Consider the following 126,495-nt stretch of genomic DNA (forward strand, 5'->3'; position numbering starts at 1 on the left):
GTAGTATAAGACTTTATCTAGAACCTTACTATCTGTTTTGCGAGGTCCTAATGACATAATTAGTATGGACAATAACAGCTTAAATTCTGTAATTGTTTTATGTTAAGTAGTGTGATTAAAGACAGAAACAATATAAATTGTTGTCAAATAAAATAATCTAGAACCTCTTTTGCTGTGTTATCTTGCTAGATTAAATTGTATATTAAATATTAAATATTATTTAAAATATAAACAGGTGTTCTTATTGTAGCACAAGGCACAGCAAATTATTTTTCTTCTTCTATTCAATTGTACAGCTATAAAAAGTTTTTCATCTACCATTTTAGTTTTTCTTTTGTATCAACTTTAATATAATGTAGTAAAATGTGCATTATGAAAACATATGGAGATTCTTGTAATACAAATAAAGGTTGCGAAAGTAAATTTATATGTTTTGGTAGAATCTGAATAATCCTTATATTGTCACCTTTGTCTAAGTACTAAGAAAGTTCCATCACCTTAGTCATAAACTTTATCTTCTCTTCACATCCCTTCTAATAAGTGCTTATCCCCTTAAACTAAGCACTTGTCTAACAATTAATCAAGTTCTATCTAACAATCTAGTTATTTTTATAGTTCTATTGTATAGGTTTGAAATAGTTTTTTAAATATTCTGTGATCTAGTTTTGTGTATTGTTTCACTATATAATATGATCATTAGTTTACAGTATAGTGTCCTTTATGATTTTTAATATAGTAATATTCTGGTGGTAAGAAATTTTATAATTTTCATTATGGTAGTTTTAGATAAACAAATATGTATATTTGTGTTTATTTTGAATTTTTTTTATCATGAATTTTATTTTATTTTCTTCTTCGATCACACTAGCCTTCCTTTGCCATATTAATTCCACTAGAGTTTTCCCCCTACTATTTTGGAGGGACTTACCAAACCCCTAGGAGATGATTACTTTAGACTTTCACCCTCGAATTGGTATTGGGATTTGGATTTAGATTCAGTCTTGAACTTGATTTGAGAATTGGTGTTAAACTTGATCTCAAACTCAATCTCTAATTTAGTCTCCAACTTTGTCTTGACATTTTCATGTGTTACTATGTGTTTATTTTTTTTTTTCCCTTTCAAAAGACTCCCTTATTGATTGTTTTGTATTCATTCCTTAAGCATATTTTTGAGAGTTCCACTCCCACTCTTGATTTTCTGAGTCAAAGGGAAGGGATGGAGTTAAACTACTAAGCATACAACCAAGAAGTAAAGGAATTGAAACATAGAAGAACTCCCAAGTGTAGAGCCTATGGAGTAAAGGGATAGGGGATGGTCTAAAGTTGAGTTGAGCTCACGAATTGAATTTAATTCAACACAAGTCAACATAGTCAACTAAAAATCTTAAAAAAGAAATCTAAATTGAACAAATGAAAGTTCTAGCAAACTGTAAAATATTTAAATATGTAAATATCTGAGTTAAAAGTTTCTATAAGATTGAATTGTTTTAAAAATACAAAGTTCATGAGAACGTATCTTTTATAAAGCTATATTATTTTATTATGACTACTATTACAGCTGTCATATTTTGATTTGACTACTTAATATTTTGAATACTTTTACAACTATAGATACTATTCCTTCATTCAAAAGATTTTGAGGGTTTTTGATAAGATGGGAAGCAAGGAAAATATAAGATCTGTGAGTAAGAGTTGTAATACAAAAGAATGTGAGAATGCTAGTTTTGTTTCACTACCACAATTTTTATATTACACTCTTGGTCCTTATTACCCATCTGAGAATGTGGAGACCACTATCACGATTGATAAAAATACTCCTGTTACTTCTGAAACAATAGTTTAGAGCAAAAGAAATGAAGAAATGAACAGCATGGCAGAAAGCATCAAGAAATCTACTCCATAAAACTTTCCATGACATTTGTAATTTACATATTAATTCATATTAAAAATTATGTTGCCTACCTATATCGCAATCCTCTCATATAATAAGACCAAGGTATATTTTTGTAGTGAATCCTCATTAAAAGTTTTCAGGAGTTGTTTGTGAATAATAATAAAAGAAATCGAAATCTTTCGAAAGACTCAAAAGTAATATCACATTAAAGAATCAACTTTATCTACATTTCCAAGACTGAAAAACAATCTCACACAAGAGAATGGTAGCATACCAACATGCTTTGCCATTATGATGTGGTTTATATTTCCTTACAGTCTATTTCCCTAGACATTTGGCATGTTTAGAAAATAATATATATGTAGCAAAGTAGGATTTCATCATAATGATAGAGCATGTGTATACATGATAATCTAAAATTCTAGAAGCTCTTATGTTTACAAGAAAGCTATGATTATTTTCATAAGCCATTTCCAAAACTGACATTTAAAGAATCTGAGTATTGTCAATGTCATAATAAATAAACCTTATTCCCAAGACTAAAACTTAGTATATAAACTATCTAGAAAAGTTACAGTCATTGTAGGTTTTTTATTCTCCTTGAGCTCCTTAGAAGTTTGTATTGAAATGGCTCAAAGGAGAGTCATTGCTACTTGTATTTGGCCCCCTAGCATTTCATATCAATCTCCACCTCCATCCCCAAGTTCTACCAACATTCCACCTTCAACTCCACATAACAATCCTTTTTCTACTGAGAGCTCTAGTGAAGCTGAATTAGAGCTCCCTATATATGAAATTCCGAATCTTGCTACTAGAGAGGGATTGCCTTCAGTGCTTCAAAAGCAATGCCACATGTTTTTGCAAGATCTTGCTCCTGACATGGCAGGACTATTTGAAAGCATAGAACACTATTATATTCGGTGTTTAATATGCTACTTTTTCTTGGACAAGACAAATAGCTCTATGGGTTTACAAACTTTTCTTGAGCACTATAACAATTGCTCAACGCTAGGTTTGGAAAATGTGCACATGTGGATGTATAATAGATTCAAGAATGAGTTACGAACACATACCCACTATCACTTCATGGTGAGGAACAACATCCCCTTGGGAAACACTGTATCAGCTAGAGCAAAATATGGGGTTTTTAGGCCACCCTACAGTGGAATGTAAGATCTAGAATTACTTTACTATACTATAGTATTGTCATTATTAAAATAAAAATATAATAAAATGATATTAGTTGTAGGTAACATATTTTGTTCTAGAAGGTGCTATTATATCACATACAATTGTTTACAAAATGTTGAAGGAGGAGATGTTAACATATAAGCACTACAAAGTGATGGTGACAGGTGAGAATGATAATTTGCAATTATGATATCTGATACTGACATTAACATCTGACAATTTTACTATCTGACACTTTCACAGACATTTGACATATAACAAGCTTTTTATTTTATATAAGGATGCAATTAACTTTCTTCTGCCTCATCATCAATATATTGATTTCTTTTATGCTTCCTCCGATATTGGTATTATGGGGAAAATTCACGTTGCATATGTTGAGCCATGGCTTCTGCATAGTTAGAGAGACTTCCAAAGCCTCCAATTCTAGAAACTCCAGGTGACTATGATCTATAAAATAGAATTAAACATTTATTGAAATTTTAACAAACATAATTCACCTCTTTGAGGTTAGAGGCAACTCACGAAATCCTTTGAATCGGCATTTGAAGAAATGATGTTCTTCAATAGCAAACACTGACCTACCAGAGTCATGTGTTGCCTCCACCATAGAACCACTACTTGCTGTGCAATCAATCACAACACCATCTGGTGGGCAATAGAGCTCAAGCAAGACTTGCACCGCCAATAGAGTTCGAAATTAGTATCCTGGAAACATGTTGTAGATCTGCTCATTGACAAAGTTGGGTACGATGTTAGTGGAACATTCATACCCAGGCAAAACACGTGCTGCACATTTGCTATCACGAAACCCATCATGTGTGTTTTTGCAAAAGGCATGATAGGTCCACATCATAACTTGGAAAATAAAAATGTTTAGAAATTAGATAAAAATATAAAATACATACTCACCTTTTCAGTCTTCCCTTGGACGCCCCTCGTATCGATGCCAATAGGATCCATGATGCACCCGGAAGAGAATGACTTGAAATGAACTTCTGCTGTGCACGTCATAAGCTCATATATCCAGTTGGGGTCATTCGGTAGGATGAAGATGATATGGCCAACTTCAAGCATAAGTGCTTTGGACAAGAGGAATGCATCGCATATGTGGTTAGGTGTGAGAAAGTTCCAATCCTCAATTTTCCCATCAATATTTGAGAGACCATCTGGAAAGTCAAAGAGAATGAAGTCCGCAACTGAGAGTAAGGGCCTTTGTATCTTTCGGCACTAACAGTTGAACTGGCGCTGTATATCCATGTTGATGTCATCTTCTGTGAAAAATGTCAACAATCTATTGTAAGAGCCAATGAAGATACCCACAATACCTTGTTGTGTTATTAGGGACACAACACGGACTTATAAAAGAGCTAAGTGAACGAAAAAAGCAATAAATAATATGCTACTGTCATATGGCGTATTGTCGATGAGAGTTCCTCCAACTCCTTTTCATGAGCATCTCGTCGAGCTAGAATGAAATCACTACCAATAGTCATTGCTACAAAAAACATGTATTACCACCTTTAGTTTGTAAAATTCACTTCTGCTTACCTCGAGATTGACATGATATTGATATTCTATGAACCACTTGATCATCATTATTTATTGAGAGAACCTGATCCAGATCTTAGTTGTTTGATGGTTGAATTGGAGCTTGATCCTGGTTTTCTGGTGGTGGAACATGAACTTGATCTGGAGCTTCCTCATTCTCGTATCCATCGTGTAAGCGACTAAATTTTCCATTCTACTTTAGTCACTTAACCACACCTCCGACCACTTGGAGGAGTCTCATTCACAACCTCCATCAGTCCAATTCAGGACTTGGGACTTGCTAGCCCCAAGAATGGCATCCATGCCACTCCACACTTGCACCTGGTCCAAGTGCTCCACGTGTCCGGTCCTGAGACCGACACCCAAAGGTACCACTGACATTTCGGCCCGTTACGCTAAGGCCATGCCCATTCACCTTTGCTGCACTAGCGGTTCAACACCACTTGCATCACCACCTCGTCTCTCCAAGACTGGGCCATGTGTCCACGAGTGGTCATCCTAGATCCACTCCTTAGCATCCTTAGGATGCCCACAGACCTGGGGAATCGCCTTCCCCAAAGTCCCTTTGTCAGTTCCTACCAAGTCCCTTTCTGCCCCTGGCCGTGTTTGCCAACACTGCCACTGGATCGAGGCCCACAGGCCCGACCACTAAGTCCCACGGTCCTCTGGGACTTCCTCACCACATGACTGTGTCCTTGGTCATTACCCCAGAGGACTGCTCCTCTTCCTTTCCACAGTCTGGGCCTTTGGGACAACATTTTGGAACACCGTGGCCATACGCGAGCCACCTGGGTACTCTCCCCACCTATCGCCTTTAGGTGCTCTAGCCATGGGCTTAGAGCGAGGTTCCGTTGAGCCACGCCTGGTATCCAAGTAGGTAGTGCCACCCACACTTGGACTGGGAGCATCGGCCAGTCGATCTCCCGGGGGAACTAGAGCCGGCTCTTGAACACTTCACCAAGCTACCCCGCTTGTCGGTCCGTGTTCACTCTAGTCTTGGACTTCCCAGTGGGCAGCTCATCACCCAACACTGGGTCCGGCCTTCCTGGGCCAAACTGGCCTTTCCTGGCCAAACTGGCTCCACTGCAGTCCTCCCCCTACTATACTTTTGGAGCTCACCAAACCCCCCAGGGTCTGGGAGACGAACGCTTTGGGCTTTCACCCTCTCAGGCTCCGGACTCGGACTCGGACTCGGACTCGGACTCGGACTCGGACTCGGATTCGGACTCGGACTCGGGCTCGGGCTCGGTCTTGGCCTCGGCCTCGGTCTCGGTCTCGGTCCCGATCTCGGTCTCGGTCTCGGTCTCGGTCCCGGTCTCGGTTCCGGTCTCGGTCTCGACTTCGGACTCCATCTCGGACTCCACCTCGGACTCCATCTCGGACTCCATCTCAGGTCCATCTCGGACTCCATCTCGGACTCCATCTCGGACTCCATCTCGGGTCCATCTCGGACTCCATCTCGGACTCCATTTCGGGTCCATCTCGGGTCCACCTCGGACTCCATCTCGGACTCCATCTCGGACTCCATCTCGGGTCCATCTCGGACTCCACTTTAGACTCCAACTCGGGTCCATCTCGGGTCCACCTCGGACTCCATCTCGGACTCCCCCACGTGTCATGTGTTGGTCCTTTTGGGTCCCTTTTTGGAGCCTTGCCTTTTGCTCGCTTCGTGCTCGTTCCTCGAGCACTTCGTTGGGAGTTCCACTCCCGCTCTTGACTTTTCAAGTCGGAGCTTTTGGTCCAAACGTGTTACGCTCGTTTGGCTCTCGCTTCGGCCACTACCATGTGGCGCCCTTCCGGCTCCACTTTGGGGCCTAGGGATTTTGTGTCTCACACATCGTCACTTGCATTGCCATCGATGCTAGCATTGACAACTTCCTTGTGGTCTAGTGTAGACGTTTTCTTCCCTAGGAGCTCCAACTCCCAAAGGCATTCTATCTTCCGTACCTTCGGAACTCTCGCAAACATTGTTGAGTACATTCCTCCATCCCTTACACCCTTTGCAACAAGTCGAGTGCAAATTGGTGCCTCAAATGGCATGCCTCTATATCGAAAATACTTGTAAATAATATATATTTAAAAAAAGTCTTAGAAATCATATTATACTTGTAAGCTGCACGTCGCATGAAATAAGGTTGACCATGTTGGCAATCATAAATTGTTGTGCTTGTAGACTTCTCTAGCAGCCACCCCTTTTCGATCCCTTCCAATGATGTGTTAATGTAGGTGTCAAAAGACATGAATGTGCTATCTAGATCGTCACCAATGTGTGGTGCTAAGAACTTCTCGCCTTCACATATAGTTTGCGTGATGTAGACAGTTCTTCTCATTATGTTCTCAAATAGTTCTGGCAGTCCTTTCTCTCTGTTCATCAAGCAGACATTGAGGAACTCCAGAGTCTCTATCTGTTGCTTATATGGAAGTTTTGATTTTGTGATATTGTAAATCATGTCATCTAGAGTTTTTTTCATTGTAAAAGTAACAGATGCGTAATTGAGAAAAATGAAGTGTGATAAAAAACTTACTTTCATGAGAAGAAATTTTAGCTATAGTCTCTAGCCACTCCTTCGGCTTACGATTGTCTGTAATGCATATTAGTTTCTTCAACTTTGAAGACTTTGCATGTTGAATTTTGTGCTCAATTTGTACTAACTCAGCCGAGAGCTCTTCCCGACTCTTCTTCAGATGTGCAAGTTCGTTAGCATCTTGCCTGACCTTCACCAAAGGCTAAAAACCAAAAAAATTAAAAAAGGCCCTTATAAAATGAAAGGGAAAGACATACCTTGCACCACATAACGAGCATAAAACTAATTGGGTTGTTGAACTAAGTTTTACTGTCATTTCGAGTGTGTGAGTGCCGAACAAGTGTTGCGAGATCATCACCATAATATTGGTAGATGTCATTCTTACTCAAGTCTACCAAAAATCAAAGTTGCTCGATGTCATGGACAAGGTTTTGCTTTTGAACAGCAAACTACCCAAGCCTGCATTTAAACACAACAAAATAAATTAAAATGGAGTTAGAGGTAAAATTATAAAACTTACACATTGATCTTTTGGCAGACCAAAATAAGTCTATTGACATCCAAAGGTCCTCTCGCATAGACATGGCCAATTGGAATGTTGATATGGTAAACAGGATCATCGTGAAAATGATTGTCGATACACTTCATCCAAGCCCCATATTGGTGGTTACTATCAATAATTTGGAACATTATCCCCGCAAGCTGTCGAGTCTCAAAATGTCTGATAAGCATGTTATCAAATTCCAAGGACTTCTATTTACTTATGCAAAGTTAAATTAAGGTATCAATTTGTGAAGTTGAGCAATGGTATATGTTGGGACCTGAAGGCGCGCCAAAGGTAAGCCAATTAGCATGGGTTAGCTAGGTCGACCAAGTGTAGGAAACTACGTGTGACTCTCCGTGAGGATGTCAAATCCGTAGACATATCCTACAGAGGTTGGGTTCGAGTCCCAACTCCAGTAAAGTAAGGCTAGGTTTAAGTCCCAACCCTATACTAGGGCATAGTGAGAGGAGGGGTATAGGGACACCTATATTCCGTTGTCATGGGCTCTTGGTTGGGGAGGCTAACTTATGCACACCACTAAGTGGGGGGATGCCCCTGGAGACATAGTCAACAAATTGTAGGATTAAAAAGAGGCATTTGATGTGGGTATCGAACTTCTTTTATGGGTGATGGAGTTGTAAAGAACCAACTCTCCGAGGTGTCAAAGGCTAAAGGATCCCCGAAAGCACAACCAAAATGATAAAGAGTTCATTAGATGAGACCAAGTTCAAGACCAACTTTAAGACTGAGTTCGAGGACGAGTCCGAGATCGAGTTCGAGACCAACTCTGAGACCGAGTTTGCGACTGAGTTCGAGATCCGATATCAGGTCTGAGACCGACTCCAAGACCGAGTTCGAGACTGAATCTGAGACTAAGTCTGAGATCCAATATCAGGTCCGAGACCAAGTCTGAGATCGAGTCTGAGACAAAGTCCGAGGTCGGGTCCGAAGTCGAGTCCGAGATCGAGTCCGAGACCGAGTCCGAATACTAATACAGATCATGGGGTGAAAGCCCAAAGCGTGTGTCTCCCAGGGGGGTGGGGGCTACAAAGGGTTCCAAAAGTATAGTAGAGATAGTGAGGTCCAAGAACCAGTCTTGAAGGAACTCTCCAATGGTGCTTCTAAACTGACTTTAGGTTGAGATTGGGGCCAAAGGGCCTTAGGTGGGAGTGAGCATGGACTCAGGTGGTGCTGGAGGGGCCACCCAAGGAAGTGCTCAAGAGCAGCTCCCACTCCCAGAAGGGAAACCAATTGTAATGCTCCCGGCTCATATGGACTGGTGCCCCACTTGAGTACCTTACGGCTCATTAGTCCTCACTCTTCCTAGGGGCTTGGGCCTTCCCTTTGGGATGGAAATGGGGGGGTAGAGGTACCCATACCGGGCTGTTAGGCCATAGTATTTCCCCCCAGCATCCCGAAGTAAGTGATGCACCTAAGGCTTGGGATTTAGAGAGTCCCATAATCAAGTCTTGTGTACTAAGGGATATTAGGAATCTAGAGGCTTGGTGTGTTTGGCGGCTTGTGCCTGTGGGGAGTGTAGCTGAACATTAAATCTAGTTTAACCTGGGGAGGGGGATTGGGAGAGATTTGGAAATCTGTGGATACATGGCTAACGCTCCGTTCTTCGTGTAGTGAGCAGTTGAAACCAAGTAGGATTAAGTAGGAGCTAGTACAATAGCGGGAACCTTAGCAAGCTAAGGCCAAAGTAGTGTTGGTCAAATAGACAAGGTAAACTGGCAAATTGGAAAAGAAAAATTTATGGCTTACAGCAATCAAGAGTCCTTACTTTGATACATATTGGTTATAATGGTCTTACAAATGGTGAGTCGTGGGATGGATAGCGGTGAAGCGCTAAACCATTTTGTTTAAGCTTGCCATTGGAAGGCTTGGCTTACAATGCTCAATTCTTTTTCAGGGAACCTTGTTATTGCTCCTTGAGTAACTTGGTGTTGGATTAGTTTTGAGTTTGGTTGGAAAAAGTGTGGCATGAGCTTGTCTGTGTTGTGAACAAAAGTTAGTGGTGTTAAATGTTATAAATCTTTTTTAGTGGGGTATGGGATTTATGTTGCATTTTGTTGAATCGAGTTGACACTTAATACTCATATAAACCTTTGAAATAATAACATGGGCATTATTTGTGGTGTTGCTCAATTGATGATCAAGTTATTGTGATTTTTATATCATATCCAAGTGATAGTGAGCAATATGTTTACAAAGTTGCTTAGTTAAACAATAATTAACCCCAAAGTAGTTGATAGTCTACTTGCACTTAGTAGCATTGTAGTAACTTTAACTGGATTCTCAATAGTGATCTACGATATGCTAAGCTTAAGTTGGTACTATGTTTTCGTGAGAATTTGCCTATGAGGTGTTGGAAAGGGTTATAGCATTCACTTGCTATGACTTGTTAATTGATCCATTAACACTTGGAGTAGATTGTTAGATGGAGAAGGTGTGTAGTTGAGGCATTGGCATTACTAACACTTGTGTTAGTGGAAGTGGCATTGTTATTTCAAGTGATGAGGAAATTTCCTTTTTTCTATGTCATTTTTTTATGTGTCATTTTTCCAGTGTTTTGGCTTCATATTGGATCTTGAAAGTGATTAAAGAAGAGTGTTAGTGCAATGTGGATATCAAGAAGTATGATCTTTGTGATCAAGCCTTGGATGTTTATTTTGCATTTTGCAAATATCAATGTTGAATGTCAGAAAAATGGGCAAAGATGTTCAATGCTTAAATATGTTATTGGGTCATGAGACTTTTTGTTGAGGTGAACCTGTGATGTTGTTGATAAGAGGAAGTTGGTTGAGTTTTGAAAATTTGCATTCCTAGACTGAGAGTCATTCTTTCTCTAGGATAGAAAATTTTCCACAAATTTTCTTAGACTTTTGCAATGGCTAATCTGTCAGTCACTTTGCTGGGAAACCATTCCGTTTTTGTAAGTTAATACAAACTAGTGAAGGGGTTGAAGTTGACTTTTGTTAACTTAGATCTTAATAAGTAGTTTGTATAATACAACCTGAAAAGGATGCTAACTTCTAAGGCTAAAGCAATTGAGTTGAATAGTGTTTGAAATTGGTATAGAAAAGTGGTTGTTGTGCTTTTCTAGAAAGGTGATCTTTGTGCCTTTCTTTTGTAGCATTATGCTTAGTAGCAAGTTGCATCTTGCATTTCATTAAACTCTATAAGAGTAGTGAGATCTCACTGATTTTGACTTGGTCTTGGTAGCCTTGCGCCTTGGCTAAGGATAATGATGTCCAACTTAGTTGTTTGAAATTGAAATGTTAGTACTCATACTATAGCTTTGTCTATAAGGAAGTTGTGTATGGATATGAGTCCATCTCATGGTCTTCACTTTAATTTTGACTGTGTTGATCATGCATAGCTAGCCTCTTCAATGTATGCTCAGAGTTGTTAGCTAAACGCATTAGTGAACTTATTGCGCTCTAGTTGGATTCAAGTGGTCATTTAGTTTGTGCTTGTTTATGAACCTTTATCTTATATATGAGGTATTACGCTCATGTTAGACAAATATGTGAGTCGATGACATGAGTTTAGTGTTTGGGATTTGTGAAGGCAAAGTTGAAGAGTGATTGTTAGTTGCTTTGCGACTAGTGATTACTTGTAGACTTTGTCAAGGATTGTTTACACTTATTTCGCTCAATGATAATTTAGTAGTGATAGACTTGCTTTATCAGATGGTGTTGTGGAGGATTGTATCATTAGACTTACATGGTTTTTCTATGTTGGTATGTTGACTCTACCTCTGTCGATATAATTTGGTTGTGTTTAAGCTGTGGTATTGGATTTCGTTAAGTTTTGGATGTGGTGATTCACTCCTTAATGGTGTGTTATCTGTAGCTGAGTATTGTTGTTGAACTGGTCTCAAATACTAAGTATAGTATTTTCGACTTTGGTTAACTTAGTTGCTAGAGAAATTTGGGTGGTGATTCACTTTTGTTTTCTTTTAGCTTTGTTATGGTGTTGATGGCATTGAAGTGATGCCCTGTCATTGACATTGTTGATGTTAAGATGCAAGTGAAATGAGATATTTCTTTATAGTATTGATATTGAGTTTCATTAATCTCAATGTAGATAGTGTCAATGATTTGGCTGTAGCTTTCTATTATTACCATTCATGTATTTGCTAGTTAGCAACTGTATTGATGTTCAAATGAACCGAGTCGCAAATTTGAGTTAGTTGTGTTTTAGACGAGTTTATTTAGTAGAGGTTGAGATTTGGCTTTTCCTTGAAAAGTGATTCAATCATGAACTACACTAGCTTTACGAGTGAAAGAGTTAGTGATTGATATTGAAATGATTGAATCCTTGTTGAATTTAAGTTAGGATATATCAATCATTAATGATTTTTTTTATGCTTGTTATGAAATGAGTTACGTTTTGCTATAGATGAATTCATAGAGGATGATTTAGTGATCACTTGTTGAGCATAGCTCCATTGTGCTTAGTTTTTGGATTGATGCAAATATGCTTTTCATTAGCTTTGATATTATGAAGTTTGACTTATGGATTTGTTGAGAAAGATATTGTGGGTTGTCCCATAATTTCTTCTTTACCATTGAAGTTAGTTCATACAAGACTTATGATCATTGTTAAGCAAAACTTAGCTATAATCTTCTTTGAACTTTTGGTTCTTGAGTTTTATACTCATTAGTCCATTTGTTTAAAGTTGTTAGGGAAGGCATTTTGTCTTATTAGCTTCGATATTGAAGTTAGTATTTGCATCTGGCCATTATTGGTGATGATTGACTATCATCTAAGACAATTGATTATTCTTGTCAAAACGTTTTGCTTGATTATTGTTGATATAGAATGATTTGCCATTCTTCAAGATGGTGGATTCTTTCTTCAACAATAATTATGCATATCTTCATTGATAGAATGATTGATAATTTTTTGTGATAGTTAGTTGTTCTCCTTGATGGCTTATGGCTTTTCGCATTACACATATTCCTTATGGTTTGCTTTGGATTAATCTTTTGGGTTTGAAATATCAATAGGATGTTGCTAACACTTGCTTACACAACTTGAGCTCCTTTGTATTGTTGACCGGGATCTATTTAGATTGGGTAATGCGATAGTTAGCATGAGCACATGTTTGTTGGTCTTTCAACATTCATTCTTATTGACTATTATTACAATTGCTTTTGATAGGTTGATTTCTGATATGTTGCTTTTGATAGATTGTTATTTCCTTTGGGCAATTGTCGCGAATGTGACTTTGGGTATCGAAAGTTACCTGACGACTAGTCCTTTCGGATATTCTTCCCTTACTGCCACGACGGCAGGAGGTCGGTATTGCTGGACCCTTTATCAGTCCCTCTTGTGCTAGTGGAGTTAACTGGGCATTTCGAGTGTACTTAGACCGGACGAGCATAAGGACGGAATTCCTACGTGTTATTAGCTAAGCATACTTAGCCCGGTAAGGAGTTCCCGTCTCGTTATGTCTTGCACTGGCTAGTGACAAGAACCCTCGCGTATTGAGATTGGTCCCTCAATATCGCTACATGATAGCTTACCGTGTCTGCCAAACACCCTCGCTATCATGCCCTTTGTGTTAGTCTCATTTTGGTCCTAAATGCTATTTATGGAAAGTGTCCAGATTTGCTCATTTGGCATATCTATGGAATGTAGAGATCGTCCTGAACACAATGGTGTTCGTCCCGTGTCCAAATTCGCAATCTAAGGACATTCCATATTTAGTAAGTTTCGAGCTTGTCCCAGAGACTAACTCCTGATACTAAGGGAGGCTTGGGGTGAAAGCCCAAAGCGTGTGTTCCTCAAGGGGGGGGGGGGCTATGGGGGGTTCCAAATGTATAGTAGGGATAGTGGGTAAGTCGGGCATGGCCGACCAACCTGAGGCATAGTCTAGCTCCCGCTTGCGTGCCTGTCCTTGTTTTGCATCCGGCTTGGGTCTAAGCCCAAGTTCCATTCCATGCTAGTTGGTGGAGTACCCATATCCTCGCGTTAGGCCACCGGTATGCCGAAATAGCGCCAGACTCTGTTTGGCTCCGTTTTGCGTGCTGGTCCTGGCATTGGGATGCTGGTTGCTCTAGGACTGTTTCAAGTCGCTCCGGGCCCCTGTCCCTTCGCTCCTTGGGCTATATGCTCGGGAGTTGCTCCGTGGTCCGGTTTCATCACTCCTTGGCGTCACGCTTGGGAGTTTGGCACCGTTCCTTCGTTCAGTGGCCCAAGGCCCTGAACCTCGGGTTCCTATGGACACGTGGCACGGACACGTGGTATGTGACACATGGCATCTGTCACGTGGCACAAAGAGGGTTTAGGTTCCGCTTCGTGGTGTTATCCTATGGTAAATCACCATAGGATAAAGGGTCAAAACCACGTGCGCTACATTTGGTATCAGAGAATGAGTTTCAGCGAGTACTATTCAATGAGATTGGGGAACTAGTCTCGTTGCATACGCAGAGATAAAAACGATGATCCGAGTGGGTACACGTTTGGGTGCAAAGACTTCGCAATCGTTCCTTGGGTATGGATTCGGTTACCTTCTTGTACCGTAATTATGTGAGCTTACTCTTGGGCTCATAAGATGGATTTGAGTTGTTCCAGTAGCACGAGTTTGCGCTTGGGCTTGTGAGTGAGGCACATTAGCAACTCGAGGTTACGCTTTGAGTTGGCAGGATTAATGTTAGCCTATTGGTGGTTCCATGAGTTGTTCCATGTACCGTGGGTGAAAGTAAACTTTCCCTGAGTTTGCTATGAGTGGCAAATAGGCTGGTCCGTAGCTGTTTAGCATGGCACTAGTGGATCCTTCCTAGGTATGATTATAAGTGGATCAATCAAGACTATAGGGAATAGTCTATTGGTTCAAGTAATCATTGCCGTGCTCTCTCATAAACTTTTCTTGGATTGAACTGAAGGCAGTGCGAAAGCAAGCTTGAGGTTTGGTCAAAAGATGAGACCGAAAAGAGAGTCATCGGGGACGGAGGATCAAATACGTAAATCATTTTCTCTTCTTGGAGAGATGATTTGCAACGAGGTGTTAACTCATTGCTTGTGTTCACATCATGCAATCAAGAGTCCCTATCTTGACGCATGTTGGAGATGGTGGTCTTACAATGGTGAGTTGTGGGATGGATAGTGGTGAAATGCTAACCATTTTGTCTAAGCTTGCTATTGGAAGACTTGGGTTGCAATGCTCAATTCTTTTCCGGGGAACCTTGCTATTGCTCCTTGAGTAGCTTGGTGTTGGATTAGTGTTGAGTTTGGTCGGAAAGAGAGTGGCATGAGCTTGTCCGTGTTGTGAACAAAAGTTAGTGGTGTTGGGTGTCGTAAACCTCTATTGGTGGAGTGTGGCATTTATGTTGCATTTTGTCGAATCGAGTTGGCATTTGATACTCACATAAACGTTTGAAGTAATGACATAGGCATTGCTCATTGTGTTACTCAATTGATGATCAAGTCATTGTGATGCTTATATCATATCCATGTGATAAAGAGCAATGTGTTTACGAAGTTGCTTGGGTAAATGATGATCAACCCCAAAGTGGTTGATGGAGAAGCTAGTCTACTTGCACAAAGTAGCATTGTAGTAGCTTTGACTGGATTCTCAATGGTGGTCCATTATGCTAAGCTTATGTTGGTACCTTGTTTCCTTGAGGGTTTGCCCATAAGGTGTTGGGAATGGGTTGTAGCATTCATTTGCTATAGCTTGTCTGTTGATCCGTTAGCACTTGGAGTAGATTATTGGATGGAGAAGGTGTGAGGTGGATGCATTGACATCGCTAGCACTTGTGTTAGTGGAAGTGACATTGTTGATTCAAGTGATGAGGAATTTTCCTTAGAGCTTGATTTTCCATGTCATTTTTCTTGTTAGTGTTTTGGCTTCACATTGGATCTTGAAGGTGATTGAAGAAGAGTGTTAGTGCAATATGGATATCCGAAGATGTGGTCTTCGTGATCAAGCCTTGGATGTTCATTTTGCACTTTGCGGATGTCGGTGTTGGATATCGGAAAATGGGCAAAGATGTTCGATGCTTAAGCATGCTATTGGGTCATAAGAATCTGTGTTAAGGTGAACCTATGTGAAGTTGTTTGTAGGATGAAGTTGGTTGAGTCGTGAAAGTTTGCATTCCTGGACTGAGAGTCATTCTTTCTCTAGGATGGAAAGTTTTCCACAAATTTTCTTAGGCTTTTTCAATGGCTGATCTATCGGTCACTTTGCTCGAAAACCATTCCGTTTTCGTAAGCCAGTACAAACTAGTGAAGGGGTTGAGTTGACTTCAGTTAACTTAGACCTTGATAGGTAGTTTGTATAATGCGGCCCGAAAGGGATGCTGACTTTTGAGGCTAAAACAATTGAGTTGGATAGAGTCTAGAGTTGATATCAAAAAGTGGCCGTTGCACTTTTCTCAGAAAGGTGACCCTTGTACCTTTCTTTTGTAGCGTTATGCTTGGTGGCAGGTTGCACCTTGCATTATGTTAGACTCTATGAGAGTAGTGAGCTCTCACTGATCTTGACTTGGTCTTGGTGGCCATGCGCCTTGGCTGAGGATGGTGATGTCCAATTTAGTTGTTTGAGGTTGCGATGTTGGTACCCGTACTATAGCTTTGTCTATGAGGAGGTTGTGTACCAATATGAGTCCATGTCATGGTCTTCACTTTAGTTTTGACTGAGTGTTGATCATGCATAGCTAGCCTCTTTAAGGCATGTTCAGAGCTATTGACTAAATGCATTAGTGAGCTTATTGCGGTTGAGTTGGATTCGAGTGGTCATTTAGTTTGTGCTTGTCTATGAACTTTTATCTCGTACCTGGGGTATTATGTTCATGTTGGACAAGTATGTGACTTGATGATATGAGTTGGTGTTTGGGTCTTGTGAACGCAAGTTGAAGAGTGATTGTTAGTTGCTTTGCGACTAGTGATTACTTGTAGACTTCATCAAGGACAGTTGACACTTGCTTTGCTCGATGATGATTTAGCAGTGATGGGCTTGCTTTACCGGATGGTGTTGCGGAGGATCGTGTCGTTAGACTTGCATAGGTTTTCTATGTTAGTATATCGATTCTATCTCTGTCGATATCATTTGGTTACGTTTAGTCCGTGGTGTTGGATTTCATTGAGTCTTGGATGTGGTGATTCACTCTTTGATGAAATGTTATCTGTAACTGAGTATTGCTGAAGGATTGGTCTCAGATACTAAGTATAGTATCTTCGACTTTGGTTAGCTTGGTTGCTGGAAAGCTCCGAGTGGTGATTCACTCTTGCTTTCTTCTAGCTTTGTCCTGATGTTGATGGCATTGAAGTAATGCCTTGTCATTGATATTGTTGATATTGAGATCTGAGTGAAATGAGATGTCTCTCTGTAGGATTGATATTGAGTTTCATTAGTTCTGATAAAAATAGTGTTGATGATTTGGCTTTAGCTTTGTGTTGTTGGCATTCATGCATTTGCTAGTTAGCAACTGTGTTGACGTTCAAACGAACTGAGTGGCAAGTTGAGTTAGTTGTGTTCTAGACGAGATTATTTAGTAGAAGGTTGAGCTTTAGCTTTTCCTTGAAAAGTGATTTAGTCGTGGACTATGCTAACTCTACGAGAAGAAGAGTTAGTGATCGATATTAGAATGTTGAGTCCTTGCTGGATTTGAGTTCGGAATATAGCAATCATTAATGATTCTTTTTGAGCTTGTTATGAAGTGAGTTACGTCTTGCTATAGATGGATTCATGGAGGATCGTTTGATGATCACTTGTTAAGCATAGCTTCGTTATGCTTAGCTTTTGGATTGATGCAGAAATGCTCTTCATTAGCTTTGGCATTATGAAGTTTTTGGCTTATGGATGTGTTGAGGAAGATATTGTGGGTTGCACCATGATTTCTTCTTTAGCATTGAAGTTAGCTTCTATAAGACTCGTGATCATTATTAGGCAAGACTTAGTTATAGGCTTCTTCGAGCTTTTGGTTCTTGAGTTTTGTGCTCATTGTTCCATTTGTTTGAAGTTGTTGGGGGAAGGCATTTTGGCTCATTAGCTTTGATTGAAGTTAGTTTTTGCATCTGGCAATCATTGGTGATGATTGACTATCATCTAGGGTAGTTGATTGTCCTTATCACAAGTTTTGCTTGATTATTGTTGGTTTGGAATTATTTGCTATTCTTCGGGATGGTAGATTCTTTCTTCAACGATGATTATACATCACTACATTGATGGGCTAATTGACGATCTTTCATGATAGTTGGTTGTTCTCTTTGATGGCTTTTGGCTTTTTGCAATACCACATGTTCTTTGTGGTTTGCTCTGGATTGGTCTCTTGGGTTTAAGACATCAGTAGGATGTTGCTAACACTTGCTTAGGCAACTTGAGTTCCTTGGTATTGTTGGCTGGGATCTATTCAGATTGGCTTTTGTGATAGTTAGCAGGCATGAGTGTTTGTTGGTCTTCCCACATTCATTCTCTTCTGTTGATTATTGCTCGAGTTAGTTTTGATAAATTTGGATGTTATTTCCTTTGGGTGATACATTCGCGAGCATTGTGCTTGTTAGTCAATGATACTTTGTGTTCTTTGAGTTCTCTCTCGTAAGTTGTTGGGTTACTATCTGCTATCTTCGGTAGTTAAGTTTTATCATTGCGTTTACTTGATGATATACTTGCTATTGAATTTTGTTGGATGGTGCATCCTATGTTTTCCAATGATAGTGATCTTGGTGGTTCCTATACTGTAATACTAGTTTATCGGATGATAACTTACTTGGAATACTTTTGTGTTCTAATCTAAGCTTTATTCCCTGATAATTAAATCTCTAAAATATCATTGTCTATGACTTTGATATAGTCCATATATTAATCTTTGAGTTTGGGCCAGTATAGGCAGACTGGCTTCGGCACTTCGTGTGCATGCTGAAATCTCTAGTCATGGGGTAGCTACTGTCGACTGGTCACATAACCCGCCTCTCTGTCGATGTTCCTTATTCCGTTGAAAGGGCGTGACCGTGTAAACAACTCTAAACTGCCTGTTGACAGTAGTCTATCTAAACCTTACCGACGGGTTTGGTTTCTTTGCTCAGGAGGGTTGGGGCCTCTGGCTTCTCTCTCTATGTCTCTGCGGGCAGGGCATATCACACTTTTGTAGCTGGGTGACACCCAGAGCAGCAAGGGTGGCTGACTCCGTTGGTCATTTCCTTGTCGGTGACGGCCGGAAGGTGTCTGAGCTGGTAGCGCATCCGCGTTAGACAAAGAGGTTGCTCCCTAACTCATTTAAGTTGGTGCATTTCTCACATAGTGTGAGTACCGTGAACTTTTTCGAGAGTTGTTTCCTTGGCGGTATTCTAGACTGGAGTGTGCATCGACGAGGACGTTGATCTTCCCCAAGGGGGGGAGAGTGTCGCGAATGTGACTTTGGGTATCGAAAGTTACCTGACGACTAGTCCTTTCGGATATTCTTCCCTTACTGCCACGACGGCAGGAGGTCGGTATTGCTGGACCCTTTATCAGTCCCTCTTGTGCTAGTGGAGTTAACTGGGCATTTCGAGTGTACTTAGACCGGACGAGCATAAGGACGGAATTCCTACGTGTTATTAGCTAAGCATACTTAGCCCGGTAAGGAGTTCCCGTCTCGTTATGTCTTGCACTGGCTAGTGACAAGAACCCTCGCGTATTGAGATTGGTCCCTCAATATCGCTACATGATAGCTTACCGTGTCTGCCAAACACCCTCGCTATCATGCCCTTTGTGTTAGTCTCATTTTGGTCCTAAATGCTATTTATGGAAAGTGTCCAGATTTGCTCATTTGGCATATCTATGGAATGTAGAGATCGTCCTGAACACAATGGTGTTCGTCCCGTGTCCAAATTCGCAATCTAAAGACATTCCATATTTAGTAAGTTTCGAGCTTGTCCCAGAGACTAACTCCTGATACTAAGGGAGGCTTGGGGTGAAAGCCCAAAGCGTGTGTTCCTCAAGGGGGGGGGGGCTATGGGGGGTTCCAAATGTATAGTAGGGATAGTGGGTAGGTCGGGCATGGCCGACCAACCTGAGGCATAGTCTAGCTCCCGCTTGCGTGCCTGTCCTTGTTTTGCGTCCGGCTTGGGTCTAAGCCCAAGTTCCATTCCATGCTAGTTGGTGGAGTACCCATATCCTCGCGTTAGGCCACCGGTATGCCGAAATAGCGCCAGACTCTGTTTGGCTCCGTTTTGCGTGCTGGTCCTGGCATTGGGATGCTGGTTGCTCTAGGACTGTTTCAAGTCGCTCCGGGCCCCTGTCCCTTCGCTCCTTGGGCTATATGCTCGGGAGTTGCTCCGTGGTCCGGTTTCATCACTCCTTGGCGTCACGCTTGGGAGTTTGGCACCGTTCCTTCGTTCAGTGGCCCAAGGCCCTGAACCTCGGGTTCCTATGGACACGTGGTATGTGACACATGGCATCTGTCACGTGGCACAAAGAGGGTTTAGGTTCCGCTTCGTGGTGTTATCCTATGGTAAATCACCATAGGATAAAGGGTCAAAACCACGTGCGCTACAGCAATACATTCGTGAGTATTTTTCTTGTCACATTGATCATATTTTACGTTCTTTGAGCTATCTTTTGTAAGTTGTTTTGCATGTTATCTACAATCTTTGATAATTACGTTTTATCATTGAGTTTCCTTGATGATACATTGGCTATTGGTTAGATAGTAAATCCTATGTTTTCCAACTATGCTGATTTTGGTGGTTCCTATACATTAATACTCATTTATCAGATGATAACTTACTTGGAATACTTTTGTGTTCTAACCTAAGATTTATTCATTGATAATTAAGTTTTTAAGATATCATTGTCTATGACTTTGATATTCTCCATCTATTGATCTTTGAATTTGGGCCAATATAGGCAGATTGGCTTTAGCACTTCGTGTGTATAGTGAAATCTTTAGTGATGGGGTAGCTTTTGTAAACTGGTCACATCACCTACCTCTTTGTTGATGTTCTTTATTCCATTAAAAAGGGCATGATCGTGTAAACAATTTTAACTACCTATTTACAATAATCTTTCTAAACCTTACAGATGGGTTTGGTTTCTTTGCTTAGGAGGGTTGGGGCCTCTAGCTTCTCTCTCTATATTTTTGTGGGCAGGGGCATATCACACTTTTATAAGCAGGGTAACACCTAGAGTAGCAAGGGTGGCTAACTCCGTTGGCCATTTCCTTGTTAGTGATGGCCGGAACGTGTCTGAGTTGGAAGTGCATCTGCATTAGACAAAGAGGTTACCCTAACTTATTTAAGTTGGTGCATTTCTCACATAGTGTGATCATCGTGAACTTTTTTTGGAGTGGTTTCCTTGGCGGTGGTCTAGACTGGAGTATGTATTGACAAGGATATTGATCTTCCCTAAAAAGGGGAGAGTGTTGCAAATGTGACTTCGGGTATCGAAAGTTATCTATCGGCTATTCTTTCCTTACTACTACGATGGCAGGAGGTTGTTATTGCTAGACCCGTTATCAGTCTCTGCCTAAGCTAGTTGAGAAACTAATCTTCACATATGCACTTGACTAGATGAGTATAAGAATGGAATTCCTAAGTGCTATTAGTCAAGCATACTTGACTTGGTTAAAGAAACTCATTCATTGACTTACACTTGCTAGTGTTGGGAACCCCTGTGATATTGAGCTTGGTCCCTCAATATTCGCTAAATGATAGCTTACCGTGTTTGCCAAACACCCTCGCTATTATGCCTTTTATGTTAGTCTCATTCTAGTTGCAAATACTATTTATGGAAAGTGTCTAAATTTGCTCATTTGGCATATTTACGGAATGCAAAGATTGTCTTGAACACAATGGTGTTCATGTCGTGTCCAAATTTGAAATCAAAGAACATTCTATATATAGTAAGTTTTGAACTTATCCCAAAGACTAACTCCTGATACTAAGGGAGGCTTGGGGTGAAAGCCCAAAGGGTATATTCGTCAAACGGGGGGGGGGGTAGTAGGGATAATGGGTAGGTTAGCCATGGCCGACCAACCTTAAGCATAGTCTAGCTCCCACTTGCATATTTATCTTTATTCTGCGACTGGCTTGGGTTTAAGCCCAAGTTTTATACCATGCTAGTTAGTGGAGTACCATATCCTCGTATTAGACCACCAGTATGCTGAAATAGCACTAGACTCCGTTTGGCTTCATTTTGTGTGCTAGTTCTAGCATTGGGATGCTGGATACTCTAGGACTATTCCAAGTCACTCTGTGCTTCTATCCCTTGGCTCCTTGAGCTATATGCTCAGGAGTTGTTCTGTGATCTAGTGCCATTGCTCCTTGGCTTCATGCTTGGGAGTTTGGCACTGTTCTTTCGTTCAGTGGCCCAAGGCCCTAAAACTCGGGTTTTGCACCATAGTCCTTTGAACATGTGGCATGTGACATGTGGCATATGGAGGGTTTAGGTTCCACTCTTATGGTAAATCACCATAGGATAAAGGATAAAAACCACATCCGCTACAAGAGCGAAGGAACCAGAGCATGAAAAGACTCTCAAACATAAAGCCTATGGAGCGAAAGAATAGGATTATGGAGTGACATAGAAACAATCCTAAAGCATTCAACATCTTAATGGCAGAACCAACATAAAAAACAAGATAAATGAAATTTAACACTACTTTAGCATATTTGTGGTCTAACGCAAGGATATGAGTACCTCATCAGTTAGTATGGTATTGAGCTTGGGTTAAACCCAAGCCAATCACAAAACAAGGACAGGTATGCAAGCAAGAGTTATATTATGTTTTATGTTGGTTGGCCATGCTTGATCTACCCACTATCTCTATTATACATTTAGAACCACAACTTTTGTATGGCCATTGGTAGCCATGCCAAAATCTGCTTCTCTAGTCACTCTCTCTAGGTTTGGGCTCACTTAGTTTCACTAATATTATCTTTCATGTTCTTAAAACCACTTAATTATTGATAAAAATCCATAATTGTGCCATGGGAGGGGCATCTTCCTCCCCACCTCCTGTTCTTACAAAGTTGCTATTTCATAGTTAAGTTATGGCTCTTTATCCTCTTCTTGCATACTTGAGCCCCAATTAAGGTAACAGATCCAACAAATAGGTGTGACAAGCAACTTCTCCAACTTTAATATTATATAACAAGAGTTAAAATTAATAAAAGAAATTTTAGGCTCCCATAATAATAAAACTTCATACACATTCTTTTATATAAAATCTTGAAAAGATGTCATATCTCACATTTAGAATTTATTTAACAAAAACAAGAGTTAGTATTAAACACTATGATTTTCTAAGGTATATGGAAAATATATCTTTTTTACTTTGTATATAAATATGAGAAAATAATAAGAAATTATTGAAAATATTGTAAAATTCTAATATCAAAACTATCTCCCAAAACTGTCAAATAAAGGAAGGTACAATTTAAGCATATACATGGCCTGACCAACTGTATTAATTAGGATGTAATGAAACAACACAAGTTATAAAGCCAAAATATAGAGAAGAACAACACAATAAAGTGTGGAATCAAATTGGGTTATTTGTATGCCAAATAAAAAAAAATTGGAAATTTATTTATTTCTTTTATTTATAAATGATTAATTGATTTATTTAGAACCAGGAGGAGATAAAAACTCATTAGGAGGAGGTAAATCTTTCTTAGGAGGAGATAAAGGATCTGATGAAGGTGGTGAAATTTTCCCAATATTTGGATAAAGATTAGTGTCCATATAGGGATCATTCTGGCAAACTCCATAAAAACATACAAGTTTACTTTTACATTCATCATTTGAATTACATAATTCTCTAAAATCTTTTAATGTTGCACCCTTTACTGTATATATTAAAACTGATACAAAAATAAGAAGTAAAATGATAGAGTAAAGACTTTTCTTTGCCATGAATACTGATAAGAATTTATAGAAGAAGTAATACAATAGGTAGAGAAAACTACTTGATTTAAATACTCTAAAATATTAATATAATATGAGATATTACACAATGTTTAGCTTTTGTCCTTACAAATATGATAGTTACAAAGTAATTAAAACAAAAGACAACAAATAATACAACTAATATACTTTATAACTTTACTAGTTATAGTGTGCCACCTATATATCTTCCTTTATACTATCTTTCTCTAGATTTAACCTTATTTATTTTACCATATTGTCTTCCATGCTATTCATGAGAGGGTTTAGGTTTAGGGTTTAGGTTGTGGAGTCAAACTAGGTTATTGGTGTGCCAAACAATATAAAAAATGGAAATTTATTTACTTCTTTTATTTATAAATGATTTATTGATTTATTTAGAACCAACAGGAGATAAAAGCTCATTAGGAGGAGGTAAATCTTCCTCAGGAGGAGGTAAAAGATCTAGAAAAGGTGATTGAATTTTCCCAATATTGAACAAAGATTAGTATTCATATTGAAATCATCCTTGTAAATTCCATCAAAGCATGCAAGTTTACCCTTACATTCAGCATGTGAACTATATGATTCTCCACATTTTTTTAATGGTGCACTTTTTACTATATATTAAAACTAATACAAAAATAAGAAGTAAATGGTAGAGTAAAGATTTTTTCTTGCCATAAATACAAATAAGGATACAAATGAAGAAAAGTAATACAATAGGAAAATAAAATTACTTGACTTAGATACCACCAAAATATCAATAAAATATAATTTATTGAACAATGTTTAGCTTTTGTCCTTACCAATATAATACATACAAAGTAATTAAAAACAAAAGAACAACTAATATAATTAATATACTCCACAATTATGGTATGCCATTTATCTCCCTTTCCACTCACTCTCTTTTTATTTGGGGTTATTCGATCTTATTGACATTCTTTTCAACACTCATTTAACAATATTTAATTGGCCTAGTAGAAAATAATTTAATTTGCACCTTAAATCCTAAACCCTAAACACACTATTCCTACTATATATTTGGAACTCGTTATGCTTGTCCTTATGTATATTAGGCCTCACTCTACTATTGCATCTATTTAATTTCACTATGTTGGGGTTGAATATTTTATTTGGATTCACTACCCTTGTCTTCACTTCACAATCCATATCACTGCATTGTGGGATCTAGGACTTTACATCTTTAGGGGCTTTTTATATCTCTAAGAAACTATAGGCACCATACAAATGGAGATCAAGTGAGGGCAATGTACTTGCATTGATCTCACAATTGACTCAAATTCCTCATATCATTAGGCACAGTCATATGGGAGAGACAAAGGTAGGGACTATGGATAAGGTACAAAGTTCACAACCACTAAGGATTGGGAACATGCATTTGTGGGGTGAGTGACACGAATTTGAGTTGCACAAAATTGGACTCTTGTTCCTTTGATCTAGACCATACAAAACTAGATTTTAGTTCCATTGATCCCTCATCTACTCCATCATTAGAGCTAAACTTTTATTTGTCCCTTTTACCTCCTCCAAAAAATAAGGAAAAGTTTAAAGTGTAAGTGAAAAGAGCATTAAAAATGTAATTTTTAGCAACTATCAAGGCAAAAAAAAGGGAAATAAAGAGAAAGAAATATGCCTAAAGCTTGAAGAACAAGGGGAATTTTATTATAAAATACTTCAACCACCACAAAATAAGTAAAAAATTCACACTGTTCAACATCCTTAATACACAACTCAATATTTGAGACGAGACAATCAATAGAAAAATCCACTTTTAAAGGAACATATAAACTCCTTAATAGCAATGATAAAATAAAGAATTTTGATGATACTCATAATTAGGGATATGCACTCTACCTCAAACTCTGGCAAAAGCAAATCAACCCTTGGAACAAAAGAACACTTAACACTAAACTTAATTAAAGACTCCAACAATGAAATGAAAGTAAGATTCTTATCTTCATGCATATACTCAACTTCTAGATTAATATGAGGACATAAAACACTCAACACATACACTAGACTAAGATTAAAAATCATAAGAGGCACAAATTGTCAATATAAAATGGCAAAGCACCGAGAACAAGAGAAGCTATGTAATTATATCCTACAGAAGCTCATATCACCAAAATTTTAATCTAGTGAGGATATAGCCACAAAACATTGTTGGGTGATAACAACTATACTATAAGTTATAAGTTTTCTTTTTTACAATTTGTTAGCTTACCTCATCTATCTAACCACCTTTGCCTTAGTCTTAATTAAGTTCCTTTGCCAAGGTTTTTATCTATTATACCAGCTCTTAGATTCAACTACTTATTGCACGAGCGACAAAGTGTTAACCATTCATCCACAAATTCCTAAATTCTCTCCCAATCCCGCTCCCTAAGTTAAAACTTAAGGTTTGACTAAACTCCCCACAGGCAGAAGCAGCCAAACATATCAAGCCTTTTGGTTCCTAACTTCCTTAACAAGACTTGATTATATGACTCTTTAAATCCCAAGCCTTGGGTGCATCTTTTACTTCAGGACTCTAAGGGGAAATACCATAGTATAACAACCTAGTATGGTTATGCTTACTCCCTCACTTCTGTCCCAAAAAGATTGCCCAAGCCCTCAAAAGGAGCAAGGATGAATGAGTCACATGGTACTCAAATGGGCACCCGTCCACATAAGCCAGAAGCACCACAGTCAATTTCTCTTCTGAGAGTGGGAGCTACTTTTAAGCACTTCTTTGGATGGCCTCTTTAGCACAACTTGAGTCTATGTTTACTCACGCACGAAGCCACTAACCCTTAGTCCCAACCTCAACTCAATTTGAAAGCACCACTAGAGAGTTCCTTCAAGACTCAGTCCTAAATTAAACCCTTCCTAGCATACTTTTGGAACCCCTTAACCCCCGCCCCCCTCTGCCCCCCCCGAGGGGATGATTACTTTGGGCTTTCACCCTGTGACCTATATTAGTATTTGAATTTGGTCTCAAACTCAATCTCATACTTGATCTTGGACTCAACCTTAAACTCAGTCTCAGACCCGATCTTGAATCTTGAACTCGGTCTCAAACTTGGTCTTAGAGTTAGTCTCAGACTCAATCTCAAACTCGGTTTTATTTAATAAACTCTTTATCATTCGGGTCATGATTTCCAAGATCCTTGAGCCTACAGCCATTAGTTCCTTGACTTTATAACTCATAGAAGAAGTTTAATGCCTATATTAAATGTCTTTATTTAATTGTATGAGTTGTTGGCCATATTTCTGGAGGCATCCCCCTATTTAGTAGTGTGCCTAAGTCAACCTCTCCAATTAAGAGCCCATGATAATGAGATATAAATGTCTTTATACTACCTTGCAAAAATTCCTTCACTAGATCTCAAGCATTCCCTAGGTTCTACTAGGCTCGTGAGTGAGGCACATTAGCAACTCAAGGTTACACTTTGAGTTGGCAAGATTAATGTTAGCCTATCGATGGTTTTATGAGTTGTTTTATATATTGTAGGTAAAAATAAATTTTCCCTAGATTTGCTATAAGTGGCAAATAAATTGGTTTGTAGTTGTTTAGTATAGCACTAGTGGATCCTTCCTAGGCATGATTATAAATGGATCAATTAAAACTGTAGGGATTAGTCTATTGGTTCAAATAGTCATTGTTGTGCTCTTTCATAAATTTTTCTTGGATTACACTTAAGGCAATGCAAACACAAACTTGAAGTTTAGTCAAGTTGAGTCCAAAAAAAATTATCAAGGATGAAGGATTAAATATATAAATCATTTTCTCTTTTTGGAGAGGTGATTTGGTAATAAGGTGTGATTTCATTGCTTGTATTCACATCATGCAATCAAGAGTCCCTACCTTGATGCATATTGATTATGATGGTTTTATAAATAGTGAGTCATGGGATGGATAATGGTGAAATGCTAAACCATTTTTCTTAAACTTGCTATTGAAAATTTGGGTTATAATGCTCAATTCTTTTCTAGAGAACTTTGCTATTGCTCTTTAAGTAACTTGGTGTTGGATTAGTTATAAGTTTGGTCAAATAAAAGAGTGGTATAAGATTGTCCATGTTGTGAACAAAAGTTAGTGATATTGAGTGTTGTAAATCTCTATTGATGGGGTATGGCATTTATATTGCATTTTGGAAGTACTTGATACTCATATAAACCTTTGAAGTAATGACATAAGTATTATTTGTGGTGTTGCTTAATTGATGATCAAGTCATTATAATACTTATATCATATCCATATGATTGCGAATGATGTGTTTACTAAATTGCTTGGTTAAACAATGATCAACCCCAAAGTGGTTGATAATGAAGCTAGTTTACTTACAAGTAATAACATTGTAGTAGCTTTGACTAGATTCTTGATAGTGATTCATTATACTAAACTTAAGTTAATGCCTTGGTTTCTTTGATAAGGTCCTAAGCTTTACTATCCCTACTATACTTGTGGAACCCCTTGTAGCCCTTTGGTAATTCATTATACTAAGTTTAAGTTGATACCTTAGTTTTTTTAATAAGGTTCTAAACCTCACAATCCCTACTATACTTGTGGAACCCTTTGTAGCACCCCCCCCCCCTTCCACACGACTTATTGTGTTCCTTTCTTACAGCTTATCATTGAAATACATATTAATAGCTATATCTATTGCTTCTTTGTAGTTAGTTGGGTTCCAATGCACTAAGTACAATTTTGCACATAAAACCTTTGTTGAGCTCGGTAACCACAACACTTAAAAGTAATCTTCTATATCATAAAACTAATTCTTTACCACTTTATAGTCATTCAGTCACTTGAAAACTGATGAGGGCTTTAGTTTGTACTTAGGAACTACTTAAGGGATTGATTCTACTTTAGTTTGTTCAACTTTATTAGATTTTGCCTTAATCTCTACCAAAGGGTCTACATCTTTTGCATTGCTAGCCTCTACAATCTTTTGCCTTTTTTTTTTTTTTTCTCATTGCACTTTATCTTTAACAGAGTATTGGTTTGTGCCAATTGTCCTTCCAAAGTGTCCAATTAAGCCTTAAACAACCGAACTTCACCACAAGACTCTTGTTTAAAAGTTTCTTCCTTAGAATCTTCCTCATGTAAGGATTCCTCATTCAAACTTTTTATTCAACTAAAGGTTCCATCTCTGGAGAAGGTTTTATCTTTGCTTTGGTTCACTTATGCCCTACTTTAGCCATCTCCTAACAATTCGCTTCTATCCTTCACTATAATTGATACCAAATTATAAACCATCTCTCAGCAATTTACCTTTATCTTTCGCTAAAATTAAGGAAAAAGCTCCCATACCAAATTGTAAGCCATCTCTCAACAATCTATTTCTATCCTTCCCTAGAATTAAAGAAAAACTTCTAATACCAAATTGTAAGTTATAAATTTTTCTTTTCCAATTTGTCAACTTACCTCATCTATCCAACCACCTTTAATTTAGCCTTAGTTAAATTCCCTTATCAAGGTTCCCACCTATTATACCATCTCTTACTTGGATTCAACCACTCATTATATGAGTAACCTATCTATCTACAAATTCCTAAATTCTCTCCCAATTCCTTTCCCCATGTTAAATTGGACTTAAAGTTTAACTACACTCTCTATAAGTACAAGTACAAGTAACTAAACATACCAAGCCTTTAGGTTCTTAACTTCTTTAGGTACAACAAAACTTGATCATAAAACCCTTTAAATCCTAAGCTTTGGATGCATCTCTTACTTTGGGACCTAGGGGAAACATTATAGCCTAATAGCCCAATATAAGTACTTTTACTTCCCCCACTTTCATCCCAAAAGGAAGGCCTAATCCCCTCGAAAAGAACAAAGACTAATGAGCTACATAATACTCAAATGGGACACCACACCACATAAGTTGAAAGCACTACAATCGATTTCCCTTCCGAGAGTGGGAGTTGCTTTTAAGCACTTCCTTGAATAGCATTTCAGGCACCACTCAAGTCCGTACTCACTCTCACTCAAGGCTATTATCCCTAGTTCCAACCTCAACTCAATTTGGAAATACAATTGGAGAGTTCCTTCAAAACTGGGATTGAGTTCTATACCTCACTATCCCTACTATACTTGTGGAACCTTTTGCAATCCCCCCTTCCCCAAGGGATGATCACTTTAAGTTTTCACCCTATAACCTGTATTAGTATTCAGGGACTTGGTCTTAGACTCAATCTTGGACTCAGTCTCAAACTCAGTCTTGGACTCAGTCTTAGACTTAATATTGGACTTTGGACTCAGTCTCAAACTCGAGTTTGAACTTGATATCAAACTCAATTTTGGAGTTAGTCTCAAACTCAATCTTAGACTTGGTCTCATCTGATAAACTCTTTATCATTTCGGTCATGATTTCTGGGATCCTTTAGCCTATGCCTACTCGGGGAGTTGATTCCTTATGTGCACCTCATTTGTAGCCTTGGATGACACACTCCTTGATCAATGATGGTGTGGTATGGTGGAAGAAGAGAATGTAGTAGAGATTGAAAAAGAAAAATAAGATCTAGATAAAAGCTAACATAGATCTAGATCTAAAGAACAAGGGAATAATAACAAAAACATGATCTTAAACATTAAGTAAAGAACTATCAAAACACTTTACCCTTTAGGGATAAATTGTAATGCCCCTAGTGTTTGAGATATGAGAACAAGTGGGGTTTAAACCCCTTCTTATAAATGGATCAAATTTAATCTCAAATGGATGGTCAAATTCTGTAATACTATAATTAACATATTACTTAACATGTATATACAAATATGTATTTAGAAACTTTATATATATTATTTTACATATTAATAACTTAGTTTTCCTCTCTTTAGTTTGGCTTCCCAATTTATTATATTACTTCTTGCTTTGCATTTAGTATAGGCTTATGTATAAACTCCATATCATCTTAGTTGGTGGAGTACTAACATTATATTAGGCCATAGGTATGCTTATATTGTGTCTTATTGTTTTGACTGTTTTGAGACTTAATCTTAAAATTAGAATTTTAGGAGGTGTAAGTATATATTGGCAAAAATATCTAGTTCCTATATAGCAAACTAAGAGCTTCTCACCTCCCAACCACCCTTGAGCCACTCTACTTTATTATCACAAGCAAAGTATGGAGTTCAAGGATTGTTATCCACTAGTTCCTCATTAAATTAGTGATAAGACTCAATACTAAGTATGGGTTGCTAATCTAACCAAGGTTAAGCATAGTAGCAATCTCACAACTACAGAATTGATACACTAGTTGTTATGACCTAACCCTAAATAACAAACAAAGAAGTGTAGCCTTGCCTAGATTATATTATACCAGGTTCCTCACCATCCAACCACCCCCAGATACCTCAAATGTTTCACCCCCTTAATGTAGGTTAAGTTCTTTACCCTAAAATCCATCTTAATATACCCTTGAATAATGCCTAACAATTCTTGGATTTTCCTGGATGATGTTTAATAGAACACTTCTCAAACTCTATAAATTAGACCATTTAATAAGTTTGCCTAGTGTTCAACTCTTTCTGTGTGAATAGATGCATAAGAGGTTTGTGATCTATTAACACCACAAACACTGCACTATAAAGATAGTGCCTTCATGTTTGCAAAACATGAATAATTGAAAGTAACTTTTACTTATATATGGAATATCATTACTCCATAGAATTTAAAGTCTAACTCTTATATGCAATGGATTGTCCCTCTTGTATAAAAAATCCCTCTAGTGCATACATGTCACTTTATAAAGTATTGATGGATCAACAATATGAAATACTAAAGCTTCACTCAACAACTATTTCAATGCCACAAAATTGTTCTTTTATAATTTTGTCCACTCAAATGACGCATTCTTACACAATAATTGTGTGAAGGAATAGCCACCTTCACAAACTAGTGCTAGAAACGTTCGTAGTAATTAACCATACTAAGTAAATTATGTAGCTCAGCCATTAAAGTTAATGTAGACTAATTTTCCACCCTAGCCACCTTTTTTAGATCTATCTTAACATCCTTAGATGTCACAATGTAGCCTAGATACTTCACTTTTGACCTTGCAAATTTATATTTGCTCTTTTTCATGTAAAGTTAATTGTTATATAGTAACAAAAGAACTTTATGTAAATGCACTTTATACTCCTCTATATTCTTACTAAAAATAAGAATATCATCTAAAAACTCTCTACAAACTCATGTAAATAATTTTTAAACACCTCCACTATCAACCAAGTAAATGTGGCTAGTGCATTCATCAAACTAAATAACACAATTGTGAATATAAAATATCTAAAGCTTGTATTAAATACTGTTTTGGAGATAAATATGTTATCCATTGCAATCTAATGATATTCAATCCTCATATCAATCCCTATAAATACTTGGGTTTCGCCAAGTTTATCTAAGATATCATCTACATGTAGCATTGATATTTCATCTTTTACTATATTTTTATTCAAAGTTAATGCACATCTACATTGAGCCATCCTTTTTCAAAAGCAAAATTGGTGCACCAAACAAATATTTACTTAGCTTAATAAATTTAAACTCAATTAACTTCTTGATTTATCATTAAACTTCTTGCTCTTCTGCATAGTACAGCCAAAATAGATGTTCTTAAATTGGCTTTGTCTTTGACTCTAGTGTAATCTCATGTTCCACACCTCATAATAGAGGCAACCTATAAAAAGGTTTAGATGAAAAATATAAAACAAAATTCAAGTATATCCCACATTATTACTTCTCCTTTACATGTGTTTTAGTCCCCCAAGTCACAAATAAATAATAAATAACTCCAAAGTGATTTTTTATTACAACAAGTCCACTTTAAAAATGTAATAAAGAGTATAATTGGAGGTTAAACTCTCTTTTCAAACCATACATCCTCAACACCACTATACTTCAGTGAGACATATTTAATACTTCACTTTATCTTTGAATCTACCTTTACCAACCATAACATCCCAAAAATGAAATCTATATAATAAATTTCTACAAATAAAAAATCTTTAGAAGTATGATTTTTCTAATCAGCCCTTCTATATAAGCATTGAAATGCTAGATAGAGGTAGCTACACTTTCCATTATAAATAAAAGACTCCTCCTGTCACTAAGCATTTAGAAATTTTTCTCTTTAACAAACTTTACCAAAACAAAATTATCAAATCACTCTTACTACACACAATTGAGTTAATGAGTAATGATTAAACACATCTTCCATGAATTAGAATAGTTTTTCTGTCATCCTCACATTATAAATTTTGTAACTTTTTAATATTTCATCCATTACATTGTTGTTTTATGCTGCCATGTGGGTGCTGCAAGACCCTCAAGATGCTATTGATTAATACGTGCAGTGGGGTGTGTGACAAGAAGACTGCAAAGCTTGAAAAAAAAGGTAAAATTGTTAAACTTGTAAGTGAATACACGTTAATTTTGAAAAGATTTTTTAGACAAACATGGAAACCAATATCTTCCTCTTATATCAGGCTGTGCCTTCCAATAGAGAACATTGAATGGACAAAATTAGTAGTAAACAAAATTTCAATGATGTTTAAAATCCAAAAAGATTGCCATTTTACTACTTGTTCTTTAGTTATAGATAATCAACCTTATAATGTCTAAATTTACTGCAATGATAATAACCTTCCTCACAAAGAACTTTTCCTTTGCATCTAAAATAACCACCACATATTTTAGTTTGTGATGTTTGTTCTTGTCCTTCTGTTTACATCAATCATCATAATAATTCTCGACCATAAGACTCCTTGAATGCTTGAGTTAGTACATAGCTCCACCAGAGGAACACAAAGCATACCAGTTGCTCGAAATGTTGAAAATGGCTGTAGTGCCCATCACAAATTGTCAAGACAAAACAGCATTGATGTTTCATTTAGCCAACTCTTTCTAGAACTGGGAGCCTGTAGTGCAAGGTGACTGCTGTGTCGGGATGGTGAGTCGCAGGAGCATAAAACTGGAACTTCATCACCAGGTAGGAAAGACTTGGAGCCACTCCTGTAGATGGAAAGAATAAAAAAGAAAGAAAGACAAAACCCATACCAACATAGCATGTGTCTGGCCTTGTCAAACTGCATTGCAAGCTCTTCGCAAAGTGTTTGATCTTCACTTGCTGCCATACAATCAAGAGTGTTTAGTAGGAATCCAAGAGTTTTCTTTCAGTGCGTACCACAGAAGACGCTTCTCCCCTGGCTAGAGCTTGTTCCAGCCGCGTCGCTGGACTGGCGGTCGCGTCTAGAGTGGAGCCAGCAGCCGCTACAAAAGCAACACCTTGTCTGTTTTACTCTAGAAGACTATAGGAAAAAAAACAAAAAAGCGTTTTTCTACGCACCTCTTTCCCCTAGCACTTGCAGCCTCCGAAACTCGGAACCTATAGACACCAAAGTGGTGGACACTTGGAGGTGCACATCGCCATGAAACGTTACTGCCACGTCCAGAGCTTCTCCGACGTTCTTGAGGCGATCCACCAAGATTTGGAGCTGACCCAAGTCGGGCATCTGTACAAGAGTCTGTCCAAACAAGACTAAGTAAAATAAAGTGTAGAATTCCTGGAGGACAAGAAAAAAACTTAGTGATACCCGAGGCAAATTGTGAACAGCGTCAATGGTGTCTTGAAGCTCCTGGACGTCGCCTCGACTCAGGGGCTGTGAGATTGGGATGTCCTGAACAACAGCCGATCTGAATCCCTGGAGAGTTTCTTAGATGCCATACGAAAAATCGAGCTAGCCTAGACGAAAGACGAAGAAGAAGAAGAAAAACATACCTTACTTTCCAGAGTGAGATATGGCATTGGACGCTCGTTCAAAGAAGGCCGCTTCTTCACCAGCTTGATTTGCAGCTTATCTCCATCCATGCTCACGCTGCTCTTGAGCGCTCGCAGCAGCAGGTTTAGATCCAGCGCGAAAGCAATGCGGTCTTCGTTCTGGCTGGAAATCCGATAGTCATCGAACAGCAGTGCCTAAAGCACACATGTATCAGACAGAGGAAGAAAAAAACGAAAGAGAGTGAGAAAAAGAATGCCCACCTCCTTGAACTGCGCAATCGCCTGGACGCCATCGGCATTGACGGCATTGTGCATAAGCGTGACGTGCGTCCTGGTGAGATAGACGTAGCACGTCTTCCCAATCTTCTCAAACGCCGGCACGAATTCTAGCAAAGAACCGGCGAGGAGGATCCATCAAGAAGATCGAGCTATCTACCGATCGAATCGATGGAATCGGCTTACTCTTCTCCAGCGTCGTGACGCCCTTGTCCGTGAAGAATGCCTTGAATTTCATCGTTAGGGTTTTAGGGCAAAGCCCAACCAGAGGTTTAGTTAATGTTAATAATACAGAGTAACATTAAACATGGAGATAAATTTATCCCTAGAATATGCTCAAACAGTGTTTATTTATTCTGACGTAATTTGATTAATTTTAAATCACGAATGACTTATAGCGACCTTTTAACTCGAGCGTCCAATAGAATCACATGATGCTAACGTGTGAGTGGAAGTTTTGTCTCGTCATTGAGGACCACACTCGTGGTAGCGTACAGCGTTAGTAGTCCACGGCTCCAAGTCGGGAGTATATATCTTTTGTTCATGCTCCAAGCTCCCCAGAGTCGATCATCAATAGTGAAGCGTGTAACCATGGCTACTATAGCTTCTACTTGCCAGCTCCTGTTTTCGCACAAAACCACAGTCAGTCGAAGCTTTGAGAGGAGAATCGCAAGTAGGACTCACCAGAGATGCCTCGTCACAGCGAAGGTTGCCAAGCAAAAGAGCTCCAGCGTTGCCACCGCGCCTGCTTCTCTAGAGATCGCCCCGGATGTTGCGACGCAGCGCGGTGTTTCATCGCCGGTCCTTCTTGAATGCGTCCTGGTCGTGTACAAGAAGAACGTGCTAGATCTCGTTGACGTCCTCGCGGATTTCCGGGACGACGCCGCCGATCTTCTGCTCGGCAAGAAGGTGACGGTTCAGCTCGTGAGCGAAGAACTGCTTCCTGGTAAGCACGAAAGCGGTTTAGATGCTGAACTTAGCTTCTTACCTGCCTTTGGTTCTCTACAGGCACCCAGGAACCGAAGATGAGCGACGTGGTGCCGATAAGTCACTGGTATTGTGCTCGAGACAGAATCGAAGCGAGCGGATGTATCACACACAAAGTCCAGATAGTTGTAGATAAGAGCTTCGGGACTGTTGGGGCTGTTCGTATTGGCAATGCTCACCCGAATGAATTCTTTCTCAGCACCTTCCACATTGTGCAGCCAGATGGAACTTCAGCTTACTTCACCAGTGATTCATGGCTGCACCCGACCGCGGAGAACTGCCCCCGAATTTTCTTCAGAAACAAGGTAAGGCATCTGCACATATATTATTTTTTTTCGTTAAAGCTGAGGAAAGAAAAATCTGATGTGATAAGGTGTGCCTACCTGGCAACACTCCCTTGGGCCTGAGAAACTTTCGTGCACGAGAACTCCAAGATATTCAAGGCGACGGAACAGGCGAGCGAAAGGATAGCGACCGGGTTTACGACTACGATGTGTACAACGACCTCGGGAACCCTGACAACGACATTGAGCTGCGGAGACCCGTTCTTGGAGGAGGCGAGTTTGCTTATCCTCGCAGAGTTAGAACCGGTCGCCCGCCTACACAAACAGGTGAGTCATGAGTTCATACAAAGAGCAATTTTACTTACCGATATCTAAGCTAAACAGATCCACGGTCGGAGAGTTTGCCTCCTGGAATCGATAACATGTATGTCCCGTCGGACGAAACGTTCATGAGAGAGAAAAACTCCAACTTCGTAGGGGACACGATCAAGGCCGCTGCACATTTTCTGGTTCCAGCTATCAAATCGGTATACAGGAGGGACAAGAGCCCTTACTTTCAGAGCTTCGAACAGATTATAGCGCTGTATGACGACGGTATTGAGCTGGGACAAGACGTCAGTAGTACAAATGCAAATGAAAAGAAGAAACTTCGGAATCCCTTCACCTTGATCAACCAGCTGACAGATACCGATAAAACCAACAACAACCTTCTCAAGTACCCGTTGCCGCAAATTATCCAAGGTAGGATATGGAGCTGTTCCGGGGTTTTGCCTCTCATCGTCGCTTCTTTTTGCAGATGATTGTGAATCCTGGATGCTGGATTATGAGTTCGGAAGGCAGACTATTGCGGGCCTGAATCCCATGATAATAAAAAAGCTCGAGTGCTATCCTCCTGTAAGCAGCCTGGATCCTAAGATTTTCGGGCCAAAAGCCACTGCACTGAAAGACGAACACATACTGGATCAGCTCAACGGCCTCACTGTTCAAGAAGTAAGAAAGTATTTTTCTAAGAACCAAGCTTCACCGCTGGTGTTTGTCAGGCTCTGGAGGCGAATAAGCTCTTCATCTTGGATTACCACGATGCATTCCTGCCATACTTGAACAGGATTAATGCGCAGGAGGGAAAGAAAACATACGCAACACGGACTATATTGTTTCTTACAGACAGAGGTGTCTTGAAGCCTATAGCCATCGAGTTGAGCCTCCCAGCAGCAACAGCGACCGGCCAGAGAAAGAACAGGGTATTTGTCTGCTCCGACACACCAAAGAGGGACTGGGCTTGGGAAGTTGCCAAAGGACACGTTGCCGTGAATGACTGTGGATATCATCAACTCATTAGTCACTGGTAAGAGAATGATACAAAAAAATATATGGCAATGCTTACCTGATCGCGCTCATCCAGGCTGAGAACGCATGCCGTCATGGAACCGTTTATAATTGCTATGCACAGGCAGCTGAGTATTCTTCATCCAATCTACCTCCTGCTGATTCCGCACTTCAAAGACACAATGACCATCAATTCCAAAGCTCGCCAATCGCTGATCAATGCATCAGGAATCATCGAAGACAACTTCACACCGGGAAAATACTCCATAGAATTAAGTGCTGTCGTCTATGGATCGCTGTGGAGATTCGACCAGCAGGGACTTCCAGCTGACTTGATCGCCAGGTAAGGGGATTTCTAGCTTGAAACTATCCAAACGAAAAGCAAGCACGATTTTTTTTCCAGGGGAATGGCTACTCCAAATCCGAAAGCCAGACACGGCCTAGACCTCCTCATTGAAGACTATCCTTACGCAGTGGATGGACTGAACCTCTGGAGTGCATTGAAGCAATGGGTGACGGACTACACAGACATTTTCTACAAGGACGATGCTTCAGTCAGGGATGACACTGAGCTCCAGGCATGGTGGCAAGAAATCGTGAATGTTGGTCATGCAGACAAGAAAGTTGGATGGACAGACCTGAACACAAAAGCAAACTTGATCGAGGCACTCACCACCATGATTTGGATCCCATCGTGCCACCACGCTGCTGTTAACTTTGGCCAGTATGCATACGCTGGATTCCCAGTGAACAGGCCGACCATCTCTCACAAGCTCATTCCCGACGAAGACACCGAAGAATATAAACAGCTGCGAAGAAACGGGGAGAAATTCTACCTCTCATCCTTCTCCACCAAAACCGAAGCGACGCAAGTGATGACAACCATCGAGATCCTCTCCACGCATTCATCCGACGAAGAGTACCTGGGCACGCGGCCGGAGCACTGGACGAGCGACAAACGGGTGCTGGACGCATTCGAGCGATTCAAGGCCGCCATAGCCGAGACAGAGGCCGAAGTGATGGCAAAGAACGCAGATCCAGAGCTGGAGAACCGCCGCGGCCTTGTCAATCTACCCTACACGCTCCTCGCCGTGAGCTCGTCCCCGGGCATCACTGGCCGAGGAGTCCCCAACAGCATCTCCATCTAGATGGCGCTACCATTGTAGGGTTAGGGTTCTTCATACTTTAGTTATAATTCTCTCTCTCTCTCTCTCTCTCTCTCCATTCTTCTAGAACGCCAAGAACTCGGCCGATCCGCTGCAATACAGCCTTGAATCCCTGCTCTTCCTGGAGTTATCTCTGATTTGTTCCTTTGCATTCTCGATGACTCCACCACGAGCTTGTCCTGGTATCCTTCTACACTTAAAATTAAGATCAAGAGAGAGAAAAGAAGCCGTCTTGTCTTCTATGATGGGAAGCTCATACCTGCAGAAGAAAATGTTTATCTCTTACTCTTCTCACGTCCTAGAAAAAATCTCTACAAGCATCAGTCACATCTAAAACAGAGAATGGATCAATCACTTAGGAAATGCACAAGTGATGAGGAATCCAGCGCGGGGATGATCCACCACACCAGTGTATGAGCACTGGACAAGGAGATATTTCCAAGCATCGCTACAAGAAAAAGAGTTCCTTCTAAACATCGCGACAAGGGATCTACTGGACCATCGCTTGTGGCGTGGATTCTGCATCGATGCTCGCTTTTGCTGCAACAGGGATGACAGTAGAGGATGAAGAGCACGAGAAATCGAGACCAGGCTTGTTTTTAGCTTCCTCGGCTTCTTCAATTTGAGAGAAAATGGCGCTTCAGGAGCCGAATCTGCGAGGAAGTAGAGGAGAGAGACAGATCATCTTCATGAACCCTAAAATCCCTCCCTCTAGAACCATAAATTTTGTTCGACCGCGTCCGACCAGGATCCCGACCGCCGCCGAACGCGGTCGGACAACTCCGTTCGGTGATTCCAATATTCCAATGGCAATCGCACTCGCAGGGGCTAGATTTCCGATGCTGTTGCCCTGGATCACCACTGCATCTCCACCGCTTTGCTAGTTCTCCTGCTGCTCCGCTATGGAGCGATCCATCCACGAATGCTCAGCAAGCCTACATCGAATCTGACGAAAAGGACTATAGGAGCTGCGTCAGTAACTCCACTTCCTGCCAGGCCTATGCAGCGTACTGAGCTCTCCAGGGCGACATCTGCAGTCGGTTGGCCTCTGCTTGTATAATTTGTGCCCTAAAATGGAAATTCAAATGAGAGGAAGATGTTTACTTTTACTAGTATGGTTTTATTAAAAATGTTTTTTTTAATCAAAAAAAATTATAAATTGTCATTCACCATTGATAATTAGCAAGTTAGTTAATTACTATTCAAAATAATCAAAATTAACCTTATTAATGTCACAATTAAATGCAAGGACCAAAGCCAATTGTCACTTCTCTGGCATAACCTTTGTGCTTTTCTCCCAAGCTCTTGTGCAGATCTAAAGAGCATTGCGACCCAGGTGGAGAAGGGCTTGATGTGGAATGTGATGGATATGCCAAGGTCTTCTCTTGCCGCGTTTGTCAAGTATGTCATGTCACCGATGCGGACTCAGTGCTCCAGTTTGTGAACTGGCAGTTGTTTTTCTCTTCTGGTGTTCGTTTCTTCGACTTCTCTTGTTCCATTTGCAGCAGGTGGAGGATGGAAGTTGATATGCCACCGCAAGTTTCCAATAAGCCGAGCGTTCTCCCGGAGCTGGAAATGTTTTGCTACCTCGTTGTTCTCATCTACTTATCGATCAGAGACAGTATAAGCAGGTGAGCACTTTCATTTTTCTTCTAGCCAGCTGGATTTCTAATCTTGTTCCATAGGCGAAATCTTGCGCAGATGAATGAGATTGCAACAGCTAAACCGGCGGACTCCCCTCGACACTACTACTCACTTTGTAGCTACGAATGCATCGATTCACTGGCTGAGACTCGAGGGTATTTGATGTATTCAAATAATCAAATGGTTTCCAGGGCACTTCTTTCTCACACTTCGTCACGACGAGCTGCGACAGGTTCTGTTTTTTTTCGATTCAGTATATGTGGAGGCCCCTTCGAAAGAACAATGCGGTGTTTGATTTGGTGCTGTTACCACGCGCGCTGGGACAGGATAACGTTGCTTGTACTTACCACAGGCCCGTTCTCGAGGCTACGATCAAGGCGCAGCAGGCTTGGAGAGAGCTGTTTTATAACAGTGGCCACCCCGACAACGATGAAACGCTGCTGGTTTTCTTTTTACCCCCGGATTCCTATCACGGCTTCAAGTTCCAGAAGTACCGATCATCTAGAAAGGTTTCTCAGAAAGCTGTCAGAGGTGAGTGATTTCATATGAGCAAGAAGTATGTGAAGTTACAGTTTCCTTCTTTAGGTGGCCGTGCCGGTATCTGGAAGTCCTTATGTAGAAGAGATGAGCCACGAGATGGATGTGGTTTCTCTAGATGCGAACTTGCCGGGGACTTGGGAAGAGGTTCTCGGCTGCATAGAGTCCAAGGAAACTTTTGAAGATCCACCGGAGAAATCACTTGTCCAAGAAAAGCTCCAATATTTGAAGAGGAAGTTGGCGATAGAGACGAGCTGGACGACTTGGAAAAGATCCGTGACATTGCAGATGGTAGGCTGAAGCGCAAACGTCTTCAATCACTGTGCAAGATGCACAATATCAGAGCCAATACCACCAACGACGAGATTCTGTTTGATCTGGCTGATCTCTGGCAAAGCTCTTGTTCTATATTTGTTTCCTCTCTAAGAACTATGGCTGCTTATGCTTAACATTGATAAATTAGTCTAGCAATCTCGTGGAAAACCAAGAAAGAATGGTTGAGTACAAAGTCAAAAACAATGGCTAAGACTGGCTGAAGTCAGATTTGTTGATGACATACCTCTAGAATTTAGAACCCATATAGTTTACTGAAGAACTACGGAATCAGCAGGAGGTAGATTGGATGAAGAATGCTCAGCTAGCAATAATAAATGGTTCCATGACGGCATGCGTCCTCAGCCTGGATGAGAGCGATCAGGTACGCATTGCTATATAATTTTTGTATCATCGTCTTGGATTCCTCGGCTTTTTTTTGCCAAACACTCTTGATTTAGTGGCAGCACGTGAAGAACAAACACTTTGCGAAGAGCTTGCAATGCCAGACGCATGCTATGTCGGCACGAGCTTTGTCTTTCTTTCCTTCTGTATTTCTTTCGCTTCGGTTTTTCTTCATCTACAGGAGTGGCTCCAACCTGGTGGCAAAGTTCCAGTTTTATGCTCCTGCAACACCACAGAGGTCACCTTGCACTACAGGCTTCCAGTTCTAGAAAGAGGCGGCTAAAGTGTTTTGTCTGGACAGTGTACAATGGAAAAATCCAAATCACGATCATCTTCTGCTACGCCTCGTTGATAAAAACACAATGACCATCAATTTCAAAGCTCGCCACCAATGCATCAGGAATCATCGAAGACAACTTCACGTCGGGAAATCACTCCATAGAACCAACTGCTGTCGTCTATGGATCGCTGTGGAGATTCGACCAGCAGGGACTTCCAGCTGACTTGATCGCCAGGTAAGATTTCTAGCTTGAAACTATCCAAACAAAAAGCAAACAATGATTTTTCCCAGCCAAAACCGAAAGCCAAGCACGGCCTAGACCTCCTCACTGAAGGCTGTCCCTACGCAGTGGATAGACTGAACCTCTGGAGTGCATTGAAGCAATGGGTGACAGATTACACAGACATTTTCTACAAGGACGATGCTTCAGTCAGGGATGACACTGAACTCTAGGCATGGTGGCAAGAAATAAGACAGTTGGATGGACAGACATGAACACAAAAGCAAACTTGACCGAGGCACTCACCACCGTGATTTGGATCCCCATCGTGCCACCACAACTTTGGCCAGTACGCATACACTGGATTCCCAGTGAACAGGCAGACCATCGCTCACAAGCTCATTCCTGACGAAGACAGGACACCGAAGAATATAAGCAGCTGCGAAGAAACGGGGAGAAATTCTACCTCTCACCCTCCAAAGCCGAGGCGACGTTGGTGATGACAACCATCGAGATCCTCTCCACGCATTCCTCCGACGAGGAGTACCTGGGCACGCGGCCGGAACACTGGACGAGCGACAAACGGGTGCTGGACGCATTCGAGCGATTCAAAGCCGAGACGGAGGCGGAAGTGATGGCAAGGAACGCGAAGAACCGCCGCGGCCTTTTCAATCTCCCCTACACGCTCCTTGCCGTGAGCTCGCCCCCGGGCACTGGCCGAAACAGCATCTCCATCTAGATGAACCCTAAAACCCCAAATAGATCTAGTCGTATATTTAAATTTTCCCGCTCTAAGGATTAGGGTTCGTCATACTTTATTTATAATAGACACAATCTCCAAACTCTCATCTAGTACGCCAAGAACTCGCAGATGAAGGGCTGATCCGCGTGCTCGTCGTTGCAATACAGCCCTGGATGCTGCTTGAATCCCTGCTTGGCCAGCAATTCGCGTACCGCGAGCACCAGATCCTTGTTCCCGATGCCTCGTCCATCGCTCTCGCGCAGCACGCTCTGGACGGCATTGCTGAGAGCACCGTAAGCACCCTCCTTGTTCCCCCCGGGCTTCGCATCCGCTGAGGTCTCATCCGATTGACAGCCGCTCACAAGCACCGCCATGTCCGATCTGCGACCCTGGTTCCCACTTCCAGCGTAGGCATCGTGTGGATTCGCGTGCGTTTTCACCGCCGGTGATGCGTACTCCTCCCCCGATTCCTCGAGCTTTGTCTTGAGGAAATCCTGCGCGAGACCACCGATTGCTCCCCAGATCCCCCCCTGGCCTCCATCGTTCCCTCCGCTGCTCTGGAGCCTCTGGAAGAGAAGATTGACGAACTTCTTCACCTTGGGGCTGGCGTCCTCGCCGAAAACGTCGAAGAGCGTGGGTCGGATGTTGCCCACGCTCACGTCTTGCCTGCCGGTCTTCTCCTTGAGGAGATCGATGAACACCGACAGCGGCAGTGACTTGTTCTTGACGACGTCACCATTCTCGGTTTCTTCCTCGAGAACTTGCTCTTCTTCTTGGTCCTCTTGGCGACGGTGGCGGCTGCCCAGCTTGAATGGGAGCTTGATGCCGGATCGGCTCTCAAACGCGCTCTGGACGCCCTGGAAAACGAGATTTCGGAATCCACCACCACGGCCACCTTGTTCTTCCTCTTCTGCGGAGTATGATCTTGATCCAGTGGAGCTATCGCCGACTTGCTCCTTGGCATTCTCGATCAATCCACCGCTGTGGCACGAATCCGAGACGAGCGTGATCCGGCATCCCTCCGGGAGCTTGTCAACCAAGTCGCGGAAATCATCATCTAGAACAAGAAAAATCAAGTTTTTATCAAGATGCTAACGAAGGAAGAACTATCTTACCAGTGATCAAGTTCATGTCGCAAGGAACAATGCATTCGTCGTAGCCCGTATCATCCGGCTCGCCCGACTCGGCAGGAACTCGGACACCATGGCCACTATAGTGGAAAAAGAGGATATCGCCATCCTCGGTCCCCTCGATGAGATTGGCAAGAGCTTTCCGGATGTTGGCGCCGGTGGGCTGGGTGCCCTCGGAATCGGTGTCGATGAGCACCACGATTTCATCCTCGGCGAAGCCAAACTTCTCCACCAGGCTGCGATACATCCGCTTCACATCGTTGACACAGCCGTGGAGCTCGGCCTTGGTGCCGGGGTAATTGCAACCCACCAACAGCGCCCTCTTGCCCATGGATCGATCGATCCGCGAAGATCACTGCAAAGAGGAGGAACCCAGATGCGCAAAAGAGGATTTTTGTCTTAGGAAAAAGAGGAATTTTTCGCTGAGATCTAAGAATGCAGTATCGATTGTGTGGGGAGATCGAGATAGCACTTACCAGCGATGGGATCAATCGATCGAAGAAGGCCACTCCTTTTCTTTCCAGGACTGAGAAAGAAGATAAATACTCTCACATAGTGGCTATGGGCTATGGATTAACTAAATCCAAGTCTCGCTACTTTCTTTTCTAGCTAAAATCCGGAAGAGCGTGTTGTCGGTGACAGTTCCGTAGAGAGAATCTTTTCTCCGTACGAGAGCATTTTGGGGGAATATTCGTGCTTCTTCTACCTGGAGTGAAGCAAAAAATTTCTCTAATGGAAGCTCTCCCTTTTTTCTAGTTAGGGTTTTAGCGGAAGGAAAAAAGGCTCCTTCCTTTGAGTGTCGCCAACGTTGACGTGACTTAATGTAGCCTCCAGATAGATATTTTAGGGCTCCTCTCCTTTGTGGCGCAATGGCGCATCGTCTAGCAGCGCGATCTTCCTCCAGAGCCGCGATTCGGCGGCTGTGCGTGCGATTCTTCCACTCCAGCACCACAAGCAGCGGCGATCGATCGGCGCCGCGCCAGGTACTGAAATATCTCGAGGAATCGCAGCGGCGGCAGCCTTTTGGGGTCCGATCGCTGCCATTCCATGGCAGCCCGCGGTGGATGCAGACGGCCGCGGCGTCGGCGCCCCGGTCCGTGCCCCTCTCGCGCCTCACGGATAATTTCCTCGATGGCACAAGCAGCGTCTACCTCGAAGAGCTCCAGAGGGCGTGGGAGGCAGATCCCAAGAGCGTGGATGAATCGTGGGACAACTTTTTTCAGAACTTCACAGGGAAAGCGGCCTCCAGCCCGGGGGTGTCCGGCCAGACGATCCAGGAGAGTATGCGCTTGCTGCTGCTGGTGAGAGCGTACCAGGTCAATGGTCACATGAAAGCCAAGCTCGATCCACTGGGACTGGACGAGCGGGTTCCTCCTGAAGATCTCAACCCCGCGCTCTATGGATTCACAGAGGCCGATCTGGATCGGGAGTTTTTCATCGGGGTGTGGAGGATGTCCGGGTTTCTGTCGGAGAATCGCCCAGTCCAGACTCTCCGCGCGATCTTAAAGCGACTCGAGCAAGCCTACTGTGGGACGATTGGGTATGAGTATATGCACATCTCGGATCGAGAGAAGTGTAACTGGTTGCGGGAGAAGATCGAGCAGCACGTTCCTAGCAAGTATTCCAAGGAAAGGCAGATCACCATCCTTGATCGTCTCATCTGGGGGACAAAGTTTGAGAACTTCCTGGCACAGAAGTGGACGGCCAAGAGGTTTGGACTGGAAGGCTGCGAGACGCTTATCCCTGGCATGAAGGAACAAATCGATCGAGCAGCGGACCTGGGAGTTGAGAGCGTTGTCATCGGTATGCCTCACCGTGGCAGGCTCAACGTACTGGGAAACGTTGTGAGGAAGCCTCTGCGGCAAATCTTTAGCGAGTTTGCTGGGGGGACCAAGCCTGCCGAGAGTGGTTACAGTGGAAGTGGTGATGTTAAGTACCATCTAGGAACGTCCTACGATAGACCGACCAGGACAGGGAAGCACATCCATCTCTCGCTTGTTGCAAATCCTAGTCACCTGGAAGCTGTGGATCCGGTTGTGGTTGGCAAGACGAGAGCCAAGCAGTACTACTCGGACGACTACGAGAGGAAGAAGAACATGGCGATTCTTCTTCATGGAGATGGGAGCTTCTCTGGCCAAGGTGTGGTGTATGAGACGCTTCACTTGAGCGACCTTCCAAACTACACCACCGGGGGAACGATTCATATCGTCGTGAACAATCAGGTGGCTTTTACGACGGATCCTAGGAGCAGTCGCTCCTCGCCTTACTGCACGGACGTTGCCAAGGCCTTGAACGCTCCTATCTTTCACGTGAATGGAGATGACGTTGAGGCTGTCGTCCATGCCTGCGAGCTGGCCGCAGAGTGGAGGTGCCAGTTCAAGGCGGATGTTGTGGTGGACATAGTTTGCTACCGTCGTTTTGGTCACAATGAGATTGACGAGCCATCGTTCACTCAACCGAAAATGTATCAGGTAAGCACAATCTTTGTCTCGATTTTCTAGTGCTTGATGGTGTTTTTTTTTTTTTTTTTTTTTTTGCAGGTTATCAAAAATCACCCAACTTCATTGGAACTCTATGAGAAGAAACTCATCGAAAGTGGTCAGATCAGTGAGGAGACCGTGAAAAAAATCCATGACAAAGTGTATGGGATTTTAAGCGAAGAGTTCGAAAGCAGCAAAGACTACGTTCCTAAGACACAGGACTGGCTTGCGGCATATTGGTCAGGTTTCAAGAGTCCGGAGCAGTTGTCACGGTTAAGAAACACCGGGTAAGGCTAAATCATTTTGTCTTTCGTCTTCGTTTCTTACATGTGTTGGTGTTCTGACTGCAGTGTTAAACCAGAGGTATTGAAAAATGTTGGCAAGAAAATCACCACTCTTCCTCCCTCGTTTACTGCGCATAGAGCGATCAAGAGGGTGTATGAGCAACGTGCGCAGATGATTGAGACGGGAGACGGAGTGGATTGGGCTACAGCTGAGGCATTGGCGTTCGCAACGCTTCTTGCAGAGGGGAACCACGTACGGTTGAGTGGCCAGGACGTCGAAAGAGGCACTTTCAGCCATAGACATGCCGTGGTACACGATCAAGAAACTGGTGAAAGATACTGCCCCCTTGACCACGTTGTGACCAATCAAAAGGAGGAGATGTTTACCGTGAGCAACAGGTATTTTCTCCAGCTATCTCTTGTTCTGGAGCTAACTAGTTTTTAATGCAGCTCGCTCTCGGAATTCGGAGTGCTTGGGTTTGAGCTCGGATATTCAATGGAAAACCCGAATTCGTTGGTGTGCTGGGAAGCTCAGTTTGGAGACTTCTCCAATGGTGCGCAGGTGATATTTGATCAGTTTTTGAGCAGTGGAGAAGCCAAGTGGTTGCGTCAAACGGGACTGGTGTGCATGCTGCCACACGGTTATGATGGACAAGGGCCAGAGCACTCGAGTGCGAGGCTGGAAAGGTTTTTGCAGGTTTGTGCTCTTGGTTTTTGCGTGACATTCTTTGACGCGATGGTCTTTTACCTTACAGATGAGCGACGACCATCCCTTCGTTATTCCCGAGATGGAAGTGTCTCTTCGGAAGCAGATCCAGGAGTGTAATTGGCAGGTTGTGAACGTGACGACGCCTGCAAACTACTTCCATGTTCTTCGCCGACAGGTAAGCCGAGACGTGGCATTTGGTCCTCCTCTGTTCTAATAAACTTTTGTTTGATCGTGTCGGCAGCTCCATCGCGACTTCAGGAAGCCACTCATAATTATGTCCCCGAAGAATCTCCTTCGCCACTCGTCATGCCGCTCGAATCTGTCCGAGTTTGATGACGTTCAGGGGCATCCTGGTTTTGACAAGCAGGGCACACGATTCAAGCGCCTGATCAAGGACAAGAACGATCACGGCACGGTGGAGCCAGAAATCCGTCGCCTGGTCCTCTGCTCTGGAAAGGTACATCTTTTCACTTTGGTTTGTGGCGGAAAACAAGATTTTTACTTCCATGTTGTCTGTGTTCTTCAGGTATACTACGAGCTCGACGAGGAAAGGGAGCGCGTTGGAGCAAAGGACGTGGCCATCTGCCGCGTAGAGCAGCTGTGCCCGGTTCCTTACGATCTCCTCCAACGAGAACTCAAGCGCTATCCAAGTAAGAAAGCTTGCGGGGTGATGATCGATTGATCGATTGATTGACGCATGGTTTTTTTCTTGTAGACGCGGACGTTGTGTGGTGCCAGGAAGAACCCATGAACATGGGAGCCTTCTCCTACATTGCTCCTCGACTGGGAACGGCAATGCTGTCCGTCAATCGTGGAAGCTTTGGGGACATCAAGTACGTGGGAAGGCCTCCATCCGCGGCCACTGCGACCGGATTCGCTGCAGTGCACAAGATGGAGCAAACCGAGCTCGTCCAGAAGGCTCTCCAAGCGCAAAAAATGTAAAGCTAGCGATTGTTCTTCCAGCTCACAGAATAAAACCCGCGAGAGAGATGATAACTTATAATCAATCACACCAATAAAACTATACACCATTTCCAAAAGACCATGAAAGGAGAGATTCTTTGAGCCCTAGGAAGGAGGAGCTTGGAAGTTTGCGATGAGGACGATCACCCACGTCTTGTTCGACATGGACGGCCTTTTGCTCGGTAGCGTATGCTTTCTTCTCTGGATCAAAGAGAGTTTTTCTTTGTTTGATATCTTGCGTAGCACAGACACGGAGAAGTTCTACTCGGTTGTGCAAGAGAAAATCCTGTCCGGCTATGGCAAGAGCTTCACCTGGTCGCTCAAAGCCAAGATGATGGGAAAGAGAGCTGCCGAGGCCGCGGAGATCTTCGTCCACGACTCTGGCCTCGAGGGCATTCTCTCGCCTCGCGACTTTCTCACGCAGCGCGAAGCAATGCTCGAGGTTATGTTCCCCGAGAGCCAGCTTCTACCTGGTAAACCTCGAGCTCTCGTTCTTTCTCCAAGGATTTGTGTATGATCTTAAAAGCTTGCTAGGAGTGGAGAGACTTGTTGGCTACTTCCAATCTCAGGGGATTCCAATGGCCATAGCTACCAGGTTCTCTCTCAACTTGAGGGAGATCTAGCACGCCGTAACTTTGTGTCCAATGCAGCTCCCACAAGAGGAACTTTGATCTCAAGACGATCAACCACAAGGAGCTCATCTCTCACATGCACCATGTCGTCGTCGGCGACGATCCGGACGTCAAGCTCGGCAAGCCGGCACCCGACATTTTCCTCGTGGCAGCTTCGCGGTTTCCGGTACGAAAGAAAGCTCTGGTTCTTCGATGACCAGTGGGTGATTTTGACACAGGATCCCAAACCCAGGCCTGAGAACGTTTTGGTTTTCGAGGACGCTCCTACTGGTGTTGAGGCTGCTCAAAGCGCTGGAATGTAAGCTCTAGATAGCTCTTCCCTCACATTTTCTTACATGAAGTTCTATGATAGCTCTTTGTTCTTCACGCAGGAGTGTTGTCATGGTGCCAGATCCAAACCTGGACAAGAGCCTCTGTGATCGAGCAGACATTATACTGGAAACTCTGGAGGACTTTGATCCCTCTACGTTTGGGATGCCTCCTTTCATCTAAAACTAGTCCTATATCAACACAAAGATAAGAAAAAAAGAGAGGTCATAGCAAAAAAGACCATAAAGTTCCAAGTTACATATCAAAAACTAGTAAGAAAAATGGAGAGAGATCATATATTGACTGTAGCAAAACAAAAACGGTGATGCCTCGATCGTAGCAAAAAGACCATAAGGTTCGAGTAGGAAATCACACACCAAGATGAGAAAGAAAAAAAGAGAGATCACATAGCCAAAAAACCATAAGGTTATAAGCTATATACACAGCAACAACGCTTGGAACTTGCAAGATCTTTCGTTTTAGTACCACCAAACTCGGAGAGCTTTCGATCCTCGCAAACGCTGGAACTCACTCACTCTCTCACACGTAGTAAGTCATGCCCACCTCGATCAAGCAAATGTGGGGGATGCTCAGCGCCACCGTCGAGTTCCGGCAGTTCTTCCGCAAGAAGTTATACACCACGTCGATGGCGAACTTCTTCACGAACGACGACGCCTTCTTCGCCTTGACGTACGAGTGCCCCAGCACGTACGCCACCCCGGCCTCCTTGGCCTCGATCAGCTCCAGCAGCTCCGCCTTGATGGACGGATCCATCTCCACCGCCGCCTTTGGCAGCTCGAACCTCACCCTCTTCTTGTTGTCCAGGCGAGGGAGCTCCGCCTCCTCCAGCTCTTGCTCCTCCAGCAGCTCCTTGCCGCTCGGCCTGTCCATCCGGAAGCTCACGGACTGCTGCGGCGGCGGCTCCACCTCCTCCAGCCCCGACGTGACGAGCCTCATCGCTGCCCGCGACGGAGTTCCCACCACCGTCATCCTCCCATCCACGGACACCTCGGTGCTCGAGGGGATCCAGGGGTGCGCGTCCTCCATCTGGATGAACTCGCCGATGTTGACGATGAGCATGTTCTCGAAGTCCTGGTCGTCCTGGTGGAGATCCTTGTAGCCGTATCTGAGAATGCACCTGTACATCCGGTACTCCTTGGGCCCGATCCTGCCGATGAGATACCGCTCCTGCGGTGGGACGTGAGGCACTGGCACGGACTTGATGCAGACGAAGACGAGGACTTGGTGAAACGCCGGGAGGTTTGTGACGAAGTGTGAGAAGATGGCGGGGACGCCGGTCACCAGCTCTGTGTATATCAGGCCTATTCCAGGAACTCGGACGATGCCAAGGCTCGGGCCCAGCGTGAGCAGCCACTTCATGGAGACTTTGTTTTGCAAGTCGAACTCGTACTTCTTGGAGGTGCCGTAGTGCCATATGTACATGACCGCCATGAATATCACCGCGAGGACCAACGGGACCCAGCCTCCTTCCCTGACTTTGATCAGTGCCGCTGATATGTAAAATGCCTCGATGGAGCCAAAGAAAAGGAGAAACGCAGCTGCCAGGAAGATGCTCTTCCTCCATACCATGACGATCACCAGTGACATGAGAAAAGTGGTGACGAACATAACCGTGACAACGGCCAAACCTGAAAGGACAAAGATCAATCACGCATTGCAAGTGAACTGGAAACACACCATACCATATGCGTGGCCGATGAGGATTGTATTCCTGAATCCGAGTGTCACGGCAAGGCAGAGAAGCAGGAGCATCCAGTTGACTTCGGGAATGTAAATCTGCCCGTAAATATCTTTGGATGTGTGGACAACTTTCACTCGTGGAAAGCAACCCAGAGATAGGCACTGCTTGATAATCGAGAAGGTTGCAGAAATGACTGCCTGGCTCCCAACAATGGACGCGAGCGTGGCAATGACGAAAACTGGCCAGTACACAGTTTCTGAAGAGATTGTCAAGGCATTAGACCACAAAGCACGTTTCAAAATTTTCTTACTCGGTATGGATTTGTAGAAACTCTTCAAAATGTCATCGTGATTCTTGGAGAGATACGCCGCTTGTCCCATGTAGGCAAGAACAAGACAAGGATAGACTACACACGTGAACGCAATCTACGAAAATCGTGTGCCGTCAGGAAAAAGCACAGCATTCATACATCTCCAAACAAAAGTACCTTGACAGAGAGCTTGGAAAAGTGTCCCAAATCAGCAAACATCGCTTCCGTTCCTGAAAAGAACAGGAATTAAAAACACTCACTGGTGAGGCGGAGTGATGGTAAAGTGATGCGAAGCTTACCTGTGATACACAAGAGAATGCCCCCCAGAGAAGTCCAGCCTTCCACGCCCGTCTTTCGTAAAAAGTTGTACATGTAGTAAGGTGACAGAGCTCGAAAGATTCCGGGATTCCAGGCTGCGATGTTATAAACACCGATTGCCGCAATACAGAACAGCCACGCTATCACGATGGGTGCGAAAATGAAGGCAACTCTATGCGTCCCAAAGTGCTGCAGCGCAAACAGCCCGATCAATATCAAGCACGCAATAATGTGGACCACGTCTGCAAAAGGACCCAAGACAATCGTGAGTGGCAAGTTGTGCGAGAGGGAATTCTACAAAGGAGAATTTTCGACGTACGTTCATGGTGCTCGGTTTCTGTAGAATTGATTCCGGAAACAGCGGAAAGAACTGGAAAACAAAAGGAAAAAACAGTCAGCGTACGGCTTTGACAACGTTTTACGAAGGCCGGACCTGATATAGGTGGTGTAAGAACTCCATCGCCAATGACCATACACGTCCCGAGGAGGACTATCGCAAGAAGACTAATTCGAAGATGTCTGTGCCTCTCGAGGAAAGCTTTGAATGGAACGCCTCCAGACTTTCTGTTGGTGCGCCCTCCTTCCAGCTTGTAGGTGGATAAATCCTCGTCCGCGGGCTGCTGGTTTGGTAAAAGGCTTAGCTTGGCATGGCGGCACAAGAGCGAATACAAGGCGAAAGTGCCACCTGATAACACAGACAAAGAACTTTAAAGTTAGACTAGCCACGAAGAAGGAACGCTAAGAAAAAGAAGAAAAAAAACATGGAAAAAGCGAGCGAGAGAGCAAAGCTAACCTTCCCCATTGTCATCGGCATTCATGACTATGAGAACATACTTGATGAACGGTAACAGCGTGAGCGTGTAGATGATGAAGGAGAGAACGCCCAAAATCTCCTCATCATTCTCGTTGAGCCGCAATTTCCCGGAGAAGGTACTCCGATAAACGTACAGCGGGGACACGCTAAGATCGCCATACACCACTCCAAAGCTCTGGTATGTCAGGCACAAGAGCGCTCTCAGCGAATTCCCCTTCACGGCTTGCTGCAAACCAGAGATAGACAATGGAGAGATTTACTCCCACAAATCGATCGAGCGGCCACACGAACCTTGTAATTCGTTTGCAGCGTCGTCCCTCCCGCCGACGCCCCGGGAGCCGACGTCGCAGACTCCGGATCCAGACCCGCCGTCGACATCTCCCCCCTCGAATCGCTAGCGCCGCCCCCGCACCGTACGCTGCCGCATTGCGCCGCGCCGCCGCATCTATGCCTCCCAAGATCGAGCTCCCGCCGCGAGGGATCGCGAATGACGAAACCCTTGACCTATAATCTTGGATGAGAAGAAGAAAGGCGCCACTGGAGAAGCACGCACAACACTCCCTCCACTCTCTAGCTAAAACTCACATAAACATCGTGAGGTACTTTAGGGTTTTGTGTTAATAAACAGTAAAGCGATTAAAGAACACGTGTAAAACAGGGTAGGTTAACAGCTGTAAGAAAACCTGTTTAACCCGGGGTAGAATATGCTCCCTGGGATGATCGTGGCCGTCCACGTTGGACCGCCCATAAGTTATTTTACCTGGGACCTACTTTGACCACCCAAATCTAATTGCTGTGACCCACTCGATCCAATCGAGATGCCCTCTTTTCCTTTTAGCTTTGTGGAGAATCATCGTGATCTGGAACAATTGTGCTAGTTCGTGCGTATAAGCGTGATAAATTTTGGGGTTTCTTACGTTACCTCAAAAGTTTTGGGGGTCGTGTATCCCTATTGACAATCCAATCGTATCCGCGGAAGCGGATGAATGGATCCATTGATGCAGACTTATAGTTAGCCACCTTTCACACTGGCGGTGATCGCGCGTCTGGAGAATCGCCCAAGCGTAAACATCCATCCTCGTCAGCACAGCACAACATATGTCACATTTCAGTTTGACCACGTGTTCACTACATCGAGAAAAAAATTTCAATCTTTACAAACCTTGGAGTGTCCTGTCGAGAAAAAATTTACAATCTTTACAACCTTGGAGTGTCCTGTCGAGAAAAAATTTTCAGTCTTGACAAGCTTGGAGTGTCCTGTCAATCCCATAGACGGACTTTGCCTCTCTTTACTTTTTCTCGTTACTTGCATGCTTTTGTAGTGCCTTTTAGACCATATTAGCGAAGTCAAGAATCGGTAGTTGCGTGATCCTTTTCCAAGACCATAGACTTGTATTTTAATAAGGTTCTATCAAATTAAAATGCAGCACGACTCATAAAAATTAAAATGCTACAGTAGACATTAACCTATTAAACGTGAACCATAACAAGAGGTTGAGTGTTTCAATATCAAAACAAAGTCTGGATGAAACATTGTTAGACAAAAAACTCATCTCCTTTGCATCACTGTAATTATCTTGTAGTTAAAGTGTTTCTTACTAATGAAAGTTAATTACCGTGGGAGTATAATCGCTAGAATCAAAGAGATGAGGCTCCTGTTGAAGATTTTGAACTTCAGGAAAACCAACTTGAGGCTCGTGACTCATAGGATTCAAGTGATCTCCCATAAATAAAGCTTGATGTTGTTCGTCCCTGATTTAACAAAAATTAGGCCACCAAATGAGAATAAACAAATTTATTACCTAAAAAGACTTAAATTCATGTCAGGGTGCAATTTATTGTAGTCAAGGATCTGAAGTAAAAAAGAGAAAAAAGAGATAAACATAATTGCAAATTATTTTAAATTATAATACCTTGAGCAAGCTAGCCTTCTCCATAACAGTTTGTATGTGGAGCTCCATTTGATGTAGCTCTTCATAATTTAAAGAATCCAAGCTAGCACAATCACCTTGAAACAACCTTAAAACAAACATGATATAATCTTATTAATAAGAATTTCAAAGTTCAAACAAACCTTAAATGATTTTGAAGTATTTGGTTTTCTTGTTGCAATCTTGCTAGCTCCTTCTGTAAAACCTAAAATATATATGAATAGATACATGAGACTAAATTTCTTACCTCAATGTCTTCAAATCCCATCCCTCTACTTAATCAACAACAGATTAAAACATTTTGAACGTGAATTGAGAAATTAAAATCATACCTCGCAATTTCATTGTCTCCCTTCAGCTTCCGTATCCCTCTGTTCAATTGCTGTTTTAAAAAATGTTTAGACATCTAAAATACGAGCAAAATAAAAATTCCACCTCCAGATTTTCCTTCTTCCTGAAAAATAAAAATGCATGTTATCATAGATGTATTAAAAAGCAAAGCAGCCGTACCTTTTGATCCTTTCAGCAAGAGGTACATTCGCATAACGCATGATAATCTCCTGAATCCTGCAAATTTCGATCAAAACAAAGCACAAGAAAAGAAAGAAAGATACCATACTTCAAATCACTTGGATAGTGGATGAGATGATCCACAGGAGAGAACATTATCAAAGCAATGTCTATATCACACAAAGTGGCCAATTCCTGTGCTTTTTTCACCAATCCAATCTTTCTCTTTGCAAAAGTAGCATGCCTGCTGACACTATTCTCTATTCTCTTTATCTCTAATTTCACTCTCCCCATTATCCCCAAAACCCCAAAAGAAAGCTTTCGAATCAAAGAGCATTAAAAGGCGCATTAACTTAACAAAATGCTTAAATTTAGATAATGGTGTTTACTACCTAAATTAAGCAATCTAGAACAAATGGCGCCTATGTTCTTGGTGTTACTCCTGGGAATCTCTGCGACATTGGTAAGCATTCTTCCTCCTGATTGTCACTCTCTCACTCGCGATCGATCTCCTACCAGGCGCTAGAACAGCGCCAAAATCTCACATTTCCTCTTGCGATCTCGACCTGGTCGTTCGTCGAGGCTGTGCGATCCGCCCGGCGAGCGCTGGAGTCCGGCCGCTCGGCTGTGGATGCCGTGGTGGAAGGCTGCTCCACCTGCGAGAGATTGCAGTGTGATGGATCTGGTAGGTCGAATTTTTCTTGTTCTTGGCGTGGATTTTCAATGCTGTGGAAATATTTTAGTTGGCTATGGCGGTAGCCCGGATGAGAGCGGTGAGACGACGCTGGACGCGATGGTCATGGACGGGGTATGGTACGTCCCATCTCGATCCATTCCTGGGATTCTTTGGTTTTCACGAGAGATCTTGCAGACTACCATGAATGCTGGCGCTGTGGGATCGCTTCGTTTCGTCAAGGACGCCGCCATGGCTGCCAAGCTCGTCCTCCTCCACACCGAGCACACGCTCCTCGTTGGCGACCAGGCATCGAAGTTTGCGATCTCGATGGGACTCCAGGGACCAGTGAATCTCAGCACCGATGAATCGCTTGGCAAGACGCGATCGTGGGTGGGGAATTCATGCCAGCCCAACTTCTGGAAGGATGTGGTTCCGGATAGCAAGCTTTCGTGCGGACCTTATCACACTTCTCCGCCATCGCCACCTTTGGAGGCCAAGCTTGGGTGTGGTGGCGATTCCACGAGTTTGTCACGAGGAATAAGCTCTCACAACCATGACACGATCTCCATGGCAGCGATCGACAAGGCAAGTCACAAAAGTTCTTTCCTTTCTTTCTCTTGAGATTGATCGTTTTTATCAGGAAGGAAACATAGCAGTCGGGACTTCCACGAATGGAGCTACTCATAAAATCCCTGGAAGGTTGTGTTCTTCCGCTTTTCTCTCCTCCTCCAAACCTTTGAAAGTCTCGCTCTTGTCCATCCAGAGTTGGAGATGGACCGATCGCTGGAGCTGGAGCTTACGCTGATTCGGAAGTTGGAGCTTGCGGAGCCACTGGAGATGGAGACGTGATGATGCGCTTCCTCCCATGGTAACTCAACTCTCCTTCGATGGTTTGTCTAGATCGCTAGTGATTCTTCTCCGTTGAATCAGTTACCAGGTTGTAGAGAGCATGCGCCGGGGCATGACTCCTCAGCAAGCGGCAGACGACGCCATCGCTAGAATCCGGCGAAAGTACCCCGACTTTGTTGGAGCGCTCTTCGCGATTAACAGGCAGCTCGAGCACGCTGGTGCCTGCCATGGATGGACGTTCCGCTACTCCGTGTGGAGCAAAGGAATGGACGTTGTGGAGGTGATAACAGTGCTACCGAGCGATTGATCAAGTTCATTCCTGTGTTTGGGTGCTGTAAATCACAAACTTTAATCCATTGAAACCACAAGCTTGCAAAAACCGAGTCACCAGATAACACTGAGGCTTTCTTGCAGCCCATCTTCTATACGTAGGCCGTAGGCACGCAAGCGTTACTCTGGAGGTGGTGAACTACTGAGAGATTATGAATGCTCCCAAAGGAGAGAGAGCAAAACCAGTGTGTGCTGTTAGGCAAAAAAATCTCTTACACATTGATAGTACCTCGTTATTTGCGACGAGCAAAGAATGAGAATGTCCAATGCCTGTGAGAAGAAGAAAACCAAAACAGAGAGCTTGCTTAAAACCTGAGCTCAGATCACACACTGCAGACCTTGGTGACAAGCGCATCACCAGCCAAAATCGATGCCTCCAAAGCTTTTCTAGCGCCTGTGTTCCTCACTCTCTCGGAATGAACCCTGCGAAAATAAAAATCAACACTAAAAGGAAAGCTCGAGAAAAAACACGAGAAAAAACTTACTCTACCACTCCAATGCGTTTGAGCACACAGATCGCCGTCAGCGACACAAAGGTGTACATTAAAAGGCTGTTCATCACCGCCATGGTCTAGAGGCCACGACCGCGACCGCGACCGCGACAGCAAGCGCAACCGCGGCAGGCTTTCCATTCACCGCGGCATCCTCTCTGCGACCTTTCAGCCATCGTCTCCCACAAAAGGGCCTAACCGCCACGTGTCTGCCACGTTATAGGCATTAGAACACCAAAAAGATAGAACTTTCCCAAGAACTCCATTCCCTGAAAACTTGCGTTTAATCTGCGTCAAGAATGGCGAAAATTTCATGCCTGCCATACCCGCAAAACGAAAGAACGAAAAAAGAAAAGAAAAGAAGGATACCGGTTTGAAAAAAAACACCTTGTTATCATTTTGCTTGCTCAATAGATGGAAAGATCTGGGGGTGCTCCGTAAACTGTTGACCACGACAAAGGTATCCTCCAGTTCTTGCATTCCTTGCCTGCGTAAATGTGTAAGTAGTTAGCATGGTTGATCCAAGAACGATAGGACATACCATTGCAAGAATGGAAGAATCTATCGCAAGCGCTCGCGAGGAAGGTAGCGTCTGGGATGTTATCTCCTTCGGCACAGTAGCACAGCACTGACAGAACTTTCAAGCCTCTTTTCTGTAGCGGAAAACCAAGGCAAGGAAGATTTTAGACAGGTTTTCACCACTTTGAATGATAGAAGTACCTTGAAGGACGTGAACAGAGCAGTAACCGGCAGCCGCGAGAGGTAGTCTTGGTCATGCTCTCCGAATCTACCATCCATCGCATCTCTCAGCACAGAAAACTCGAAGGGCTCGGTGTGCTGACCGGATTGTTTCACGTCCAGCCAGCCTAGTCTCTCGCACAGCTCGTCTTTGCCATCTTCGCTGGCGCTGGTTTGATAGTAAACTTGAGGCCTGGAAAAGGAAGGAGAAACGCATTAGCAAGTAAAGCAAGAGGATCGGATCGTACCCAGCGTTGTGGAGAAGGTGTCTCTTTCCCGAGTCCAAGCCGGATAGCACGACGACGTTTTCAAATCCCTCACTCTTCGCCCAGTCGGCCAGATTCTCGGCAAACTTAAGCGTGGAGCCCTGAAGCATCTCATATAATCTCAAGTGATTCGTGAAAAAGTTCTAAGTCCTACCTTGACAAGAGGCGATCGCTGTTGCAAGACTGTGATATCACTGGCAGAATCCACGTACACTGCAAAAGCACAAGATAGCATGAGACGAGAAGAAGAAAAGAAGAGCAAGGAGGAAAAGAGGAGAACGAGAGATTCCTCTACTTCTCTCTTGAAACTTACATTCCATTGCGACTGCTAATTCGCCCCGAGGCTCGGGACCAAATGGATCATTTTCCACGCACGGCAACACATGAGGATCATCCAAGAATCCGACCCTGGGCATTCCATACGTCGAAATCAAGAGATCCACGGCGAGCTGGCCCGCATTTCCAATCGAGAGCGCCGGCTGATCGCAAGAAATCAGACAATAAGCGAGGCAAAGGCCTGGATTGAAACTCACCAGTACGAGCGCCTTGCGTCGCAGCCGAGCCCTGTCGCCACAAAACTCCATATGGACGAAGAACCCTAAAGTTGCAGGTTAACAAAAAATGGTTCAGGAGTTTTTAATCTCATCTTAGGTCAGATGGAGCGCGAGTGGCGACTCACGACTTAGTTACTCATCATCACCACTGAGCATCGAACCATGGACCTCTCAGTCCACAAGCCAACACCTTAACACTGAGCCACATGACTCAGCCTTGTGAAGATGCAACACATCAATACTTTTAAAGAGAACACTCGGGTTTAAAATTAGGGCTTTTCAAAACCAAAATTTCTCGTGCGTTTTTATGTTTAAAAGGTTAAAGAAGAAAGAGGGGGGGATTTTAGGAAATCGTCATCCTCCTTGGTGGTGTGTTTGGTGAGCTCCTGCTCCTGCTACTGCCGCTTGCACGACTGTATGAAGCTATGTGTGTGATCAATCACCACGTTGATGTGTTGAATCTACCCGCAAAACGAAAGAACGGAAAAAAAAATAAAAAAGGATATAAATTCCATCCAGTTTGAGAAAAAACACCTTGTTATCATTTTGCTTACTCAATAAATGGAAAAATCTGGCTATAGTGCAATTTATCTCTCTCCTCTTAATAGTTATTTTATCTTAATTAATCCCACAAGGTTCTAAGGATATATTTAAAACTGTGAGATGTCAATGTCTTCATCGAACAATTGAGGACAATTAAAAGTATATTATACTTTTTGGTAGCTAATAATTAATGGGAATCTAACTTATGCCATTTTCTCTAATATTAGAGTAATTTCTCTTTCTTTAAGCCACTTGGAAAAAGGGGCAATTGCTTTATAAAAGAGCTTTTAGTGGCTATTTTATCCCAACTTATCCCATAAAATTCTAAGGATTCACGATAATAGTATATCTAAATTTCATTTTCTAATCACATTCACTACATTATAAAATTGAAAAGTTTAAACTTTATAGTAAAAACAATGTGGCTATTGCTGCTATGCCAAATTTCCTATGAAGTTGAAGATGTTGCAAGCATAGAAGTCTAGAATGGGGAAAAATGTGTTTTTTATTATAAAAGTTTTGAATAATAGTGGATTTCATTGTGGAAAGTCTTGTCAATATGAATTTCATGATAAAAGCCATAATATTTAACTTATATTACTACAATATATGTCAACACATTTATGATTAGAAGTTTAGAACTAACCAAACCTGCCACTACCCCTGAGGCTTCAAGTTGCAACCCAAGTCGGAGCTAAATGGGAGTGAATTTGGAGTGAATAAATGTTCATTCCACTCTAATTCACACTGCAAGAACAATCTCTATTACACTTTACTTTAATATTTACTTTAACAACCACTGTAAACACCATTGCAACACACATGCATTCTGCACTTCAGCTTCATAAGCATGGGATGGCATCAATTATGCACTCTACTGCAAAATACTCCATGCCATGTTATTACTAGTATTTCTATGCCACATCACTAGTGCCACATCAGCCATTAACATGACTTTTGTTTTTGATAGATTGAGATGGTGTTAGTGCCATGTTGTTTTTGATGGAGATTGCCAAGTTATGTGGGTGAGCAAGAAAAGAGGCAAGGCAAGGAAAAAGAGGCCTTTCTTCTCGCATTTTCCAGTTAAGACGAAGATAGTTCCAATCCACCTGACAAAATTCCCAGAAAAAACCAAAGAATTTCATGAGTCAAAACTCATGACACTACCAAACCAATTCTCTGTTGTTATAAGCCACCATCATCTTAGTTGATCCAAACTTCTTTGGAAATATATCTTGTTTGAAGCTAGCTCTCCTCAATGCAAAGATTCCAGCAAGCAAGTACCATCATTTTCCTTTGATCGATCACCACCACTGTGTTCCTTGATTGACCACCACCACCACCATCTTCCTTCATAGACCATCACCATCATCTTTTTATTTCCTCGATCACCACCATCACCTTCCCTGATCGTCATCTTTTTCTTGATCGACCACCACCATCGTTCTCCTGTTTGCAGCCAGCTCTCCTTGATGCAAAGTTTCCGGCAACAGAGTCATCGTCTTTCTTTGATCCAGTCGTACACCTCCATCGCTGCTCGTACTTGACACTCGGATCCATCTCCTCAAACTCATGGGAGACTATGCAACGCCCGACTTCACCCCTGCTACCAACGACGAGCACATCTTTACCAGCAATCTTCCTCCTGCAACAGTCCTGGAGCTTACGATCCCTCAGTACGTTTTTCAAGGACTAGAGAGTTACCTGGACAGAGTAGCGATCGTGGACACAGACAGGATCCCACCCAAACAAAGCTGCCATGGCCGTGGCAATCCAGCCTTGGCAAGCAATTGCCACGGATTGCCCAGGCCATAGCAGCCATGGCAAAGGCCATGGATTGCCACAGCCATGCCACAGCTAAGGCCGTGGATTGCCACGGGCACAGCATTTTCAGCACTGCTGCCTGGAACGATCCATCCAGAATCTAAATTGTGCAAAGAGAGATCGCGAGGGAGATGTGTGATGCCAGAAATGGAGCTGGAATCCATGCAATAGAGAGCGATCATGGTAGTGTTCCTGAGGCACCACACATGACGGGGTTTGGCAAAAAGGGGTACTTGTGACGCACGCGAGAGATGCAGCTTGGTGAGGGTGAGCAGCATCACCAAGGCCCGGCTGCTCAAGCTCAATCTGTTTGGAGTACTGCACGAGCTCTAGAAGGCAAGCGGTTTGCCTTTCGGCGCATGGAGGAAAGACGCCTAGGGAACGTTGTTTGCTACAAACAGCATGGATAAAGGGACTAGAGAGAAGATAACTTTCATTGCATTCCATGTAGGTAGGTTCCCATGCTTCTTAGTTGGGCTATATATATATATATATATATATATGGTGGTAATGTTTCTGGTTGATAAACTGGATCTTGATCTCCTTGTTGATGTTTCCCAAGGCCCATGCGGTCAAATCACATGCGACAAACTCCAGAATTTAATGGGTAAAAGGGTAATTATTATTGTCATTAATAATGCTGAAGCCATTCACCAATGTACAACTGGATAATGCACGTTAAGGACAGCAAATGCAAAATTGGCTTACTTGACGAGGTCTCACAATCTTGTTGTCACGCAAGTCAAGGCATTCTTTCCAGTGTGCTAGGTAGCCAACAACACGAGCCAATGCAAACAGGAGTGGAAAGTTTCCTTGAAATCCAAGAGCTCTGGAATATGAAATTAATGCAGTTGAAAACATTTTCAAAACTTACTTGAAAACAATCCAAGAGTAAAAGTCGATATTGGGATAAAGTTTCCGCTTGATGAAGTACTCATCTGAGAGAGCGGCTTCTGCTAATGCGTCTGACACCTTTAAAGTTGAAATATAAGTGTCAGGCTTTTTCTGGTACTTTTTCTTTTCTAATATACTTACCTTGATGAGCGGGTCATGCCCTACAATCTCAAATGCATCCTCTGCCAGCTGCCGAATTACCTGAATAAAAGAAAGATAAGAAACTTTCAAATGTAAAAGTGAGCAAAAATTCAACCTTGACACGTATTTCATATGCCTTATGGATTCGATGGCCAAATCCAAACAACTTCTTCTTCTTGTTTTTTACAGCCTCTAGATAGGCTGGGATATTGTCGACGGTTCCAATCTCCTGAATCATGTTTGCACATGCCTACAACATAGTAAAAGTACCACATTCTTGCAATCAGGAAATTCCTTGCAAATTTTACCTCATTTGCAGCTCCGTGAAACGGGCCTCCTAGTGTTGCAACTCCTGCTGCTAAACAAGTGTATAGATCCACGCCACTGTTATTGAAAGAGGTAAAGTAACAGTTAAAGCTGTAGTCTTAAAACACTTGCCATGACACAAGGTGTCGTATAGCAGCAGATGAACAGCTAAGCTCATGTTCCATATGCACAATGAGCAGCCTCTCAAGAATGCGAGCCAATAGCGGAGAAGACCTGGGAAAAAGAGAGACCAATTTTCTTACAGCTTGAGTATATAAAAACTAGTGGAAGGTGACCTTGTTGGGCTGGTATTATGGAACATATGCATGTAGCGAAAGTTGGCAACGTATGGAAGCTCAGAAGATGGATTTGGCAGAACCATACCCTCTGCATGCTGGAATATATGTGCGATATAAATAGGTATCTGATAAACAGAAAGATATAATTCGGTAGCATTGAATAGCTAGAATTTCACCTGACCAAGTACGCGTGCAATGAGCTGGTCTTGGACATGTTTGTCCTGGTATGCACCCTAATTTCTAAACCATGTTAGAAAGCTGATGAGAAAGATGAAATTACAATATTACCACATCAGGCTGTGGGTAAAACGAAGACATGGAGCTAATAGCAGTTGCCAGCAACCCCATTGCGTGTGCATTCTTTGGCTGACTCTTTATCAGGCCCTGATAAAACGAAATATAAAAAAACGTATGATGGATCTCTTAAAATGTATGCTCACCAGAACTCCTTTGTGACAGCAAGTTTCCTTCCTGACGCTATCCTCAAATCTCGAAAGCTTGGCCTTGGATGCCAAATCTCCATAGACTGAAGCACGGAGTGACTTCTATACGTTATTTAGGCTGAAAAACTACTTACTTAGAAGGTAAGCAACTTGTAAGAATGTGCAATGTTGTGCAAGTTCCTCTACTGGGTAGCCCCTAAATTTGAGCGTCCCGTCATTCCCATTGGCGAGCGAGATTGCAAACTTGGTGACTGCAGTGTTGAAATATCCGGGGTCAAATAGCAGCAGATCACCATCTTGTGCTGTGGCCTGCATTCAAAACAAAATGACATGTCTAAAGACAAACATGCATTGCTACCTTGTTGACCATTTCTTTGGCCAAAACAATTCCACCCTGTTTGATCTCAAGCTCAAATTCAAGCCCTGTCCTGGTATCTGCAATTGTGAGTGAACCAGGGCCGCCACCCAGAGCTTGATGCTCATCCATGATGGTTTTGATATTCAGCTCTCTGAAGTTCTCTGCTCTATATATGCATACTCTAAACCAGGCGTGACATCGGGACATTGGGACATCAGGACATCGAGACATTGGTGCATCCTAACATGGATCACATGCTCATTGGCGTTTTCTATAAAAGCTGGCATCTGATAAAGCCAGCAAAAAGAACAATTCCGCCCTGCTTAATGTCAAGCTCAAACTCCCTGGTATCCTCAACTGTGAGTATAGCAAGACATTGGCGTTTTTTTATAAAAGCTGGCATCTGATAAAGCCTGCAAAAAGAACAATTCCGCCCTGCTTAATGTCAAGCTCAAACTCCCTGGTATCCTCAACTGTGAGTATATCAAGACATTGGCATTCTTTTATAAAAGCTGGCATCTGATAAAGCCTGCAAAAAGAACAATTCTGCCTTGCTTAATGTCAAGCTCAAACTCCATATCAAGACTATACTGGGCACCACAAGACTATAAACAGCATATAGATAGATAGAGAGCTATCAAGACATTGGCGATAACTTTGGAGACCTGCGTTGGAAACACACTCATGTGGCCCCACATGAATAATGTTAAAAAAGAGATGCCATAAATCCATTGCATTCATGTAGACAGGGTCCGTGCTTCCTCGTTGGGCACAAGGGGACCAGATAAACTTTTTGGAGGGTCACTTACACCCATCTTGATCTTGCGGACGGCTCAGATGCAAACTAAATGTCCCAAGTAGAATATTCTTTTCATGATTCATGTGATTCATGCCCATCCCGCATGCGCATGCTAGAGAGTGCAAGCGGCGTCATAGCGGCAGCAGCGTAGGCACTCTCGCGCCGCTTGCAGCTCAGCTGCCAAGCAGGCGGTGGTGGGCTGCGATCGTGGGCGCAGCGGCGGCAAGCTCAAGCGTGGGCAGTGGCGGCCAGTGGGCTCATGGCTCGGCAGCCATGGCAGCAAGCTGTGAGTGGACAGCACCAAGCAGTGAGCATGGGTAGCAGTGGGCGGTGGTGAGCAGCATGGCTAGTGGCTTGCTCATGGCTCGTGAGTAGGAGGCTGCGAGTTGTGAGCTGTGAGTGGGGTGCAAGCCTGAGCAGGGTGAGGCAAGTGCATGGGTGGGTTTGTGATCTACGTGGTGTGAAGAGGTGGCAAGGCAGTGGCAAGTTGCTGCAACGATGAGCTGCTAGTGAAGGTGTGGGCGTGGGGCTGAATTGTTGGTGATTAAGTTCATGTATATGTCTTATGCACAGCATATGAGGTGCATGGCATCGGCATTATATGGGCATGTGTACGCTTTATGTTTTCTTGAACTAACTAAATATCCAACTACAAGCACATCGCTTAAGCAAACTTGTAGATAATAATAGATATACTAAGAATATGCTTGGATATTTTAGGTATTATTCATTTAGATTAATCTTGTATTTACAATTTGTAAACATGTTTATAATTTATAAACTTTTCTAAACACCTTATAGAATATTCCCATCTAATGGTAATCTTGTTGTTATAAATATTTTTATAATTAAAAAATTTCTTAAATAGGGTTTATTTTGAGTAAACATTCTTTTATTAAAACAGTTATGTAATATTTAAAATAAACAAACAAACCAAATGTAATGCATAGAAATGTTTTTAGTAGATCTAAACATAACTTTATAAGCTCAAAATAAAAACTCAAAGCGTAAAGGGGATTGTAGAAAATTTATAAACTTTAACAATCTAAGTCTTATTGTAGACATTTAGTTGCACATTAAGTTTGTGTTTGTTTTTCATTGGAGATATGCTATTGTTAAGAATGCTTAAAATGGTAGGAAGAAGTAAAAACAAGACTAGAGATATTTTTATATATAAAGTTGATACTAGTGTGTCAATTCGATCAAATAAATTATCTGTATCATGCCAATAAAACAATTCCAACCCATGAAAACACTAGTATTAACTTTATACATTCTTGTTTTTTCTTCTTAGCATTTTAAACAACGAAAGTATTCTTAGCAATAGTATATCTACCACTGAAAAAACAAACACAAACTTAATATGCAACTTAAAGTTCATAAATTTTCACAAGTTTTTATTTTGAGCTTATGAAGTTATGTCTAGATCTGCTAAAAGAATGTGTAACAGTTTGTTTCAGTTCTGTAAACTTAATGTCAAACTAAATATCCTAAACTTAATGTTCCACTCGCAAATACATTTAGTTTACATCTGAACTGTCTCGAAGATCGGGTTGGGACATGGCGGGGGGGGGGGGGGGGGAGGCAGGAATGTTGTGCTTGCCTACCTGCCTCCTCTGGCTGGAAAGCCTGCAAAAAGCCTGCAAAAACAGCTGTTTGATGTCTTTTGTAAAAGCTTGCATCTGATAAAGCCTGCAAAAAGAAAAAGATTGAATGAAAAGAACTAACAGATCGCTATATAGCACATGTACATTATTACATAAATATGCAATTTTTTATTCTCTAAGAGTTTTTATTATTCACGTTGGTTGTTGTGTCTAGCTTGAAGAAACCATGGCAGCTCCCCGTCAATCCCGGAAAATTCGCATCATCCATCACAGGAATGGGCTCCCATACCAAAAGGATGTATTTGAACCAAGCTGTCTCAAGAGTTCCGACTTCTCCAAGGCATGCTTCATTTTTTCGTTGGTGCAATTAAAAGACAACTTCATGTTCTTGTTCCTCTTCTCGCAGATCAAGGCTGGCGGAGATGGCAAGGGATTGAAGCTGTATGATCCGGGATTTGTGCATACAGCTCCCGTGAAGTCCACCATTGCATTCATTGATGGGAGGAATGGGATTTTGAGATATAGAGGATACTCCGTGGAAGAGCTTGCGGAGAGAAGCACATACTTGGAGGTGGCATATTTACTGTGTAAGTATACATCTTTTCAAGAAAACGGATAAATCTTTTGTGGAACAGGTAAGGAGAATCTCCCCACGAAGTCCCAGCTTTCTGAATGGGAAGCTGCAATCCAAAGGCAGTCCTCAATGCCAGAAGAGCTTCTGGCAAGCCACTACAGCTATGAGAGAGTGTTGTTGTGACACAATTTTGTTTTGCAGGCCCTTATTGACGCTCTTCCTCGAGATTCTCATCCAAAGCAAAACTTTGTCACAGCCTTGTATGCCCTCATTTCATTCAATCCAGATGCAAATCCTCTAGTGGCGGTGAAGCTTTAATTTTTTCCTAGTATACAATCTTTGTCTTTGTACAAATGCAGGGACATGATCTGTACAAAACAGAAGCTGCACAAAACCTGCACATTATTCGTATAATGGGAAAGGTGATGTCTCATCCATCAATAATACATGTTTTTGGGGTCCATTGGCGCCCAGCTGGAGGCATTTTTGTTAAAATGTGCCTTTTCAGGCTGCTAGCTTGGCAGGCGCAATCTACGTTCATATGGAGGGTCAAAAGCCCATTAAAAATCCGAACAATAGTCTCAATTTTTCTGAAATGATTCTTTATATGTTCCATTCAATGTGAGCATTAAGCAAAATTTCTTGCTTTGATTTCAACTGCTTTCTGCCTTCAGGGGAGATCAAGACTTCAAGCCAAATCCCGCACTTGCAAAAGCTTTGGATGTGATTTTTATAATATTGGCTGAGCATGAACTTGGTACAGCAACAGCAGCAACTTTACACCTTGCATCAAGGTGCGTTTCTTTTGGTGTAATTTTACTGTCTGCTTTCTACTAATTTTTCAGCAGTGGAGTGGATGTTTATACAGCAATTGCTGGAGGCACTAGTGCATTATCAGGGCCCAATGATATAGGGGCGGTTGAGGTAAACGACTATCAAACACTAGGATTTTCTGAATAAAAGTTATGATTTTGTTAAGGCTGTTTTGGACATGCTCAATGAAATTGGAAGCATTGAGAATGTTGCATTCTACATAGAAGAAGCCAAGAAAAGGTATGAAGAAAATTAATAAAGTATATTATACTAAATTATTTTTACTAACAGTAACACCAAACTACCTGGAATTGGCCACCGTGTATACAAGACATATGATCCTCGAGCGAAGGCAAGTGTAACAATGGCCTTTCAAAGTTACTTGACAATGTTTTAATAATGCAGCTCATTCAAAAGCTAGCAGAAGAGGTTTACGACATGGTTGGCAAAGATCCCCTGGTAGAGGTGTAATTTACATTAATAGACTTCTATTCCAGAGCCTTATGTTTTGAGTGATCAGGTTGCAGCTGCATTGGAGAATGCCATTATTGCCGATGAGTATTTTATAAACAGAAAACTGTATCCTAATGCCACCTTTCACTTGGGCCTCTTGCTTAGGCAAGTAGTTTTGCATATTCACTGACATGGTTTCAAGACATGCTTTGATGTACAGGGCTCTTGGCTTTCCTAAACAATTTTTTGTGGTTCTTGTCTCTATTGCCCGGATTGCTGGTCAGTTGGCACACTGGAAAGAGTCTATGAATGACCCGTCAACTAGGCTGATGAGGCCACAACAGGTGAGTAAAAATCTCTACTCTTTTATAACATTCATTCATTCATATTCTGTTTTTACATGGTCACTGCTTTTTCTCTTGCAGTGGTACACTGGGCAAAGGCTTCGCCATTATTCAAAGTAATTATTTGTTTAAAAAATTTGGAACATGTGCTTGACATGTCTTGGAATTTACCCCGGTGGTGAGGATTTGCAAGAAGTAGAAGAGTTTAAAGTCTCAGCAGCGCCCAGTGGGGCATGGGACCCCGTTGCATGGCAACGGCGACAAAGGAAGAGGAGAGCGTGGCTTTCGGACTCCTACTTCGCTGGAAGTGACGGGTCTCTTATCCTTGTTGTGTTGGCGTGTCGGTCGGGAAAGCTGGAGCAAAGAAATTTCCCGGTGAGTGTGGCATTTTCATAAACAGAAGGATTACAATAAATAAACAGACAAGATAGATCTTCTTAATAGAATTCCATGGAGGAGCTTTCCATGGAGGAGCTTGCTTCTTACAAAGGGCATATAGTAGCCTTCCCTTTGCCACTCCAAGGCCATATCAATCCCATGCTCATTCTCTGCAAGGCCCTAGTGTCACTGGGCTTCTCCGTGACATTCGTCAATGCAGAGAGCAACCACAAGCGCCTCCTTGCTCACATTTCTGCCGCTCCAAGCACAGGAATCGACTTTGTTCCCATTCCCGACCACCTTGACACGCCCATCGCCACTGTCGACGTCCACAACAGCAACAATCTGCTACTCGTCCGCAACGCAGTCCGCAAGATGCGTGCTGACTTTGAAAGCGCGCTTAAGAACATTGTCAGCAATGTCAAGGTGGAGTTTATTCTCTCGGAAATGACTGTAGATTGGACACAGGGAACTGCGGATAAGTTCGGCATCCCCAAGGTGACACTTTTCACTGAGAGTGCAGCTTCACTTTCGATCCAATATCACATTCCAGAGCTCCTTGCCAAGAAACACGCTCCTGTCCGACAAGGCTGTCCAGGTATGATTTCAGCATCGTTGTTGCATCGGTGTTCGACCCTGAAACTTCTGTTTTATAAATTTTAGATCTGCAGAGTATCGACTACTTCTCGCTTAGTGCTCACGCCGAGAAGTTGGATCCGGGATTTGCACAAAGGGTCGAAAGGAAAAAAGTTTTGTTCAAGGCAAAGTGCGTTGTGGTCAACTTTTTTTACGCTCTCGAGCACGGAGTCTTCGCCGGTCTCCGAGCAAAATTCCATCAGACCGTGGTTCCAGTTGGTCCACTGCTGCCTCCCGCTTTCCTGGGAACCGAAAACGGGTCAAATAAGCCTACCACCTTGCCAGGTATGTGGCCTGCGGATGACACTTGCAAGCAGTGGCTGGACCATCAGCAAGATGGCACAGTTTTATACGTTTCTTTTGGGAGCAATGCAACTCTCACAATGGATGACTTTGTTCGACTTGCAAGAGGGCTGGGGCTGTGCAAGCAGCTGTTTCTATCAACTTTAGTCCCGGGTTCATCCTTGGACGAGCTTTTGAAAGTGGTGAGGAGAAATTCCGTATACGAAGGACAGTCGTGCACTGTTTCTTGGGCACCACAGCTACAAGTCCTATTGCATCCAGCTGTTGGCTGGTTTGTCACGCACTGTGGATGGAATTCGACGCTGGAGAGCATCTGTGCGGGTGTCCCCATGTTGTGTTGGCCTCTGACGGCAGAGCAGAATCTGAATTGCAAGTTCATTGCTGACGAGTGGAAGATTGGTGTCAGATTGCTGGACGACAGTCGCTGCATTGAAGAGGTGATAACGGGGGTTGTGGACAGCCAAGGACGCAGCCTGATGAAAACGAAAGTTAAAAAGTTGAAAGAAGCGGCCATCAAGGAATCCAAACTGATCTCTAAGACCATTGATGATGCTCTCAGCTCTAAATCACGTTCTTAATAAGAACTTGGGCAGTTGATATCAAAGTGTTACGTAAACAGAAATTCAAAATCCATATTTGTGCGCTCACTGAAGAAGCCAAAGATGCCAGCTCTTGAAAGGGGAGCTTATTATCAAAAAAAATGTCAGGAGCAAAAAATTGAATTGCAAGATAGATTAAGTGAATCTAATGAAGTTCAATTGATGTTTAATCAAACTGGTGGAACATGTACCAGCAGTAAGTCATTTGAAGGCTCTCTGTCATAAGCCTTCTCACAAAAATGTTGCCTTTGCTGGCTTGTGAGTGTGGGCAGCACACTGGAGGAGCTGAGGACCACAATGTGCTTATGGATATATATTTTTTTCTATATATAGTTTATACATTTGTGTTCCAAGATGATTTTTTAAAATATAGTTATAAACCTGTAGTGGTTCTGTGAAGAATGTTTGCAATTAAAAATCAATCTGGTTATAGGGGGTCTTTTATAGGGGTTTTGGAAACTAATATGAACCTCAGATTAATCTAAGTTAAACATAAGTTAAACATTGTGGCTTTCAGTGTAAATGCCACTCAAAGTGATTTGGTCATGTGAAGACTTTAATCCAATGTAAAAATTACTTTCATAATGGCTAAGAATTAAAAGCATTTTCTATAGTAAATTATAATAATGGAAAGTCTAAGGTAACTAAATTAAGCTTATTATAACATAATTTATCTCTTTCCCCTAAGCCTGTTGAAAAAAGCTTAAAAACCCTTTGATGAAATAGCCTTTAATGACTATTTTTTCTCTATTTATCCATAAGGTTTTAAAAATTTAAATCTCAATTTATTATTACATACACTACACTTACCCTCTGTTCAAGATGTTAATGTCCATGGAACACTTCCATTTTCATCTATTCATCCGTATTGTAATTCTATGGTGGATTAATGTTGTCATTGATGAAAGAGAATTAACACCTCCATTTCTACATTAAATCTACTAGTTCTTCTACTATATAAATTAGTCCCATAATTCTCCCTTTAAACCAATTGAAAAATGCCCTTTAAGCCAACTAAAAAAGCTTAAAGGCCCTTTGATGAAAAAGCCCCTAAAATTCTAAAAATTCACAGTGATAATATATTTAAATTTCAATCGATAATCATATAAATCACTCACCCCCTTTTCAAGATGTTAATGGAACACCTCTATTTCCATCAATCTATCTGTATTGCAGTCCCACAGTGAATCAATGGAACCCTTATTAAATTAAGGGGAAACAATACCTCCATTTCTACATTAAATCTGCTAGTTCTTTTACTATATAAATTAGTTTTATAGTAGATCTTTTGATAAACAAAACCGTATTGTAGTTTCATAGTGGATTAATGGAACCTTTATTGAGCTAAAGGGTTTTATTTCTACATTAAATGGAACCCTTATTAAGCTAATTGCAATTTTACAGTGGATCAATAAAACCCTTATTAAACCAAGGGGAATAAACATTTCTATTTCCATATTAAATCTACTAATCCTTCCATTATATAAGCTAATGCATTAGTAAGGTTCCATTGATCCATAATGGGATTGCAATACAAATTTATTTATTAAACATCCATTATCGAAAGTTTTACTATAAAACTAATTTACATAGTGGAAGGATTAGTAGATTTAATGTGAAAATGGATGTGTTAGTTTTCCTTTGCTTAATAAAGGTGCACCATAAGACTGTGGTATGACTTTGTTTGTTGGACATCTACTATTATAAGGTCCACTATAAGACTAATTTACATATTGCAATCCTACTGTGGATTAATGGAATCTTTATTAAGCCAAAAGGAACTAACACCTCCTTTTCCATATTAAATCTACTAATCCTTCCACTATATAAACTAATTCCATAGTTAAATCTCCATTGGAAAGCTTGCGGGAATCCACCCATTTCCACAGAAACGGATCTGGATTTTATTACTCCACCATCCCGCATAATAATGAATGTTTAACAGATAAAGCCATACTATAGTTTTATGGTGGATCAATAGAACTTTTATTGAGACAAGAGGAACTAACACTTCCATTTTTTGCATTAAATCTACAAGTCTTTACACTATGTAAACTATTCTTATGGTAAATCATACTATAGTCCTCCAGTGGATTAATGACCCTCTACATTAAATCTATTAATCCTTCCACTATGTAAACTAATCTTTAATGACCCTCTACAGTAAATCTATTAATCTTTCTACTATGTAAATTAGTCTTTATTGAGCCAAGGGGAATTAACACTTCCATTTTTGCATTAAATTTACTAATCTTTCCACTAAATAAATTAATTCTATAGTGGATCTTTCGATAGTGGATATCTAACAAACAAAAAATGTACAATATATTATTTTTATAATTATTATTATACTTTTTGGTAGCCACTAATCAATGAGAATCGAACCATGAAAAAAGGGCAATTACTTAATAAAAAAGTTTTTAATACTTATTTTATCACAATGTTTCAAAAATCCGTGATGATAGTATATCCAAATATCAACTGATGATCATATACACTACACTTATTGAGTAGCTTATAATAGCTAAACTGGTAGCATCTGGGATGTTATCTCCTTTGGCACAGTAGCTCAGCACTGACAGAACTTTCAAGCCTCTTTTCTGTAAGGCAGGGAAGATTTTAGACTGGTTTTCACCACTTTGAATGAATAGAAGTACCTTGAAGGACGTGAACAGAGCAGTAACCAGCAGCCGTGAGAGGTAGTCTTGGTCATGCTCTCCGACTCTACCATCCATCGCATCTCTCAGCACAGAAAACTCGAAGGGCTCGGTGTGCTGACCGGATTGTTTCACGTCCAGCCAGCCTAGTCTCTCGCACAGCTCGTCTTTGCCATCTTCGCTGGCGCTGGTTTGATAGTAAACTTGAGGCCTGGAAAAGGAAGGAGAAACGCATTAGCAAGTAAAGCAAGAGGATCGGATCGTACCCAGCGTTGTGGAGAAGGTGTCTCTTTTCCGAGTCCAAGCCGGATAGCACGACGACGTTTTCAAATCCCTCACTCTTCGCCCAGTCGGCCAGATTCTCGGCAAACTTAAGCGTGGAGCCCTGAAGCATCTCATATAATCTCAAGTGATTCGTGAAAAAATTCTAAATCCTACCTTGACAAGAGGCGATTGCTGTTGCAAGTCACTAGCAGAATCCACGTACACTGCAAAAGCACAAGATAGCATGAGACGAGAAGAAGAAAAGAAGAGCAAGAAGGAAAAGAGGAGAAAGAGAGATTTCCGACCCTGGGCATTCCATACGTCGAAATCAAGAGATCCACGGCGAGCTGGCCCGCATTTCCAATCGAGAGCGCCGGCTGATCGCAAGAAATCAGACAATGAGCGAGGAAAAGACCTGGATTGAAACTCACCAGTACAAGCGCGCGTCGCACTGTCGCCACAAAACTCCATATCGACGAAGAACCCTAAAGTTGAGGCAAGGCAAAAGATTGACCAGGCTAAGAAAAATGGTTCAGGAGTTTTGGATTTCATATTAGATCAGATGATGGCGACTCAAGACTTAGATACTCATCATCACCATTAAAGCATCGAACCATGGACCTCTCAGTCCACAAGTTCAACACCTTAACACTGAGCCGCATGGCTCAGTCTTGTCAAAATGTAACACGTCAATAACTTTACTCGGGTTTTTAGGGTTTAAGGTGTTAAAATTAGGGCTTTTCAAAACCAAAATTTCTCGCGCGTTTTTTATGTTTAAAAAGTTTAAAGAAGAAAGATGGGGGTATTTTAGAAATCGTCGTCCTCCTCCTCGGCGATGTGCTTGGCGAGCTCCTGCTCCTGCTGCTGCCGCTCGCGCCGCTTCTCGGCGCTCTCCAGCTCCTTCTTGTGCGCGTTGGGCGGGAAGCGCAGCGCCTTGACGGCATCGTTGTAGGTGTTGAGGCAGAAGGCGATGCGCGAGTGGAAGGCGAGCTGCGGCTCCTGCGTCGAGTAGATGTCGCCCGTCTCGCGCGACTGCATGAAGCCGCGCGCGTGGTCGATCACCGCGTCGATGCCGCCGTCGCGGATGGCCTTGGCCACCATGCTCTCGGCGTCGCTCACGGCGCTGTCGGACGAGAGGTGGAGCTTGGCGGCCACGTCCGCCAGCGAGATGCGCGAGTAGGAGATGCTGATGTTGCGCAGCCCCGTCCGGATCACGTTGTGGCGCAGCCGGACGATGAGGTTGTGCGTCTTGTCTCGCGAGAAGATTGGCGAGAAGTTGTCCGCCACGGATTTAAACAGCTCCAGGTCTCCAATGCGAACAGCCTGCCAAACACAAGCACTCTAATCAGTCGAAGAACAATGCAAAGAAGAAACTTTGCACAACCAATCTGCCAAACAAGCGCGAAGAACACAATCCAAGTTTTTACGTACGTTTGTTAGCTCGAAGTAAGGGCGGAGCGCGGCCTTCATACCCCGTTGCATGAACGTTGTCCTCTCCGGAATCTCGCCCAGGAGAAGCCTCACGATCACCGCCCACTTGTTGCACTGTATCCGGAAGTCGTGAGCGATTGTCGGTGCCTTTCTCGCGGCCTGCATCAGCGAGTCTTTGGCATCTGTGTACTCGAGCTGAATAGTTCTGATCTTCCCCAGGTAAAAGAGGTAGCGGCAAAGCTGAGGAAACGGTTTGGATGTTAGGCAAGGGCAGAAAATTTATTCTAGTCGATGAACCAGACCTGCTGATTCGCGTGCGACTCCGCTCTTTGCGACTTTGAGCGGAGCTTCTCTGCTTGATCGTACAGATTGTAGTGAAGGTAGTTCCGTAACAGCAGGTTTAGTAGAGTTTCCTGTCAGGAGAGCTGTTGAGCAGTCACGAACAAGTCACAAACAACACTTACCTGTCCCAGCTCGTCGTGGCGAAGTGTAGCAGTCTGATGCAGAGAAAGAAGTGTCCTGGAAACCATCTGATTAGAAGCCAGTATATGCTGAACGCATGGAATACCCCCGAATATCAGCCAGTGAATCGATGCATTCGTAGCTGAGTGAGTAGTAGAAATACAGTCTCGAGGCCAACACATCCAGAGTCCTCCGGTTTAGCTGCTGCAATCTCTTGATGCCGGCATCTGCACAAGCTTTCGCCTATGGAACAAGATTAGAAATCCTGCTGGCTGGAAGGAAAAAGAGATTCGTTCACCTGTTTATACTGTTTCTGATCGTGCAAGTAGATGAGAACAAGGAGGTAGCATAGGATTTCCAGCTCCGGGAGTACGTTCGGCTTATTGGAAACTTGCGACGGCATATCAACTTCCATCGACACCTTGTCCTCCTCCTGCTGCAAATAGAACAAAGGTCTCAGAGAACGCAAGGAAAGTTCTTGGAGCTAAGAAGAAAAAAGAAGAAGAAACACCAGACCAGAAGAGAAACACATGCCAGCATACCTTCTTCACAAACTGGAGCACTGAGTCCGCATCGGTGGACATGACATACTTGACAAACGCGGCAAGAGACCCTGGCTTGAGCTTCCGCTTTATGACCATCACATTCCGAACAGCACGAACCATGAGCCTCATCTCTTTCGTGCTCACGCCCTTCTCCACCAGGGCCGCAATGCTCTTCAGATCTACACGAGAGCTCGAGAGATTGGTCTCTAGGGCTAGGAAGAAAGAGGAAATGCACGAATCTTACGCGAGAGAAGCGACGGCCCGGCCTGGTCCTTGCGATCCGGCGACGACACCGCCGGCGCCGCCTCCTTCATCTCCACATCCTTGCTCTTGGGCGCCGCGGGCTCGGCCTGCTGCTCTGGAAGCGCTCCCATTCGATTACCCTAGATAAAAGTTTTTAGGGTTCTTCTGGCATTTTAGGGTTCTTGAGCTATGAACAAGTTCAATGCCGCGCAGCGCAATCTCCAGCGCGATAGGCGCCACAAGAAGGCTCAGGAGAAGCGATTGAGGCTGGGCCTGCAGTCGCTCAAGCTGTCCAGGCAATCGGCGTCGCGCACCCCATCGGGCAAGCGGCAGCGCAAGTTAGACAAGAAGCTGCGCCGGGTATTCTTGTGAGGGCTTTCAGGGATTTCGCTGAGCTACTACTGAATTGCAGGCGCAGAAGGAAGTTTTGGAGAGCGGGCTCGTGTCGGTGCAAGACATTGAGATGATCTGTGCAGGTTTCTCTCCAGCTTCAGTGATATTTCTTTCTTCTCTGATCCTCTTCTTCCTAGATTCGGCTCCTGACGCGCCAGCGGCCTCCTCCAAGGGATTTTCTCTCAAGCTGAAGAAGCAAAGGAAGCTCAAATTGAAGAAGAACAAGCCTGGTAAGCAAGCTCTCTCGATTTCTCGTGTTCTTCATCCTCTACATTCATCCCTGTGGCAGCCAAAGCGAGCATCGATGCTGAATCCACGCCACAAGCGATGATCCAGTAGATCCCTTGTAGCGATGTTTGTGATGAATAGAGAAGGAAATCTTTTTCTTGTAGCGTCTCTTTGTCCAGGGTTTAGGGTTCTTAGTTTGTGGAATAAATGGAGCCGTGGGAGCGCCATGCCGCTGGCGCTGGAATCAAACGCTTCTCATACGCTGCTATGGCGGATAATCCCCGCGCTGGATTCCTCGTCACTTGCGCATTTCGTAAGTGATTGATCGATTCTTTGCTTCAGATGTAGAGATTTTTTTCAGGACGCGAGAAGAGTGCTACCAAGGAGATAATGGACATTCTTCCTCAGGTATGAGCTTTCCATTGTAGAAGAGAAAACTAACAAAGCTTTGCTTTGTGCTGTTCTTCTTTTAGTACATTGGAACTTCCAGCAGCATTCCTGGAGACGAGACCCCGGTGAGAGCTGTTCTTTCTCTTGATCTGGAGTTTTTACATGAATTGTAAGTGTAGAAGGATAACGAGGACAAGAGCACTGCTTCTCCGAGCGGCGTTTTCTCGCTTATCAAGCTCTCCGGTAGCGGCATTGTCTTCCTTTCGACTCCAGATGATACAGATGTTGTGAGCGTTCTATCACGAGTTCTAGACGACATAAGAGCTCCACACACGAAGCCTTTCTCGTAAGTTTTCGCTTTCTCTCTGACCTCTAGGATTTATTTCCTCTTTTGAAGGTGGTGTAACAGGCTCACTCCAGTGCAGGCGACGTGCGCATCAGAGGAGGAAGCCATCTTCGTCACAGTTCTGGGGCTCTTGAGAGACGACGCCGGAGGAATCGTCTCAAAGACCGGAAGAAGCAATCTCAAGGTAATGACCATTAGAGAGTTTGCTCTCTCGTCACTTAGCTTTGTGCAGTACGCGGTGGGATTCAACAGTAGAGCTGCCGAAGATGGCAACACTGGCGTGGAGCGAGACGGGTGCATCGCAGCAGTGGCAAGAGCCATGCAAGAATTCGAGCAGCAGGCCTCTGTCAACTTGTCGAATCCAGAGGTAAGATCTCTCAATCTTTGGAGGAATCTTAATAGTTTCTTCATCGTAGATCGTGGTGGCCGTGGAGCTGATTCCTCTGGTTGGAAAGACTACTCCTCTGGCTGGAATTTCTTTGCTGCCCAAGGAAGTTGTAAATGCGAAGCCTCGGATTTCCATCAAGCCCTTGACATCTTTCAAGAAACAAAAGCTTTGTTAGAGTAATACAAACATACGATTTTAAAGCACGAACCCTAATATAAGCTAGGGTGATGGCGGCTTCTTCAAAGCCAACGCTGGTTCAGCTTGCGATTTGGAAAGGAAGATGAATGCTTATCAAGGAGTCTTTGGCATACCAGAGTGGAGGATTGGAATTTCCCATGGCTGTATGTTACTAAGAGACCAGGGCTGGATGAGTTCTTGGCTGCTATGGTAGAAATTTACACCATAGTAATCTACACGAGGTCAATGACTTTCCATGCACGATGGATCGTGGATGAAGTGATTGATCCACATGGTAAGTTTATATCAAGATTGTATAGCAGACGCTTTTGTCAGGACGTAAAGGACTTGACCCGCTTGAAAAGAAACGCAAGGAGGATGGTATGGATAGATGATCAACCTGTGTACCCTCGACAGCCGGAACTTGGCATTCAGGTGCCCATGTATATGCCGCAAAAGTCAGTGGATAAGATTGGAAGGAGTGCGAAAACGATCGCACGCTTGTGGAATTGATCCCGTTCCTGACTGCGCTCGCCAAGCTAGATGATTTCTCCATGGGAATTGCAGCCTACAAGCAAGGGAAGTTTGATGGCGAGAAATTTAACTTGGACGAGGTGATTTTGGGGGATGATGCCGTGGAGGATGTTTTTGAAGATGATGATAAAGCAGTAGAAGAGAAAGAAGAGAGGGTGAAAGCCGAGGAAGAGAGGCTGAAAGCCCAGCAGGAGCGCGAGAAGCTCGAGGCGGAGGACAAGCTCTTGACACCCGACTCATCAGGACCACTTTGGCGGTACATAGTCAACTTTATCCCTGAGGACAAGCTGAGTCGATCAAAGAAGCTGGCAGCCCACGAGTACATTAGCAAGAAATTCAAGAGCGACGACTATAAGTGTCTGATTGCACTGTTAGCCAGGAAAAAGCATCTCATAGATGACTTGAATTGCCTCGGGAATCTTTCTGTCAACTCCAAGGCCGGGTACTATGATGCCCTAGTGCAAGTGTTTCACGGCCTCGAAGGTCCATGGGACCTTGAATTCATCCTGCCAGTTCTGAGAAAGGTGACGTGCAATTACTTCTACTACGGCAAGGGCATGCAGGTTACATGCTTCAACAGCGAGAAGCTTTGGGACTTATGCAAGACCACCATACCTATGCTTGACACACTGCAAGAAATCCGCTTTGACGAAATAATTCCCATGGTTGCGACTCTGAATTTCCTGAGGGATGAGAACCTCTTGGGCATTACAGTACCTGACTGGTTTCAGCCATGTAGCAGCTGGATGTGGTGGCCTCACTTCGTGACCATTGACTTTGAGAGGTAAAATTCTTTTTGCTACTTTTGTGTTGTTAACTTTTGTGCTTGACAGGAGCTTGCTAAAAGGAGAACTTGGCCAGAAACTCGCTACGAGCGACACAAAAGGCCTCTTGGGGAAGCTATCGTCCGCCTCTTGCCGGATAGTTCCGGGTAAGGAGAGGGATTTGTGCTACAAGAAAGACGAGGGGTTACAAGCAGGGATGGATTTCTTCGCAACACCATTTGAGGAATCAAAGAACAAGTTTCTGGTGTGTGACAAAAATCTGGTTCTGTTTAGGCTACAGTTTGTGGATGGGCAAGTTGTAAACTGCGGGCTCTGGCTGATGACGGACTTCAATTCGGAGCAAAATGCTCGAGAGATGGCAGCTAAATTGTGTGCTGATCTGGGCTTGAAGGTTAACCTGGGGTTAGATTATAAACACAACGTGGAAAAGATGAAAACGAGCATGGAAGAGATCACATTGTTGGTTCTTCAGCAAAGAACATGATGCCATTGTAAATCTTCAAGCTCCTGTTACTGTGACGTTTTGCCAGTGAAACAGAAAAAGAAGAAACGTTTTCTTTCGAAGATTGTATAGTTTTTGAAAGCTAGGAAGAGTCAATCTAAAACCTCCCAATGAATGATATCAAAGCTTGAGAAGTTTCTCCTCTGGAGCTCTAGCCAAAGTTAAGGTACTTCCTTGGGACGAACAAGTTCGCTGCTGCAAAACAAAACTAAACCCAGGCCGAGATTCCCTGGGAGAACACCACTTCCCGCTGAAAGTTCCAACGCAAGACAGCAGTTCCCTTGGCCATTGTTTTTTTCCCACGACAGCTTCAAGCCCGCTGCGAAGACCAGATTGGCCTGCACCCTGTTCAGGTTCCAGGACCAGCTGAAGAAAAGGATTTGACCATCTCGGAATCCTTGTTTCATCACAGATCTAGCGCTCGTAGAGGTAAAACCATCTCCAACTTATGCTCGTGATAAAGTGTTCGAGAAACCAGGAACAAACTCACAGAGTGAAGCGAGCTGTGCACAAAGCCGCCACACCTCGGCATCTTCAGCATCTCTTGAGCGCGTGCTAGCCTTTGTTTCAAACTTGATGGTGACTGGGACAGCCCAAGCTCGCTAATCATCAAGAAGTCTAAAACAAAATCTACCATTTCAGGTGAACGTTTAATATGACTTGCATAGTCCATTCCCTAGCTCCAGCATGGCAATTCTGGTAATTAATTTAATTACATTAAAATAAAATTTAGAAAATTGAATAAAAAATATAGGATAAAATACAATAATTGCTACTTGTAGCAACACTTGGTTTGGTCCTTTTTTTTAAAACATCATTTACTATAATATATGCATGGATATTTCTTGGAGGGATATTTTCTAGTGGACAAGACTGATCACCACATACCAAGATCAGGGAATCCGATTGTTGTGAAAGCTTTCTCCTATATATATACTTCTAACTCTTCCCTCATTAAGTAGTTTATGTAGTTATTTTTGTTAAATCTAATATGTATATGCAAGTATGACTTTCAAGTTCTAACAAGAAAGTATATATACACTAATATGGAATAGAAAATATTCAGTAGAATCTCCTATGTTTATTCTGTTTGGGAAGTATGGCAGTATGCCATTTTGCACATGTAAATGGCACATAATATATATATAAATTTCCAATTGTTAGATTGGAAAAGCATATTCTTAGGTTGAGATAAATCTGTTGGAGTTTCTGATGAGAACATTCCTTATTATAAAATACCACATTGGGTACCTATTCTTATTAAGACTTATTAATGCAAAAGAAAATTTCTTAATTTCCTAATTTCCAAATGTATAATAGGAATAGTGGGTAAGTCGGGCATGGCAAATCAACTTGAAGCATGCTCCCACTTGTGTGTCTACCTTTGTTTTGCAATCAATTTATATCCAAGACCAAATTCCATACTATGTTAGCTGATGAAGTATTTATATCTTTTTATTAGACCACCAGTATTCTAAAATAACACTAAAATTTATTAATTCCATTCTGCATATTAGTCTTAATGTGGGGTTGTTAGTTACTCTAGAATTGTTCCTATATCACTTCATGCTCTTATCTTTTCACTCTTTGGGCTAAATCTTGGGAGCTATTTTATATGTCAATTGTTTTATTCCTTGGTTGTATGGTTGGGAGTTTTGTTCTGTCCTTTTGTTTAGTGGCTAAAATTTGAGTTTCACTTTATTATTCTTGAACATGTGGCCCAAGAGTTTGGATTCCACCTTGTGATTATTCTATGGTAACTTACCATATGATAAAGGGTGAAAATCACGTGCACTCCCCCTCTTGTTAAGAAAATTTCTTGACAAGTCAAAATATTTCCTAATGGCTTAATTTTTTTCTATCAATAGTATGGAAAATTCTCTTGTCAGCAAAATAAACCCTAATATAATTGCCTGACATACACTAGTTTTCCCATTGGAAGCACTTATAAGGACTTATTAATAGGTCTAATTGTCACGGTGGATGTTCAATATGTATAATTTCAATTTTAGGGGTGGAAATATACCTTACTCAAGGGTATATTATATTTTATATAGCCATTAATCTATGTACAATTTCAATTTTAAGAGTATGAATATACTTTGCTAAAGAGTATATTACATAAAGATGCTATTAATAATTTTGGAACTTGAGTAGAGTATTATTTAAGGATTATCACAAATCTATCTTCTAAGTAATATGGGTTATAAGTATTAATCTACAAATAATGATCTCTTGAGCAATATGGGTTACAAGTATTATGAAATAAGGAAGGGATGTGTTCAAGATTTACTCACACTTACTAGTTAGTGTGTCTTTTTCATGATCTATATTAACTTCTCTAGCATTTGTTGTTGCAGGTCAATAAATATCTAAACCCAAAGACAAATATAAGCTAGATTTACTCTTGAAAAAGATATTTATTTAGCATTTATTGTTATAGGTTAATGTAGGTTCTTGAATTTGAATTTTTTGGGAGGTCATCTAACCCAATATAACTTAAATATAAAGATAATTACTTAAGTATTCTAGAGCCTTTAACTATTCAAAAAAATAGGTGCAGTTTTTTCATAACCCTTTCCCTCTATATTTAAACCCATATGTATTGTCTCTTAAGTCAATTACTTAAAATAAAAGCATTCAATTCAATGCAAGGACTAAGAAATTTATATAAGTCAATACCAATCAAGTTTGATAAATTATTATGAACCTGATATCATTTAAAATCATGATCTCTACCCCAATTATATCAACCACTACTTACATTTTTATTTAACTTTTAGAGAATATAAATCAATTAGAAATTTATATAAAATACTTACCTAACTTCTAGTTAAGATGGATTAAAATTTTATTTATTTTGTTTAAGATAATCTAATAAGTTAAATAAAGATAATACTCACAAATTCATTCTGTGAGGGCCAAGTGTACGGCTACGATGCCGTATACTAATATTAGCATAGTGGATTTTGGTAGCCGTCGGATTGGTTTCAATCCAGACCACTCGCTCCTGTATATAAGCTAGGGTTTTTGGGTTAATGGATATGCACATTTCTGTATTCCCTTTCCATATTCCATGCACTCACATTGGTGGAGTTGAGGGGCACCTTTGATTGTCCCTGGGGAGTGCTTGGATTTGGGATTTCGGTTTAGATCTAGCTTTTGCATTGTCTAGATCTAGCTTTTTCCATTTCCTTTCTTTTGTTCTTTCCTTTCAGGATTTTGGTTTAGATCTAGCTTTTTGCATTGTCTAGATCTACCATTTCTTTCCAGCTTTTGTCATTTCTCTTCTTTTGCTCTTTCTTTCTCATTCATTTTCATGGCCGATCCGCAATCTCCTCCTTTGACTCTGGAGCAGCAGTTGGTTCAATTGCTTGATGCTATGCGCTTGCAATTGAACAACCAAACTCAGTTGATGGCGGCGTTCACGGCACATGGTAAAACTCCTCTTGCTTTTGGTGCCAATCCTCGCATTCGGCCGGAGTTCTTTCGTGGGAATCCTGGGGATGATGTGTACCATTGGTTCGATCACTTCACGGTGATTGCCACATATCATTCTTGGGATGATGCTCGACGTTTGCGTGAGTTCCCCACATGTCTTCAAGGGACGGCATTGCAGTGGTACAATGGATTGAGCGCAGCTACTCGTGGCGATTGGAGTGTTCTTCCGGACGTCTTCAAACGCGCCTTCGGACACACCGACGATTGTGATGATGCCTTCCAACAATTGCATCGTCTTCGCCAAGGGCCATCTGAGTCGGTGATGTAATTTGGCGTTCGTTTTCGAAGTCTTTTGCTTCGTGCGGAGCCAAATATGTCGGAGCGGATCAAGCTAGGAATGCTGTGGCCAGCACTTCGTCAAGATCTTGTCGGACTTGTGCATGCACTTGCTCCTGCCACGCTTGACGATGCTCTTCGCTTGGCACAACGTTATGAGACGTCGCCTCTTCCACTTCTTGCTACACGTCCTTCAGCTCCACTTCCTATAAGTGATGGTCCTGTTCCCATGGAGGTTGATGCTGCTGCTACTCGAGTCCAAGGACAAGGGCGAGGATGTGGTCGTGGCCGTGACATTCGTTGCTGGGCGTGTGATGAAGTTGGTCATACTTATCGGCGTTGTCGGCGCTTTCCGGATTGGCGACCTCCATTTCCTGGGTGGAGACCTTGACGTCAACAACGTCCCGTTGGTGCTGCTGCGGTGGAAGGTTTGGATACCGAGGTGCATTTGGGAAACGAGGAGTCGCGCAGGTAATGGAGGGACCTTGCGCGAATAAGTTAGTGACCCCTCCATCTTTCTTTCGGGAGTATCATCAAGGGGTTCACTCAGCACCGGTTCATCCAGTGTTTACTTTCCAAGCTCGTTTTTATAACAAGAGGTCTCCTATTCTTCTCTCCGTGTTGGTTGATACAGGTTCGAGTTTATCTTCTATTGCTCAACCTGTTGCCACACGTTGTCGTCTACACTTGCGTCGTGCGGCGGATCCAGTTTTCATTCTTTATGGCAACGGCCGTACACATGCATGTGCACGAGATGAGGTGGACCTGGTTGTGCGTGTGGGCGATCTCGAGCTTGAGTTGCAGTCGTTGCGGGTGGTGCCGAGTCAAGCTTTTGACCTCATTCTTGGTATGGATTGGTTGCAGCACAATCATGCCAAGTGTGACTTTGAGGCTTTTCCCCCTTGTCTCATACTTCCTTATGTTTCATCCATTCCTCTCACTTCCATACCTCTTCGTCCCTCTACTTCTACCTCTGCTTCCATTACTTTTGTTCCCCCATTATTTCCTCTTGTGTTTCCATCTTATTCTGCTCTTCCCTTTTCCGATCCCTCCGATGATCTTTGTGTTGCAGCTGTTGACCAGCTCATGAAGGAGTATTCTGATCTCTTTGAATTTGACCTATCGTCTGGGGCCAAGATTGCCACACGTCATCCCATTCCAACCGGGGATGCTCGTCCAATCAAGGTTCCTGCTCGTCGTCGGTCACCCAAGGAGATCAAGATTTTACGTGCAAACATCAAGGAGATGTTGGAGAAGGGTGTTATTCGGAAGTCACGGAGTCCTTGGGCATGTGAACCTCATCTTGTGACGAAGCCTGATGGGAGTATTCATTTCTGCATCGACTATCGTCCGTTAAATGAAGTGACGATCCCGGACATGTACCCTCTTCCTCACACTGCTGATCTCTTGGATCATCTGGGGCGAAGTCGTTGGTTCACCAAGCTAGATCTTGCTTCTGGGTATTGGCAAGTACCGATGGCTGAAGACGATATTCCTAAGACTGCTTTTCGTACACCATTTGGTTTGTACGAGTTTTTGGTGATGCCATTTGGTTTGAACAATGCTCCAGCAACTTTTCAGCAGATGATGGACGAGGTTCTTTGCGATATGCTGGAGGTGACGGCTGACTTCATTGATGATGTCTTGATCCACTCGGAGGGGACGTGGGAGGAGCATGTTCGTGATGTTTGTAAAGTGTTGGATCGGTTACGCGACGTTGGTTTAAAGCTGAAGCGGTCGAAGTGCGTGTTTGGGTCCAAGGACACAACTTATCTTGGGTACCGTATTTCTCGTGAGGGTTTGCAAGTTGATCCTGACAAACTTGTGGCTGTTCTGAAGTTCCCTACTCCGAAGTGTGTGAATGATGTGCAGCGTTTTTTGGGTAAGGTGCAGTATCTCGGTTGTTTTGTGGATCATCTTTCTGATCGCACTTTACCATTGCGAGCGTTGCTGAAGTCATCAACGTCATCTTTCATCTGGTCTCCCGATTGTGAGCGAGCGTTCATGAATCTCAAAGAGCTATTGACGACTCCTTTGGTTTTGGCATATCCTGACTACACTCGACCTTTTATTTTGCGCGTGGATGCTTCTGACATTGGTCTTGGAGGTGTGTTGATGCAAGAGAGCTCGAGTGTGCTTGGTCAGCACCATCCCATTGCATACATAAGCCGTACATTACAACCAGCGGAGATGAACTACTTCACGACGGAGAAGGAGTGTTTAGCAGCAGTCTGGGGTTTCGAGAAACTTCATGCCTATCTACATGGTTCTCGGACGTTACTTGAAGGTGACCATGCTGTTGTTACTTCATTATTGAAGCGGAAGAACCTGGTTGGTCGTACGGCTCGATGGGCTTTGAAGCTTCAGATATATAATTTCGATGTTGTTCATCGCCCAGGGAGTTCTATGGCTGATGCTGACGCCCTTTCTCGAGCTCCTCTTCCTTCTCCACTCACTTCTCATGTTTCTGACGAACCTGTTGTTCCAGCATCTGTGGATTTTCTAGATGAGGATTCTGTGCCGTCGGCGGTTGCTGTCCTTGACGTTCAGTGTCCACAGGGCGTAGAGCAAGATCTACCTTCTCTGGATGAGGTTCGCGAGGCTCAAAAGATTGAGCCGTGGATTCGAAGGCTTCGAGATGGGTTTGAGAATCCTGCATCACTTGCTGATGACTTGCCTTTTTAGCATTTACATTCTCAATATCGCCTTGAAGATGGCCTTCTTTATTTTGTGGGGACGGATCCTGATGCTCATTTACGGCTGGTGGTGCCTTCGGTGTTTATTCCGCGGTTTCTCCATGCCTACCATGATTCTCCTATTCTAGGTGGGCATATGGGACACCGTCGTGTCACCGAGAAGCTGCGCAGATCTTTCTATTGGCCATAGATGCGACGTGATATTATCCGGTATGTGCGTAGCTGCGTTTGGTGCCAAGCTCGTAATACTCCCCCTTGTGCTGCGGAAGGACGGTTGGAGTCAATTGCAGTTTCTCGTCCGTTTGAGTTGGTGGTATTTGATCTTATGGGACCTTTTCCGCGATCGACTGCTGGCAATGAGTATGTTATTATTGCTTCTAACTACTTGACTCGTTGGGTGGAAGTTGGTGCTCTTGCTAGTGCCTCTACAACTGCTGTTGGATACTTCCTCCTCAATCGAGTGGTGTTCCAGCATTCTTGTCCAGAACGGATTCTTTCGGATAATGGTCCTGCATTTATGGCTGAGGTATTTCATGTTTTGACATCTCGGTTGGGGATACGCCACACTTTTACGAGTGCTTATCATCCATAATCAGACGGTCTGGTGGAACGGCTCGTTCGGACATTCAAAGGGATGATTGTGAAGTATGTGAACTTTCAACATTCGGATTGGGATGGTTATTTGCCGTCTCTTCGGTATGCTTATGTCACAGGGGTGCAGAGTTCTGTTGGTGCTTCACCATATAAACTTCTATATGGTCATGATCCAATATTACCAACAGAGCTGGGTTTACCTTCGCGATTGCCACGAGCTCCTGATGTTAGGTCATGGGATCAATATTTGACAAGCATTCTTCCACTTGTCCAAGCAGAGTCTGCTGAACACTTAGGCCGCGTACAAGTGGGACAACAACGGCGCTACAATTCCTATCATCGTCCACCAGCGGAGTACAAAGTGGATGATTTGGTGTTAGTCTGTTTTCCCCATCTTACGGTACGTGGTTTATCTAAGGGGCTCCTTGCGCAGTGGAAAGGACCGTATCGGGTGTTGCGGCAAGTTGGACCACAAGTTTATGAAGTTCGGCATGACGTTCAGCAGATCGATCCTCCGGAGATTGTGCATGTGCAGCGGTTAAAACGCTTCATACAAAGGGATCAGGAGCAATTAATACCGTCTACAGATCCACCGATGCCTCCTCCTGACGTTCCTCCAGATCCCGGCCCATCTACAAGAGAACCCTGACGGCCTTCCATTATTCCGAGAGGAGGGGATGATGTGAGGGCCAAGTGTACGGCTACGATGCCGTATACTAATATTAGCGTAGTGGATTTTGGTAGTCGTCGGATTGGTTTCAATCCGGACCACTCGCTCCTGTATATAAGCTAGGGTTTTTGGGTTAATGGATATGCACATTTCTGTATTCCCTTTCCATATTCCATACACTCACAATTCTAGAAGCTAGTTCTATATACTAATATGAAATTTGTGATTATTTATTTGATTTCAGGTAATAATTGATACTAATTCTATAAATAATCTTTGTAAATTGCAACACTATTTTATAGTATAATTTTAAAATTAAATATTTATTTTATTTAGTGATATTAATTATAAATTTTTATTAATTTATAAAAATAAGAATATTCTAAATATTAATAAATAGTAATAAATATATTTATTTATAAGCAAGTAAAACAAAATCTTTTTATAAAGATTGCAAATATACAAGTATAGCTAATGGCACTCTAACAATTTAGAAATTAGATCCAACTCATAAACTTGAAATTCCAAAAACTTTTAAAATCAAGAGTAAGAATGAATTTAATGAGTATTTATATTTAAAACTTAGAAATATTTTCAAATTATTGTGGATTTTTATATATCAGATTTTAATTAATAATTTGTTATATATAAGATTATTTAGGATTTTTTATATATAATATTTAAAATATAGACATATCATCATTGTTTATAAAGAAAGTTATTTTGACAGTACATGATTCACTTTAATTAATTGAATTAAAGTAATTATATATATATATATATATATATATATATATATATATATATATATATATATATAGATATTAGAAATACAGTCTTATGCTATGAATTTTTATTTTTATTTAATTTTCTTTCTATAATATACATATATAATATAATATTTCTTTTTCTTCTATATTTACATACTTATTTTAAAATTTAGGTCTATCATATTTTGAAATTTTTAAAATACTTAAAATATAATTCTGTACTTTAAAATGTTAAGAAACTAAGACATGCATAAAATAGTTAAAATGATTGTAGAGTCTTTCCTTTAAATGATAATGATTAATTTAAAACTATTAACTATATAATACATTGAGGTTTTATATTAAAAAATTCGACCAAAGTATGTTTATCATGTTTGTAACAACCTTTAAATGACCACAAATTCCATCCATACCATTGTTCGTTTTCATATTTTGCTGAACATTCAAATACTATTACTTTATAGTATATATGATTAATAGTAAAATTTATATTTTCTAATGCAGGATTTGGATTTTGTAATTATTTAAATTTTTGTGATAACTGATGGATAAAAAAAATCACATCTTCACCATGTTTAGCACTATAGTAGCTTAAATTACATGTCATATGTACACTTGGTTCATTAGAGTTACAGTCAAATTTAAAATTATAACAACTAGAGAAATAATCTATTATATAGAAAATTAGAATATAAATTTTCTTATTGTATACCTAAAAAGGACCTAAATACTTATTTTATTCCTAAAAAAGGAGAAGTGCTTTGCAATGCTCATATCATTAACAAAAATTTTCATTGTAAATGAAAGAAAAACAATTTCCATCCATCCATCAATGATCACTTTTGGATTTGTACCTTTACCTTCCTGCCAAAGTTGCCAGATCAATGCAGTCAGGAAACAAAAAAGAAAAGTGTTTTTACTATTACAACTACCTGGCCACAAAATAACTTTTGTTTCTATGCTCGTTTGAAATATTTAGTACCAGTGGTTGTGGCTCTGAACCACTGTCGTAGCTATTTGAAGATCAAATGTTCTTTGATCACTGTTCTTCAGGACCAAGAGCAAAGAAGTTGATCAAGCCTCTAAACACTTGTCCACCAAGTTTATTAGCAGCCAAGATTTCCCCATCAACGTTCCATACACTCTCGTCTCCATGGGCCACAAATGTAAAAAGTGGCGTCTGCGCAAGAGAGGAAGATACTTAGGCAGCAAACAAAAGAAACAAAGTGATAAACCTTGTGAAGCTCTATAAAATCCAAACCCAGGGGATTTCCTCCTCTCCTCGTCAGCTGTATCAAGTGCCTACGAAGAAACCAGAAAGTTCAAACGCATTGGAAGAAGAAAAAGCTTACTTACATAAGATAGGCTGGTCGAGAACACTGTTTTACGAGAACCAGATGCAAAAGCCCGTCTGCAAGGTGAGCATGAGCCACCACTCCATCCGGGGCTTTGTCATTTCGACAAGACATTATCGCGGCTCCCACGCTATGGAAGAAAGCTCTTTTTGTGATCCACAGAAGCTGGCCTACATCCTCTGGCAAACTGTGTTCCTTGGCACAAACTCGACAATGGACGCAGCAAATGCTCTGCGACACATTCGGAACATCTAGATACGACACTTCAGCTTCATACTTTCTGCATCAACAGCCAAATTGGAAATCTATGTCGTGCTTGAGATTTCTCACTACCTGTGTCGCATAAAAACTTTGGTTCCGGCGTAGTCATAACGAGAAGGTCCCATCCATCGCAAAGATTCGCTTTCTCGGGCTACATCCCCGTAAAAGCCATACCTGGAAATCAGTAGAACCAAATACATCAGCCTGATAAGAAGACGAGCTAAGCTATCAACAAACCCAGAAAACGATGCTGCGTAACGTATCACCGGAGCCTCGGGTTGTTTAGATTCTTTCCAGCCAGTCAGACGAACAATGTCCAGTGGCATGCTATCACCAAGAATGATATGAAGTGCAGCAGTCACTGGATCGCGTGTGCCTGTTGTGCTACAGCAACGAAAACTTGACGTCAACAAAACCTTGACAAATAGACAGTTACCTCACGACAATTGTGTCCGTAGAGCCAGCAGGTATAATTCCAAATCGGAGCCATGGAACTAATGGAGCAAATTTGCAAGAGTTTGACAGTGCATGTACCAAAAGAGGTTCTACAAAGACAACGATAAAACATTATTCACACTCACGCAAAACAACATATACGAACCAGATAGAATCGAAGAACCGGTTTCCGAACAAAGACGTGACTCGTCTAACAGTGCCGCTTCTTCTTCTGCCTTAGGAGATTGAGACCTATGAGAAGTTATTAACTGCGAAATTTGATGAGCTGTAAGCACGCTGGAAGCTTGATGCCTTTTCAAGGCTAAACCATTTATGACCTCGTTAAAAATCCCATCCCCACCCTGGAAGAATAGTCAGCGACGAAAAACTGGGCATTTTCAACACTTACCACCATAACAATCCCGTCATGGCATTTTAGCTCATCGTCTGTTGCATTGTACATCATCTCATATGCATGGCCAGCTCTCTCGGTCGTCACAACCTGGTAGAAACGGCGGATTAAGCGTGAACAGTCAGAGACAATGAAAGTAAAACCGTGCTCAGCACTTACTTATTATACCTTCGTCTTTATCCCCGCGCGACTGAAAAGCGGAGAAACCATTGCCCATTTGCTAGAAGCAATGCCTTTGCCACCATAAGGATTGATAAGCACCTGTAACGTGAAACATCAAAAAAGACGCAAAAAGAAGCAGCGATCGTACCAGCAGATCCTTAGGCCGCTTATGGTCCTTGCTCAGCAAGTTATGCAAGCACTTAACCCATCTGTGGCAAACTTCCAGCTCCGGGTGAGCAAAATCGTAAGTTCTAGGCAGCCACTTACTTCTGCTATTGCGTAACCTTTGGAATGAATGTATGGAGAATCGATGCATCTGCGCAAAACAAGACGTCCTGTGAGTTCACAGACAAAAGAAAGAACTTTTCCTACTCGAATCACCGGCTTCAAGAGACGATGAACTGCCGAAGCTCCCACAAATTTTCGCACGGGTCCCCATCCAAAACTCTCGACACCATAGATTTCCGAGAGAGGGAACTCATGCGGCAAGCTCGCGAGTCGAAAGCACGACAATGAAAAGGACTCCTGGATCATCATCGAATAAAGAAAACAAGCAAAGCATGAGAAGAAGAAAGAACAACGAATACAAAAAAGAATATAATACCAACTTGTCTTCCATGCTTTTGCTCTGCCACACAAGACTCCTCTCCGAGAGCGTGACGGTAACGAGCCCGATATGATCCAAATGGAGGTCCGATTCAAGCAAAACATCCCCGCTGTCCGACGGATTCTCCACAACCCGGTCCTGGAGAATGCTCTCTTGAATGCTGTGATACCTCTGGACCTCCATGGGCGTCAATTCCACCAGCGAGTTCCAGGCGCCCGCAAGATTCATCCCTGGAATCGATCCATTCCTTGCTCGATCGCCGGCGCTAGCGCGCAATCCATACCTCACCTGGAATCGATCGATCGCCAGACCTAGCGCGCAATCCACTCTTCCCTCTCTCTTGCCCTAGATCGCGAAAAAGAGAAGAGCTTCCCTTTTTTTAATTTCTTGGAGGAAATTACGAGGAACTATGAATGGTTAACGAGGCAAAACGGGTGCCGACCACCTGGAATGAGCCTCTACCGTACGATGGCTACCGTACCGGCGGCGCTGATTCCACGAGCCGGGAGCCTTTTAGGGCGAGCAGCACGACGAGCCCCTAGGCGTCAGTGATCCCTTTGATTTCTCTCCTCCTCCTTGGATCCTTTTCTCCGCCCTCTCCACTCCATCCCTCGAAGAATCCAGCCCCCGCCCCGGCGCTCTCCTCCGATGTTTCGATCGGCCGTCAAGGCCTTGGCAGATCGGCGCGGGGGCAGCGCCGCCGTGAGCAGCAGCTCCTTGTGCTCCAATGCCTCGATCGCATTCGCCACCCCGGGCAATCTCTCCAGGTACCTCCTCCCCACGATATTTCGCGATTCCTTCTCCTCGGCGGCGCTCCCGGCGGTGGATCTCGACGCGACCCCGATCGACAGAGCGCCGGAGCACGACGCCAAATCCAAGGGCGGCGGCGCCGCCTCCAGCTCCGCCAAAAGGCCCGCCTTCACGGAGCTTGTGGCGACCAAGAAGGGCCAAAAGCCGCGAGTGGTGGTGCTGGGCACGGGCTGGGCGGCGTGCCGTCTACTCAAGGATCTCAACACCGACGTCTACGACGTGGTTTGCATCTCGCCCAGGAACCATATGGTTTTCACGCCGCTCCTGGCATCGACATGCGTCGGGACGCTGGAATTTCGATCGGTCTCGGAGCCCGTTCGAAGCATCCAGCCGGCGCTCTCCAGGTCCCCGGATTCCTACTACTTCCACGCCTACTGCACCAGCATAGATCCCATGAACCACGCGGTAAGAACAGCTCAAAGAGATGACAAACTTTGTGTTGTCATCGATCGATCAAATCTCTTCTTTGGATCTTTGGTGGAAGTTCCAACGTTTCGTTTGTCTCCTACGCAGGTATACTGCGAAGCTCTGGATGACGAAGGCGTGACCGAAGGGAACTGGAAGTTTAAAGTTTGCTACGACAAGCTGGTGATCGCGTCCGGGGCCGAGCCTTCCACTTTTGGGATCAAGGGCGTGAACGAGTACGCCACTTTTCTGCGAGAAGTTCCTCATGCCAGAGACATCCGCCGGCGTCTTCTTCTCAATCTGATGCTCTCTGATATTCCTGGTATGGCTAGCTTTTCGTTTTCTTCTGCTTCTTTCGACATGCCAACCTGGTTTTCTCGCAGGTGTTCCGATCGAAGAGAAAGAGAGGCTTTTGCATTGTGTTGTTGTTGGCGGCGGTCCTACGGGCGTTGAGTTCAGCGGTGAGCTGAGCGATTTCATTAGACGCGACGTGCACGAGAAGTATTCCCATGTCAAGGAATACGTTCATGTCACTCTCATTGAGGTATGGAGCTTTTCCTCGGTTTGTGGTCACGGTTTTTAAATGGTACTTCATATCATGCAGGCGAATGAGATCCTGTCGTCATTCGATGTTCGATTGAGGCAATATGCCGTGAATCATTTAAGCAAGGTGTGTAGTCATCTCTCTTTTCACTTCTGAGCTGCTTGGTCGTGCAGTCCGGCGTAAAACTTCTCAGAGGAGTTGTGAAGGAAGTATTCGCCGACAGGCTGATTCTCAACGATGGGTCAACAGTCCCATATGGTGTACTAGTGTGGTCGACCGGGGTTGGGCCTTCAAATTTCGTGAAGAAGCTCGAGTTTGAGAAATCTCCTGGTGGAAGGTGAGTGGTGATCCTGCTCTTCGTAGCTCTCTTTTTATGACGGTTTTGATGATCCCAGAATTGGAGTTGACGAGTATATGCGAGTTCCTCAGTTCGAGGACATCTACGCCATTGGAGATTGTGCTGGGTATCTCAAGTCGACAGGAAAGCCCATCCTCCCTGCTCTAGCTCAAGTAAGCTGGCCTACTGTTTTTTCTTTCTTCTTTTTCTCTAAAGCGCTGTGTGTGTCTACTGCAGGTTGCTGAAAGACAAGGGAAGTACTTGGGTGCCGCGTTGAATTCCTTGGCACTGGCTGGTGGTGGCCGAGCAGGGGCGGCTAAAACCACCAAGCTTGGCGAGCCTTTCGTGTACAGACATCTTGGGAGTATGGCGAGTGTGGGTCGATACAAAGCGCTGGTTGATTTGCGTGAGAATAAGGTGAGAAGAGCTTTGATCTTTAATAGTTGAGGTAACAAATGATGTTTTCTGATTGATAGGATGCTAAAGGGCTTTCTTGGGCTGGTATTTTGAGTTGGTTGGTGTGGAGATCAGCATACTTAACTCGAGTTGTAAGTTGGAGAAATCGTTTTTACGTTGCTGTCAACTGGGCAACAACATTTGTGTTTGGACGAGACATTTCAAGATTTTAAGGGTCTTTTTTAATTTTTTAATTTTTTAATTTTTGTAGTTTAGGGAGTAGTTTGTAACGTAACTTTTATTCTTTTTTAAATAAAATAAAACATATTTAAAGTTTTATGCCATTTCTTTAATTTTAGATATTTACATTATTATTAATAATTCTTAAGTTGGTTATAAAAACTTTCTCATACCTTTTGTAAACACCATCATAGAAATTATATATCATGAGAATTTTATATTTGTTTTTGTTGTAATAAATCTTTATGCTCTTTATGTTTGTTGCATTTCTTTGTGTTATAGATAAAAATTTATGTGCTTATTTTTTTTATTTTTTTTATTATATTCTTTTTAGTAGAAACTTTTATATAATTTTATTTCAATGTTCAAAAATAATATAAAATAAACTAACCAAGTGAAAGTCCATGTAAAAGGGCTAATGAATTTTACAAGACTTCACAAATAACATATTGTTACAATATTTATTTTTATTAATATAGTGTTTGACTCATATAAAAATATGTTAGATTCACTTTTTTAGTACTCATATCACATGAAATCTTTTTGTAATTTTGGACTATTATAACTATAATAAGTAGTTCAAATATAATGAGTTTAAATTAATGATGTTAGTAATTTACAAAATATACAACTTATTTAAGATATATATTTTTTCTAAAAATAGTAAAAATGAACTCTTTCACTTTAATACTTTACTTTAACCAAATTATATATTTCTGTATAACTTTTATTCAAAAAAATAAATAAATTAGGTTTGGGATTTATTTAGTGAGGAAGTAAAATTATATAAGTTATTTATCTACGTATTTAGGAATAAATTTCTATTAAAATTTTGGTAAAAGCCATATGAATAGCTTTAAGATTATAGTAGTCTTATATAAATTAAATAAGCATGAATGTAAATTATACATCACATTATTTTATTAGAAATGTATTAAATATATTATCTTTCCCAAGTAATTTTATATTTTATATTTAATTTTAAGTAATATTCTCTATCAAATATACAATATTGCAATTTTTTATTGATAATATAAAAGAAATAAAACATACTTTTATTGGAATAAGATTTAGATTTTTATCAATTTCTTTCTTATTTCTAGATTGATGCCAAAAAGTATATATATCAGAAAAAGTTTACAAATATTTTTATTTATATTGATATTATCCACTTTACATTTTATAAAAAAATCAAAAATAATTTATATAATTAATTTTAACATATATATTGTGAAGAGCTTTGGAATGTTGATATCATATGCTTTCTTCATAATCTTTGAAAATTTATAGAATCCAACTTCATATCTTAAAGTTATGCTATGTTTAATTAAATATTTGAATTATATATTATATCTTTTAAATTAAATTTTATCTATATAACTTATCATAGGTTTGCGAAAAGAAAAAACTAAAGAACACTTATATGAAGAAATTCATCATCTACTCAAACTGCCCCAGAAAAAAAAAAGAAAAAAAGAGTGTAGTGACAAATATCCAAGCACTCCGTACTCATCAATCTCTCATCTGAAAAAGCAAAACCTCTAAAACTCCATCTCAAGCTTGCTTTCAACACCTCTGGTGGCCTTCAGGAGATGCACATGCTCCTGGAGTGTGATGATATGTTTGTTTTCGTCCATGGATCTGCCTGAGAACAGATTTGAGCCTCCGAAGGAACAGCGAAGAACATGGTTACTACCACAGGAGTAGTGGTAACTTTAAAACACACCTCACAGGTATGAAAGCTGCATCCAGTGTATATGCTCCGAGGCGATCGCCACATATGCATTCTCCTCCTGTATGCGCTCCTGGAAACACATCGTACACAAGTTCGTGTACTTCCACAAGAAACTCACCTTGTGAAAATGAAACAGAACTTCTTCCTCGCTTTCAGGAACTACTAGCATCGCACGAATGCTGGTAAATGGGCTTAAAGCTTATGCATGGGATAACTTTTGCACTGGCACACCCGACAGTATAAATCCATCTCGTGAACCAGCACCACCATGCTATTAAGCCTCGTGTATAAGAACACCTCAAATTCCAAGGACATACTGGACGAGATGACGCGATTCAAATAGTTCTCGGCCTAGAACCCATGAGTTAGAGAGAGAGAGAGAGAGAGAGAGAGAGAGAGAGAGAGAGAGAGAGAGAGAGAGAGAGAGAGAGAGAGAGCATATATCTAATCCTTAAGATTGAAAATCTTACTCGGAGACATGCCTTCTCGATCAATCCTTGTGAACGAAAGAGCCATTAGAACTTCTTGCGTGGAAGTGCGTCATTGTATACATAAAAAACGAAACGCCACTCTCTAAAAAGCACTTAGACGATTCTATCAGCGTAATGTATGAACGATTGGTGGCTGGACGTAAAAAACTGGACAATGCGCCTGGGCAATCTCAGACAGGCTTGCCAGTGCGGGCTAAGCAGCGGGTCGAATGGGCCTTCTACAGCTACTTAAAAGGGCAAAGATGGTGGTGAATATATTTCGCTAGGATGCGCTAGTATACGCTCTGTACAATATAGTTTATTCCAATTTTCTCCACAGAAACGCAGCTTCGTCTGGACGACAACACCGGTAATGTGCTGTATGTATCCACGAAGGCCAGACCAAATATTTTCCAGCCTGTGCGGACAATTCAAGCCCTTGGGGTTGTTGCTTGCTGGCTACCACAACGTGTGTCACCGTATCATCTATATCGACTACGCATTCAGCTCCCAACTCCTGGCAAGAATCCCACAACAGCTCATGAGCTGCTTGGCTTTTGGCGCATATCACGATCTTGCAACCCGAGAGTGCATGCCCTTTGACCTCTCTCATTGTTTGTCGAACATCCCCCGCAAAGCATCCAGATTCTTGGAAGAACTCGCTGTGAATCCTCTTCAGCCCCTCCAAGAGTTTTGCGAGCGTGGCCTTCGTCGCCACCTCATCCTTCTTCTTGCTTGTCAAGCTAGAGCTTTCACGTAGGCCAAACAAACCGGTGCTTGATCGAAAGAAAAGGTATCGATCGTAGACAGGGATCAAGTTCTTGTGATGCTTCTTGGGCCAAACACAATCGCTATCATCCACGATCAGCGTGATCGATTCATCCCCCGGTACAGTATCCAAGTCTTTCATCGCCTTCATACAGTTGTGATCCCTGGAGAAAATATGGCCCTTGAACAAGCTTCCAGTCGGATCCAACAGCTTAGCCATGGTCTCGGCATAGATCTCACGCCCATTGGTGTATATGTGCAAATCAAAGAATTTGCTAGCTTCCTCAAGAAACTTAAAGGCGAATGGCCGAATCTTGGTCCATACCTGCAGGCTCTCTACCTTGTGAAGGAGCTTCCTTCTCTTGGGTGCTTTCTCTTGCCAATCATAGATTTTCTCGAGATACAAGCGTTCTTCCTCATCGACCTTTGAGAACGAAGCGGAATTGAGCAGTGTGTGATCCAGATCTAACACAAGGATTAGTTTTTGCTGCTGTAGAACCTTCTGGGTGTACTCTTTCCGCAGCTGTGCATCGAAATCTTCTTCTTCTTCTCCGCCTTCAAACTCGCTCCTCCCTCTCTTCCTTGACGCCATGTCGAGAAAACCTAAATCACCCTTTTGGCTCGTCACTTATATAGTGAAGGATAGAGAACGAATATTCCTGCCTGTGAAGAACCCTAATTTATGGCGTCTAGCTCTACCGCCAACGACAGCGAGGACGAAGAGATTTGTGGTGAGCATTCATTTCCATTCCATGGCGCTTGTTCTTGAGGATCTCGTGATTTTCAGACACGATGGTTGCCATTCAGCTGATGCTCGCGCAATTCCCAAAGCTAGAACAGGTAACTTTTCTTTGTTCTTTCTCCCAATTGGAGTTTCTCTTTGGTGCTTGCTCTGTAAGTGGAACTTGCGGCCATTTGTGCTGCGTACGCAGCTCTACAGTAGTGTCAAGGACCGAACTACAGTGGATAAAGAACTGGAGGTACTCTTGGAAATCTTTTACTAGTTTTTGTCACTCTCCTCTTTTTTTCTGCTGGATCCAGGCATTGAAGCAGCAGCAAGTGGTCCGAATGTTCAAGCTCAATTCGGGGCGAGATGATTTTGCAGTGATGCTGCTGGAGGATTATGTCTCTCAGGTTGTAGGTAATCACTTCTCTCATCTCTGCATGGAATGGGTGGCTAGTTCTCAAGTTCTTTTCTATTTCTTCTTCTTGCACAGATCGATGCTGCTAAGCAGAGAATGGAAAGCAAGCATTCTTCTGATACAACCATCGTTTTCGACTGGTTTCAAAACTACGTTCTTGGATCGAGCCCGGATTTGTCAATCTCAAACTCCCACCTGGTATGAAACCTTTGTTTTCTCATTCTCGTTTTCACAGCTAGTTTATCTCAGGTTTCTCTCCTCTCGCGAGGTGGGAAAACAACTGATAAGCAAATCTCCGTGCTCATCAATGCTGGATTTCTGGTGCGTGCTCTTTACAATCTGTTTTTCTCTCGATGAAAAGTTTGGTGTCATTCAAAACAGGTGAGACAAATGTCCGATTCAGAAGACTATTGGTTTTCCATACCTGGAATTGGATGGGCGATGAAGAACTTGACACAGGTATAGTCTCTATAACGTTTTGAAAACTTCTTTTTGGTTCTTCTCTTAACAATCTTTGTGTTTTCCCAGGGAAGGAAAGAGGTGACTCAATTGCTGCGCAAGCGGCAGTCCAAAGAGGCCTTGCTATCAGTCTTGGAGAAGCGGAAGCTTCGAAGCTCAAGCCTGGGAATGCGGTTTCACTTGAGAGATTTACTGGGTTCCAGCGTCCTGGTATCTGTGGAGACAACCTCTGGAGCTCTCATTCGTCTTGCAAAGCGATAAAAACCAAACTTTGCGAGCTCAAAACCAGTCTTTGCGAGCTCAAGAACCGATCTTTGCGAGCTCAAAAACCAATCTTTTGCAAGCGTTGGCACCATTTCCAACCAAAAGTTTAGTTTTTTACAGAGCAATGCGCTGCATTGCAAATGTTTCTATGCATTTAATGGCGGTGGGTCGCCAAAGAAACAAAGCTTTTCATTCCCTGACCTCGGCAAAAATCAGTTATTTTTCACACCAAACTTCCTCCTTTTCTTCTTTCCTTCTTTCTTCTCCGTGCCTTCTTTCTTTCTCCTTGGTTTGTTTACAAGGGCGATTGCTGCGCTGCGAAGCCGTCCACTTTGTCTCGTTGCCTTTAATTCAGTCATCGTCTGCTTGTGCTACGCCGTCACGCCCAGTTGTTACTCACTCTCCATCGCCAAGCTTTTTCTCCACTGGTCTCTCGTCTTTAAACTCGTTTCAGAGTCTCCCTGTCACAGCTGCGCTGCTCGTTTTCTCTCCCCCTCCACCGATCAAGCTCTCTCCTCCTCTTTCCTCCTCTTCGATTCCTTCCTTTCATGCCGAGAGCTTGAATGCCTCCACCACCACCGTGCTGCGCTCCTCCACACAACCTGGTATGCAGCACATTTGCATTTAAAGTCAGTCAGCCGAGCGAGTAAGATGGCAGCGATGAGTAGCAGCAATAGCAACAGCAACAGCGTACCTCATGGAAGCCACGCTCGGACGGAGAGAAGCGCTGCTCAAACCAACACCATGGGAATGCTGAGCCCCCTCAGCTTGAGCCTGTGGAAGAACAAGACCGGGGACGAGGAGACCGACATATCTGCGCGGCTTACTTGGAGAGATCTCTTCGTCTCGGCCACCAATGCGAAGGGAGAGACGCGCTCGCTGCTCCACGGTCTCAATGGATACGCCGAGCCGGGATATCTCATGGCCGTCATGGGGCCGTCTGGATCCGGAAAGTCGACGTTACTGGACGCTCTAGCAGGTTTGCAAGCTTCGTCTTTTGATATCTTGATCGAGGCCGATCTGTGGCAGGGAGGCTGGCCAAGAACACGACGCAGAGTGGAGAAGTCCTGCTCAATGGAAGGCGGACTCGCTTGTCATACGGCATCGTTGTGAGTTCCCGGTTTCTCACTCCTATATTTTAAGAAAATTCCCCGTCTTCTCGAGACTTACGATATGTTTCTCCCTGTCCCAGGCATTCGTGACTCAAGATGATGCGCTGATAGGAACTCTGACGGTGAAGGAAACCATCACGTACTCGGCTAAATTGCGTCTCCCAGATCTCATGCCCCGGAAAGATAAGAAGGCCATTGTCGAGAGCACTATCATGGAGATGGGACTCCAAGAGTGCCAGAACACTCCCGTTGGAAACTGGCACCTTCGAGGCCTCAGTGGAGGAGAGAAGCGGCGGCTGAGCATCGGTCTGGAAATTCTCACTCGTCCTCGTTTGCTGTTCCTCGATGAACCCACCAGCGGCCTCGACAGGTTGGTTGCAAGTTCTTAGCCTGCTAAACATTCCTGTTCCATCTTGGATGCAGTGCCTCGGCCTTCTTCGTCACCCAGACACTCAAGAACCTGGCCAGGGACGGAAGGACTGTCATAGCTTCCATCCATCAGCCCAGCAGCGAGGTTTTCGAGCTCTTCGACCGACTGTACTTGTTATCTCACGGGAAAACCATCTACTTTGGTGATGCCCCTGCTGCTAAAGAGGTAACGCAGTAAGTTCTTCTTCCCTAGGTTCTCTAAGTCCGAAGTTTCCTGATAGTTCTTCGCCTCCGCTGGATTCCCCTGTCCACCTCTTCGAAACCCCTCTGACCATTACCTCCGAGCAATCAACTCAGACTTTGATCGAGTCAAGGACGCTCTGAGAAATTCCTTTGTGGCCAAGGTAAGTTAGCTGTGACCATAAAAATCCATCTTTTCGACCGCGTTGATGCTGCTACTTCGCAGGACATGGAGTCGGCCGATGTCCTTGACAAAACCTCCACCGCACAAGTCATCAAGATCTTGATCGACCACTACCAGTCTTCAGAGCACGCAATGCTGACAGCGTCCAAAATCCACGAGATTAACCAAACGGTGAGCAGAACTTTCCATCTTCCTCCTCCACCTTAGCTGAAACAAGTGCCCCGGCCAGAAAGGAGTAGCTTTGGAGTCGGAAGGGAGCCAAGCGAGCTTCTTCATGCAGTCGTTCACGCTAACCCGCCGATCGTTCGTCAACATGTCTCGAGATATGGGCTACTACTGGCTTCGACTTGTCATCTACATCATCCTGGCCATCGGGATCGGTACGCTGTACTATGACATCGGCACCAGCTATAGCTCTATCATGGTAACAGCCCCTCCACTTCCATCATCTCGTCCCTGTGCTAACTCCAAGACTGTTTTGTTGAAGGCCAGAGCTGCTTGTATGTCTTTTGTTGGAGGCTTCCTGATCTTCATGTCCATTGGAGGCTTCCCGTCGTTCATCGAAGACATGAAGGTCTGTTCTTCTCTTTCATGTTCTAGTTTCCGATCGTCCACGGTGATATATGCTTGGTTATGTCTCAGGTCTTCTCTCGTGAGAGGCTGAATGGACACTACGGCGTCGTCGCGTTCGTCGTTGGAAACACCCTCTCGTCGCTACCGTTTCTCTTTCTCATAGCACTGGTGTCCGGGGCTATCACATACAACATGGTGAAGCTCCACCCGGGATTCATTCGCTTCTCGTACTTTGTGTTGAACCTTTTCGCGGCTGTCGCAGCTGTCGAGAGTCTGATGATGGCTGTGGCAAGTCTCGTCCCAAACTTCCTCATGGGGATCATTACGGGTGCCGGCATCCAGGTACGCTCGGCTTGCAACATCTGGCCTGGTGACATTCTTTCGCTTGCTCTGACTTCTTGATGACAGGGTATCTTTCTGCTCGTTGCGGGATTTTTCCGTTTGCCAGGTGACTTGCCAAAGGCGTTCTGGAAGTTCCCGTTGTCCTACATTGGTTTCCACATGTATTCGTTGCAGGTAGCCTTTCATGCTTCTCTCTGCTCCCCCGAAAGCTGAACGAGAATTTTAATGTGCCTGGCAGGGAAACTTTGAAAACGACTTTCTCGGCTTGAACTTTGAAAACAAATTTCCAGGCTTACCAAAGATTCCAGGAAAATTTATTCTTCAGGACGTTTATGAGATACCAGTCGGCCGCTCGAAATGGTGGAACCTCGCAGTGGTGTTTTTGATGATTATAGTCTACAGGTTCTTGTTCTTCCTTGCCATCAAGTACAGTGAGAGCGTTCAGCCATGGCTTCAAGGCATCATGGCTAAGCGGCGGGCAAGATTTTTGTCATCCAATCACCTTACTCGTAAGAACTCGGCGCTCCAGAACACGATCAGGCCGGTTGTCCAGCAGTCTCCACTGAGAGAGCCTGCCACAGCAACAAGTTAGTCAAGAAAGAAGGAGAGATTCTAAGGAGATAAAACCATACCCGACTTAAAATACACACGGAGTCAAACAGCGATCCTCCAACATCTCTTGTTTCGGATCAGTGGAGTGGAGGGCTCATCCTGTCTTGTTTGGTGAATCAAAGACGGTGGACTGGAGAATCAAAGCTTGCATATATTGTACTGGTAGCTGAGAGATAATGGAGCATCCTCGTGTCCCACACGGAGCAATCTAAAGAAAAACACAAGCATGAGTCCAAAAAGGCAAAGGTGAAAAGCACAAGCATTTTGCTAGCACGACGAAACCACCCATGTGGGAGGGAATAAATTCGCGATGTAGTGTAAAATGCGACTGGTACTCGACAGTTAAACCAGGTGGCAAGCCAAAAGGTTGAAGGAGGGGTGAAAAAATAAACCAGAAGATCCGTGAAATGAATGACTACCACTGACCTTTTGGGAGGCAACTTTTGCGTTACAAGGGATGGAATTAAATGCATCCAGCGAGAAGAGAACGACCTGAGCTGCTACTTTTTCTGTGAGTTCTTCGGAGAAGCTGGGCTGCAATAAAATAAGAACTTTCATGTGAGCGAGCACTCAAACTCATCCATCAAATCAAACTCGAGCTACCGATCGACCAAACAAGATGCATACCGACGATTATCAATCAGCTAATAACTACGAAGTTGAAAAGCAAACAGGTTAACGAAAAAGGAACAACTGGCAAGCAAAGAGCAAAATAAATGAATTTCACCGGACAAAGATCGCTTTTCTGCCAGCACAGATGAACACGTTGCTGCAAGGTACATAAATGTGAAAGGAGCACAAGGATTGGAAAAACTTTCCTACGGCTTTACTTACCTACGCTTCGTTGGCTTTTAGAAATACAGGGTGCTGCAAGAAGCTAATGAACCACTTCTACATCTCGCGGAAGTGTATTCGAGGTCGGAGTAAATTCCATTGTCACCTACAACAAAGAAATTGTCGGCAACCATCGCAAGTTAAGAAATTAAAAGAGAAAAGGAAAACCTGCTTAAACGGCTTGCTGTGGCTCACATTCTTGAATCCCTGGAGAGAAAGTTCATAATCTAAGAAAGTTTTCAGCACTTACAATAAGCGTACCAGGCTTTTGAAAAGATCGATAGATCGCACGTTTTCGTCTCCTATCTTTGCACGAAATATTTGAATGTTTAGATTTTTGCTAGCGAAGGCCATCATAATCTGGACTGCTTCTCTTCCAAATCCTTTCCTGCGGCTACAAAAATGATGGCCAGCTCGTGAGTTTCGAGATTTTGTTCTAGTCCTTACCTTCCATGCTCGGCGATCATGATCTCAATCTCTGCTACACTAGAATTCTCAACGTCGTTCATGTAGAGATTCACGTCTCCAATCATCGCTGGAAATTGAAGAACAAAAGAAACGAATGATTTAACACGGGAAAAAAATGAACTACAAACCATTTACAAAAGGAAGAGATGGAGCCAAATCGCCAGTGATGAGCTCTCTGTCCAAAACTATGAACGTACATTCTGGATCCCAAGGAAAAATGTGAGAAGAGAGGGGCAAAAATCGATCCACAAACTCTTTGGATCCGATGCCCAAGAGCCCTGCATTTCGTATTCTTCCTCGAGAGACAGCGGCTCGGAGCAAGTGAGCTCCAGAAGCTCGGGATTTTGCATCCAGGAGTGATACCTGGGGACGTGATCGCGCTGATAGGGCACAAGAGCAACGCGATCGCCTCGCAGCGCCACGCGCTTCCACCATCGCTCCTCCATCACGACCTAGAAAATTTAGGGTTTAACGTATAGAATAAGGCTTTAGGCCGAATATTCTCAAGTCGTGTTCTTTCGTCACAGCGCAAGAGAATGGACCGGGTCTGGCATCGCGGAGCTAGGGTTCTACAATGCCCAGAGGAAGAAGTTTTCCATTCTTCCGTGCTACCGCTCGACGATCGATCAACGCCATGGCCGATCCAGCTCCCCAGAGAGGTACTTGTAGTCTAGCAGCGATATTTCTAGCGATTCTATGCACGCGCGCGTCGTGCCAGCAGCAGGTGCTGGAGCAAAAACAGTTTCCCCGGGTGATTCCCGGCGATCCAAGGGGTCTTGAGGGCCAGGCAGTGGAATTTGATGGCTACACGGCACCCAATCTTTCACTGCTCAACGTAGCGCAGTATAGCCTGGCGTTTGTGAATCACTCGTCGGGGCTCTTCACTCTCGCCATTGTGACAAACTCCAGCGCTGGTTCATTGGCTAGAATCATCTGGGAAGCGAACCAAGACGATCCAGTGAGTGCGAATGCAACGCTTGGCTTCGAGGGCGATGGCGGCCTTGCGTTGCGAGACTCTGGCGGAAGATTGGTATGGACTACTGGACCGCTGAATGGATTTTCTACGACGCTCGAGTTGCAAGAGACAGGGAACTTGACGGTTCGAAACATCGACAACGAAGTCTTGTGGCAGAGTTTTGGCAGTCCGACCGACACACTCGTGCTCCAACAGCCTCTTTCGCCGGGAATGAGACTGGAGAGCCGCCGAAGCAGCACGAATTCTTCTTCGGGGACTTACAGCTTGGTGATGGAAGCCGGGGGACTTGTGCTCTACTCCAACTTTTCGGGACTGCAGGAACCTTACTGGATCAGGGGGTACGATGGACTTGAAACTCTAGCAGCGGCTACTACGAACGCCTGCGAGTCCTTGACAGCAGCTCTTGCCAGAAACGAGAGCTCGTCAGCTCTAACTTTCACGTTTCGGTGTGGGAGCAACGAAACGCTGATCATACCTCTCCAGGTGGCTGGCGAAAACGGAAGTTTCATACGCCTCGAAGCTGATGGGAATTTGCAAGCTTACACGCTGGGAAGTTCTGGAAACTGGACCGAGTCGCAGAAACTCTTTGATCAGGCTGGTAGCTGTGGGCTTCCCGAGAGATGTCAACCATTTGGAATCTGCTCCAACGGGTCATGCGTCGAGTGCTTGAGCGCGACTGGGACGAGAGTTCCTTGGAGCAACAGCTGCTCAGCTCCTGTCATTGATTCATGCGGTAACTCCAGCTCTCTCGATTTTGTTTCACTGCCAGGGATCGAGCATTTCTCACACAGGTACCTCAATGGTTCTTCACTCAGCTTTCAGCTTTGCCGCAGCCAGTGCCTGCAAAACTGCTCGTGCTCGGCGTTTTTCTTCTGGGAAGAATCCAGCTCCTGCTTTCTGATGGATAGCCTTCGTACGCTTCAAGCCGTGCCCAACCATCGCCACGTTGCATACGTGAAAGTAGCGGCCACGAACACCACGAACGATGTCTTGCCTGTTCCAGCCACAGGATCGAAGCTTTCAGCTGGTGCCACTGCGGGGATCGTAGTTGGCAGCTTCTTTCTACTTCTGGTGGCCCTCCTGCCCATCATTTTGTGCATATCGAGAAAGCGGTCCAAGCAAGTGGAGGCTGTAGTCTACGACAGCGACAACTATCTCGAGACGATAGAGAACTTGAAACCAATGAGGTTCTGTCGAGCGGACTTGGAACGGATCACTGACAACTTCAGCAAGCTTATCGGAACTGGAAGCTTTGGAAGTGTGTACGAAGGTGTTCTTCCCGAGGGCAGGAAAGTGGCAGTCAAGAGGCTCGAAAGCACAGGACAGGGGAAGCGGAAGATCTTTGCTGAAGTTGCGGTGCTAGGAACGTTTCATCACTGGAACTTGGTGAGGCTACTCGGTTTTTGCGATCAAGGATGTCACGGGTTTATCATCTACGAGCATATTGGAAATGGTTCGCTGGACAGATGGATCTATCGTGACAACGGGGAAAACGTCTTGGACTGGGAACTGAGGATGGGAATCGTGATGGGAATAGCACGAGGATTGGCTTACTTGCACGAAGAATGCATGGAAGTTCATCTCAACTTGAAGCCTCAAAACGTGTTACTCGACTCTTCGTTCGTTCCCAAGCTTTCCGGCTACGGAGTCTCCAGGATCATGGCTCGAGAATCCCAGAGCTCAGCAGCTAAAACAGGTCTGGAGAGCTATCACCCACCAGAGTGGCTTCTCGACACCTCCATTACCGAGAAGTGCGACGTTTACAGCTTTGGAATTCTACTCTTGGAGATTATCAGCGGGAAAAGAAGCTCCAACAGCGACAAGTTTTATCTTCCGGCCCATGCATTGGATCTCACAAGGCAAGGCAGGCAAATGGAACTTGTGGACACGAGGATCGTCAAGGACTCGAGCGAGTCTAAAGTTCGTCAGGGTGTAAGTATTGCTTTCCAGTGCTTACAGGAAGATCCAAGATCCAGGCCGTCCATGGGGGACGTTGTCCAGATGCTCCAAGGCTCCTGTGAGATTCCAGAAGTTCCCAGGAACAGCGCTTTCTTCTGGCTCAAGGACAACGAAACTCGCTACTCGGAAGCTCACTCGCTGTTGATGGGCTTAAAGCACTCGATCGACTAGGAGAGGAATGTGTAAAAAACTTTTTCTAATTGACGCAAAGAACAAGCCTTGGACAAGAACAGTGCTAGCACCATGCTCGCAGCAGCGACAGGGATGCAGTCTGGAAACTCCGGCTCCAGCAGCAATCCGAGGATCAACCACGTCCCTTTCCTTCATAGCGAAGCAGCCAGTGATCTTGGCTGAAGGTTTCAAGACCGTGCACAACGTAAATGAGATAAGTTGACTTATACTTCGAATTACTAGCCACCGTTCACTGTAACTTACAGCAAGTTTACCTTTCCCTTTATTTTACCTTTTTGTGTTATTAAATTATGAAATATTTTAGGGTTTTAATCAGGCTGATATTGCTACAAAATCTGGGTAGTTTGGATTGTGATAAGGCACGATTAGTAAAATTGCATGCACTGTTTTTCACATAGAAATGAAGATGATTACTGGTTTTCCAAAAAACATGAAATGCTTCAATTAAACATTCAGAAAGAATAATGGACAACCAAATTTGTACTTCATGCCGTACCCATCCCCATTGTGCTCATTCCTTATACTAGGGTTTCAATTTTTCCTTAGCAGTGTGAGCAAGCGCACACTAGTGCATAAGAGTAGTGGTAAATTAATGTTGGGTGTTTTTTGGTTTATCTAAGTTGTGTATCTTTATTTTCTTAGCCACTCCTCACCCATGGTTGACTATGAAACCACTATTATAGCTCCATGTCCATATGCTGTCTCTTTTATTGAGATAATTCAAAGAACTAGCCTCTAGGATGTGATCTCTAACTAAGTTTTGGCATACAAAGGACCTCATCACTATAAAAACTTATAAACTATACTATATATAAGTCTATGTCATTTATAATAATTAACATAGTGTCACCACAGCCTTAACTGTGTAACTGGAAACTTGGAGGTTGGCTCTAGAGATTTGATGACCATGCAACTTCCCTTGAGGAACAAAAAACTTGCACTTTGCTGAATTGAGTTGGATGCTGTAAAAATGACATAATTGGAAAATGGTTTGCAGATCCTCAATCAAGTTGTCAGGAAGTTCCCTAAACCCTAAACTAGAATTTGTATTAAATAAGAATAATTGGAAATATAATGGATTTTCTAAGGTATATAGAAAAAATATTTTATGTTTATTTCGTATATAAATATTTGATTTGATAAGAACTAAGAGGAGACAATAATTAGAAAATGATAAACCTCTGCCAAGAGTAGATATAGTTTCTAACTAAGATGATAACATAGTAAGTAGAACAACTCAAAGGGTGGCTAAGAGATTAGAAGTTTTGCTAAAGTGTGCTACAATGTTTAAAGTTTCTTTCTTAGTAAGATCCCACTTGTGCTTTTTAGGTATGTGTGTTAAATGTGTGTTTGTAGTGAACAGATTTAAAATTGTAGTCATAGTGTATGGATCATAGCAAAGTAAAAATTATGTTTTTTTATGTTTAGTTAATAAAGAGTTAGGTATATGCAATTGTAAATATATTTGAGTTCTATTACGCAAGCATGTTTATGCATTACATAATATCATAAATAAGTTATTTCTTGTTATCATCAATCTTTATATGCAGATCTACATAGCTGAAGAAAGTCACATCATCTTGGAACTAAATATATTTGAACTAAATGTAGAACCAAAAGCTCTGCTGGTATTTATATGGCAACTAGGTACTTAGATGAGGTATTGAATCTCAAAGTATGACTTGAGTTCCACTCCATTTTCTGGCTTTTAAAGTAATCTGTGCCTTAACTATTGTGTTTAACAACAGATTTAGGAAGAACTACACTATTAAAGTCTATTCCTATAGTTAGTCGCACAGCAATCTAGTGGTACAAATGATAGTCTTTTAAACTCAAAGAGTGATCAAGTGATTACTATACCTCTTTGTGAACTTATTGAGAAAGCAGTGTGAATCATCTGTTGCGACAATGTTCGAGAAAAGAAAAAAAAAAAAGCGAACTTGTATATAAAAAAAACTCATTTTTACAGTAAAAACTGTGTTCGTCAGCTTTTTACCTGACTCGAGACACTGAATTCTCGCCTCACTGCAAACAAAACCACCGGTTCTCTCAATCCCAATCACCGAAAAACTCAAAACAATCCATTTTTCTCTTGTTTTCGTTTTCCACGGCATTGTCAGTGATGGCTGCGTCGAGCAAAGTAGTCACAGCAAGCTTCCAGAAAAGGGAAATTCCATTCCATTCCTTCTGGAGACAAAGATCTCCACAGCCAAAGTAAAACAAACAAACACTTCCGAAATCCCCGTACGAGAAAAAGACTAGTTTCGTCCTCCAGTGAAGAAAGAGAAAAAAAGAAGAGAACGATCGATCCAATCATAGCTTCTCTTGGGAACGAACAGGAGAACTAAAATCTCACTCCTAGAGCTCGATCGCTCAATCAATCGATCAATCAATCAATCAGAGAATGCGAGGAGAAAACCCAGATCGATTCGTTCCATCAGTGACCAGTGATCTCCTCTGCCGATGATCGGTGATGGTGTTTGTCTCTACCCATTAACCATTGCAGCGTTCTCCTCGCAATCGACACGGTGGTCATTGATGATGTCGCAGAGCCCGTACTCTTCATCTCCGCGTTCGTACTACACACCGACGCCTGGTCCCAACTGCATACCGCCGCGGTACCACCGGTACCGCCAGCGGTACTACCCTGCTGCTCGTGCGAGCTTCCCCTGTTCTTCCACCACCACACCGCCGGCTGCTGCGGCTCCTCGTGCTGCTGCTGCCCTTGATCCACATTCAGCCGGAACGAGAAGGATTTCACCTTGTCCGAATCGAAGCTCTTATCGCCTACGCTGCTGGGCGCCTTGGAGTTCCTCCTCCACGGCGCCCAGCTCAGGAACGATGACGCCCGCGACGTACCGCCGGCCGCTAGCATTGGTCGCGGATCAATGTCGATGGTGACCCACGGACTGCCGCCCTCGCGCTCGGGTATACACTCGGACAGTGCCGCGCGGTGCCCGGGCGTACCGCGCGGCGGCGGCGGCCACTTTCTGTGCATGGGCGTCGGCGCAATCACCACCAGTGCGACTTGCTGCTGCTCTCCTCCTCCCGCGCCGCCAGTGGATGGATCCAGGACGTATTCGTAGGATCCCATGGAGTAGGATCGCCGGCTCAGCGCCGCGGTCTCGGAGGGCGCTGCCGATTCTTCTCCCGAGTTTGCTGCCGCTGGGCAGAAGCGCCCGAGCTTGACTGGCACCACTCGCAGCGATTCCTGGCGGCCGCCCGCGAGATCTAGCGATCCTCCCACGCCTCCCTCCTCGGCCATGGAGGACTCGGCCCCAAAGCTGGCGGCGCTGACGCTGCTACTGGCGCCGAAGGACTCGACCCTCATACCGCCCAGTACCGCCGCGGTACAGCCTGAGCTGGAGGCGTCGGGCACGAGGCTGCAGCGGCACAGCGGGCAAGTGGAGTGGGACAGCAGCCAAGTGTCGATGCATTCGATGTGGAAGGCGTGGCTGCACTTGGGGAGGAGGCGCAAACGATCGTCGCCGGAAAACTCGTTGAGGCATACCGCGCAGTCCGCCCCCTCCTTGAGGCCGCGTACCGCGCGGTACAGGAAGACGGGCAGCGCGTCGATGAATGCCTGCTCTACGCCCGAGTCGTGGAGGTGGAAGAGGTGCTGGAGCTGGCCCTGGAGCGAGTTGAGCGACCCACTGCTGTTGTTCCGCCGCGAGAGGCCATTGTTGGTGGATGCCGATGGGCGAGCGAAGCAGCGCGCGAGGAGATGGAGGAATCCCGAGAGGAAGAACACCACCGTGATGAGAACGATGATGACGACGACACTGGGGCTGAGCTGCGGCGTGCCGCTGGCGGCGCCGGCGGTACCGCCCGCGGTACCCGCGCCGGAAGGGCTGCTCGTCTCTGGATCGAGGTCCCGGATGCTGAAGGAGAGTGGCATGACTGGCGACGCATGAATCGACCCAGATGGGCGAATCGAGAGAGGAGACTACCCAACAGCGCGATTCCAGTGAAGATCACAGCTTCTCACCGGCATTTCGATCTTCTGGAGCGAATTCCCCCCTTTTCCATCCTACCCAGTGGGGAGAAACCAATCAAGCTAGCGTAGATCTATCCCAGCCTACCAATGTCGATCGGATCGATCTAGCGCGTGCTCCTCCTGGGAATTCTGGTTGCGGCATTGCGATCCATCCAATCCAGTGATGCATTCAACCCAGCTGCTGGCTGGAATCTCTGGCCACAGTAGGTGGGTTTGTTGTAGAACATTCATTGCCCTCCCCTGCAAATCTGGAAACAAACAAAAAGAAATTTCTTCCTGTGAGAGGGCAAAAATCTCTCCTTCACTCCTCCATCGCCCTCTCTCAATCTCGCTCGCTCGCTCGCTCGAATTGACCAGTAGGAGAAAGAACGAGACGAGAGAGAGAGAAAGCTTTAATTCGAGCAGAGCATGCGATTTTAGGGCAGGGCTCCCACGTCGTCGTGGAGTTCGACGTGGCGCGCGGTGGATGCCACGTGGCGGGTTTGGCGGGCAGTCGTGTCACTGCAATTCAAAAAAACAGGAGGGTGCTTTCAGTTCAGACATGAAGAGCATTCAATGCAAACGCTGCCTTTCCCAAAAAATCATAAAATAAAGATTTAAAAGCAACGTTTTGTTTGATCGTTGGTGAGTACCTAAGTTGTCAAATCCTTGCTTAGAATCTGGGAATTTATTTTGATGACATGAGCAAAAATTCGGAGCTCAATCTTCCCAAGACTTTTCCAAATGCCAGAGTGAGGTGATCATTGGATACCCAAAGCAATTTTACTAGTACTACGGTAGAAATTAAGAACCGAGGTTTTTTCTGTTTATTCCCACAAGTTCCTCGTTTCTTGCCCTTTGTTCGCAACGCTAGACAAGGAGTGATTTTTGGAGGGAAGTTTGCAACTCCAAGCCACTTGATTGATTTAACCAGACAAGAACTATCTCTTTGCTTAGAATATGGTCATCTTTGCCTTAACGAATATTCCTAGAATATCCAGCTATAGTTTAGGAACAAAATTTCATACTTTAATTCTTTTATAATCCTGTTTTATACTAATTTACAAGAATTATATACCTCAATTTTATTTCATGCTTCTACACCATACCACGATTTATAGCCCCAAAAGTATATATGGTTTCCATAGAGATTTTAGAAAAACTAAAGGTGAAAAGGATATATCACAAATATCCAAGTCTATACCTCAATCTAATTATTGATTTTCTTAGTTAGTTAGATAACCACCTAATAAACACCAAAAGCCATTCCGGTTATTAAGTGGTTATTCCATTTTTCCCTGAAAATGGCAGGTAGGCAGCAGATTTCTCCATTATACATGGTAGGTTTTAATTTGTATACCTAAGAAAGTTTTAAGATAACTGAGCAAAATGCCTAATTAAGTAAATAAGGAGAGCCCTAGTTTTAGTGAGAATATTACTATCAAATCAATGTAAAATACTTCTCTATAGTTATTTGTATTGAATAATTTCTCTCAAATATTCCCAGAAAACTCTATGCCTATGATAATATAAATTTTATTCTAATTATATAATATAAAATATACAACTTATTTATAATGCTAAATTTATAGCTTGTATTAATTAAAATCTTGTTTTTTTTTTCATTTGTGCAACTTCTTTTGTTCATATTATTAAGGACAGAATGTAAATATTCTTGATAGTTCTTAGGGTAATCATTCAAAAGTGACATGATAGTTTTAAGAAGAATCATTTATATTAATTATGTAATTACATTAGTATTTAAAGATAATTAGGTTACTTTATAATGTATTATCTATTCTCATTTTATTTCTTACTTATGGCTGGGAAAAATGTTCTATATATGATGAGTTTACTTTTTCTTTTTATATTAACTTTTATTTTTATAGCTAAAAGTGCACCACTAAAAACATGTGGTGAACATTGTGAAACAGATGATGAATGCAAGGATCAAATTGCATGTGTTGATAAAATTTGCCAAGATGATCCAGATATGGATACTAATCCTTGTCCAAATATAGGTAAGAAAATTTCACCACCTCCATTTGATACTTTATCTCCTCCTGATGAGGATTTAACTCCTCCCAATTTTAAATAAATGTAATGCTAAGAACCTTACCAAATAAAATAAAATAAAATAAAAATTATGTTATTCAAGTTAGTGTATTGATTAATGCATGTTGCTTTAGTCAATTTATATCAGATAACTTTTAAAAAATTCAAGGAATTTAAAATTGATTATTTTGTGAATTTTTTTTTTAAAATGTGTTAAATTATAATTTATTCCTAATAATAGTAATTTGTTAGCTAATTTAAGTTTTAGGTATATCTTGAATATATTCAAAAACACCTCAATCTAACAATTGTGATTTTTCCACTATGAAACCTTCTCTAATTCATTGATAATCACTTAGTTAATAATATTATAATTATTTTTTAAATTTCCTCTCAATTCTCAATTTAGGACCAACCACCCTTCTGATCTTATAAATTTAGCAAACTCTAAAAGTTTATTATGTTAGTTTCATATATTAGTTCTTTGTTAGCTATAGTTTTATTAATTTTAATACAAGTTTTTATAATAAGAAATTTTGTTATGGGAATAGCAATATTAATTAGGGTTAGACCCCTTATCATATACATGAACCAAATTTAGTTTAAATGAATAATTTGTGAGACACAAATCCCTAAGCCCTAAAGTGGAGCAGAAAAAGCACCATATTTTAGTAGTCAAAGCAAAAGTCTAATAAATGTAATATGTTTAGACCAAAGGCTCTAACTTAAAAAGTTGAGAATAGAAGTGAAATCCCAAAATAAGTGCCCAAGGAATGAGCTTCTAAAAAGGGACACAAGAAGGACTAACACATGGCAAGTGTCATGATACATGGAAATGTCAAAAACAAAGAGTCCGAAAAGGAATCCAAGATACAGTGCAAAAAAGAGTTCAAGATGGAGTCCAAAAAGGAATTTGAGATGGAGTTTGAGAAAGAGTTTGAGATGGAGTTCGATATAAACCCCAGATGGAGTTTGATATGGACTTAGAGTCCGAGACCAAGTCTGAGTTCGAGTTCGAGTCGAGTCTGAGTCCAAAGGGTGAAAGCCTAAAGTGATTGTCTCCCAAACCCTAGTGTGGCGAATTTGACTTCAGGTATCAAAAGTTACCTGTTGGCCAATCCTTATGGACACTCTTTTCTTACTGCCATGACAGTAGGAGGTAAGTATTGCTAGACCCTTTATCAGTCCCTCTTGTGCTAGTGGAGTTAAGTGGGCATTTCGAGTGTACTTAGACCGGACGAGCATAAGGACAGAATTCCTACGTGCTATTAGCTAAACACATTTAGCCCGATAAGGAGTTTCTGTCTCATTGTGTCTTGCACTGGCTAGTGATAATAACCCTCCTATATTGAGACTAGTCCCTCAATATTGCTGGATAATAGCTTACTATGTCTGCCAAACACCCTTACTATTATGCCCTTTGTGTTAGTTTTATTTCGGTCCTAAATTCTATTTGTGGAAAGTGTCCAGATTTGCTCATTTGGCATATCTACAGAATGTAAAGATTGTCTTGAACACAATGGTGTTCATCCCGTGTCCAAATTCACAATCTAAGGATATTCCATATTTAGTAAATTTCAAGCTTGTCCCAGAGACTAACTCCTAATACTAAGGGATGCTTGAAGTGAAAGCCCAAAGCGTGTGTTCCTCAAGGGGGGGGGGGGATGTGGGATAGTAGGGATAGTGGGTAGGTCAGGCATGCCTGACCAATTGAAGGCATAGTCTAGTTCCCATTTGTGTGCTTGTCCTTGTTCTATGTCCGACTTGGGCCTAAGCCCAAGTTCCATTCCATACTAGCTGGTGGAGTACCCATGTCCTTGCATTAGGCCAGAGATATGCCGAAATAGCGCCAGACTCCGTTTGGCTTCGTTTGGTTATCAAAATTGGGGAAGTAATTCTCAAGTGTTCAAAAAAATGGCTTTGAACAAAAGTTAATGGTTGAGGACTTACATGCTTATGCATTAAACCATATTACGCTCGTCAGGTGACTTGCTAAGCGAGATTAACAAGTCAGGGGAGCAAAGACTTTAGTTAAAGGTATTGGCTCCAAAAGGGATGGCCCATGGGGCTAAATATACATGATCATAGACTTGTTAAATGAGAGGATTTGGCAGTTTGAAGAAACTAAGTTCCTAAACTATGATCTATAGTGCACATTAAGTATAAATTGGTGCATTGGCGTAAGGAGTCACGCCAAACATTCTTAGTGATACTACTTGTAGATGCATATACGAAAGTTGGGTTTGAGTCATAACTTTGTAATGCTTGGGTTTGAGTCCCAACTCACTAAGGGCATGGTGATGGTTTGAAATATGAAGACACTTATTTTTTAGTGGTTATAGACTCTCAATAAGGAGATTGGTTTGAGCACACTACCAAGTGGGGGATGCCTTGAAGTCGTGATGCACAGTTAAATTGTTTAGTGTGAAAGCTTGGCATATCTAACTTGAATAACTTTGGTGCAAGTGGCATCAAGGACATAGATGAAATAAAGACACCCAATCTCAGTTGTCATGGACCCTTAGCCAAAAGGGTTGGCTTGGGTGCATTGCTAAGTGTGGGGGATGCCCCTAGGGTCATGGTTAACAACTTAAAAGTTTGGAAAACGTAATATTGATTAGCAAATCTATTAAAGTGTTAAGATGAGATCACTAAGTGATTTTATGGTTAAACAAGGATAAAGCCCTTGTGACATTAAGGAATAATGTTCCTAGTTCAAATTATTGATTTAAACTATTGGTAATAATATAACTTGGTCAAGGTGACCAAGTGGAAAGGACACCTAAGAGAAATGAGTTATAGCAATACAATAGTATTGTGAGTCCAAGAAAATAGTCTCTAAAGAAAGACCTATACATAAGTCGCAAAATTGGCCCGTGGATAGAGCCCACAACAGATAATGCTGGAAAAAATTACTAAGGGTGAACACCTTTTGGACTTAGTGAAACAAAGCTTTTACTACGAAACCAAAAAGATATCACGAATATGGAAGTAGTGATCCTAAATTGTTTAGTACAATAATCAAAGGATAGTAGTAAAAGACTAATCACCAAGAATGGGTTATGGAAATTATTAAAAGGAATCCAAATAACAAAGTTATGTCAAGAACACTCATGTGTTAGATGCTAACAGATTATGGAAAATGAAATATGTTTTTGAAAATAAATTCCCAAATGCTCCAATTTGGCAAACGTGAAAGCTCCAAAAGATGGAGTGGCAAAATAGCCAAATGATAAAGCCATGAATAACATTATAAGTGGAATTTAGTGCCAAGGGTGGCACGAAATAAAAGTATTAGTGTGACCAACACGTGGTGGGTGATGATATAACCACTAAGGAGTCCAAGGCTAAAGTCAATACGGATGGACAAATGGGGTAACTTGGTGGTGGAGCCATGTGGCGGGTTTGGCAGGTAGTCGTGTCACTACAATTCAAAAAAACAGGAGGGTGCTTTCAGTTCAGACATGAAGAGCATTCAATGCAAACGCTGCCTTTCCCAAAAAATTATAAAATAAAGATTTAAAAGCAACGTTTTGTTTGATCGTTGGTGAGTACCTAAGTTGTCAAATCCTTGCTTAGAATCTGGGAATTTATTTTGATGACATGAGCAAAATTCAGAGCTCAATCTTCCCAAGACTTTTCCAAATGCCAGAGTGAGGTGATCATTGGATACACAAAGCAATTTTACTAGTACTATAGGTTACGGTAGAAATTAAGAACTGAGGTATTTTCTGTTTATTCCCACAAGTTCCTCGTTTCTTGCCCTTTGTTCACAACGCTCCAGACAAGGAGTGATTTTTGGAGGGAAGTTTGCAACTTCAAGCTAACCAGACAAGAACTATCTCATATGGTCACTTTGCCTTAACGAATATTCCTAGAATATTCAGTTATATTTTAGGAACAAAATTTTATACTTTAATTCTTTTATAATCCTGGTCTACTTAGAATTATATACCTCAATCTTATTTCATGCTTCTACACCATACCTAAAAGTATACATGGTTTTTAGAAAAACTAAAGGTGAAAAGAATATATCACGAATATCCAAGTATATCCTATACCTCAATCTAATGATTGATTTTCTTATTAGTTATTTAGATAACCACCTAATAAACACCAAAAACCATTCCGGTGATTAAGTGGTTATTCCATTTTTCCCTGAAAATGGCAGGTAGGCAGCACATTTCTCCATTATACATGTCAGGTTTTAATTTGTATACCTAAGAAAGTTCAAAATGCCTAATTAAGTAAATAAGGAGAGCCCTAGTTTTAGTAAGAATATTACTATCAAATCAAAGTAAAATACTTCTCTATAGTTCTTTGTATTGAATAATTTCTTTCAAATATTCCCAGAAAACTCTATGCCTATGATAATATAAAATTTATTCTAATTATATAATATAAAATATACAACTTGTTTATAATGCTAAATGTATAGCTTGTACTAATTAATATCTTTTTTTTATTTGTGCAACTTCTTTTGTTCATATTATTAAGGACAGAATGTAAATATTCTTGATAGTTCTTAGGGTAATCATTCAAAAGTTACATGATAGTTTTAAGAAGAATCATTTATATTGATTATGTAATTACTTTCGTATTTAAAGACAATTAGGTTACTTTATAGTATATTATCTATTCTCATTTTATTTCTTACTTATGGCTAGAAAAAATGTTCTATATATTATGACTTTACTTTTTCTTTTTATATTAACTTTTATTTTTATAGCTAAAAGTGCACCACTAAAAACATGTGGTGAACATTGTGAAACAGATGATGAATGCAAGGATCAAATTGCATGTGTTGATAAAATTTGCCAAGATGATCCAGATATGGATACTAATCCTTGTCCAAATATAGGTAAGAAAATTTCACCACCTCCATTTGATACTTTATCTCCTCCTGATGAGGATTTAACTCCTCCCAATTTTAAATAAATGTAATGCTAAGAACCTTACCAAATAAAATAAAATAAAATAAAAATTATGTTATTCAAGTTAGTGTATTGATTAATGCATGTTGCTTTAGTCAATTTATATCAGATAACTTTTAAAAAATTCAAGGAATTTAAAATTGATTATTTTGTGAAATTTTCTTTTAAAATGTACCAAATTATAATTCAATCCTAATAATAATAATTTTTTAGCTAATTTAAAATTTTGGTATATCTTGAATATTTTAAAAAACACTTCAATCTAAAAATTGTGAATTTTCCACTATTAAACCTTCTCTAATTCATTGATAATCACTTAGTTAATAATATTTCAAATTTTTTCAAATTTCCTCTCAATTCTCAATTTAGGACCAACCACCCTTCTGACCTTATGAATTTACCAAACTCTAAAAGTTTATTACATTAGTTTCATATATTAGTTTTTTTTTAGCTATAGTTTTATTAATTTTAATACAAGTTTTAGTAACTCAGGATAAGCAAAGCCTTGGAAGCTAGCCTCAAACGATACCATGCCTACAAGAGTGCCAAGAGCAGCGAAGACTAGACCATAGCAATCCTGGAGAATGCATTTCTGACCTAGTTTTTGGGACAGAAAGCACCATTGAAATAAGCTGTAATCATAGGAGTGTCCTCTTCTCATATACAAGAATGGATGAACTAAATTTCATTTAAATGAATAACCTGTGAGACAAAAATCCTTAAGCCCCAAAGTGGAGAAAAAAAGTACCATATGGTAGTGGTCGAAGTGAAAGTCTAATAAACATAACATATTTGGACTAAAGGCTCTGATTTGAAAAATCAAGAGTAAGAATGCAACTCTAGAAAAAGTGCTTGAGGAATGAGTATGAAATAATTGGTGAATGAGTATCTAAAAAAGGACATAAGGAGGATTGACATATGGCAAGTGTCATAATGCATGGAAGTGTAAAAAATGAGTTTGAAAAGGAGTCTGAGAAAGAATCTGAGATAAAGTCCAAAAAGGAGTACAAAATGGAGTCTAAGAAAGAATTTGAGATGGAGTTCAAGAAGGAGTTTGAGATAGAGTCCAATATAGACCCGAGATAGAGTCTGATATGGACCTGAGATGGAGTCTAATATGGACCCGAGATGGACCCGAGATGGAGTCTAATATAGATCCGAGATGGACCCGAGATGAAGTTTAATATGGATCCGAGATGGACCCAAGATGGAGTTTAAGATGGAGTTCAAGATGGATCTTATGAGATGGACTCGAGATGGAATTTGAGATGCACTGGAGATGGAGTTTGAGGTCAAGTCCAAGATGGACCTTAAATGGAGTCTAAGGTTGAGGCCAAGAAAGAGACTGAGACTGAGATTGAGATTGAAACCAAGACCAAGATCGAGACCGAGTTCGAGACCAAGTTCAAGAATAAGTCTGAGTTCGAGTCTGAGTCTAAGTCTGAGCTCGAGGGTGAAAGCCCAAAGCGATTGTCTCCTAGACCCTGAGGGGTTTGGTGAGCTCCAAAAGTATAATAAGGGGATAACTCTAATAGAGTCAATTTAGCCAGGAAAGGCTAATGGGTGATAATATAACCATTAAGGAGTCAAATAAAGATGGACAAATGGGGTAATTTGGTAAAGTGTTTAAGAGCTGGCTCTAGCTCTTCCAAAAGATCAAATGGTCAATGCTCTAATCCAAGTGTGAGTGGCACTACCTATTTAGATACTTGGTGTGGCTCATCAGAACTTTATTCTAGCCACATGGATAGGGCACCCAAAGGCACAAGATGGAGAGAGTACTCACAAGGCTCGTGTAAGAGCATAGTGTTTTAAAATGTTATCCTAAAGTTCTACATTGTGGAAAGGAAGAGGAGCAATCTTCTTGTGTAGTAACCAAGGATGCAATCATATGGCAAGTAAATCCCAAAGGTTAATAAGATGTAGTGGTTGGCCGTCAGGCCCTAACACAGTAGTAATGTTGGTGAACACGGCCAAGGACGAAGAAAAACTTGGTGTGGATTGAAAAAGGAATGTTGGGGAAAGTTGTTCCTCATGTTTCTAGCCATCCTAAGGATGTTAAGAAGTGGTTCTAGGATGACCATTTATGGATGGATGGCTTAATGTTTGAGAGACAGGACTATGGCATAAGTGGCCTAGAACTACTAATGAGACAAAGATAAATGGACATGGCTTTAGTATAACATACTGGTATATCAAAAGTACCTTTGGTGTATTGATCATGGGATCAAATACGTAGAGTACTTAAATCAAGTGCAAAGACTGAGTCTCGAAGTTTGGCATATGACTTATGGAGGTTGTGAGTGAGACTCCTCCAAATGGTCGAAAGTGTAGTTAAAAATTTAAAGTAAAGTGAAAAATTTAGTTATTTACAATTTGATATCAAAGTTATTCTTTAGTCTGACTCTTATTAGTGGTTGAGTATATCACCACTCATATTGGCATCGGAAGGCCTTAAGAGTGGGCCTATTCTCAAAGAGTAGCATGTCAAAATGGCATGACTCTCTACTTTAGTGTATATGCAAACATGTAGGATGTGATGGATAAAAAAAGCTCAATAAGGGAATGATTTTGGGATCTTGGGAACAATATAAAATTTTCCTCAGAGAGTTAAGGATGTGATCCAGATGAGTGTTTGACTTAACAAACTGGCTAACGTGGTTGTGATAAATAACTATAATTGAGATCATGGGAAGGATGAAAACTTCGAGACAATAAAGGAGTTGTAAGATTATCCTCATGAATTTGAGATGAAAATTAATAACTATGGGAAATTAAATACAAAAGAGGAACACAGGTCCTTGAAATGATAGTTGGGATTACTTTTAATAAATGATGGAATAACCCAAGGAGTTAAGGGTGTACTTAGAGGATGAATCGGTATTCTTATCATATGGACAGATAGTCCTAAAGGGCAAATGTTGCCTATATGGAACAAAGAATAATTAAATGTTAGAGTAACACTTGCAAAGATGATCTTTATGAGTAAAACATAAATACAAGAAGTTGTATTCTAGCGAGTTGGCATATCAAAAGTAGTTATGAGGTTAAGACTTTATGGGTTATCAAATTAATAAAGTTTAAAAGATAAATGACTCAAGTGAAGTCAAGGAATAGTCTTAAAGGATTGGTGGAAAAATTTGGATTAAAGTGTATTGTACCCTACAAAGGATAGGGAGGATCATGAGATCCAAGTATGAAAACAATATGTATTTCATTAATGCTAGAATATGCTATATTAAAGTCATGGGAAAGGTGTTTTTGGAAAAAAATAACTTTGGCACAGAGTTATATATAAACACTATAAAGCAATGCTAACTAGTAGTTGGTATAAAAAATGACTAGTTTGATTTTGATAAGACCTAGACACAAGTGGAAAGTGTTATTAAAATAGGATTAAAAAGCCAATAGGGTGAAGACCCCAAATGTCCCAAAGGATAATTTACCCCTTGTTAAAGTAACCCTAATGAAAACAATACCCTAGATATGGTAGAATTCATATATTTGTACTAAGTCTTGGTAGAAGTGTAGAAGTATCAACAATGAGTTGTAAAATATAATACTTATGAAGCAATTAAACAAAGGTTAAAAATGATTTGCTGGAATAGTGGGAGCTAACTTCTAGAGACTTCTTGGTTAGATAAAAACGAGGTTAGATACATTCTTTAAGGGATAGTATGCTTATGTTGCGATATAGTGAGTTTGTATCAATAAGAAACATTTATTGTTAGGAAATTTTATCATGAAAACATATAATCATTTTAAAAACACTAAAGAGGTGACGTTTGGGTATTAAAGGGGCATTAGATAAGACCCAAAAGATGAAGTCTCTAAAAAAGAATGGATATAAACTACTATCTAATATCCAAGGTTGACAAAAGTTAAAGACAAGATAAGTTTAACTATCCAAAGTGGATCAAACCAAAAGAATTTTTGCATGGCTAGCAATGAGCATAAAGAAGCCTATGTATAACAACATTAATCTTGATGTGTAGGATTATATAGTAAACATATCCAAATTAAAGAACCACTCCCTAAATCATTAAGTAAGTTCATCCTTAAAAATAGTTGCTAATGCATGGTTGAAAGGGCAAAGCTACCCTTCTAATTAGGAAGAGAATAATTAAAGGGAACATATAAAGCCAAAATCAAGTAGTAAAGGGATAGAATTGAACCATAAAAATCAAAGAGTATAACCAAGGGTAATTATATAAGTTGGGAGTGGAAAATCAAGTGGTGCTCAAAAGTGTTGCTATTGGCAACTATAATGCTATAAAGACTCTAAAGTATAAAATTGTTAATGTTAGACTATATGGCAATTAAAAGGCATGTAAAAAGAAAGGTATTAGCAAAATAAAGAACAGAGTCCTTTTGAGGTTCTCAAAGACAATTTTAGGTATGTTAATACTTAGAAAAATAAATATAAATGTTTTATAAAAATGGGTGAAATCAAATTGGTATAGCAAAAACGTGGTATTGAAGCTTGCCATGAGATGAGGTTATCAAAATTGGGGAAGTAATTCTCAAGTGTTCAAAAAAATGGCTTTGAACAAAAGTTAATGGTTGAGGACTTACATGCTTATGCATTAAACCATATTACGCTGGTCAGGTGGCTTGTTAAGCGAGATTAACAAGTCAGGTGAGCAAAGACTTTAGTTAAAGGTATTGACTCCAAAAGGGATGGCCCATGGGGCTAAATATGCATGATCATAGACTTGTTAAATGAGAGGATTTGGCAGTTTGAAGAAACTAAGTTTCTAAACTATGATTTGTAGTGCACATTAAGTATAAATTGGTGCACTGGCGTAAGGAGTCACGCCAAACATTCTTAGTGATATTACTTGTAGATGCATATACGAAGGTTGGGTTTGAGTCGTAACTTTGTAATGCTTGGGTTTGAATCCCAACTCACTAAGGGCATGGTGATGGTTTGAAATATGAAGACACTTATTTTTCAGTGGTTATAGACTCTCAATAAGGAGATTGGTTTGAGCACACTACCAAGTGGGGGATGCCTTGAAGTCGTGATGCACAATTAAATTGTTTAGTGTGAAAGCTTGGCATATCTAACTTGAATAACTTTAGTATAAGTGGTATCAAGGACATAGATGAAATAGAGACACCCAATCTCAGTTGTCATGGACCCTTAGCCAAAAGGGTTGGCTTGGGTGCATTGCCAAGTGTGGGGGATGCCCCTAGGGTCATGGTTAACAACTTAAAAGTTTGGAAACTGTAATATTGATTAGCAAATCTATTAAAGTGTTAAGATGAGATCACTAAGTGATTTTATGGTTAAACAAAGATAAAGCCCTTGTGATATTAATGAATAAGGTTCCTAGTTCAAATTATTGATTTAAACTATAATAATATAACTTGGTCAAGGTGACCAAGTGGAAAGGACACCTAAGAGAAATGAGTTATAGCAATACAATAGTGTTGTGAGTCCAAGAAAATAGTCTCTAAAGAAAGACCTATACATGAGTCGCAAAATTGGCCCGTGGATAGAGCCCACAACAGATAATGCTGGAAAGAATTACTAAGGGTGAACACCTTTTGGATTTAGTGAAACAGAGCTTTTACTACGAAACCAAAAAGATATCACGAATATGGAAGTAGTGATCCTAAATTATTTAGTACAATAATCAAAGGATAGGAGTAAAAGACTAATCACCAAGAATGGGCTATGGAAATTATTAAAAGGAATCCAAATAACAAAGTTATGTCAAGAACACTCATGTGTTGGATGCTAACAGATTATGGAAAATGAAATATGTTTTTGAAAATAAATTCCCAAATGCTCCAATTTGGCAAACGTGAAAACTCCAAAAGATGGAGTGGCAAAATAACCAAATGATAAAGCCATGAATAACATTAGCATGAATTATAGATAAGTGGAATTTAGTTCCAAGGGTGGCACGAAATAAAAGTATTAGTGTGACCAACACATGGTGGGTGATGATATAACCACTAAGGAGTCCAAGGCTAAAGTCAATACAGATGGACAAATGGGGTAACTTGGTGAAGTGTTTAAGAATCAACTCTAGCTCCCCTGGAAGATCAAATGGTCAATGTTCCTAATCTAAATGTGAGTGGCACTACCTACTTGGATACATAATATGGCTCATTGGAACCTCACTTTAACCACATAGTTAGGGCACCCAAAGGCGGAAGGTAAGGAGAGTACCACAAGGTTTATATAGAGCTATGGTGTTTCGAAATATTGTCCCAAAATCTTAGACTATAGAAAAGGAGAGGAGTAATCCTCTTATGTAGTAACCAAGGATGCAATTATATGGCAAAGAAGTCTTAGAGGTTAATGGGATGTAGTGGTTGGGCATTTAAGCCCTAACCCAATGGTAGTGTTGGCAAACATAGTTAGGGACAAAAAGAGATTTGGTGGGGATTGAAAAAGAGATGTTGGGGAAAGTTGTTCCCCATGTCTTTGGGCATCTTAAGGATACTAAAGAGTAATTTTAAAATGACCACTCATAGACGAATGGTTTAGTCTTTAAGAGATGGGACTATGGCACAGATGATCTAAAACTACCAATAAGACAGGGTAAATGGACATAGTTTTAGTATAACATGCTGATATATTAGTAGTACCTTTGGGGTGTCAATCATAAGATTGAATACGTGAAGTATTTGGACCAAATTGTCGCAAATGTGACTTCGGGTATCGAAAGTTACTTGTCGACCAGTCCTTATAGACACTCTTTCCTTACTGCCACGATGGCAGGAGGTTGGTATTGCTAGACCCTTTATCAGCCCCTCTTGTTCAAGTGTTAGTAAACTGGACTTAGCATCTGTACTTGGCCGGATGAGCATAAGGACGGAATTCCTAAGTGTCTATTTGGCCAAGCATACTTGGCCCGGCTTTTTAGTTCTCTTTTGCTCTGTCTTGCACTGGCTTGACAAGAACCCTCGCATATTGAGATTGGTCCCTCAATATCGCTGGATGATAGCTTACCGTGTTTGCCAAACACCCTCGCTATCATGCCCTTTGTGTTAGTCTCAATTCGTCCCAGATGCTATTTATGGAAAGTGTCCAGATTTGCTCATTTGGCATATCTACAGAATGTAGAGATCGGCCTGAACACAATGGTGTTCGTCCCGTGTTCAAATTCGCAATCTAAGGACATTCCACATTCAAGACATGCTCAGAGCTATTGACTAAATGCATTAGTGAGCTTATTGCAGTTGAGTTGGATTCGAGTGGTCATTTAGTTTGTGCTTGTCTATGAACTTTTATCTCGTACCTGAGGTATTACGTTCATATTGGATGAGTATATGACTCGATGATATGAGTTTAGTGTTGAGTCTTGTGAACGCAAGTTGAGGAGTGATTGTTAGTTGCTTTGTGACTAGTGATTACTTGTAGACTTCATCAAGGACCGTTGACACTTGCTTTGCTTGATGATGATTTAGCAGTGGTGGGCTTGCTTTACCGGATGGTGTTGCAGAGGATCGTGTCATTAGGCTAACATGGTTTTTCTATGTTGGCATGTCAATTCCTTTGTCGATATCATTTGGTTACATTTGGTCTATAATGTTGGATTTCATTGAGTCTTGGACGTGGTGATTCACTCCTTGAGGAAGTGTTATCCGTGACTGAGTATTGTTGAGAGATTGGTCTCGGATACTGACTAAAGTATCTTTGACTTCGGTTAGCTTTGTTGCTGGAGAGTTTTGAGTGGTGATTCACTCGTGCTTTCTTCTAGCTTTGTTTTGGTGTTGATGACATTGAAGTGATGCCTTGTCATTGACATTGTTGATGTTGAGGTAAAATGAAATGAGATATCTCTCCATAGGATTGATATTGAGTTTCATTAGTCTTGATGGAGATAGTGTTGATGGTTTGGTTGTAGCTTTATGTTGTTGGCATTTGTACAATTGCTAGTTAGCAACTGTGTTGACGTTCAAATGAACTGAGTGGCAAGTTGAGTTAGTTGTGTTCTACACAAGATTGCTTAGTTAAGGTTAAGTTTTCGCTTTTCCTTGAAAAGTGATTTAGTCGTGGACAATGCTACCTCTATGAGAGGAAGAGTTAGTGATTGGTATTGAAGTGTTTGAATCCTTATTGGATTTGAGTTGGACTATATCAATCATTGATGATTCTTCTTGTGCTTGTTATGAAGTGAGTTACGTCTTGCTATAGATGGATTCATGGAGGGTCATTTAGTGATCACTTGTTGAGCATAGCTCCATTGTGCTTAGCTTTTGGATTGATGCAGAAATGCTCTTCATTAGCTTTGGCATTATGAAATTTGGCTTATGGATGTGTTGAAGAAGACATTGTGGGTTGTACCATGATTTCTTCTTAAGCATTGAAGTTAGCTTCTATAAGACTCGTGATCATTATTAAGTAAGACTTAGCTATAGGCTTCTTCAAGCTTTGGTTCTTTGAGTTTTATGCTCATTGTTCCATTTGTTAGAAGTTGTTGGGGAAGGCATTTTGGCTCATTAGCTTCGATGTTGAAGTTGGCTTTGCATCTGGCAATCATTGGTGATGATTGGCTATCATCTAGGGTAGTTAATTGTCCTTATCACAAGTTTTGCTTGATTATTGTTGGTTTAGAATTATTTGCTATTCTTCGGGATGGTAGATTCTTTCTTAAACGATGATTATACATCACTACATTGATGGGCTAATTGACGATCTTTCATGATAGTTGGTTGTTTTCTTTGATGGCTTTGGCTTTTCGTAATACCACATGTTCTTTGTGGTTTGCTCTGGATTGGTCTCTTGGGTTTGAGACGTCAGTAGGATGTTGCTGGCACTTGCTTAGGCAACTTGAGTTCCTTGGTATTGTTGGCTGGGATCTATTCCGATTGGCTAGTGCAATAGTTGATATGAACAAGCGTTTGTTTGCTTTGCAAGATTCATTTTGTTCTGTTGATTATTGCTTGAGTTAGTTCTCATAGATTATGATGTTATTTCCTTCGGGTGAGACATTTGCGAGCATTGTGCTGTTTAGTCAATGATACTTTGTGTTCTTTGAGTTGTGTTTTGTGAGTTGTTTGGCATGCTATCTGCCATTTTCGGTAGTTCAGTTTTATCATTGAGTTTCCTTGATGATCTACTTGCTATTGAATTTTGTTGGATGGTGATTCCTATGTTTACCACTTATAATGATCTTGGTGGTTCCTATCTACAATACTACTGGT

The 126,495-nt window shown here is 42.1% G+C and overlaps 24 protein-coding genes across 42 annotated transcripts; 12 read left to right on the plus strand and 12 right to left on the minus strand.

Annotated features, from left to right (window-relative positions):
* Window positions 1-33,180: 33,180 nt before the first annotated feature.
* Window positions 33,181-34,880, minus strand: LOC9653451. Of its 2 annotated transcripts, XR_002993337.1 has the most exons (9): window positions 34,821-34,880; window positions 34,620-34,744; window positions 34,359-34,553; window positions 34,174-34,281; window positions 33,927-34,104; window positions 33,765-33,850; window positions 33,638-33,707; window positions 33,396-33,592; window positions 33,181-33,344 (listed from the first exon to the last, which is right to left on the minus strand). XR_002993337.1 is itself a non-coding variant. In XM_002978465.2 (8 exons), the coding sequence occupies exons 1-8, from the start codon at window positions 34,870-34,872 to the stop codon at window positions 33,471-33,473; spliced, it is 936 nt and encodes a 311-aa protein (XP_002978511.1). In that variant the 5' UTR covers window positions 34,873-34,880; the 3' UTR covers window positions 33,393-33,470. The 2 variants fall into 2 exon arrangements, 1 of the variants encoding a protein (XP_002978511.1); XM_002978465.2 differs by lacking the exon at window positions 33,181-33,344 and having other exon boundaries at window positions 33,393-33,592.
* A 345-nt stretch (window positions 34,881-35,225) lies between these two features.
* LOC9653665 (linoleate 9S-lipoxygenase) lies at window positions 35,226-38,527 on the plus strand. The gene is made up of 8 exons (XM_024683308.1): window positions 35,226-35,580; window positions 35,643-35,926; window positions 35,995-36,232; window positions 36,290-36,646; window positions 36,702-36,895; window positions 36,946-37,250; window positions 37,308-37,574; window positions 37,635-38,527. Exons 1-8 carry the CDS (start codon window positions 35,226-35,228, stop codon window positions 38,377-38,379), a joined length of 2,745 nt encoding a protein of 914 aa, XP_024539076.1. The 3' UTR covers window positions 38,380-38,527.
* Window positions 38,528-42,587: 4,060 nt separating this feature from the next.
* On the minus strand, window positions 42,588-44,371 carry LOC9653453 (metacaspase-5). Its single transcript, XM_002978466.2, has 3 exons — window positions 44,144-44,371; window positions 43,653-44,022; window positions 42,588-43,594 (listed from the first exon to the last, which is right to left on the minus strand). Exons 2-3 carry the CDS (start codon window positions 43,996-43,998, stop codon window positions 42,645-42,647), a joined length of 1,296 nt encoding a protein of 431 aa, XP_002978512.1. The 5' UTR covers window positions 43,999-44,022; window positions 44,144-44,371; the 3' UTR covers window positions 42,588-42,644.
* Window positions 44,372-44,415: 44 nt separating this feature from the next.
* Window positions 44,416-48,164, plus strand: LOC9653666 (2-oxoglutarate dehydrogenase, mitochondrial). Its single transcript, XM_002978316.2, has 8 exons — window positions 44,416-46,138; window positions 46,208-46,434; window positions 46,498-46,830; window positions 46,882-47,128; window positions 47,187-47,315; window positions 47,382-47,597; window positions 47,667-47,790; window positions 47,856-48,164. The coding sequence occupies exons 1-8, from the start codon at window positions 44,537-44,539 to the stop codon at window positions 48,080-48,082; spliced, it is 3,105 nt and encodes a 1,034-aa protein (XP_002978362.2). The 5' UTR covers window positions 44,416-44,536; the 3' UTR covers window positions 48,083-48,164.
* A 23-nt stretch (window positions 48,165-48,187) lies between these two features.
* Window positions 48,188-49,343, plus strand: LOC9653454 ((DL)-glycerol-3-phosphatase 1, mitochondrial). 2 transcript variants are annotated; one of them, XM_024683281.1, is made up of 6 exons: window positions 48,188-48,285; window positions 48,352-48,576; window positions 48,638-48,698; window positions 48,754-48,901; window positions 48,954-49,033; window positions 49,088-49,343. In XM_024683281.1, exons 1-6 carry the CDS (start codon window positions 48,237-48,239, stop codon window positions 49,152-49,154), a joined length of 630 nt encoding a protein of 209 aa, XP_024539049.1. In that variant the 5' UTR covers window positions 48,188-48,236; the 3' UTR covers window positions 49,155-49,343. The 2 variants fall into 2 exon arrangements, with proteins under 2 accessions (XP_024539049.1, XP_002978363.1); XM_002978317.2 differs by having other exon boundaries at window positions 49,107-49,304.
* A 109-nt stretch (window positions 49,344-49,452) lies between these two features.
* Window positions 49,453-52,782, minus strand: LOC9653455 (probable potassium transporter 2). 2 transcript variants are annotated; one of them, XM_002978467.2, is made up of 9 exons: window positions 52,480-52,782; window positions 52,168-52,414; window positions 51,808-52,059; window positions 51,694-51,744; window positions 51,356-51,616; window positions 51,234-51,286; window positions 51,057-51,171; window positions 50,748-51,002; window positions 49,453-50,693 (listed from the first exon to the last, which is right to left on the minus strand). In XM_002978467.2, the coding sequence occupies exons 1-9, from the start codon at window positions 52,564-52,566 to the stop codon at window positions 49,585-49,587; spliced, it is 2,430 nt and encodes an 809-aa protein (XP_002978513.1). In that variant the 5' UTR covers window positions 52,567-52,782; the 3' UTR covers window positions 49,453-49,584. The 2 variants fall into 2 exon arrangements, with proteins under 2 accessions (XP_002978513.1, XP_024539048.1); XM_024683280.1 differs by having other exon boundaries at window positions 51,694-52,059.
* Window positions 52,783-53,674: 892 nt separating this feature from the next.
* Window positions 53,675-54,936, minus strand: LOC9653667 (agamous-like MADS-box protein AGL104). The gene is made up of 10 exons (XM_024683500.1): window positions 54,739-54,936; window positions 54,630-54,686; window positions 54,555-54,573; window positions 54,452-54,501; window positions 54,367-54,391; window positions 54,263-54,324; window positions 54,102-54,207; window positions 53,991-54,040; window positions 53,805-53,940; window positions 53,675-53,754 (listed from the first exon to the last, which is right to left on the minus strand). The coding sequence occupies exons 1-10, from the start codon at window positions 54,921-54,923 to the stop codon at window positions 53,752-53,754; spliced, it is 693 nt and encodes a 230-aa protein (XP_024539268.1). The 5' UTR covers window positions 54,924-54,936; the 3' UTR covers window positions 53,675-53,751.
* A 105-nt stretch (window positions 54,937-55,041) lies between these two features.
* On the plus strand, window positions 55,042-56,533 carry LOC9653668 (probable isoaspartyl peptidase/L-asparaginase 3). 3 transcript variants are annotated; one of them, XM_024683342.1, is made up of 7 exons: window positions 55,042-55,092; window positions 55,149-55,314; window positions 55,373-55,437; window positions 55,501-55,890; window positions 55,946-56,004; window positions 56,069-56,173; window positions 56,236-56,533. In XM_024683342.1, exons 1-7 carry the CDS (start codon window positions 55,045-55,047, stop codon window positions 56,459-56,461), a joined length of 1,059 nt encoding a protein of 352 aa, XP_024539110.1. In that variant the 5' UTR covers window positions 55,042-55,044; the 3' UTR covers window positions 56,462-56,533. The 3 variants fall into 3 exon arrangements, with proteins under 3 accessions (XP_024539110.1, XP_024539109.1, XP_024539111.1); XM_024683341.1 differs by having other exon boundaries at window positions 55,373-55,890; XM_024683343.1 differs by lacking the exon at window positions 55,042-55,092 and having other exon boundaries at window positions 55,268-55,314; window positions 55,373-55,442.
* LOC9653456 (proteasome assembly chaperone 2) lies at window positions 55,896-58,588 on the minus strand. 6 transcript variants are annotated; one of them, XM_024683346.1, is made up of 11 exons: window positions 58,513-58,588; window positions 58,293-58,458; window positions 58,134-58,192; window positions 57,962-58,080; window positions 57,696-57,906; window positions 57,517-57,628; window positions 56,970-57,462; window positions 56,823-56,907; window positions 56,714-56,754; window positions 56,543-56,626; window positions 55,896-56,486 (listed from the first exon to the last, which is right to left on the minus strand). In XM_024683346.1, the coding sequence occupies exons 1-7, from the start codon at window positions 58,561-58,563 to the stop codon at window positions 57,383-57,385; spliced, it is 798 nt and encodes a 265-aa protein (XP_024539114.1). In that variant the 5' UTR covers window positions 58,564-58,588; the 3' UTR covers window positions 55,896-56,486; window positions 56,543-56,626; window positions 56,714-56,754; window positions 56,823-56,907; window positions 56,970-57,382. The 6 variants fall into 6 exon arrangements, with proteins under 6 accessions (XP_024539114.1, XP_024539113.1, XP_024539117.1 ...); XM_024683345.1 differs by lacking the exon at window positions 55,896-56,486 and having other exon boundaries at window positions 56,490-56,626; XM_024683349.1 differs by lacking the exons at window positions 55,896-56,486; window positions 56,543-56,626 and having other exon boundaries at window positions 56,652-56,754; window positions 56,970-57,184; window positions 57,363-57,462.
* A 2,728-nt stretch (window positions 58,589-61,316) lies between these two features.
* On the minus strand, window positions 61,317-63,470 carry LOC9653670 (citrate synthase 3, peroxisomal). Its single transcript, XM_024683310.1, has 13 exons — window positions 63,342-63,470; window positions 63,118-63,292; window positions 62,981-63,066; window positions 62,829-62,924; window positions 62,717-62,773; window positions 62,538-62,665; window positions 62,374-62,475; window positions 62,244-62,319; window positions 62,051-62,185; window positions 61,936-61,995; window positions 61,775-61,872; window positions 61,609-61,729; window positions 61,317-61,564 (listed from the first exon to the last, which is right to left on the minus strand). The coding sequence occupies exons 1-13, from the start codon at window positions 63,468-63,470 to the stop codon at window positions 61,532-61,534; spliced, it is 1,296 nt and encodes a 431-aa protein (XP_024539078.1). The 3' UTR covers window positions 61,317-61,531.
* A 2,644-nt stretch (window positions 63,471-66,114) lies between these two features.
* LOC112349261 (citrate synthase 3, peroxisomal-like) lies at window positions 66,115-68,113 on the plus strand. 2 transcript variants are annotated; one of them, XM_024683339.1, is made up of 13 exons: window positions 66,115-66,334; window positions 66,383-66,468; window positions 66,523-66,627; window positions 66,681-66,743; window positions 66,830-66,942; window positions 66,996-67,115; window positions 67,167-67,245; window positions 67,301-67,374; window positions 67,426-67,486; window positions 67,540-67,599; window positions 67,655-67,752; window positions 67,808-67,931; window positions 68,013-68,113. In XM_024683339.1, the coding sequence occupies exons 1-13, from the start codon at window positions 66,130-66,132 to the stop codon at window positions 68,049-68,051; spliced, it is 1,227 nt and encodes a 408-aa protein (XP_024539107.1). In that variant the 5' UTR covers window positions 66,115-66,129; the 3' UTR covers window positions 68,052-68,113. The 2 variants fall into 2 exon arrangements, with proteins under 2 accessions (XP_024539107.1, XP_024539108.1); XM_024683340.1 differs by having other exon boundaries at window positions 67,170-67,245.
* Window positions 68,114-68,227: 114 nt separating this feature from the next.
* LOC9653671 (UDP-glycosyltransferase 85A3) lies at window positions 68,228-69,931 on the plus strand. 2 transcript variants are annotated; one of them, XM_024683338.1, is made up of 3 exons: window positions 68,228-68,907; window positions 68,973-69,230; window positions 69,655-69,779. In XM_024683338.1, the coding sequence occupies exons 1-3, from the start codon at window positions 68,382-68,384 to the stop codon at window positions 69,687-69,689; spliced, it is 819 nt and encodes a 272-aa protein (XP_024539106.1). In that variant the 5' UTR covers window positions 68,228-68,381; the 3' UTR covers window positions 69,690-69,779. The 2 variants fall into 2 exon arrangements, with proteins under 2 accessions (XP_024539106.1, XP_002978365.2); XM_002978319.2 differs by having other exon boundaries at window positions 68,973-69,931.
* Window positions 69,932-72,248: 2,317 nt separating this feature from the next.
* Window positions 72,249-73,269, minus strand: LOC9653457 (proteasome assembly chaperone 2). Its single transcript, XM_002978472.2, has 6 exons — window positions 73,200-73,269; window positions 73,074-73,145; window positions 72,943-72,992; window positions 72,771-72,889; window positions 72,505-72,715; window positions 72,249-72,447 (listed from the first exon to the last, which is right to left on the minus strand). Exons 1-6 carry the CDS (start codon window positions 73,237-73,239, stop codon window positions 72,325-72,327), a joined length of 615 nt encoding a protein of 204 aa, XP_002978518.2. The 5' UTR covers window positions 73,240-73,269; the 3' UTR covers window positions 72,249-72,324.
* Window positions 73,270-73,506: 237 nt separating this feature from the next.
* On the minus strand, window positions 73,507-75,614 carry LOC9653672 (probable 26S proteasome non-ATPase regulatory subunit 3). 2 transcript variants are annotated; one of them, XM_024683337.1, is made up of 8 exons: window positions 75,451-75,614; window positions 75,204-75,385; window positions 74,960-75,094; window positions 74,768-74,904; window positions 74,664-74,718; window positions 74,502-74,612; window positions 74,200-74,439; window positions 73,507-74,091 (listed from the first exon to the last, which is right to left on the minus strand). In XM_024683337.1, the coding sequence occupies exons 1-8, from the start codon at window positions 75,578-75,580 to the stop codon at window positions 73,576-73,578; spliced, it is 1,506 nt and encodes a 501-aa protein (XP_024539105.1). In that variant the 5' UTR covers window positions 75,581-75,614; the 3' UTR covers window positions 73,507-73,575. The 2 variants fall into 2 exon arrangements, with proteins under 2 accessions (XP_024539105.1, XP_002978519.2); XM_002978473.2 differs by having other exon boundaries at window positions 74,960-75,097.
* Window positions 75,614-77,443, plus strand: LOC9653673. Of its 2 annotated transcripts, none has more exons than XM_024683350.1 (10): window positions 75,614-75,809; window positions 75,862-75,925; window positions 75,980-76,072; window positions 76,132-76,383; window positions 76,432-76,478; window positions 76,544-76,585; window positions 76,640-76,806; window positions 76,858-76,990; window positions 77,039-77,173; window positions 77,223-77,443. In XM_024683350.1, exons 4-10 carry the CDS (start codon window positions 76,278-76,280, stop codon window positions 77,367-77,369), a joined length of 777 nt encoding a protein of 258 aa, XP_024539118.1. In that variant the 5' UTR covers window positions 75,614-75,809; window positions 75,862-75,925; window positions 75,980-76,072; window positions 76,132-76,277; the 3' UTR covers window positions 77,370-77,443. The 2 variants fall into 2 exon arrangements, with proteins under 2 accessions (XP_024539118.1, XP_024539119.1); XM_024683351.1 differs by having other exon boundaries at window positions 76,870-76,990.
* On the plus strand, window positions 75,639-76,173 carry LOC112349246. The gene is made up of 2 exons (XM_024683311.1): window positions 75,639-75,809; window positions 75,862-76,173. Exons 1-2 carry the CDS (start codon window positions 75,639-75,641, stop codon window positions 76,171-76,173), a joined length of 483 nt encoding a protein of 160 aa, XP_024539079.1.
* Window positions 77,444-88,477: 11,034 nt separating the features above from the next.
* On the minus strand, window positions 88,478-91,300 carry LOC9653458 (ceramide kinase). Of its 5 annotated transcripts, none has more exons than XR_002993338.1 (13): window positions 90,929-91,300; window positions 90,697-90,849; window positions 90,473-90,640; window positions 90,331-90,423; window positions 90,160-90,252; window positions 89,917-90,112; window positions 89,752-89,860; window positions 89,553-89,699; window positions 89,388-89,489; window positions 89,056-89,334; window positions 88,935-89,001; window positions 88,632-88,879; window positions 88,478-88,563 (listed from the first exon to the last, which is right to left on the minus strand). XR_002993338.1 is itself a non-coding variant. In XM_024683448.1 (13 exons), exons 1-13 carry the CDS (start codon window positions 91,157-91,159, stop codon window positions 88,739-88,741), a joined length of 1,731 nt encoding a protein of 576 aa, XP_024539216.1. In that variant the 5' UTR covers window positions 91,160-91,300; the 3' UTR covers window positions 88,596-88,738. The 5 variants fall into 5 exon arrangements, 4 of the variants coding, with proteins under 4 accessions (XP_024539217.1, XP_024539216.1, XP_024539215.1 ...); XM_024683448.1 differs by lacking the exon at window positions 88,478-88,563 and having other exon boundaries at window positions 88,596-88,879; window positions 90,473-90,543; window positions 90,592-90,640; XM_024683449.1 differs by lacking the exon at window positions 88,478-88,563 and having other exon boundaries at window positions 88,595-88,879; window positions 90,933-91,032.
* Window positions 91,301-91,383: 83 nt separating this feature from the next.
* Window positions 91,384-93,760, plus strand: LOC9653674 (internal alternative NAD(P)H-ubiquinone oxidoreductase A1, mitochondrial). The gene is made up of 8 exons (XM_002978321.2): window positions 91,384-92,146; window positions 92,255-92,468; window positions 92,530-92,690; window positions 92,751-92,816; window positions 92,864-93,027; window positions 93,086-93,200; window positions 93,265-93,444; window positions 93,504-93,760. Exons 1-8 carry the CDS (start codon window positions 91,580-91,582, stop codon window positions 93,654-93,656), a joined length of 1,620 nt encoding a protein of 539 aa, XP_002978367.1. The 5' UTR covers window positions 91,384-91,579; the 3' UTR covers window positions 93,657-93,760.
* Window positions 93,761-96,187: 2,427 nt separating this feature from the next.
* Window positions 96,188-97,228, minus strand: LOC9653459 (RNA polymerase II C-terminal domain phosphatase-like 4). Its single transcript, XM_002978475.1, has one exon. It carries the CDS (start codon window positions 97,226-97,228, stop codon window positions 96,188-96,190), a length of 1,041 nt encoding a protein of 346 aa, XP_002978521.1.
* Window positions 97,229-97,343: 115 nt separating this feature from the next.
* LOC9653460 (ABC transporter G family member 11) lies at window positions 97,344-102,172 on the plus strand. Its single transcript, XM_002978323.2, has 16 exons — window positions 97,344-97,367; window positions 97,424-97,616; window positions 97,678-97,976; window positions 98,028-98,237; window positions 98,307-99,106; window positions 99,160-99,480; window positions 99,531-99,610; window positions 99,694-99,983; window positions 100,037-100,208; window positions 100,264-100,386; window positions 100,449-100,577; window positions 100,636-100,830; window positions 100,894-100,980; window positions 101,049-101,321; window positions 101,388-101,495; window positions 101,560-102,172. Exons 5-16 carry the CDS (start codon window positions 98,626-98,628, stop codon window positions 101,911-101,913), a joined length of 2,613 nt encoding a protein of 870 aa, XP_002978369.2. The 5' UTR covers window positions 97,344-97,367; window positions 97,424-97,616; window positions 97,678-97,976; window positions 98,028-98,237; window positions 98,307-98,625; the 3' UTR covers window positions 101,914-102,172.
* LOC9653675 (serine/threonine-protein kinase 19) lies at window positions 97,429-98,498 on the plus strand. The gene is made up of 4 exons (XM_024683312.1): window positions 97,429-97,476; window positions 97,678-97,777; window positions 98,014-98,099; window positions 98,307-98,498. Exons 1-4 carry the CDS (start codon window positions 97,429-97,431, stop codon window positions 98,496-98,498), a joined length of 426 nt encoding a protein of 141 aa, XP_024539080.1.
* Window positions 102,173-102,689: 517 nt separating the features above from the next.
* Window positions 102,690-103,871, minus strand: LOC9653461 (N-acetyltransferase 9-like protein). The gene is made up of 8 exons (XM_024683313.1): window positions 103,809-103,871; window positions 103,489-103,687; window positions 103,364-103,435; window positions 103,215-103,302; window positions 103,029-103,161; window positions 102,936-102,974; window positions 102,768-102,873; window positions 102,690-102,702 (listed from the first exon to the last, which is right to left on the minus strand). The coding sequence occupies exons 1-7, from the start codon at window positions 103,869-103,871 to the stop codon at window positions 102,811-102,813; spliced, it is 657 nt and encodes a 218-aa protein (XP_024539081.1). The 3' UTR covers window positions 102,690-102,702; window positions 102,768-102,810.
* On the plus strand, window positions 103,870-106,341 carry LOC9653676 (G-type lectin S-receptor-like serine/threonine-protein kinase SD2-5). The gene has a single exon (XM_002978324.2). It carries the CDS (start codon window positions 103,870-103,872, stop codon window positions 106,339-106,341), a length of 2,472 nt encoding a protein of 823 aa, XP_002978370.2.
* Window positions 106,342-108,287: 1,946 nt separating this feature from the next.
* On the minus strand, window positions 108,288-110,375 carry LOC112349298 (RING-H2 finger protein ATL46-like). The gene has a single exon (XM_024683517.1). The coding sequence runs from the start codon at window positions 110,258-110,260 to the stop codon at window positions 108,800-108,802; it is 1,461 nt and encodes a 486-aa protein (XP_024539285.1). The 5' UTR covers window positions 110,261-110,375; the 3' UTR covers window positions 108,288-108,799.
* Window positions 110,376-126,495: the final 16,120 nt, after the last annotated feature.

This window comes from Selaginella moellendorffii, unplaced genomic scaffold, assembly GCF_000143415.4.
Source record: "Selaginella moellendorffii unplaced genomic scaffold, v1.0 SELMOscaffold_37, whole genome shotgun sequence".
Classification (NCBI taxonomy): domain Eukaryota; kingdom Viridiplantae; phylum Streptophyta; class Lycopodiopsida; order Selaginellales; family Selaginellaceae; genus Selaginella; species Selaginella moellendorffii.

Coding starts and splice junctions, on each gene's coding strand:
- LOC9653676 (XM_002978324.2), top strand. CDS start 103,870: ATGGCCGATCCAGCTCCCCAGAGAGGTACTTGTAGTCTAGCAGCGATA.
- LOC9653675 (XM_024683312.1), top strand. CDS start 97,429: ATGGTTGCCATTCAGCTGATGCTCGCGCAATTCCCAAAGCTAGAACAG. Junction 97,477..97,677: donor AATTCCCAAAGCTAGAACAG/GTAACTTTTCTT, acceptor TGCTGGATCCAG/GCATTGAAGCAGCAGCAAGT. Junction 98,100..98,306: donor TCATCAATGCTGGATTTCTG/GTGCGTGCTCTT, acceptor GTGTTTTCCCAG/GGAAGGAAAGAGGTGACTCA.
- LOC9653456 (XM_024683346.1), bottom strand. CDS start 58,563: ATGGAGTTTTGTGGCGACAGGGCTCGGCTGCGACGCAAGGCGCTCGTA. Junction 58,193..58,292: donor ATTAGCAGTCGCAATGGAAT/GTAAGTTTCAAG, acceptor GTGCTTTTGCAG/TGTACGTGGATTCTGCCAGT. Junction 57,629..57,695: donor CTCTGTTCACGTCCTTCAAG/GTACTTCTATCA, acceptor TTTCCGCTACAG/AAAAGAGGCTTGAAAGTTCT.
- LOC9653672 (XM_002978473.2), bottom strand. CDS start 75,580: ATGGGAGCGCTTCCAGAGCAGCAGGCCGAGCCCGCGGCGCCCAAGAGC. Junction 74,905..74,959: donor ATCAGAAACAGTATAAACAG/GTGAACGAATCT, acceptor CTTGTTCCATAG/GCGAAAGCTTGTGCAGATGC. Junction 74,613..74,663: donor GCCACGACGAGCTGGGACAG/GTAAGTGTTGTT, acceptor CTCTCCTGACAG/GAAACTCTACTAAACCTGCT.
- LOC112349298 (XM_024683517.1), bottom strand. CDS start 110,260: ATGCCACTCTCCTTCAGCATCCGGGACCTCGATCCAGAGACGAGCAGC.
- LOC9653454 (XM_002978317.2), top strand. CDS start 48,237: ATGAGGACGATCACCCACGTCTTGTTCGACATGGACGGCCTTTTGCTC. Junction 48,577..48,637: donor CGAGAGCCAGCTTCTACCTG/GTAAACCTCGAG, acceptor AAAGCTTGCTAG/GAGTGGAGAGACTTGTTGGC. Junction 48,699..48,753: donor CCAATGGCCATAGCTACCAG/GTTCTCTCTCAA, acceptor TGTCCAATGCAG/CTCCCACAAGAGGAACTTTG.
- LOC9653666 (XM_002978316.2), top strand. CDS start 44,537: ATGGCGCATCGTCTAGCAGCGCGATCTTCCTCCAGAGCCGCGATTCGG. Junction 46,139..46,207: donor CTCAACCGAAAATGTATCAG/GTAAGCACAATC, acceptor TTTTTTTTGCAG/GTTATCAAAAATCACCCAAC. Junction 47,598..47,666: donor TGGTCCTCTGCTCTGGAAAG/GTACATCTTTTC, acceptor TGTGTTCTTCAG/GTATACTACGAGCTCGACGA.
- LOC9653667 (XM_024683500.1), bottom strand. CDS start 54,923: ATGGGGAGAGTGAAATTAGAGATAAAGAGAATAGAGAATAGTGTCAGC. Junction 54,687..54,738: donor CACTATCCAAGTGATTTGAA/GTATGGTATCTT, acceptor CGAAATTTGCAG/GATTCAGGAGATTATCATGC. Junction 54,041..54,101: donor AGAAGGCTAGCTTGCTCAAG/GTATTATAATTT, acceptor TTTTTACTTCAG/ATCCTTGACTACAATAAATT.
- LOC9653453 (XM_002978466.2), bottom strand. CDS start 43,998: ATGGGCAAGAGGGCGCTGTTGGTGGGTTGCAATTACCCCGGCACCAAG. Junction 43,595..43,652: donor CGACATGAACTTGATCACTG/GTAAGATAGTTC, acceptor TTCTTGTTCTAG/ATGATGATTTCCGCGACTTG.
- LOC112349261 (XM_024683339.1), top strand. CDS start 66,130: ATGTTCTTGTTCCTCTTCTCGCAGATCAAGGCTGGCGGAGATGGCAAG. Junction 66,943..66,995: donor CTTTATATGTTCCATTCAAT/GTGAGCATTAAG, acceptor TTCTGCCTTCAG/GGGAGATCAAGACTTCAAGC. Junction 67,487..67,539: donor CATATGATCCTCGAGCGAAG/GCAAGTGTAACA, acceptor TTAATAATGCAG/CTCATTCAAAAGCTAGCAGA.
- LOC9653674 (XM_002978321.2), top strand. CDS start 91,580: ATGTTTCGATCGGCCGTCAAGGCCTTGGCAGATCGGCGCGGGGGCAGC. Junction 92,691..92,750: donor TTCATGTCACTCTCATTGAG/GTATGGAGCTTT, acceptor CATATCATGCAG/GCGAATGAGATCCTGTCGTC. Junction 93,201..93,264: donor TCCTCCCTGCTCTAGCTCAA/GTAAGCTGGCCT, acceptor TGTCTACTGCAG/GTTGCTGAAAGACAAGGGAA.
- LOC9653673 (XM_024683350.1), top strand. CDS start 76,278: ATGGAGCCGTGGGAGCGCCATGCCGCTGGCGCTGGAATCAAACGCTTC. Junction 76,384..76,431: donor CCTCGTCACTTGCGCATTTC/GTAAGTGATTGA, acceptor GATTTTTTTCAG/GACGCGAGAAGAGTGCTACC. Junction 77,174..77,222: donor TCAACTTGTCGAATCCAGAG/GTAAGATCTCTC, acceptor TCTTCATCGTAG/ATCGTGGTGGCCGTGGAGCT.
- LOC9653460 (XM_002978323.2), top strand. CDS start 98,626: ATGCGCTGCATTGCAAATGTTTCTATGCATTTAATGGCGGTGGGTCGC. Junction 100,209..100,263: donor ATGCCCCTGCTGCTAAAGAG/GTAACGCAGTAA, acceptor GTTTCCTGATAG/TTCTTCGCCTCCGCTGGATT. Junction 100,831..100,893: donor CCAGCTATAGCTCTATCATG/GTAACAGCCCCT, acceptor GTTTTGTTGAAG/GCCAGAGCTGCTTGTATGTC.
- LOC9653457 (XM_002978472.2), bottom strand. CDS start 73,239: ATGGAGTTTTGTGGCGACAGTGCGACGCGCGCTTGTACTG. Junction 72,716..72,770: donor CACCTTCTCCACAACGCTGG/GTACGATCCGAT, acceptor TTCCTTTTCCAG/GCCTCAAGTTTACTATCAAA. Junction 72,448..72,504: donor CTCTGTTCACGTCCTTCAAG/GTACTTCTATTC, acceptor CCTGCCTTACAG/AAAAGAGGCTTGAAAGTTCT.
- LOC9653451 (XM_002978465.2), bottom strand. CDS start 34,872: ATGAAATTCAAGGCATTCTTCACGGACAAGGGCGTCACGACGCTGGAG. Junction 34,745..34,820: donor CGTCACGACGCTGGAGAAGA/GTAAGCCGATTC, acceptor GTTCTTTGCTAG/AATTCGTGCCGGCGTTTGAG. Junction 33,593..33,637: donor GCCAGACACATGCTATGTTG/GTATGGGTTTTG, acceptor TTCCATCTACAG/GAGTGGCTCCAAGTCTTTCC.
- LOC9653461 (XM_024683313.1), bottom strand. CDS start 103,871: ATGGCGTTGATCGATCGTCGAGCGGTAGCACGGAAGAATGGAAAACTT. Junction 103,436..103,488: donor TTGGGCATCGGATCCAAAGA/GTTTGTGGATCG, acceptor CTTGGGATCCAG/AATGTACGTTCATAGTTTTG. Junction 103,303..103,363: donor ATCTCTTCCTTTTGTAAATG/GTTTGTAGTTCA, acceptor TTCAATTTCCAG/CGATGATTGGAGACGTGAAT.
- LOC9653459 (XM_002978475.1), bottom strand. CDS start 97,228: ATGGCGTCAAGGAAGAGAGGGAGGAGCGAGTTTGAAGGCGGAGAAGAA.
- LOC9653455 (XM_024683280.1), bottom strand. CDS start 52,566: ATGTCGACGGCGGGTCTGGATCCGGAGTCTGCGACGTCGGCTCCCGGG. Junction 52,415..52,479: donor CGCTGCAAACGAATTACAAG/GTTCGTGTGGCC, acceptor TCTGGTTTGCAG/CAAGCCGTGAAGGGGAATTC. Junction 51,172..51,233: donor TTTCCAAGCTCTCTGTCAAG/GTACTTTTGTTT, acceptor CGATTTTCGTAG/ATTGCGTTCACGTGTGTAGT.
- LOC9653458 (XM_002978474.2), bottom strand. CDS start 91,159: ATGAATCTTGCGGGCGCCTGGAACTCGCTGGTGGAATTGACGCCCATG. Junction 90,113..90,159: donor ATGACGGGATTGTTATGGTG/GTAAGTGTTGAA, acceptor CTATTCTTCCAG/GGTGGGGATGGGATTTTTAA. Junction 89,861..89,916: donor CGGTTCTTCGATTCTATCTG/GTTCGTATATGT, acceptor TTGTCTTTGTAG/AACCTCTTTTGGTACATGCA.
- LOC9653671 (XM_002978319.2), top strand. CDS start 68,382: ATGGAGGAGCTTTCCATGGAGGAGCTTGCTTCTTACAAAGGGCATATA. Junction 68,908..68,972: donor TGTCCGACAAGGCTGTCCAG/GTATGATTTCAG, acceptor TATAAATTTTAG/ATCTGCAGAGTATCGACTAC.
- LOC9653668 (XM_024683341.1), top strand. CDS start 55,045: ATGGCGCCTATGTTCTTGGTGTTACTCCTGGGAATCTCTGCGACATTG. Junction 55,093..55,148: donor TGGGAATCTCTGCGACATTG/GTAAGCATTCTT, acceptor ATCTCCTACCAG/GCGCTAGAACAGCGCCAAAA. Junction 56,174..56,235: donor ATGATGCGCTTCCTCCCATG/GTAACTCAACTC, acceptor CCGTTGAATCAG/TTACCAGGTTGTAGAGAGCA.
- LOC9653665 (XM_024683308.1), top strand. CDS start 35,226: ATGGCTACTATAGCTTCTACTTGCCAGCTCCTGTTTTCGCACAAAACC. Junction 36,233..36,289: donor TCGCCCGCCTACACAAACAG/GTGAGTCATGAG, acceptor TAAGCTAAACAG/ATCCACGGTCGGAGAGTTTG. Junction 37,575..37,634: donor CCAGCTGACTTGATCGCCAG/GTAAGGGGATTT, acceptor TTTTTTTTCCAG/GGGAATGGCTACTCCAAATC.
- LOC112349246 (XM_024683311.1), top strand. CDS start 75,639: ATGAACAAGTTCAATGCCGCGCAGCGCAATCTCCAGCGCGATAGGCGC. Junction 75,810..75,861: donor TAGACAAGAAGCTGCGCCGG/GTATTCTTGTGA, acceptor ACTGAATTGCAG/GCGCAGAAGGAAGTTTTGGA.
- LOC9653670 (XM_024683310.1), bottom strand. CDS start 63,470: ATGGATGAGCATCAAGCTCTGGGTGGCGGCCCTGGTTCACTCACAATT. Junction 62,925..62,980: donor GCTGTCACAAAGGAGTTCTG/GTGAGCATACAT, acceptor TCGTTTTATCAG/GGCCTGATAAAGAGTCAGCC. Junction 61,565..61,608: donor AGATTGTGAGACCTCGTCAA/GTAAGCCAATTT, acceptor TGCATTATCCAG/TTGTACATTGGTGAATGGCT.